The following is a 144179-nucleotide window of genomic DNA, read 5'->3' as shown; positions in this document are numbered from 1 at the left end:
CTCGAGGAGTGAACTCAACTTGAGGACTCATGTAGAATCGGCACGAGGAGTAGTTAGTCAACTCGTGGACTGGGGACTCAACTCGAGGAACGAACTCGAATCGAGGAGTGAACACAACTCCAGGTGTCACGTAGAGTCGGCACGAGGAGTAGTTAGTCGACTGGCAGACTCGGTACTCATCTCGAGGAGCGAACTCAACTCGAGGAGTCATGTAGAGTCGGCACGAGGAGTAGTTATTCGATTCATGGACTCGGGAATCAACTAGAGGAGTGATGTAGATTCGGCACGAGGAGTAGTAAGTCGACTCGTGCAATCGGGACTCAACTCGAGGAGCGAACTCTACTCGAGGAGTGAACTCAACTCGAGTGGTGAACTCAACTCGAGGAGTCATGTAGAGTCGACACGAGGAGTAGTTAGTCGACTCCTGGACTCGGGACTCAACTCGAGGAGCGAACTCAACTCGAGGAGTGAACTCAACTCGAGGAGTCATGTAGAGTCGGAACGAGGAGTAGTTAGTCGACTCATGGACTCGGTACTCAACTCGAGGAGCGAACTCAACTTGAGGAGTGAACTCAACTCGAGGAGTCATGTAGAGTCAGCACGAGGAGTAGTTGGTCAACTCGTGGACTCGGGACTCATCTCGAGGAGTCATGTAGAGTCGACTCGCGAACTCGGTACTTAACTTGAGAAACGAACTCAACTGGAGTGGTGAACTCAACTCGAGGAGTCATGTAGAGTCGGCACGAGGAGTAGTTGGTTGACTCGCGAACTCGGTACTTAACTCGAGGAGCGAGCTCAACTCGAGGAGTGAACTCAACTCGAGGAGTCATGTAGAGTCGGCACGAGGAGTAGTTAGTTGACTCATGGGATCGGGACTCAACTCGAGGAGCGAACTCAACTCGAGGAGTGAACTCAACTCGAGGAGTCATGTAGAGTCGGCACGAGGAGTAGGTAGTCGACTCATGGACTCGGTACTCAACTCGAGGAGCGAACTCAACTCGAGGAGTGAACTCAACTCGAGGAGTCATGTAGACTCGGCACGAGGAGTAGTTAGTCAACTCATGGACTCGGGACTCAACTCGAGGAGCGAACTCAACTCGAGTAGTCATGTACAGTCGACACGAGGTGTAGTTAATCCACTCGTGGACTCGGGACTCAACTCGAGGATCGAACTCAACTCTAGGAGTGAACTCAACTCGAGGAGTCATGTAGAATCGGCACGAGGAGTAGTTAGTCAACTCGTGGACTCGGGACTCAACTCGAGGAACGAACTCGAATTGAGGAGTGAACACAACTCCAGGTGTCACGTAGAGTCGGCACGAGGAGTAGTTAGTCGACTCGCGGACTCGGTACTCATCTCGAGGAGCGAACTCAACTCGAGGAGTCATGTAGAGTCGGCACGAGGAGTAGTTATTCGACTCATGGACTCGGGAATCAACTCGAGGAGTGAACTCAACTCGAGGAGTCATGTAGAGTCGGCACGAGGAGTAGGTAGTCGACTCATGGACTCGGTACTCAACTCGAGGAGCGAACTCAACCCGAGGAGTGAACTCAACTCGAGGAGTCATGTAGACTCGGCACGAGGAGTAGTTAGTCAACTCATGGACTCGGGACTCAACTCGAGGAGCGAACTCAACTCGAGTAGTCATGTACAGTCGACACGAGGTGTAGTTAATCCACTCGTGGACTCGGGACTCAACTCGAGGATCGAACTCAACTCTAGGAGTAAACTCAACTCGAGGAGTCATGTAGAATCGGCACGAGGAGTAGTTAGTCAACTCGTGGACTCGGGACTCAACTCGAGGAACGAACTCGAATTGAGGAGTGAACACAACTCCAGGTGTCACGTAGAGTCGGCACGAGGAGTAGTTAGTCGACTCGCGGACTCGGTACTCATCTCGAGGAGCGAACTCAACTCGAGGAGTCATGTAGAGTCCGCACGAGGAGTAGTTATTCGACTCATGGACTCGGGAATCAACTCGAGGAGTGAACTCAACTCGAGGAGTCATGTAGAGTCGGCACGAGGAGTAGGTAGTCGACTCATGGACTCGGTACTCAACTCGAGGAGCGAACTCAACTCGAGGAGTGAACTCAACTCGAGGAGTCATGTAGACTCGGCACGAGGAGTAGTTAGTCAACTCATGGACTCGGGACTCAACTCGAGGAGCGAACTCAACTCGAGTAGTCATGTAGAGTCGGCACGAGGTGTAGTTAATCCACTCGTGGACTCGGGACTCAACTCGAGGATCGAACTCAACTCTAGGAGTGAACTCAACTCGAGGAGTCATGTAGAATCGGCACGAGGAGTAGTTAGTCAACTCGTGGACTCAGGACTCAACTCGAGGAACGAACTCGAATTGAGGAGTGAACACAACTCCAGGTGTCACGTAGAGTCGGCACGAGGAGTAGTTAGTCGACTCGCGGACTCGGTACTCATCTCGAGGAGCGAACTCAACTCGAGGAGTCATGTAGAGTCGGCACGAGGAGTAGTTATTCGACTCATGGACTCGGGAATCAACTCGAGGAGTGAACTCAACTCGAGGAGTCATGTAGAGTCGGCACGAGGAGTAGGTAGTCGACTCATGGACTCGGTACTCAACTCGAGGAGCGAACTCAACCCGAGGAGTGAACTCAACTCGAGGAGTCATGTAGACTCGGCACGAGGAGTAGTTAGTCAACTCATGGACTCGGGACTCAACTCGAGGAGCGAACTCAACTCGAGTAGTCATGTACAGTCGACACGAGGTGTAGTTAATCCACTCGTGGACTCGGGACTCAACTCGAGGATCGTACTCAACTCTAGGAGTAAACTCAACTCGAGGAGTCATGTAGAATCGGCACGAGGAGTAGTTAGTCAACTCGTGGACTCGGGACTCAACTCGAGGAACGAACTCGAATTGAGGAGTGAACACAACTCCAGGTGTCACGTAGAGTCGGCACGAGGAGTAGTTAGTCGACTCGCGGACTCGGTACTCATCTCGAGGAGCGAACTCAACTCGAGGAGTCATGTAGAGTCCGCACGAGGAGTAGTTATTCGACTCATGGACTCGGGAATCAACTCGAGGAGTGAACTCAACTCGAGGAGTCATGTAGAGTCGGCACGAGGAGTAGGTAGTCGACTCATGGACTCGGTACTCAACTCGAGGAGCGAACTCAACTCGAGGAGTGAACTCAACTCGAGGAGTCATGTAGACTCGGCACGAGGAGTAGTTAGTCAACTCATGGACTCGGGACTCAACTCGAGGAGCGAACTCAACTCGAGTAGTCATGTACAGTCGACACGAGGTGTAGTTAATCCACTCGTGGACTCGGGACTCAACTCGAGGATTGAACTCAACTCTAGGAGTGAACTCAACTCGAGGAGTCATGTAGAATCGGCACGAGGAGTAGTTAGTCAACTCGTGGACTCGGGACTCAACTCGAGGAACGAACTCGAATTGAGGAGTGAACACAACTCCAGGTGTCACGTAGAGTCGGCACGAGGAGTAGTTAGTCGACTCGCGGACTCGGTACTCATCTCGAGGAGCGAACTCAACTCGAGGAGTCATGTAGAGTCGGCACGAGGAGTAGTTATTCGACTCATGGACTCGGGAATCAACTCGAGGAGTGAACTCAACTCGAGGAGTCATGTAGAGTCGGCACGAGGAGTAGGTAGTCGACTCATGGACTCGGTACTCAATTCTAGGAGCGAACTCAACTCGAGGAGTGAACTCAACTTGAGGACTCATGTAGAATCGGCACGAGGAGTAGTTAGTCAACTCGTGGACTGGGGACTCAACTCGAGGAACGAACTCGAATCGAGGAGTGAACACAACTCCAGGTGTCACGTAGAGTCGGCACGAGGAGTAGTTAGTCGACTCGCGGACTCGGTACTCATCTCGAGGAGCGAACTCAACTCGAGGAGTCATGTAGAGTCGGCACGAGGAGTAGTTATTCGACTCATGGACTCGGGAATCAACTCGAGGAGTGAACTCAACTCGAGGAGTCATGTAGAGTCGGCACGAGGAGTAGGTAGTCGACTCATGGACTCGGTACTCAATTCTAGGAGCGAACTCAACTCGAGGAGTGAACTCAACTTGAGGACTCATGTAGAATCGGCACGAGGAGTAGTTAGTCAACTCGTGGACTGGGGACTCAACTCGAGGAACGAACTCGAATCGAGGAGTGAACACAACTCCAGGTGTCACGTAGAGTCGGCACGAGGAGTAGTTAGTCGACTGGCAGACTCGGTACTCATCTCGAGGAGCGAACTCAACTCGAGGAGTCATGTAGAGTCGGCACGAGGAGTAGTTATTCGATTCATGGACTCGGGAATCAACTAGAGGAGTGATGTAGATTCGGCACGAGGAGTAGTAAGTCGACTCGTGGAATCGGGACTCAACTCGAGGAGCGAACTCTACTCGAGGAGTGAACTCAACTCGAGTGGTGAACTCAACTCGAGGAGTCATGTAGAGTCGACACGAGGAGTAGTTAGTCGACTCCTGGACTCGGGACTCAACTCGAGGAGCGAACTCAACTCGAGGAGTGAACTCAACTCGAGGAGTCATGTAGAGTCGGAACGAGGAGTAGTTAGTCGACTCATGGACTCGGTACTCAACTCGAGGAGCGAACTCAACTTGAGGAGTGAACTCAACTCGAGGAGTCATGTAGAGTCAGCACGAGGAGTAGTTGGTCAACTCGTGGACTCGGGACTCATCTCGAGGAGTCATGTAGAGTCGACTCGCGAACTCGGTACTTAACTTGAGAAACGAACTCAACTGGAGTGGTGAACTCAACTCGAGGAGTCATGTAGAGTCGGCACGAGGAGTAGTTGGTTGACTCGCGAACTCGGTACTTAACTCGAGGAGCGAGCTCAACTCGAGGAGTGAACTCAACTCGAGGAGTCATGTAGAGTCGGCACGAGGAGTAGTTAGTTGACTCATGGGATCGGGACTCAACTCGAGGAGCGAACTCAACTCGAGGAGTGAACTCAACTCGAGGAGTCATGTAGAGTCGGCACGAGGAGTAGGTAGTCGACTCATGGACTCGGGACTCAACTCGAGGAGCGAACTCAACTCGAGTAGTCATGTACAGTCGACACGAGGTGTAGTTAATCCACTCGTGGACTCGGGACTCAACTCGAGGATCGAACTCAACTCTAGGAGTGAACTCAACTCGAGGAGTCATGTAGAATCGGCACGAGGAGTAGTTAGTCAACTCGTGGACTCGGGACTCAACTCGAGGAACGAACTCGAATTGAGGAGTGAACACAACTCCAGGTGTCACGTAGAGTCGGCACGAGGAGTAGTTAGTCGACTCGCGGACTCGGTACTCATCTCGAGGAGCGAACTCAACTCGAGGAGTCATGTAGAGTCGGCACGAGGAGTAGTTATTCGACTCATGGACTCGGGAATCAACTCGAGGAGTGAACTCAACTCGAGGAGTCATGTAGAGTCGGCACGAGGAGTAGGTAGTCGACTCATGGACTCGGTACTCAATTCTAGGAGCGAACTCAACTCGAGGAGTGAACTCAACTTGAGGACTCATGTAGAATCGGCACGAGGAGTAGTTAGTCAACTCGTGGACTGGGGACTCAACTCGAGGAACGAACTCGAATCGAGGAGTGAACACAACTCCAGGTGTCACGTAGAGTCGGCACGAGGAGTAGTTAGTCGACTCGCGGACTCGGTACTCATCTCGAGGAGCGAACTCAACTCGAGGAGTCATGTAGAGTCGGCACGAGGAGTAGTTATTCGATTCATGGACTCGGGAATCAACTAGAGGAGTGATGTAGATTCGGCACGAGGAGTAGTAAGTCGACTCGTGGAATCGGGACTCAACTCGAGGAGCGAACTCTACTCGAGGAGTGAACTCAACTCGAGTGGTGAACTCAACTCGAGGAGTCATGTAGAGTCGACACGAGGAGTAGTTAGTCGACTCCTGGACTCGGGACTCAACTCGAGGAGCGAACTCAACTCGAGGAGTGAACTCAACTCGAGGAGTCATGTAGAGTCGGAACGAGGAGTAGTTAGTCGACTCATGGACTCGGTACTCAACTCGAGGAGCGAACTCAACTTGAGGAGTGAACTCAACTCGAGGAGTCATGTAGAGTCAGCACGAGGAGTAGTTGGTCAACTCGTGGACTCGGGACTCATCTCGAGGAGTCATGTAGAGTCGACTCGCGAACTCGGTACTTAACTTGAGAAACGAACTCAACTGGAGTGGTGAACTCAACTCGAGGAGTCATGTAGAGTCGGCACGAGGAGTAGTTGGTTGACTCGCGAACTCGGTACTTAACTCGAGGAGCGAGCTCAACTCGAGGAGTGAACTCAACTCGAGGAGTCATGTAGAGTCGGCACGAGGAGTAGTTAGTTGACTCATGGGATCGGGACTCAACTCGAGGAGCGAACTCAACTCGAGGAGTGAACTCAACTCGAGGAGTCATGTAGAGTCGGCACGAGGAGTAGGTAGTCGACTCATGGACTCGGGACTCAACTCGAGGAGCGAACTCAACTCGAGTAGTCATGTACAGTCGACACGAGGTGTAGTTAATCCACTCGTGGACTCGGGACTCAACTCGAGGATCGAACTCAACTCTAGGAGTGAACTCAACTCGAGGAGTCATGTAGAATCGGCACGAGGAGTAGTTAGTCAACTCGTGGACTCGGGACTCAACTCGAGGAACGAACTCGAATTGAGGAGTGAACACAACTCCAGGTGTCACGTAGAGTCGGCACGAGGAGTAGTTAGTCGACTCGCGGACTCGGTACTCATCTCGAGGAGCGAACTCAACTCGAGGAGTCATGTAGAGTCGGCACGAGGAGTAGTTATTCGACTCATGGACTCGGGAATCAACTCGAGGAGTGAACTCAACTCGAGGAGTCATGTAGAGTCGGCACGAGGAGTAGGTAGTCGACTCATGGACTCGGTACTCAATTCTAGGAGCGAACTCAACTCGAGGAGTGAACTCAACTTGAGGACTCATGTAGAATCGGCACGAGGAGTAGTTAGTCAACTCGTGGACTGGGGACTCAACTCGAGGAACGAACTCGAATCGAGGAGTGAACACAACTCCAGGTGTCACGTAGAGTCGGCACGAGGAGTAGTTAGTCGACTCGCGGACTCGGTACTCATCTCGAGGAGCGAACTCAACTCGAGGAGTCATGTAGAGTCGGCACGAGGAGTAGTTATTCGACTCATGGACTCGGGAATCAACTCGAGGAGTGAACTCAACTCGAGGAGTCATGTAGAGTCGGCACGAGGAGTAGGTAGTCGACTCATGGACTCGGTACTCAATTCTAGGAGCGAACTCAACTCGAGGAGTGAACTCAACTTGAGGACTCATGTAGAATCGGCACGAGGAGTAGTTAGTCAACTCGTGGACTGGGGACTCAACTCGAGGAACGAACTCGAATCGAGGAGTGAACACAACTCCAGGTGTCACGTAGAGTCGGCACGAGGAGTAGTTAGTCGACTGGCAGACTCGGTACTCATCTCGAGGAGCGAACTCAACTCGAGGAGTCATGTAGAGTCGGCACGAGGAGTAGTTATTCGATTCATGGACTCGGGAATCAACTAGAGGAGTGATGTAGATTCGGCACGAGGAGTAGTAAGTCGACTCGTGGAATCGGGACTCAACTCGAGGAGCGAACTCTACTCGAGGAGTGAACTCAACTCGAGTGGTGAACTCAACTCGAGGAGTCATGTAGAGTCGACACGAGGAGTAGTTAGTCGACTCCTGGACTCGGGACTCAACTCGAGGAGCGAACTCAACTCGAGGAGTGAACTCAACTCGAGGAGTCATGTAGAGTCGGAACGAGGAGTAGTTAGTCGACTCATGGACTCGGTACTCAACTCGAGGAGCGAACTCAACTTGAGGAGTGAACTCAACTCGAGGAGTCATGTAGAGTCAGCACGAGGAGTAGTTGGTCAACTCGTGGACTCGGGACTCATCTCGAGGAGTCATGTAGAGTCGACTCGCGAACTCGGTACTTAACTTGAGAAACGAACTCAACTGGAGTGGTGAACTCAACTCGAGGAGTCATGTAGAGTCGGCACGAGGAGTAGTTGGTTGACTCGCGAACTCGGTACTTAACTCGAGGAGCGAGCTCAACTCGAGGAGTGAACTCAACTCGAGGAGTCATGTAGAGTCGGCACGAGGAGTAGTTAGTTGACTCATGGGATCGGGACTCAACTCGAGGAGCGAACTCAACTCGAGGAGTGAACTCAACTCGAGGAGTCATGTAGAGTCGGCACGAGGAGTAGGTAGTCGACTCATGGACTCGGTACTCAACTCGAGGAGCGAACTCAACTCGAGGAGTGAACTCAACTCGAGGAGTCATGTAGACTCGGCACGAGGAGTAGTTAGTCAACTCATGGACTCGGGACTCAACTCGAGGAGCGAACTCAACTCGAGTAGTCATGTACAGTCGACACGAGGTGTAGTTAATCCACTCGTGGACTCGGGACTCAACTCGAGGATCGAACTCAACTCTAGGAGTGAACTCAACTCGAGGAGTCATGTAGAATCGGCACGAGGAGTAGTTAGTCAACTCGTGGACTCGGGACTCAACTCGAGGAACGAACTCGAATTGAGGAGTGAACACAACTCCAGGTGTCACGTAGAGTCGGCACGAGGAGTAGTTAGTCGACTCGCGGACTCGGTACTCATCTCGAGGAGCGAACTCAACTCGAGGAGTCATGTAGAGTCGGCACGAGGAGTAGTTATTCGACTCATGGACTCGGGAATCAACTCGAGGAGTGAACTCAACTCGAGGAGTCATGTAGAGTCGGCACGAGGAGTAGGTAGTCGACTCATGGACTCGGTACTCAATTCTAGGAGCGAACTCAACTCGAGGAGTGAACTCAACTTGAGGACTCATGTAGAATCGGCACGAGGAGTAGTTAGTCAACTCGTGGACTGGGGACTCAACTCGAGGAACGAACTCGAATCGAGGAGTGAACACAACTCCAGGTGTCACGTAGAGTCGGCACGAGGAGTAGTTAGTCGACTCGCGGACTCGGTACTCATCTCGAGGAGCGAACTCAACTCGAGGAGTCATGTAGAGTCGGCACGAGGAGTAGTTATTCGACTCATGGACTCGGGAATCAACTCGAGGAGTGAACTCAACTCGAGGAGTCATGTAGAGTCGGCACGAGGAGTAGGTAGTCGACTCATGGACTCGGTACTCAATTCTAGGAGCGAACTCAACTCGAGGAGTGAACTCAACTTGAGGACTCATGTAGAATCGGCACGAGGAGTAGTTAGTCAACTCGTGGACTGGGGACTCAACTCGAGGAACGAACTCGAATCGAGGAGTGAACACAACTCCAGGTGTCACGTAGAGTCGGCACGAGGAGTAGTTAGTCGACTCGCGGACTCGGTACTCATCTCGAGGAGCGAACTCAACTCGAGGAGTCATGTAGAGTCGGCACGAGGAGTAGTTATTCGATTCATGGACTCGGGAATCAACTAGAGGAGTGATGTAGATTCGGCACGAGGAGTAGTAAGTCGACTCGTGGAATCGGGACTCAACTCGAGGAGCGAACTCTACTCGAGGAGTGAACTCAACTCGAGTGGTGAACTCAACTCGAGGAGTCATGTAGAGTCGACACGAGGAGTAGTTAGTCGACTCCTGGACTCGGGACTCAACTCGAGGAGCGAACTCAACTCGAGGAGTGAACTCAACTCGAGGAGTCATGTAGAGTCGGAACGAGGAGTAGTTAGTCGACTCATGGACTCGGTACTCAACTCGAGGAGCGAACTCAACTTGAGGAGTGAACTCAACTCGAGGAGTCATGTAGAGTCAGCACGAGGAGTAGTTGGTCAACTCGTGGACTCGGGACTCATCTCGAGGAGTCATGTAGAGTCGACTCGCGAACTCGGTACTTAACTTGAGAAACGAACTCAACTGGAGTGGTGAACTCAACTCGAGGAGTCATGTAGAGTCGGCACGAGGAGTAGTTGGTTGACTCGCGAACTCGGTACTTAACTCGAGGAGCGAGCTCAACTCGAGGAGTGAACTCAACTCGAGGAGTCATGTAGAGTCGGCACGAGGAGTAGTTAGTTGACTCATGGGATCGGGACTCAACTCGAGGAGCGAACTCAACTCGAGGAGTGAACTCAACTCGAGGAGTCATGTAGAGTCGGCACGAGGAGTAGGTAGTCGACTCATGGACTCGGGACTCAACTCGAGGAGCGAACTCAACTCGAGTAGTCATGTACAGTCGACACGAGGTGTAGTTAATCCACTCGTGGACTCGGGACTCAACTCGAGGATCGAACTCAACTCTAGGAGTGAACTCAACTCGAGGAGTCATGTAGAATCGGCACGAGGAGTAGTTAGTCAACTCGTGGACTCGGGACTCAACTCGAGGAACGAACTCGAATTGAGGAGTGAACACAACTCCAGGTGTCACGTAGAGTCGGCACGAGGAGTAGTTAGTCGACTCGCGGACTCGGTACTCATCTCGAGGAGCGAACTCAACTCGAGGAGTCATGTAGAGTCGGCACGAGGAGTAGTTATTCGACTCATGGACTCGGGAATCAACTCGAGGAGTGAACTCAACTCGAGGAGTCATGTAGAGTCGGCACGAGGAGTAGGTAGTCGACTCATGGACTCGGTACTCAATTCTAGGAGCGAACTCAACTCGAGGAGTGAACTCAACTTGAGGACTCATGTAGAATCGGCACGAGGAGTAGTTAGTCAACTCGTGGACTGGGGACTCAACTCGAGGAACGAACTCGAATCGAGGAGTGAACACAACTCCAGGTGTCACGTAGAGTCGGCACGAGGAGTAGTTAGTCGACTCGCGGACTCGGTACTCATCTCGAGGAGCGAACTCAACTCGAGGAGTCATGTAGAGTCGGCACGAGGAGTAGTTATTCGACTCATGGACTCGGGAATCAACTCGAGGAGTGAACTCAACTCGAGGAGTCATGTAGAGTCGGCACGAGGAGTAGGTAGTCGACTCATGGACTCGGTACTCAATTCTAGGAGCGAACTCAACTCGAGGAGTGAACTCAACTTGAGGACTCATGTAGAATCGGCACGAGGAGTAGTTAGTCAACTCGTGGACTGGGGACTCAACTCGAGGAACGAACTCGAATCGAGGAGTGAACACAACTCCAGGTGTCACGTAGAGTCGGCACGAGGAGTAGTTAGTCGACTGGCAGACTCGGTACTCATCTCGAGGAGCGAACTCAACTCGAGGAGTCATGTAGAGTCGGCACGAGGAGTAGTTATTCGATTCATGGACTCGGGAATCAACTAGAGGAGTGATGTAGATTCGGCACGAGGAGTAGTAAGTCGACTCGTGGAATCGGGACTCAACTCGAGGAGCGAACTCTACTCGAGGAGTGAACTCAACTCGAGTGGTGAACTCAACTCGAGGAGTCATGTAGAGTCGACACGAGGAGTAGTTAGTCGACTCCTGGACTCGGGACTCAACTCGAGGAGCGAACTCAACTCGAGGAGTGAACTCAACTCGAGGAGTCATGTAGAGTCGGAACGAGGAGTAGTTAGTCGACTCATGGACTCGGTACTCAACTCGAGGAGCGAACTCAACTTGAGGAGTGAACTCAACTCGAGGAGTCATGTAGAGTCAGCACGAGGAGTAGTTGGTCAACTCGTGGACTCGGGACTCATCTCGAGGAGTCATGTAGAGTCGACTCGCGAACTCGGTACTTAACTTGAGAAACGAACTCAACTGGAGTGGTGAACTCAACTCGAGGAGTCATGTAGAGTCGGCACGAGGAGTAGTTGGTTGACTCGCGAACTCGGTACTTAACTCGAGGAGCGAGCTCAACTCGAGGAGTGAACTCAACTCGAGGAGTCATGTAGAGTCGGCACGAGGAGTAGTTAGTTGACTCATGGGATCGGGACTCAACTCGAGGAGCGAACTCAACTCGAGGAGTGAACTCAACTCGAGGAGTCATGTAGAGTCGGCACGAGGAGTAGGTAGTCGACTCATGGACTCGGTACTCAACTCGAGGAGCGAACTCAACTCGAGGAGTGAACTCAACTCGAGGAGTCATGTAGACTCGGCACGAGGAGTAGTTAGTCAACTCATGGACTCGGGACTCAACTCGAGGAGCGAACTCAACTCGAGTAGTCATGTACAGTCGACACGAGGTGTAGTTAATCCACTCGTGGACTCGGGACTCAACTCGAGGATCGAACTCAACTCTAGGAGTGAACTCAACTCGAGGAGTCATGTAGAATCGGCACGAGGAGTAGTTAGTCAACTCGTGGACTCGGGACTCAACTCGAGGAACGAACTCGAATTGAGGAGTGAACACAACTCCAGGTGTCACGTAGAGTCGGCACGAGGAGTAGTTAGTCGACTCGCGGACTCGGTACTCATCTCGAGGAGCGAACTCAACTCGAGGAGTCATGTAGAGTCGGCACGAGGAGTAGTTATTCGACTCATGGACTCGGGAATCAACTCGAGGAGTGAACTCAACTCGAGGAGTCATGTAGAGTCGGCACGAGGAGTAGGTAGTCGACTCATAGACTCGGTACTCAATTCTAGGAGCGAACTCAACTCGAGGAGTGAACTCAACTTGAGGACTCATGTAGAATCGGCACGAGGAGTAGTTAGTCAACTCGTGGACTGGGGACTCAACTCGAGGAACGAACTCGAATCGAGGAGTGAACACAACTCCAGGTGTCACGTAGAGTCGGCACGAGGAGTAGTTAGTCGACTCGCGGACTCGGTACTCATCTCGAGGAGCGAACTCAACTCGAGGAGTCATGTAGAGTCGGCACGAGGAGTAGTTATTCGACTCATGGACTCGGGAATCAACTCGAGGAGTGAACTCAACTCGAGGAGTCATGTAGAGTCGGCACGAGGAGTAGGTAGTCGACTCATGGACTCGGTACTCAATTCTAGGAGCGAACTCAACTCGAGGAGTGAACTCAACTTGAGGACTCATGTAGAATCGGCACGAGGAGTAGTTAGTCAACTCGTGGACTGGGGACTCAACTCGAGGAACGAACTCGAATCGAGGAGTGAACACAACTCCAGGTGTCACGTAGAGTCGGCACGAGGAGTAGTTAGTCGACTGGCAGACTCGGTACTCATCTCGAGGAGCGAACTCAACTCGAGGAGTCATGTAGAGTCGGCACGAGGAGTAGTTATTCGATTCATGGACTCGGGAATCAACTAGAGGAGTGATGTAGATTCGGCACGAGGAGTAGTAAGTCGACTCGTGGAATCGGGACTCAACTCGAGGAGCGAACTCTACTCGAGGAGTGAACTCAACTCGAGTGGTGAACTCAACTCGAGGAGTCATGTAGAGTCGACACGAGGAGTAGTTAGTCGACTCCTGGACTCGGGACTCAACTCGAGGAGCGAACTCAACTCGAGGAGTGAACTCAACTCGAGGAGTCATGTAGAGTCGGAACGAGGAGTAGTTAGTCGACTCATGGACTCGGTACTCAACTCGAGGAGCGAACTCAACTTGAGGAGTGAACTCAACTCGAGGAGTCATGTAGAGTCAGCACGAGGAGTAGTTGGTCAACTCGTGGACTCGGGACTCATCTCGAGGAGTCATGTAGAGTCGACTCGCGAACTCGGTACTTAACTTGAGAAACGAACTCAACTGGAGTGGTGAACTCAACTCGAGGAGTCATGTAGAGTCGGCACGAGGAGTAGTTGGTTGACTCGCGAACTCGGTACTTAACTCGAGGAGCGAGCTCAACTCGAGGAGTGAACTCAACTCGAGGAGTCATGTAGAGTCGGCACGAGGAGTAGTTAGTTGACTCATGGGATCGGGACTCAACTCGAGGAGCGAACTCAACTCGAGGAGTGAACTCAACTCGAGGAGTCATGAAGAGTCGGCACGAGGAGTAGGTAGTCGACTCATGGACTCGGTACTCAACTCGAGGAGCGAACTCAACTCGAGGAGTGAACTCAACTCGAGGAGTCATGTAGACTCGGCACGAGGAGTAGTTAGTCAACTCATGGACTCGGGACTCAACTCGAGGAGCGAACTCAACTCGAGTAGTCATGTACAGTCGACACGAGGTGTAGTTAATCCACTCGTGGACTCGGGACTCAACTCGAGGATCGAACTCAACTCTAGGAGTGAACTCAACTCGAGGAGTCATGTAGAATCGGCACGAGGAGTAGTTAGTCAACTCGTGGACTCGGGACTCAACTCGAGGAACGAACTCGAATTGAGGAGTGAACACAACTCCAGGTGTCACGTAGAGTCGGCACGAGGAGTAGTTAGTCGACTCGCGGACTCGGTACTCATCTCGAGGAGCGAACTCAACTCGAGGAGTCATGTAGAGTCGGCACGAGGAGTAGTTATTCGACTCATGGACTCGGGAATCAACTCGAGGAGTGAACTCAACTCGAGGAGTCATGTAGAGTCGGCACGAGGAGTAGGTAGTCGACTCATGGACTCGGTACTCAATTCTAGGAGCGAACTCAACTCGAGGAGTGAACTCAACTTGAGGACTCATGTAGAATCGGCACGAGGAGTAGTTAGTCAACTCGTGGACTGGGGACTCAACTCGAGGAACGAACTCGAATCGAGGAGTGAACACAACTCCAGGTGTCACGTAGAGTCGGCACGAGGAGTAGTTAGTCGACTCGCGGACTCGGTACTCATCTCGAGGAGCGAACTCAACTCGAGGAGTCATGTAGAGTCGGCACGAGGAGTAGTTATTCGACTCATGGACTCGGGAATCAACTCGAGGAGTGAACTCAACTCGAGGAGTCATGTAGAGTCGGCACGAGGAGTAGGTAGTCGACTCATGGACTCGGTACTCAATTCTAGGAGCGAACTCAACTCGAGGAGTGAACTCAACTTGAGGACTCATGTAGAATCGGCACGAGGAGTAGTTAGTCAACTCGTGGACTGGGGACTCAACTCGAGGAACGAACTCGAATCGAGGAGTGAACACAACTCCAGGTGTCACGTAGAGTCGGCACGAGGAGTAGTTAGTCGACTGGCAGACTCGGTACTCATCTCGAGGAGCGAACTCAACTCGAGGAGTCATGTAGAGTCGGCACGAGGAGTAGTTATTCGATTCATGGACTCGGGAATCAACTAGAGGAGTGATGTAGATTCGGCACGAGGAGTAGTAAGTCGACTCGTGGAATCGGGACTCAACTCGAGGAGCGAACTCTACTCGAGGAGTGAACTCAACTCGAGTGGTGAACTCAACTCGAGGAGTCATGTAGAGTCGACACGAGGAGTAGTTAGTCGACTCCTGGACTCGGGACTCAACTCGAGGAGCGAACTCAACTCGAGGAGTGAACTCAACTCGAGGAGTCATGTAGAGTCGGAACGAGGAGTAGTTAGTCGACTCATGGACTCGGTACTCAACTCGAGGAGCGAACTCAACTTGAGGAGTGAACTCAACTCGAGGAGTCATGTAGAGTCAGCACGAGGAGTAGTTGGTCAACTCGTGGACTCGGGACTCATCTCGAGGAGTCATGTAGAGTCGACTCGCGAACTCGGTACTTAACTTGAGAAACGAACTCAACTGGAGTGGTGAACTCAACTCGAGGAGTCATGTAGAGTCGGCACGAGGAGTAGTTGGTTGACTCGCGAACTCGGTACTTAACTCGAGGAGCGAGCTCAACTCGAGGAGTGAACTCAACTCGAGGAGTCATGTAGAGTCGGCACGAGGAGTAGTTAGTTGACTCATGGGATCGGGACTCAACTCGAGGAGCGAACTCAACTCGAGGAGTGAACTCAACTCGAGGAGTCATGTAGAGTCGGCACGAGGAGTAGGTAGTCGACTCATGGACTCGGTACTCAACTCGAGGAGCGAACTCAACTCGAGGAGTGAACTCAACTCGAGGAGTCATGTAGACTCGGCACGAGGAGTAGTTAGTCAACTCATGGACTCGGGACTCAACTCGAGGAGCGAACTCAACTCGAGTAGTCATGTACAGTCGACACGAGGTGTAGTTAATCCACTCGTGGACTCGGGACTCAACTCGAGGATCGAACTCAACTCTAGGAGTGAACTCAACTCGAGGAGTCATGTAGAATCGGCACGAGGAGTAGTTAGTCAACTCGTGGACTCGGGACTCAACTCGAGGAACGAACTCGAATTGAGGAGTGAACACAACTCCAGGTGTCACGTAGAGTCGGCACGAGGAGTAGTTAGTCGACTCGCGGACTCGGTACTCATCTCGAGGAGCGAACTCAACTCGAGGAGTCATGTAGAGTCGGCACGAGGAGTAGTTATTCGACTCATGGACTCGGGAATCAACTCGAGGAGTGAACTCAACTCGAGGAGTCATGTAGAGTCGGCACGAGGAGTAGGTAGTCGACTCATGGACTCGGTACTCAATTCTAGGAGCGAACTCAACTCGAGGAGTGAACTCAACTTGAGGACTCATGTAGAATCGGCACGAGGAGTAGTTAGTCAACTCGTGGACTGGGGACTCAACTCGAGGAACGAACTCGAATCGAGGAGTGAACACAACTCCAGGTGTCACGTAGAGTCGGCACGAGGAGTAGTTAGTCGACTCGCGGACTCGGTACTCATCTCGAGGAGCGAACTCAACTCGAGGAGTCATGTAGAGTCGGCACGAGGAGTAGTTATTCGACTCATGGACTCGGGAATCAACTCGAGGAGTGAACTCAACTCGAGGAGTCATGTAGAGTCGGCACGAGGAGTAGGTAGTCGACTCATGGACTCGGTACTCAATTCTAGGAGCGAACTCAACTCGAGGAGTGAACTCAACTTGAGGACTCATGTAGAATCGGCACGAGGAGTAGTTAGTCAACTCGTGGACTGGGGACTCAACTCGAGGAACGAACTCGAATCGAGGAGTGAACACAACTCCAGGTGTCACGTAGAGTCGGCACGAGGAGTAGTTAGTCGACTGGCAGACTCGGTACTCATCTCGAGGAGCGAACTCAACTCGAGGAGTCATGTAGAGTCGGCACGAGGAGTAGTTATTCGATTCATGGACTCGGGAATCAACTAGAGGAGTGATGTAGATTCGGCACGAGGAGTAGTAAGTCGACTCGTGGAATCGGGACTCAACTCGAGGAGCGAACTCTACTCGAGGAGTGAACTCAACTCGAGTGGTGAACTCAACTCGAGGAGTCATGTAGAGTCGACACGAGGAGTAGTTAGTCGACTCCTGGACTCGGGACTCAACTCGAGGAGCGAACTCAACTCGAGGAGTGAACTCAACTCGAGGAGTCATGTAGAGTCGGAACGAGGAGTAGTTAGTCGACTCATGGACTCGGTACTCAACTCGAGGAGCGAACTCAACTTGAGGAGTGAACTCAACTCGAGGAGTCATGTAGAGTCAGCACGAGGAGTAGTTGGTCAACTCGTGGACTCGGGACTCATCTCGAGGAGTCATGTAGAGTCGACTCGCGAACTCGGTACTTAACTTGAGAAACGAACTCAACTGGAGTGGTGAACTCAACTCGAGGAGTCATGTAGAGTCGGCACGAGGAGTAGTTGGTTGACTCGCGAACTCGGTACTTAACTCGAGGAGCGAGCTCAACTCGAGGAGTGAACTCAACTCGAGGAGTCATGTAGAGTCGGCACGAGGAGTAGTTAGTTGACTCATGGGATCGGGACTCAACTCGAGGAGCGAACTCAACTCGAGGAGTGAACTCAACTCGAGGAGTCATGTAGAGTCGGCACGAGGAGTAGGTAGTCGACTCATGGACTCGGTACTCAACTCGAGGAGCGAACTCAACTCGAGGAGTGAACTCAACTCGAGGAGTCATGTAGACTCGGCACGAGGAGTAGTTAGTCAACTCATGGACTCGGGACTCAACTCGAGGAGCGAACTCAACTCGAGTAGTCATGTACAGTCGACACGAGGTGTAGTTAATCCACTCGTGGACTCGGGACTCAACTCGAGGATCGAACTCAACTCTAGGAGTGAACTCAACTCGAGGAGTCATGTAGAATCGGCACGAGGAGTAGTTAGTCAACTCCTGGACTCGGGACTCAACTCGAGGAACGAACTCGAATTGAGGAGTGAACACAACTCCAGGTGTCACGTAGAGTCGGCACGAGGAGTAGTTAGTCGACTCGCGGACTCGGTACTCATCTCGAGGAGCGAACTCAACTCGAGGAGTCATGTAGAGTCGGCACGAGGAGTAGTTATTCGACTCATGGACTCGGGAATCAACTCGACGAGTGAACTCAACTCGAGGAGTCATGTAGAGTCGGCACGAGGAGTAGGTAGTCGACTCATGGACTCGGTACTCAACTCGAGGAGCGAACTCAACCCGAGGAGTGAACTCAACTCGAGGAGTCATGTAGACTCGGCACGAGGAGTAGTTAGTCAACTCATGGACTCGGGACTCAACTCGAGGAGCGAACTCAACTCGAGTAGTCATGTACAGTCGACACGAGGTGTAGTTAATCCACTCGTGGACTCGGGACTCAACTCGAGGATCGAACTCAACTCTAGGAGTAAACTCAACTCGAGGAGTCATGTAGAATCGGCACGAGGAGTAGTTAGTCAACTCGTGGACTCGGGACTCAACTCGAGGAACGAACTCGAATTGAGGAGTGAACACAACTCCAGGTGTCACGTAGAGTCGGCACGAGGAGTAGTTAGTCGACTCGCGGACTCGGTACTCATCTCGAGGAGCGAACTCAACTCGAGGAGTCATGTAGAGTCGGCACGAGGAGTAGTTATTCGACTCATGGACTCGGGAATCAACTCGAGGAGTGAACTCAACTCGAGGAGTCATGTAGAGTCGGCACGAGGAGTAGGTAGTCGACTCATGGACTCGGTACTCAACTCGAGGAGCGAACTCAACTCGAGGAGTGAACTCAACTCGAGGAGTCATGTAGACTCGGCACGAGGAGTAGTTAGTCAACTCATGGACTCGGGACTCAACTCGAGGAGCGAACTCAACTCGAGTAGTCATGTACAGTCGACACGAGGTGTAGTTAATCCACTCGTGGACTCGGGACTCAACTCGAGGATTGAACTCAACTCTAGGAGTGAACTCAACTCGAGGAGTCATGTAGAATCGGCACGAGGAGTAGTTAGTCAACTCGTGGACTCGGGACTCAACTCGAGGAACGAACTCGAATTGAGGAGTGAACACAACTCCAGGTGTCACGTAGAGTCGGCACGAGGAGTAGTTAGTCGACTCGCGGACTCGGTACTCATCTCGAGGAGCGAACTCAACTCGAGGAGTCATGTAGAGTCGGCACGAGGAGTAGTTATTCGACTCATGGACTCGGGAATCAACTCGAGGAGTGAACTCAACTCGAGGAGTCATGTAGAGTCGGCACGAGGAGTAGGTAGTCGACTCATGGACTCGGTACTCAATTCTAGGAGCGAACTCAACTCGAGGAGTGAACTCAACTTGAGGACTCATGTAGAATCGGCACGAGGAGTAGTTAGTCAACTCGTGGACTGGGGACTCAACTCGAGGAACGAACTCGAATCGAGGAGTGAACACAACTCCAGGTGTCACGTAGAGTCGGCACGAGGAGTAGTTAGTCGACTGGCAGACTCGGTACTCATCTCGAGGAGCGAACTCAACTCGAGGAGTCATGTAGAGTCGGCACGAGGAGTAGTTATTCGATTCATGGACTCGGGAATCAACTAGAGGAGTGATGTAGATTCGGCACGAGGAGTAGTAAGTCGACTCGTGGAATCGGGACTCAACTCGAGGAGCGAACTCTACTCGAGGAGTGAACTCAACTCGAGTAGTCATGTACAGTCGACACGAGGTGTAGTTAATCCACTCGTGGACTCGGGACTCAACTCGAGGATTGAACTCAACTCTAGGAGTGAACTCAACTCGAGGAGTCATGTAGAATCGGCACGAGGAGTAGTTAGTCAACTCGTGGACTCGGGACTCAACTCGAGGAACGAACTCGAATTGAGGAGTGAACACAACTCCAGGTGTCACGTAGAGTCGGCACGAGGAGTAGTTAGTCGACTCGCGGACTCGGTACTCATCTCGAGGAGCGAACTCAACTCGAGGAGTCATGTAGAGTCGGCACGAGGAGTAGTTATTCGACTCATGGACTCGGGAATCAACTCGAGGAGTGAACTCAACTCGAGGAGTCATGTAGAGTCGGCACGAGGAGTAGGTAGTCGACTCATGGACTCGGTACTCAATTCTAGGAGCGAACTCAACTCGAGGAGTGAACTCAACTTGAGGACTCATGTAGAATCGGCACGAGGAGTAGTTAGTCAACTCGTGGACTGGGGACTCAACTCGAGGAACGAACTCGAATCGAGGAGTGAACACAACTCCAGGTGTCACGTAGAGTCGGCACGAGGAGTAGTTAGTCGACTGGCAGACTCGGTACTCATCTCGAGGAGCGAACTCAACTCGAGGAGTCATGTAGAATCGGCACGAGGAGTAGTTAGTCAACTCGTGGACTGGGGACTCAACTCGAGGAACGAACTCGAATCGAGGAGTGAACACAACTCCAGGTGTCACGTAGAGTCGGCACGAGGAGTAGTTAGTCGACTGGCAGACTCGGTACTCATCTCGAGGAGCGAACTCAACTCGAGGAGTCATGTAGAGTCGGCACGAGGAGTAGTTATTCGATTCATGGACTCGGGAATCAACTAGAGGAGTGATGTAGATTCGGCACGAGGAGTAGTAAGTCGACTCGTGGAATCGGGACTCAACTCGAGGAGCGAACTCTACTCGAGGAGTGAACTCAACTCGAGTGGTGAACTCAACTCGAGGAGTCATGTAGAGTCGACACGAGGAGTAGTTAGTCGACTCCTGGACTCGGGACTCAACTCGAGGAGCGAACTCAACTCGAGGAGTGAACTCAACTCGAGGAGTCATGTAGAGTCGGAACGAGGAGTAGTTAGTCGACTCATGGACTCGGTACTCAACTCGAGGAGCGAACTCAACTTGAGGAGTGAACTCAACTCGAGGAGTCATGTAGAGTCAGCACGAGGAGTAGTTGGTCAACTCGTGGACTCGGGACTCATCTCGAGGAGTCATGTATAGTCGACTCGCGAACTCGGTACTTAACTTGAGAAACGAACTCAACTGGAGTGGTGAACTCAACTCGAGGAGTCATGTAGAGTCGGCACGAGGAGTAGTTGGTTGACTCGCGAACTCGGTACTTAACTCGAGGAGCGAGCTCAACTCGAGGAGTGAACTCAACTCGAGGAGTCATGTAGAGTCGGCACGAGGAGTAGTTAGTTGACTCATGGGATCGGGACTCAACTCGAGGAGCGAACTCAACTCGAGGAGTGAACTCAACTCGAGGAGTCATGTAGAGTCGGCACGAGGAGTAGGTAGTCGACTCATGGACTCGGTACTCAACTCGAGGAGCGAACTCAACTCGAGGAGTGAACTCAACTCGAGGAGTCATGTAGACTCGGCACGAGGAGTAGTTAGTCAACTCATGGACTCGGGACTCAACTCGAGGAGCGAACTCAACTCGAGTAGTCATGTACAGTCGACACGAGGTGTAGTTAATCCACTCGTGGACTCGGGACTCAACTCGAGGATCGAACTCAACTCTAGGAGTGAACTCAACTCGAGGAGTCATGTAGAATCGGCACGAGGAGTAGTTAGTCAACTCGTGGACTCGGGACTCAACTCGAGGAACGAACTCGAATTGAGGAGTGAACACAACTCCAGGTGTCACGTAGAGTCGGCACGAGGAGTAGTTAGTCGACTCGCGGACTCGGTACTCATCTCGAGGAGCGAACTCAACTCGAGGAGTCATGTAGAGTCGGCACGAGGAGTAGTTATTCGACTCATGGACTCGGGAATCAACTCGAGGAGTGAACTCAACTCGAGGAGTCATGTAGAGTCGGCACGAGGAGTAGGTAGTCGACTCATGGACTCGGTACTCAACTCGAGGAGCGAACTCAACCCAAGGAGTGAACTCAACTCGAGGAGTCATGTAGACTCGGCACGAGGAGTAGTTAGTCAACTCATGGACTCGGGACTCAACTCGAGGAGCGAACTCAACTCGAGTAGTCATGTACAGTCGACACGAGGTGTAGTTAATCCACTCGTGGACTCGGGACTCAACTCGAGGATCGAACTCAACTCTAGGAGTAAACTCAACTCGAGGAGTCATGTAGAATCGGCACGAGGAGTAGTTAGTCAACTCGTGGACTCGGGACTCAACTCGAGGAACGAACTCGAATTGAGGAGTGAACACAACTCCAGGTGTCACGTAGAGTCGGCACGAGGAGTAGTTAGTCGACTCGCGGACTCGGTACTCATCTCGAGGAGCGAACTCAACTCGAGGAGTCATGTAGAGTCGGCACGAGGAGTAGTTATTCGACTCATGGACTCGGGAATCAACTCGAGGAGTGAACTCAACTCGAGGAGTCATGTAGAGTCGGCACGAGGAGTAGGTAGTCGACTCATGGACTCGGTACTCAACTCGAGGAGCGAACTCAACTCGAGGAGTGAACTCAACTCGAGGAGTCATGTAGACTCGGCACGAGGAGTAGTTAGTCAACTCATGGACTCGTGACTCAACTCGAGGAGCGAACTCAACTCGAGTAGTCATGTACAGTCGACACGAGGTGTAGTTAATCCACTCGTGGACTCGGGACTCAACTCGAGGATTGAACTCAACTCTAGGAGTGAACTCAACTCGAGGAGTCATGTAGAATCGGCACGAGGAGTAGTTAGTCAACTCGTGGACTCGGGACTCAACTCGAGGAACGAACTCGAATTGAGGAGTGAACACAACTCCAGGTGTCACGTAGAGTCGGCACGAGGAGTAGTTAGTCGACTCGCGGACTCGGTACTCATCTCGAGGAGCGAACTCAACTCGAGGAGTCATGTAGAGTCGGCACGAGGAGTAGTTATTCGACTCATGGACTCGGGAATCAACTCGAGGAGTGAACTCAACTCGAGGAGTCATGTAGAGTCGGCACGAGGAGTAGGTAGTCGACTCATGGACTCGGTACTCAATTCTAGGAGCGAACTCAACTCGAGGAGTGAACTCAACTTGAGGACTCATGTAGAATCGGCACGAGGAGTAGTTAGTCAACTCGTGGACTGGGGACTCAACTCGAGGAACGAACTCGAATCGAGGAGTGAACACAACTCCAGGTGTCACGTAGAGTCGGCACGAGGAGTAGTTAGTCGACTGGCAGACTCGGTACTCATCTCGAGGAGCGAACTCAACTCGAGGAGTCATGTAGAATCGGCACGAGGAGTAGTTAGTCAACTCGTGGACTCGGGACTCAACTCGAGGAACGAACTCGAATTGAGGAGTGAACACAACTCCAGGTGTCACGTAGAGTCGGCACGAGGAGTAGTTAGTCGACTCGCGGACTCGGTACTCATCTTGAGGAGCGAACTCAACTCGAGGAGTCATGTAGAGTCGGCACGAGGAGTAGTTATTCGACTCATGGACTCGGGAATCAACTCGAGGAGTGAACTCAACTCGAGGAGTCATGTAGAGTCGGCACGAGGAGTAGGTAGTCGACTCATGGACTCGGTACTCAATTCTAGGAGCGAACTCAACTAGAGGAGTAAACTCAACTTGAGGACTCATGTAGAATCGGCACGAGGAGTAGTTAGTCAACTCGTGGACTGGGGACTCAACTCGAGGAACGAACTCGAATCGAGGAGTGAACACAACTCCAGGTGTCACGTAGAGTTGGCACGAGGAGTAGTTAGTCGACTGGCAGACTCGGTACTCATCTCGAGGAGCGAACTCAACTCGAGGAGTCATGTAGAGTCGGCACGAGGAGTAGTTATTCGATTCATGGACTCGGGAATCAACTAGAGGAGTGATGTAGATTCGGCACGAGGAGTAGTAAGTCGACTCGTGGAATCGGGACTCAACTCGAGGAGCGAACTCTACTCGAGGAGTGAACTCAACTCGAGTGGTGAACTCAACTCGAGGAGTCATGTAGAGTCGACACGAGGAGTAGTTAGTCGACTCCTGGACTCGGGACTCAACTCGAGGACCGAACTCAACTCGAGGAGTGAACTCAACTCGAGGAGTCATGTAGAGTCGGAACGAGGAGTAGTTAGTCGACTCATGGACTCGGTACTCAACTCGAGGAGCGAACTCAACTTGAGGAGTGAACTCAACTCGAGGAGTCATGTAGAGTCAGCACGAGGAGTAGTTGGTCAACTCGTGGACTCGGGACTCATCTCGAGGAGTCATGTAGAGTCGACTCGCGAACTCGGTACTTAACTTGAGAAACGAACTCAACTGGAGTGGTGAACTCAACTCGAGGAGTCATGTAGAGTCGGCACGAGGAGTAGTTGGTTGACTCGCGAACTCGGTACTTAACTCGAGGAGCGAGCTCAACTCGAGGAGTGAACTCAACTCGAGGAGCGAACTCAACTCGAGGAGTCATGTAGAGTCGACACGAGGAGTAGTTATTAGATTCATGGACTCGGGAATCAACTAGAGGAGTGATGTAGATTCGGCACGAGGAGTAGTAAGTCGACTCGTGGAATCGGGACTCAACTCGAGGAGCGAACTCTACTCGAGGAGTGAACTCAACTCGAGTGGTGAACTCAACTCGAGGAGTCATGTAGAGTCGACACGAGGAGTAGTTAGTCGACTCCTGGACTCGGGACTCAACTCGAGGAGCGAACTCAACTCGAGGAGTGAACTCAACTCGAGGAGTCATGTAGAGTCGGCACGAGGAGTAGGTAGTCGACTCATGGACTCGGTACTCAACTCGAGGAGCGAACTCAACTCGAGGAGTGAACTCAACTCGAGGAGTCATGTAGACTCGGCACGAGGAGTAGTTCGTCAACCCATGGACTCGGGACTCAACTCGAGGAGCGAATTCAACTCGAGTAGTCATGTACAGTCGACACGAGGTGTAGTTAATCCACTCGTGGACTCGGGACTCAACTCGAGGATCGAACTCAACTCTAGGAGTGAACTCAACTCGAGGAGTCATGTAGAATCGGCACGAGGAGTAGTTAGTCAACTCGTGGACTCGGGACTCAACTCGAGGAACGAACTCGAATTGAGGAGTGAACACAACTCCAGGTGTCACGTAGAGTCGGCACGAGGAGTAGTTAGTCGACTCGCGGACTCGGTACTCATCTCGAGGAGCGAACTCAACTCGAGGAGTCATGTAGAGTCGGCACGAGGAGTAGTTATTCGACTCATGGACTCGGGAATCAACTCGAGGAGTGATCTCAACTCGAGGAGTCATGTAGAATCGGCACGAAGAGTAGTTAGTCAACTCGTGGACTCGGGACTCAACTCGAGGAACGAACTCGAATTGAGGAGTGAACACAACTCCAGGTGTCACGTAGAGTCGGCACGAGGAGTAGTTAGTCGACTCGCGGACTCGGTACTCATCTCGAGGAGCGAACTCAACTCGAGGAGTCATGTAGAGTCGGCACGAGGAGTAGTTATTCGACTCATGGACTCGGGACTCAACTCGAGGATCGAACTCAACTCTAGGAGTGAACTCAACTCGAGGAGTCATGTAGAATCGGCACGAGGAGTAGTTAGTCAACTCGTGGACTCGGGACTCAACTCGAGGAACGAACTCGAATTGAGGAGTGAACACAACTCCAGGTGTCACGTAGAGTCGGAACGAGGAGTAGTTAGTCGACTCGCGGACTCGGTACTCATCTCGAGGAGCGAACTCAACTCGAGGAGTCATGTAGAGTCGGCACGAGGAGTAGTTATTCGACTCATGGACTCGGGAATCAACTCGAGGAGTGAACTCAACTCGAGGAGTCATGTAGAGTCGGCACGAGGAGTAGGTAGTCGACTCATGGACTCGGTACTCAATTCTAGGAGCGAACTCAACTCGAGGAGTGAACTCAACTTGAGGACTCATGTAGAATCGGCACGAGGAGTAGTTAGTCAACTCGTGGACTGGGGACTCAACTCGAGGAACGAACTCGAATCGAGGAGTGAACACAACTCCAGGTGTCACGTAGAGGCGGCACGAGGAGTAGTTAGTCGACTGGCAGACTCGGTACTCATCTCGAGGAGCGAACTCAACTCGAGGAGTCATGTAGAGTCGGCACGAGGAGTAGTTATTCGATTCATGGACTCGGGAATCAACTAGAGGAGTGATGTAGATTCGGCACGAGGAGTAGTAAGTCGACTCGTGGAATCGGGACTCAACTCGAGGAGCGAACTCTACTCGAGGAGTGAACTCAACTCGAGTGGTGAACTCAACTCGAGGAGTCATGTAGAGTCGACACGAGGAGTAGTTAGTCGACTCCTGGACTCGGGACTCAACTCGAGGAGCGAACTCAACTCGAGGAGTGAACTCAACTCGAGGAGTCATGTAGAGTCGGAACGAGGAGTAGTTAGTCGACTCATGGACTCGGTACTCAACTCGAGGAGCGAACTCAACTTGAGGAGTGAACTCAACTCGAGGAGTCATGTAGAGTCAGCACGAGGAGTAGTTGGTCAACTCGTGGACTCGGGACTCATCTCGAGGAGTCATGTATAGTCGACTCGCGAACTCGGTACTTAACTTGAGAAACGAACTCAACTGGAGTGGTGAACTCAACTCGAGGAGTCATGTAGAGTCGGCACGAGGAGTAGTTGGTTGACTCGCGAACTCGGTACTTAACTCGAGGAGCGAGCTCAACTCGAGGAGTGAACTCAACTCGAGGAGTCATGTAGAGTCGGCACGAGGAGTAGTTAGTTGACTCATGGGATCGGGACTCAACTCGAGGAGCGAACTCAACTCGAGGAGTGAACTCAACTCGAGGAGTCATGTAGAGTCGGCACGAGGAGTAGGTAGTCGACTCATGGACTCGGTACTCAACTCGAGGAGCGAACTCAACTCGAGGAGTGAACTCAACTCGAGGAGTCATGTAGACTCGGCACGAGGAGTAGTTAGTCAACTCATGGACTCGGGACTCAACTCGAGGAGCGAACTCAACTCGAGTAGTCATGTACAGTCGACACGAGGTGTAGTTAATCCACTCGTGGACTCGGGACTCAACTCGAGGATCGAACTCAACTCTAGGAGTGAACTCAACTCGAGGAGTCATGTAGAATCGGCACGAGGAGTAGTTAGTCAACTCGTGGACTCGGGACTCAACTCGAGGAACGAACTCGAATTGAGGAGTGAACACAACTCCAGGTGTCACGTAGAGTCGGCACGAGGAGTAGTTAGTCGACTCGCGGACTCGGTACTCATCTCGAGGAGCGAACTCAACTCGAGGAGTCATGTAGAGTCGGCACGAGGAGTAGTTATTCGACTCATGGACTCGGGAATCAACTCGAGGAGTGAACTCAACTCGAGGAGTCATGTAGAGTCGGCACGAGGAGTAGGTAGTCGACTCATGGACTCGGTACTCAACTCGAGGAGCGAACTCAACCCAAGGAGTGAACTCAACTCGAGGAGTCATGTAGACTCGGCACGAGGAGTAGTTAGTCAACTCATGGACTCGGGACTCAACTCGAGGAGCGAACTCAACTCGAGTAGTCATGTACAGTCGACACGAGGTGTAGTTAATCCACTCGTGGACTCGGGACTCAACTCGAGGATCGAACTCAACTCTAGGAGTAAACTCAACTCGAGGAGTCATGTAGAATCGGCACGAGGAGTAGTTAGTCAACTCGTGGACTCGGGACTCAACTCGAGGAACGAACTCGAATTGAGGAGTGAACACAACTCCAGGTGTCACGTAGAGTCGGCACGAGGAGTAGTTAGTCGACTCGCGGACTCGGTACTCATCTCGAGGAGCGAACTCAACTCGAGGAGTCATGTAGAGTCGGCACGAGGAGTAGTTATTCGACTCATGGACTCGGGAATCAACTCGAGGAGTGAACTCAACTCGAGGAGTCATGTAGAGTCGGCACGAGGAGTAGGTAGTCGACTCATGGACTCGGTACTCAACTCGAGGAGCGAACTCAACTCGAGGAGTGAACTCAACTCGAGGAGTCATGTAGACTCGGCACGAGGAGTAGTTAGTCAACTCATGGACTCGTGACTCAACTCGAGGAGCGAACTCAACTCGAGTAGTCATGTACAGTCGACACGAGGTGTAGTTAATCCACTCGTGGACTCGGGACTCAACTCGAGGATTGAACTCAACTCTAGGAGTGAACTCAACTCGAGGAGTCATGTAGAATCGGCACGAGGAGTAGTTAGTCAACTCGTGGACTCGGGACTCAACTCGAGGAACGAACTCGAATTGAGGAGTGAACACAACTCCAGGTGTCACGTAGAGTCGGCACGAGGAGTAGTTAGTCGACTCGCGGACTCGGTACTCATCTCGAGGAGCGAACTCAACTCGAGGAGTCATGTAGAGTCGGCACGAGGAGTAGTTATTCGACTCATGGACTCGGGAATCAACTCGAGGAGTGAACTCAACTCGAGGAGTCATGTAGAGTCGGCACGAGGAGTAGGTAGTCGACTCATGGACTCGGTACTCAATTCTAGGAGCGAACTCAACTCGAGGAGTGAACTCAACTTGAGGACTCATGTAGAATCGGCACGAGGAGTAGTTAGTCAACTCGTGGACTGGGGACTCAACTCGAGGAACGAACTCGAATCGAGGAGTGAACACAACTCCAGGTGTCACGTAGAGTCGGCACGAGGAGTAGTTAGTCGACTGGCAGACTCGGTACTCATCTCGAGGAGCGAACTCAACTCGAGGAGTCATGTAGAATCGGCACGAGGAGTAGTTAGTCAACTCGTGGACTCGGGACTCAACTCGAGGAACGAACTCGAATTGAGGAGTGAACACAACTCCAGGTGTCACGTAGAGTCGGCACGAGGAGTAGTTAGTCGACTCGCGGACTCGGTACTCATCTTGAGGAGCGAACTCAACTCGAGGAGTCATGTAGAGTCGGCACGAGGAGTAGTTATTCGACTCATGGACTCGGGAATCAACTCGAGGAGTGAACTCAACTCGAGGAGTCATGTAGAGTCGGCACGAGGAGTAGGTAGTCGACTCATGGACTCGGTACTCAATTCTAGGAGCGAACTCAACTAGAGGAGTAAACTCAACTTGAGGACTCATGTAGAATCGGCACGAGGAGTAGTTAGTCAACTCGTGGACTGGGGACTCAACTCGAGGAACGAACTCGAATCGAGGAGTGAACACAACTCCAGGTGTCACGTAGAGTTGGCACGAGGAGTAGTTAGTCGACTGGCAGACTCGGTACTCATCTCGAGGAGCGAACTCAACTCGAGGAGTCATGTAGAGTCGGCACGAGGAGTAGTTATTCGATTCATGGACTCGGGAATCAACTAGAGGAGTGATGTAGATTCGGCACGAGGAGTAGTAAGTCGACTCGTGGAATCGGGACTCAACTCGAGGAGCGAACTCTACTCGAGGAGTGAACTCAACTCGAGTGGTGAACTCAACTCGAGGAGTCATGTAGAGTCGACACGAGGAGTAGTTAGTCGACTCCTGGACTCGGGACTCAACTCGAGGACCGAACTCAACTCGAGGAGTGAACTCAACTCGAGGAGTCATGTAGAGTCGGAACGAGGAGTAGTTAGTCGACTCATGGACTCGGTACTCAACTCGAGGAGCGAACTCAACTTGAGGAGTGAACTCAACTCGAGGAGTCATGTAGAGTCAGCACGAGGAGTAGTTGGTCAACTCGTGGACTCGGGACTCATCTCGAGGAGTCATGTAGAGTCGACTCGCGAACTCGGTACTTAACTTGAGAAACGAACTCAACTGGAGTGGTGAACTCAACTCGAGGAGTCATGTAGAGTCGGCACGAGGAGTAGTTGGTTGACTCGCGAACTCGGTACTTAACTCGAGGAGCGAGCTCAACTCGAGGAGTGAACTCAACTCGAGGAGCGAACTCAACTCGAGGAGTCATGTAGAGTCGACACGAGGAGTAGTTATTAGATTCATGGACTCGGGAATCAACTAGAGGAGTGATGTAGATTCGGCACGAGGAGTAGTAAGTCGACTCGTGGAATCGGGACTCAACTCGAGGAGCGAACTCTACTCGAGGAGTGAACTCAACTCGAGTGGTGAACTCAACTCGAGGAGTCATGTAGAGTCGACACGAGGAGTAGTTAGTCGACTCCTGGACTCGGGACTCAACTCGAGGAGCGAACTCAACTCGAGGAGTGAACTCAACTCGAGGAGTCATGTAGAGTCGGCACGAGGAGTAGGTAGTCGACTCATGGACTCGGTACTCAACTCGAGGAGCGAACTCAACTCGAGGAGTGAACTCAACTCGAGGAGTCATGTAGACTCGGCACGAGGAGTAGTTCGTCAACCCATGGACTCGGGACTCAACTCGAGGAGCGAATTCAACTCGAGTAGTCATGTACAGTCGACACGAGGTGTAGTTAATCCACTCGTGGACTCGGGACTCAACTCGAGGATCGAACTCAACTCTAGGAGTGAACTCAACTCGAGGAGTCATGTAGAATCGGCACGAGGAGTAGTTAGTCAACTCGTGGACTCGGGACTCAACTCGAGGAACGAACTCGAATTGAGGAGTGAACACAACTCCAGGTGTCACGTAGAGTCGGCACGAGGAGTAGTTAGTCGACTCGCGGACTCGGTACTCATCTCGAGGAGCGAACTCAACTCGAGGAGTCATGTAGAGTCGGCACGAGGAGTAGTTATTCGACTCATGGACTCGGGAATCAACTCGAGGAGTGATCTCAACTCGAGGAGTCATGTAGAATCGGCACGAAGAGTAGTTAGTCAACTCGTGGACTCGGGACTCAACTCGAGGAACGAACTCGAATTGAGGAGTGAACACAACTCCAGGTGTCACGTAGAGTCGGCACGAGGAGTAGTTAGTCGACTCGCGGACTCGGTACTCATCTCGAGGAGCGAACTCAACTCGAGGAGTCATGTAGAGTCGGCACGAGGAGTAGTTATTCGACTCATGGACTCGGGACTCAACTCGAGGATCGAACTCAACTCTAGGAGTGAACTCAACTCGAGGAGTCATGTAGAATCGGCACGAGGAGTAGTTAGTCAACTCGTGGACTCGGGACTCAACTCGAGGAACGAACTCGAATTGAGGAGTGAACACAACTCCAGGTGTCACGTAGAGTCGGAACGAGGAGTAGTTAGTCGACTCGCGGACTCGGTACTCATCTCGAGGAGCGAACTCAACTCGAGGAGTCATGTAGAGTCGGCACGAGGAGTAGTTATTCGACTCATGGACTCGGGAATCAACTCGAGGAGTGAACTCAACTCGAGGAGTCATGTAGAGTCGGCACGAGGAGTAGGTAGTCGACTCATGGACTCGGTACTCAATTCTAGGAGCGAACTCAACTCGAGGAGTGAACTCAACTTGAGGACTCATGTAGAATCGGCACGAGGAGTAGTTAGTCAACTCGTGGACTGGGGACTCAACTCGAGGAACGAACTCGAATCGAGGAGTGAACACAACTCCAGGTGTCACGTAGAGGCGGCACGAGGAGTAGTTAGTCGACTGGCAGACTCGGTACTCATCTCGAGGAGCGAACTCAACTCGAGGAGTCATGTAGAGTCGGCACGAGGAGTAGTTATTCGATTCATGGACTCGGGAATCAACTAGAGGAGTGATGTAGATTCGGCACGAGGAGTAGTAAGTCGACTCGTGGAATCGGGACTCAACTCGAGGAGCGAACTCTACTCGAGGAGTGAACTCAACTCGAGTGGTGAACTCAACTCGAGGAGTCATGTAGAGTCGACACGAGGAGTAGTTAGTCGACTCCTGGACTCGGGACTCAACTCGAGGAGCGAACTCAACTCGAGGAGTGAACTCAACTCGAGGAGTCATGTAGAGTCGGAACGAGGAGTAGTTAGTCGACTCATGGACTCGGTACTCAACTCGAGGAGCGAACTCAACTTGAGGAGTGAACTCAACTCGAGGAGTCATGTAGAGTCAGCACGAGGAGTAGTTGGTCAACTCGTGGACTCGGGACTCATCTCGAGGAGTCATGTAGAGTCGACTCGCGAACTCGGTACTTAACTTAAGAAACGAACTCAACTGGAGTGGTGAACTCAACTCGAGGAGTCATGTAGAGTCGGCACGAGGAGTAGTTGGTTGACTCGTGAACTCGGTACTTAACTCGAGGAGCGAGCTCAACTCGAGGAGTGAACTCAACTCGAGGAGTCATGTAGAGTCGGCACGAGGAGTAGTTAGTTGACTCATGGGATCGGGACTCAACTCGAGGAGCGAACTCAACTCGAGGAGTGAACTCAACTCGAGGAGTCATGTAGAGTCGGCACGAGGAGTAGGTAGTCGACTCATGGACTCGGTACTCAACTCGAGGAGCGAACTCAACTCGAGGAGTGAACTCAACTCGAGGAGTCATGTAGACTCGGCACGAGGAGTAGTTAGTCAACTCATGGACTCGGGACTCAACTCGAGGAGCGAACTCAACTCGAGTAGTCATGTACAGTCGACACGAGGTGTAGTTAATCCACTCGTGGACTCGGGACTCAACTCGAGGATCGAACTCAACTCTAGGAGTGAACTCAACTCGAGGAGTTATGTAGAATCGGCACGAGGAGTAGTTAGTCAACTTGTGGTCTCGGGACTCAACTCGAGGAACGAACTCGAATTGAGGAGTTAACACAACTCCAGGTGTCACGTAGAGTCGGCACGAGGAGTAGTTAGTCGACTCGCGGACTCGGTACTCATCTCGAGGAGCGAACTCAACTCGAGGAGTCATGTAGAGTCGGCACGAGGAGTAGTTATTCGACTCATGGACTCGGGAATCAACTCGAGGAGTGAACTCAACTCGAGGAGTCATGTAGAGTCGGCACGAGGAGTAGGTAATCGACTCATGGACTCGGTACTCAATTCTAGGAGCGAACTCAACTCGAGGAGTGAACTCAACTCGAGGAGTCATGTAGAATCGGTACGAGGAGTAGTTAGTCAACTCGTGGACTCGGGAATCAACTCGAGGAACGAACTCGAATCGAGGAGTGAACACAACTCTAGGTGTCACGTAGAGTCGGCACGAGGAGTAGTTAGTCGACTGGCGGACTCGGTACTCATCTCGAGGAGCGAACTCAACTCGAGGAGTCATGCAGAGTCGGCACGGGGAGTAGTTATTCGATTCATGGACTCGGGAATCAACTAGAGGAGTGATGTAGATTCGGCACGAGGAGTAGTAAGTCGACTCGTGGAATCGGGACTCAACTCGAGGAGCGAACTCTACTCGAGGAGTGAACTCAACTCGAGTGGTGAACTCAACTCGAGGAGTCATGTAGAGTCGGCACGAGGAGTAGTTAGTCGACTCGCGGACTCGGTACTCATCTCGAGGAGCGAACTCAACTCGAGGAGTCATGTAGAGTCGGCACGAGGAGTAGTTATTCGACTCATGGACTCGGGAATCAACTCAAGGAGTGAACTCAACTCGAAGAGTCGTGTAGAGTCGGCACGAGGAGTAGTTAGTCGACTCATGGACTCGGTACTCAACTCGAGGAGCGAACTCAACTCGAGGAGTGAACTCAACTCGAGGAGTCATGTAGAGTCGGCACGAGGAGTTGTTAGTCAACTCATGGACTCGGGACTCAACTCGACGAGCGAACTCAACTCGATTAGTCATGTACAGTCGGCACGAGGTGTAGTTAGTCGACTCGTGGACTCGGGACTCAGCTCGAGGAGCGAACTCAACTCTAGGAGTGAACTCAACTCGAGGAGTCATGTAGAATCGGCACGAGGAGTAGTTAGTCAACTCGTGGACTCGGGACTCAACTCGAGGAACGAACTCGAATTGAGGAGTGAACACAACTCCAGGTGTCACGTAGAGTCGGAACGAGGAGTAGTTAGTCGACTCGTGGACTCGGTACTCATCTCGAGGAGCGAACTCAACTCGAGGAGTCATGTAGAGTCGGCACGAGGAGTAGTTATTCGACTCATGGACTCGGGAATCAACTCGAGGAGTGAACTCAACTCGAGGAGTCATGTAGAGTCGGCACGAGGAGTAGGTAGTCGACTCATGGACTCGGTACTCAATTCTAGGAGCGAACTCAACTCGAGGAGTGAACTCAACTTGAGGACTCATGTAGAATCGGCACGAGGAGTAGTTAGTCAACTCGTGGACTGGGGACTCAACTCGAGGAACGAACTCGAATCGAGGAGTGAACACAACTCCAGGTGTCACGTAGAGTCGGCACGAGGAGTAGTTAGTCGACTGGCAGACTCGGTACTCATCTCGAGGAGCGAACTCAACTCGAGGAGTCATGTAGAGTCGGCACGAGGAGTAGTTATTCGATTCATGGACTCGGGAATCAACTAGAGGAGTGATGTAGATTCGGCACGAGGAGTAGTAAGTCGACTCGTGGAATCGGGACTCAACTCGAGGAGCGAACTCTGCTCGAGGAGTGAACTCAACTCGAGTGGTGAACTCAACTCGAGGAGTCATGTAGAGTCGACACGAGGAGTAGTTAGTCGACTCCTGGACTCGGGACTCAACTCGAGGAGCGAACTCAACTCGATGAGTGAACTCAACTCGAGGAGTCATGTAGAGTCGGAACGAGGAGTAGTTAGTCGACTCATGGACTCGGTACTCAACTCGAGGAGCGAACTCAACTTGAGGAGTGAACTCAACTCGAGGAGTCATGTAGAGTCAGCACGAGGAGTAGTTGGTCAACTCGTGGACTCGGGACTCATCTCGAGGAGTCATGTAGAGTCGACTCGCGAACTCGGTACTTAACTTGAGAAACGAACTCAACTGGAGTGGTGAACTCAACTCGAGGAGTCATGTAGAGTCGGCACGAGGAGTAGTTGGTTGACTCGCGAACTCGGTACTTAACTCGAGGAGCGAGCTCAACTCGAGGAGTGAACTCAACTCGAGGAGTCATGTAGACTCGGCACGAGGAGTAGTTAGTCAACTCATGGACTCGGGACTCAACTCGAGGAGCGCACTCAACTCGAGTAGTCATGTACAGTCGACACGAGGTGTAGTTAATCCACTCGTGGACTCGGGACTCAACTCGAGGATCGAACTCAACTCTAGGAGTGAACTCAACTCGAGGAGTTATGTAGAATCGGCACGAGGAGTAGTTAGTCAACTCGTGGACTCGGGACTCAACTCGAGGAACGAACTCGAATTGAGGAGTGAACACAACTCCAGGTGTCACGTAGAGTCGGCACGAGGAGTAGTTAGTCGACTCGCGGACTCGGTACTCATCTCGAGGAGCGAACTCAACTCGAGGAGTCATGTAGAGTCGGCACGAGGAGTAGTTATTCGACTCATGGACTCGGGAATCAACTCGAGGAGTGAACTCAACTCGAGGAGTCATGTAGAGTCGGCACGAGGAGTAGGTAGTCGACTCATGGACTCGGTACTCAATTCTAGGAGCGAACTCAACTCGAGGAGTGAACTCAACTCGAGGAGTCATGTAGAATCGGTACGAGGAGTAATTAGTCAACTCGTGGACTCGGGAATCAACTCGAGGAACGAACTCGAATCGAGGAGTGAACACAACTCTAGGTGTCACGTAGAGTCGGCACGAGGAGTAGTTAGTCGACTGGCGGACTCGGTACTCATCTCTAGGAGCGAACTCAACTCGAGGAGTCATGCAGAGTCGGCACGAGGAGTAGTTATTCGATTCATGGACTCGGGAATCAACTAGAGGAGTGATGTAGATTCGGCACGAGGAGTAGTAAGTCGACTCGTGGAATCGGGACTCAACTCGAGGAGCGAACTCTACTCGAGGAGTGAACTCAACTCGAGTGGTGAACTCAACTCGAGGAGTCATGTAGAGTCGACACGAGGAGTAGTTAGTCGACTCCTGGACTCGGGACTCAACTCGAGGAGCGAACTCAACTCGAGGAGTGAACTCAACTCGAGGAGTCATGTAGAGTCGGCACGAGGAGTAGTTAGTCGACTCATGGACTCGGTACTCAACTCGAGGAGCGAACTCAACTTGAGGAGTGATCTCAACTCGAGGAGTCATGTAGAGTCAGCACGAGGAGTAGTTGGTCAACTCGTGGACTCGGGACTCATCTCGAGGAGCGAACTCAACTCGAGGAGTCATGTAGAGTCGACACGAGGAGTAGTTAGTCGACTCGTGGACTCGGGGCTCAACTCGAGGAGCGACCTCAACTCTAGGAGTGAACTCAACTCGAGGAGTCATGTTGACTCGGCACGAGGAGTACGTAGTCGACTCGTGGACACGGTACTCGACTCGAGGAGTGAATTCAACTTGAGGAGTGAACTCAACTCGAGGAGTCATGCAGAGTCGGCACGAGGAGTAGTTAGTCGACTCGCAAACTCGGTACTTAACTCGAGGAGCGAACTCAACTCGAGGAGTGAACTGAACTCGAGGAGTCATGTAGAGTATGCACGAGGAGTAGTTAGTCGACTCATGGACTCGAGACTCAACTCGAGGAGTCATGTAGAGTCGGCACGAGGAGTAGTTAGTCGACTCATGGACTCAGGACTCAACTCGAGGAGAGAACTCAACTCGAGGAGTGAACTCAACTCGAGGAGTGAACTCAACTCGAGGAGTCTTGAAGAGTCGGCATGAGGAGTAGTTAGTCGACTCATGGACTCGGTACTCAACTCGAGGAGCGAACTCAACTCGAGGAGTGAACTCAACTCGAGGAGTCATGTAGAGTCGGCACGAGGAGTTGTTAGTCAACTCATGGACTCGGGACTCAACTCGACGAGCAAACTCAACTCGATTAGTCATGTACAGCCGGCACGAGGTGTAGTTAGTCGACTCGTGGACTCGGGACTCAGCTCGAGGAGCGAACTCAACTCTAGGAGTGAACTCAACTCGAGGAGTCATGTAGAATCGGCACGAGGAGTAGTTAGTCAACTCGTGGACTCGGGACTCAACTCGAGGAACGAACTCGAATTGAGGAGTGAACACAACTCCAGGTGTCACGTAGAGTCGGAACGAGGAGTAGTTAGTCGACTCGCGGACTCGGTACTCATCTCGAGGAGCGAACTCAACTCGAGGAGTCATGTAGAGTCGGCACGAGGAGTAGTTATTCGACTCATGGACTCGGGAATCAACTCGAGGAGTGAACTCAACTCGAGGAGTCATGTAGAGTCGGCACGAGGAGTAGGTAGTCGACTCATGGACTCGGTACTCAATTCTAGGAGCGAACTCAACTCGAGGAGTGAACTCAACTTGAGGACTCATGTAGAATCGGCACGAGGAGTAGTTAGTCAACTCGTGGACTGGGGACTCAACTCGAGGAACGAACTCGAATCGAGGAGTGAACACAACTCCAGGTGTCACGTAGAGTCGGCACGAGGAGTAGTTAGTCGACTGGCAGACTCGGTACTCATCTCGAGGAGCGAACTCAACTCGAGGAGTCATGTAGAGTCGGCACGAGGAGTAGTTATTCGATTCATGGACTCGGGAATCAACTAGAGGAGTGATGTAGATTCGGCACGAGGAGTAGTAAGTCGACTCGTGGAATCGGGACTCAACTCGAGGAGCGAACTCTGCTCGAGGAGTGAACTCAACTCGAGTGGTGAACTCAACTCGAGGAGTCATGTAGAGTCGACACGAGGAGTAGTTAGTCGACTCCTGGACTCGGGACTCAACTCGAGGAGCGAACTCAACTCGATGAGTGAACTCAACTCGAGGAGTCATGTAGAGTCGGAACGAGGAGTAGTTAGTCGATTCATGGACTCGGTACTCAACTCGAGGAGCGAACTCAACTTGAGGAGTGAACTCAACTCGAGGAGTCATGTAGAGTCAGCACGAGGAGTAGTTGGTCAACTCGTGGACTCGGGACTCATCTCGAGGAGTCATGTAGAGTCGACTCGCGAACTCGGTACTTAACTTGAGAAACGAACTCAACTGGAGTGGTGAACTCAACTCGAGGAGTCATGTAGAGTCGGCACGAGGAGTAGTTGGTTGACTCGCGAACTCGGTACTTAACTCGAGGAGCGAGCTCAACTCGAGGAGTGAACTCAACTCGAGGAGTCATGTAGAGTCGGCACGAGGAGTAGTTAGTTGACTCATGGGATCGGGACTCAACTCGAGGAGCGAACTCAACTCGAGGAGTGAACTCAACTCGAGGAGTCATGTAGAGTCGGCACGAGGAGTAGGTAGTCGACTCATGGACTCGGTACTCAACTCGAGGAGCGAACTCAACTCGAGGAGTGAACTCAACTCGAGGAGTCATGTAGACTCGGCACGAGGAGTAGTTAGTCAACTCATGGACTCGGGACTCAACTCGAGGAGCGCACTCAACTCGAGTAGTCATGTACAGTCGACACGAGGTGTAGTTAATCCACTCGTGGACTCGGGACTCAACTCGAGGATCGAACTCAACTCTAGGAGTGAACTCAACTCGAGGAGTTATGTAGAATCGGCACGAGGAGTAGTTAGTCAACTCGTGGACTCGGGACTCAACTCGAGGAACGAACTCGAATTGAGGAGTGAACACAACTCCAGGTGTCACGTAGAGTCGGCACGAGGAGTAGTTAGTCGACTCGCGGACTCGGTACTCATCTCGAGGAGCGAACTCAACTCGAGGAGTCATGTAGAGTCGGCACGAGGAGTAGTTATTCGACTCATGGACTCGGGAATCAACTCGAGGAGTGAACTCAACTCGAGGAGTCATGTAGAGTCGGCACGAGGAGTAGGTAGTCGACTCATGGACTCGGTACTCAATTCTAGGAGCGAACTCAACTCGAGGAGTGAACTCAACTCGAGGAGTCATGTAGAATCGGTACGAGGAGTAATTAGTCAACTCGTGGACTCGGGAATCAACTCGAGGAACGAACTCGAATCGAGGAGTGAACACAACTCTAGGTGTCACGTAGAGTCGGCACGAGGAGAAGTTAGTCGACTGGCGGACTCGGTACTCATCTCTAGGAGCGAACTCAACTCGAGGAGTCATGCAGAGTCGGCACGAGGAGTAGTTATTCGATTCATGGACTCGGGAATCAACTAGAGGAGTGATGTAGATTCGGCACGAGGAGTAGTAAGTCGACTCGTGGAATCGGGACTCAACTCGAGGAGCGAACTCTACTCGAGGAGTGAACTCAACTCGAGTGGTGAACTCAACTCGAGGAGTCATGTAGAGTCGACACGAGGAGTAGTTAGTCGACTCCTGGACTCGGGACTCAACTCGAGGAGCGAACTCAACTCGAGGAGTGAACTCAACTCGAGGAGTCATGTAGAGTCGGCACGAGGAGTAGTTAGTCGACTCATGGACTCGGTACTCAACTCGAGGAGCGAACTCAACTTGAGGAGTGATCTCAACTCGAGGAGTCATGTAGAGTCAGCACGAGGAGTAGTTGGTCAACTCGTGGACTCGGGACTCATCTCGAGGAGCGAACTCAACTCGAGGAGTCATGTAGAGTCGACACGAGGAGTAGTTAGTCGACTCCTGGACTCGGGGCTCAACTCGAGGAGCGACCTCAACTCTAGGAGTGAACTCAACTCGAGGAGTCATGTTGACTCGGCACGAGGAGTACGTAGTCGACTCGTGGACACGGTACTCGACTCGAGGAGTGAATTCAACTTGAGGAGTGAACTCAACTCGAGGAGTCATGCAGAGTCGGCACGAGGAGTAGTTAGTCGACTCGCAAACTCGGTACTTAACTCGAGGAGCGAACTCAACTCGAGGAGTGAACTGAACTCGAGGAGTCATGTAGAGTATGCACGAGGAGTAGTTAGTCGACTCATGGACTCGAGACTCAACTCGAGGAGTCATGTAGAGTCGGCACGAGGAGTAGTTAGTCGACTCATGGACTCAGGACTCAACTCGAGGAGCGAACTCAACTCGAGGAGTGAACTCAACTCGAGGAGTCATGTAGAGTCGGCACGAGGAGTTGTTAGTCAACTCATGGACTCGGGACTCAACTCGACGAGCAAACTCAACTCGATTAGTCATGTACAGTCGGCACGAGGTGTAGTTAGTCGACTCGTGGACTCGGGACTCAGCTCGAGGAGCGAACTCAACTCTAGGAGTGAACTCAACTCGAGGAGTCATGTAGAATCGGCACGAGGAGTAGTTAGTCGACTAGTGGACTCGAGACTTAACTCGAGGAGCGAACTCAACTCCAAGAGTGAAGTCAACTCGAGGAGTCATATAGAGTCGGCACAAGCAGTAGGTAGTCAACTCGTGGACTCAACTCGAGGAGTCACGTAGAGTCGGCACGAGGAGTAGTTAGTCAACTCGCGGACTCGGTACTCAACTCGAGGAGCGAACTCAACTCGAGGAGTCATGTAGAGTCACCAAGAGGAGTAGTTATTCGACTCATGGACTTGGGAATAAACTCGAGGAGCGAACTCAACTCGTTGAGTGAACCCAGCTCGAGGAGCGAACTCAACTCGAGGAGTGATGTAGATTCGGCACGAGTAGTAGTTAGTCGACTCGTGGAATCGGGACTCAACTCGAGGAACGAACTCAACTCGAGTAGTGAACTCAACCCGAGGAGTCATGTAGAGTCGGCACGAAGAGTAGTTAGTCGACTCGTAGACACGGTACTCGACTCGAGGAGTGAATTCAACTCGAGGAGTGAACTCAACTCGAGGAGTCATGTAGAGTCGGCACGAGGAGTAGTTAGTCGACTCATGGACTCGGGACTCAACTCGAGGAGCGAACTCAACTCGAGTAGTCATGTACAGTGGACACGAGGTGTAGTTAATCCACTCGTGGACTCGGGACTCAACTCGAGGATCGAACTCAACTCTAGGAGTGAACTCAACTCGAGGAGTCATGTAGAATCGGCACGAGGAGTAGTTAGTCAACTCGTGGACTCGGGACTCAACTCGAGGAACGAACTCAAATTGAGGAGTGAACACAACTCCAGGTGTCACGTAGAGTCGGCACGAGGAGTAGTTATTCGACTCATGGACTCGGGAATCAACTCGAGGAGTGAACTCAACTCGAGGAGTCATGTAGAGTCGGCACGAGGAGTAGGTAGTCGACTCATGGACTCGGTACTCAATTCTAGGAGCGAACTCAACTCGAGGAGTGAACTCAACTCGAGGAGTCATGTAGAATCGGTACGAGGAGTAGTTAGTCAACTCGTGGACTCGGGAATCAACTCGAGGAACGAACTCGAATCGAGGAGTGAACACAACTCTAGGTGTCACGTAGAGTCGGCACGAGGAGTAGTTAGTCGACTGGCGGACTCGGTACTCATCTCGAGGAGCGAACTCAACTCGAGGAGTCATGCAGAGTCGGCACGAGGAGTAGTTATTCGATTCATGGACTCGGGAATCAACTAGAGGAGTGATGTAGATTCGGCACGAGGAGTAGTAAGTTGACTCGTGGAATCGGGACTCAACTCGAGGAGCGAACTCTACTCGAGGAGTGAACTCAACTCGAGTGGTGAACTCAACTCGAGGAGTCATGTAGAGTCGACACGAGGAGTAGTTAGTCGACTCCTGGACTCGGGACTCAACTCGAGGAGCGAACTCAACTCGAGGAGTGAACTCAACTCGAGGAGTCATGTAGAGTCGGCACGAGGAGTAGTTGGTTGACTCGCGAACTCGGTACTTAACTCGAGGAGCGAGCTCAACTCGAGGAGTGAACTCAACTCGAGGAGTCATGTAGAGTCGGCACGAGGAGTAGTTAGTTGACTCATGGGATCGGGACTCAACTCGAGGAGCGAACTCAACTCGAGGAGTGAACTCAACTCGAGGAGTCATGTAGAGTCGGCACGAGGAGTAGGTAGTCGACTCATGGACTCGGTACTCAACTCGAGGAGCGAACTCAACTCGAGGAGTGAACTCAACTCGAGGAGTCATGTAGACTCGGCACGAGGAGTAGTTAGTCAACTCATGGACTCGGGACTCAACTCGAGGAGCGCACTCAACTCGAGTAGTCATGTACAGTCGACACGAGGTGTAGTTAATCCACTCGTGGACTCGGGACTCAACTCGAGGATCGAACTCAACTCTAGGAGTGAACTCAACTCGAGGAGTTATGTAGAATCGGCACGAGGAGTAGTTAGTCAACTCGTGGACTCGGGACTCAACTCGAGGAACGAACTCGAATTGAGGAGTGAACACAACTCTAGGTGTCACGTAGAGTCGGCACGAGGAGTAGTTAGTCGACTCGCGGACTCGGTACTCATCTCGAGGAGCGAACTCAACTCGAGGAGTCATGTAGAGTCGGCACGAGGAGTAGTTATTCGACTCATGGACTCGGGAATCAACTCGAGGAGTGAACTCAACTCGAGGAGTCATGTAGAGTCGGCACGAGGAGTAGGTAGTCGACTCATGGACTCGGTAGTCAATTCTAGGAGCGAACTCAACTCGAGGAGTGAACTCAACTCGAGGAGTCATGTAGAATCGGTACGAGGAGTAATTAGTCAACTCGTGGACTCGGGAATCAACTCGAGGAACGAACTCGAATCGAGGAGTGAACACAACTCTAGGTGTCACGTAGAGTCGGCACGAGGAGTAGTTAGTCGACTCGCGGACTCGGTACTCATCTCGAGGAGCGAACTCAACTCGAGGAGTCATGTAGAGTCGGCACGAGGAGTAGTTATTCGACTCATGGACTCGGGAATCAACTCGAGGAGTGAACTCAACTCGAGGAGTCATGTAGAGTCGGCACGAGGAGTAGGTAGTCGACTCATGGACTCGGTACTCAATTCTAGGAGCGAACTCAACTCGAGGAGTGAACTCAACTCGAGGAGTCATGTAGAATCGGTACGAGGAGTAATTAGTCAACTCGTGGACTCGGGAATCAACTCGAGGAACGAACTCGAATCGAGGAGTGAACACAACTCTAGGTGTCACGTAGAGTCGGCACGAGGAGTAGTTAGTCGACTGGCGGACTCGGTACTCATCTCGAGGAGCGAACTCAACTCGAGGAGTCATGCAGAGTCGGCACGAGGAGTAGTTAGTCGACTCATGGACTCAGGACTCAACTCGAGGAGAGAACTCAACTCGAGGAGTGAACTCAACTCGAGGAGTGAACTCAACTCGAGGAGTCTTGAAGAGTCGGCATGAGGAGTAGTTAGTCGACTCATGGACTCGGTACTCAACTCGAGGAGCGAACTCAACTCGAGGAGTGAACTCAACTCGAGGAGTCATGTAGAGTCGGCACGAGGAGTTGTTAGTCAACTCATGGACTCGGGACTCAACTCGACGAGCAAACTCAACTCGATTAGTCATGTACAGTCGGCACGAGGTGTAGTTAGTCGACTCGTGGACTCGGGACTCAGCTCGAGGAGCGAACTCAACTCTAGGAGTGAACTCAACTCGAGGAGTCATGTAGAATCGGCACGAGGAGTAGTTAGTCGACTAGTGGACTCGAGACTTAACTCGAGGAGCGAACTCAACTCCAGGAGTGAAGTCAACTCGAGGAGTCATATAGAGTCGGCACAAGCAGTAGGTAGTCAACTCGTGGACTCAACTCGAGGAGTCACGTAGAGTCGGCACGAGGAGTAGTTAGTCAACTCGCGGACTCGGTACTCAACTCGAGGAGCGAACTCAACTCGAGGAGTCATGTAGAGTCACCAAGAGGAGTAGTTATTCGACTCATGGACTTGGGAATCAACTCGAGGAGCGAACTCAACTCGTTGAGTGAACCCAGCTCGAGGAGCGAACTCAACTCGAGGAGTGATGTAGATTCGGCACGAGTAGTAGTTAGTCGACTCGTGGAATCGGGACTCAACTCGAGGAACGAACTCAACTCGAGTAGTGAACTCAACCCGAGGAGTCATGTAGAGTCGGCACGAAGAGTAGTTAGTCGACTCGTAGACACGGTACTCGACTCGAGGAGTGAATTCAACTCGAGGAGTGAACTCAACTCGAGGAGTCATGTAGAGTCGGCACGAGGAGTAGTTAGTCGACTCATGGACTCGGGACTCAACTCGAGGAGCGAACTCAACTCGAGTAGTCATGTACAGTGGACACGAGGTGTAGTTAATCCACTCGTGGACTCGGGACTCAACTCGAGAATCGAACTCAACTCTAGGAGTGAACTCAACTCGAGGAGTCATGTAGAATCGGCACGAGGAGTAGTTAGTCAACTCATGGACTCGGGACTCAACTCGAGGAGCGCACTCAACTCGAGTAGTCATGTACAGTCGACACGAGGTGTAGTTAATCCACTCGTGGACTCGGGACTCAACTCGAGGATCGAACTCAACTCTAGGAGTGAACTCAACTCGAGGAGTTATGTAGAATCGGCACGAGGAGTAGTTAGTCAACTCGTGGACTCGGGACTCAACTCGAGGAACGAACTCGAATTGAGGAGTGAACACAACTCTAGGTGTCACGTAGAGTCGGCACGAGGAGTAGTTAGTCGACTCGCGGACTCGGTACTCATCTCGAGGAGCGAACTCAACTCGAGGAGTCATGTAGAGTCGGCACGAGGAGTAGTTATTCGACTCATGGACTCGGGAATCAACTCGAGGAGTGAACTCAACTCGAGGAGTCATGTAGAGTCGGCACGAGGAGTAGGTAGTCGACTCATGGACTCGGTAGTCAATTCTAGGAGCGAACTCAACTCGAGGAGTGAACTCAACTCGAGGAGTCATGTAGAATCGGTACGAGGAGTAATTAGTCAACTCGTGGACTCGGGAATCAACTCGAGGAACGAACTCGAATCGAGGAGTGAACACAACTCTAGGTGTCACGTAGAGTCGGCACGAGGAGTAGTTAGTCGACTGGCGGACTCGGTACTCATCTCGAGGAGCGAACTCAACTCGAGGAGTCATGCAGAGTCGGCACGAGGAGTAGTTATTCGATTCATGGACTCGGGAATCAACTAGAGTAGTGATGTAGATTCGGCACGAGGAGTAGTAAGTCGACTCGTGGAATCGGGACTCAACTCGAGGAGCGAACTCTACTCGAGGAGTGAACTCAACTCGAGTGGTGAACTCAACTCGAGGAGTCATGTAGAGTCGACACGAGGAGTAGTTAGTCGACTCCTGGACTCGGGACTCAACTCGAGGAGCGAACTCAACTCGAGGAGTGAACTCAACTCGAGGAGTCATGTAGAGTCGGCACGAGGAGTAGTTAGTCGACTCATGGACTCGGTACTCAACTCGAGGAGCGAACTCAACTTGAGGAGTGATCTCAACTCGAGGAGTCATGTAGAGTCAGCACGAGGAGTAGTTGGTCAACTCGTGGACTCGGGACTCATCTCGAGGAGCGAACTCAACTCGAGGAGTCATGTAGAGTCGACACGAGGAGTAGTTAGTCGACTCGTGGACTCGGGGCTCAACTCGAGGAGCGACCTCAACTCTAGGAGTGAACTCAACTCGAGGAGTCATGTTGACTCGGCACGAGGAGTACGTAGTCGACTCGTGGACACGGTACTCGACTCGAGGAGTGAATTCAACTTGAGGAGTGAACTCAACTCGAGGAGTCATGCAGAGTCGGCACGAGGAGTAGTTAGTCGACTCGCGAACTCGGTACTTAACTCGAGGAGCGAACTCAACTCGAGGAGTGAACTGAACTCGAGGAGTCATGTAGAGTATGCACGAGGAGTAGTTAGTCGACTCATGGACTCGAGACTCAACTCGAGGAGTCATGTAGAGTCGGCACGAGGAGTAGTTAGTCGACTCATGGACTCAGGACTCAACTCGAGGAGAGAACTCAACTCGAGGAGTGAACTCAACTCGAGGAGTGAACTCAACTCGAGGAGTCTTGAAGAGTCGGCATGAGGAGTAGTTAGTCGACTCATGGACTCGGTACTCAACTCGAGGAGCGAACTCAACTCGAGGAGTGAACTCAACTCGAGGAGTCATGTAGAGTCGGCACGAGGAGTTGTTAGTCAACTCATGGACTCGGGACTCAACTCGACGAGCAAACTCAACTCGATTAGTCATGTACAGTCGGCACGAGGTGTAGTTAGTCGACTCGTGGACTCGGGACTCAGCTCGAGGAGCGAACTCAACTCTAGGAGTGAACTCAACTCGAGGAGTCATGTAGAATCGGCACGAGGAGTAGTTAGTCGACTAGTGGACTCGAGACTTAACTCGAGGAGCGAACTCAACTCCAGGAGTGAAGTCAACTCGAGGAGTCATATAGAGTCGGCACAAGCAGTAGGTAGTCAACTCGTGGACTCAACTCGAGGAGTCACGTAGAGTCGGCACGAGGAGTAGTTAGTCAACTCGCGGACTCGGTACTCAACTCGAGGAGCGAACTCAACTCGAGGAGTCATGTAGAGTCACCAAGAGGAGTAGTTATTCGACTCATGGACTTGGGAATCAACTCGAGGAGCGAACTCAACTCGTTGAGTGAACCCAGCTCGAGGAGCGAACTCAACTCGAGGAGTGATGTAGATTCGGCACGAGTAGTAGTTAGTCGACTCGTGGAATCGGGACTCAACTCGAGGAACGAACTCAACTCGAGTAGTGAACTCAACCCGAGGAGTCATGTAGAGTCGGCACGAAGAGTAGTTAGTCGACTCGTAGACACGGTACTCGACTCGAGGAGTGAATTCAACTCGAGGAGTGAACTCAACTCGAGGAGTCATGTAGAGTCGGCACGAGGAGTAGTTAGTCGACTCATGGACTCGGGACTCAACTCGAGGAGCGAACTCAACTCGAGTAGTCATGTACAGTGGACACGAGGTGTAGTTAATCCACTCGTGGACTCGGGACTCAACTCGAGAATCGAACTCAACTCTAGGAGTGAACTCAACTCGAGGAGTCATGTAGAATCGGCACGAGGAGTAGTTAGTCAACTCGTGGACTCGGGACTCAACTCGAGGAACGAACTCGAATTGAGGAGTGAACACAACTCCAGGTGTCACGTAGAGTCGGCACGAGGAGTAGTTATTCGACTCATGGACTCGGGAATCAACTCGAGGAGTGAACTCAACTCGAGGAGTCATGTAGAGTCGGCACGAGGAGTAGGTAGTCGACTCATGGACTCGGTACTCAATTCTAGGAGCGAACTCAACTCGAGGAGTGAACTCAACTCGAGGAGTCATGTAGAATCGGTACGAGGAGTAGTTAGTCAACTCGTGGACTCGGGAATCAACTCGAGGAACGAACTCGAATCGAGGAGTGAACACAACTCTAGGTGTCACGTAGAGTCGGCACGAGGAGTAGTTAGTCGACTGGCGGACTCGGTACTCATCTCGAGGAGCGAACTCAACTCGAGGAGTCATGCAGAGTCGGCACGAGGAGTAGTTATTCGATTCATGGACTCGGGAATCAACTAGAGGAGTGATGTAGATTCGGCACGAGGAGTAGTAAGTCGACTCGTGGAATCGGGACTCAACTCGAGGAGCGAACTCTACTCGAGGAGTGAACTCAACTCGAGTGGTGAACTCAACTCGAGGAGTCATGTAGAGTCGACACGAGGAGTAGTTAGTCGACTCCTGGACTCGGGACTCAACTCGAGGAGCGAACTCAACTCGAGGAGTGAACTCAACTCGAGGAGTCATGTAGAGTCGGCACGAGGAGTAGTTGGTTGACTCGCGAACTCGGTACTTAACTCGAGGAGCGAGCTCAACTCGAGGAGTGAACTCAACTCGAGGAGTCATGTAGAGTCGGCACGAGGAGTAGTTAGTTGACTCATGGGATCGGGACTCAACTCGAGGAGCGAACTCAACTCGAGGAGTGAACTCAACTCGAGGAGTCATGTAGAGTCGGCACGAGGAGTAGGTAGTCGACTCATGGACTCGGTACTCAACTCGAGGAGCGAACTCAACTCGAGGAGTGAACTCAACTCGAGGAGTCATGTAGACTCGGCACGAGGAGTAGTTAGTCAACTCATGGACTCGGGACTCAACTCGAGGAGCGCACTCAACTCGAGTAGTCATGTACAGTCGACACGAGGTGTAGTTAATCCACTCGTGGACTCGGGACTCAACTCGAGGATCGAACTCAACTCTAGGAGTGAACTCAACTCGAGGAGTTATGTAGAATCGGCACGAGGAGTAGTTAGTCAACTCGTGGACTCGGGACTCAACTCGAGGAACGAACTCGAATTGAGGAGTGAACACAACTCTAGGTGTCACGTAGAGTCGGCACGAGGAGTAGTTAGTCGACTCGCGGACTCGGTACTCATCTCGAGGAGCGAACTCAACTCGAGGAGTCATGTAGAGTCGGCACGAGGAGTAGTTATTCGACTCATGGACTCGGGAATCAACTCGAGGAGTGAACTCAACTCGAGGAGTCATGTAGAGTCGGCACGAGGAGTAGGTAGTCGACTCATGGACTCGGTAGTCAATTCTAGGAGCGAACTCAACTCGAGGAGTGAACTCAACTCGAGGAGTCATGTAGAATCGGTACGAGGAGTAATTAGTCAACTCGTGGACTCGGGAATCAACTCGAGGAACGAACTCGAATCGAGGAGTGAACACAACTCTAGGTGTCACGTAGAGTCGGCACGAGGAGTAGTTAGTCGACTGGCGGACTCGGTACTCATCTCGAGGAGCGAACTCAACTCGAGGAGTCATGCAGAGTCGGCACGAGGAGTAGTTATTCGATTCATGGACTCGGGAATCAACTATAGGAGTGATGTAGATTCGGCACGAGGAGTAGTAAGTCGACTCGTGGAATCGGGACTCAACTCGAGGAGCGAACTCTACTCGAGGAGTGAACTCAACTCGAGTGGTGAACTCAACTCGAGGAGTCATGTAGAGTCGACACGAGGAGTAGTTAGTCGACTCCTGGACTCGGGACTCAACTCGAGGAGCGAACTCAACTCGAGGAGTGAACTCAACTCGAGGAGTCATGTAGAGTCGGCACGAGGAGTAGTTAGTCGACTCATGGACTCGGTACTCAACTCGAGGAGCGAACTCAACTTGAGGAGTGATCTCAACTCGAGGAGTCATGTAGAGTCAGCACGAGGAGTAGTTGGTCAACTCGTGGACTCGGGACTCATCTCGAGGAGCGAACTCAACTCGAGGAGTCATGTAGAGTCGACACGAGGAGTAGTTAGTCGACTCGTGGACTCGGGGCTCAACTCGAGGAGCGACCTCAACTCTAGGAGTGAACTCAACTCGAGGAGTCATGTTGACTCGGCACGAGGAGTACGTAGTCGACTCGTGGACACGGTACTCGACTCGAGGAGTGAATTCAACTCGAGGAGTGAACTCAACTCGAGGAGTCATGCAGAGTCGGCACGAGGAGTAGTTAGTCGACTCGCGAACTCGGTACTTAACTCGAGGAGCGAACTCAACTCGAGGAGTGAACTGAACTCGAGGAGTCATGTAGAGTATGCACGAGGAGTAGTTAGTCGACTCATGGACTCGAGACTCAACTCGAGGAGTCATGTAGAGTCGGCACGAGGAGTAGTTAGTCGACTCATGGACTCAGGACTCAACTCGAGGAGAGAACTCAACTCGAGGAGTGAACTCAACTCGAGGAGTCTTGAAGAGTCGGCATGAGGAGTAGTTAGTCGACTCATGGACTCGGTAGTCAACTCGAGGAGCGAACTCAACTCGAGGAGTGAACTCAACTCAAGGAGTCATGTAGAGTCGGCACGAGGAGTTGTTAGTCAACTCATGGACTCGGGACTCAACTCGACGAGCAAACTCAACTCGATTAGTCATGTACAGTCGGCACGAGGTGTAGTTAGTCGACTCGTGGACTCGGGACTCAGCTCGAGGAGCGAACTCAACTCTAGGAGTGAACTCAACTCGAGGAGTCATGTAGAATCGGCACGAGGAGTAGTTAGTCGATTAGTGGACTCGGGACTTAACTCGAGGAGCGAACTCAACTCGAGGAGTCATATAGAGTCGGCACAAGCAGTAGGTAGTCAACTCGTGGACTCAACTCGAGGAGTCACGTAGAGTCGGCACGAGGAGTAGTTAGTCAACTCGCGGACTCGGTACTCAACTCGAGGAGCGAACTCAACTCGAGGAGTCATGTAGAGTCACCAAGAGGAGTAGTTATTCGACTCATGGACTTGGGAATCAACTCGAGGAGCGAACTCAACTCGTTGAGTGAACCCATCTCGAGGAGCGAACTCAACTCGAGGAGTGATGTAGATTCGGCACGAGTAGTAGTTAGTCGACTCGTGGAATCGGGACTCAACTCGAGGAACGAACTCAACTCGAGTAGTGAACTCAACCCGAGGAGTCATGTAGAGTCGGCACGAAGAGTAGTTAGTCGACTCGTAGACACGGTACTCGACTCGAGGAGTGAATTCAACTCGAGGAGTGAACTCAACTCGAGGAGTCATGTAGAGTCGGCACGAGGAGTAGTTAGTCGACTCATGGACTCGGGACTCAACTCGAGGAGCGAACTCAACTCGAGTAGTCATGTACAGTGGACACGAGGTGTAGTTAATCCACTCGTGGACTCGGGACTCAACTCGAGGATCGAACTCAACTCTAGGAGTGAACTCAACTCGAGGAGTCATGTAGAATCGGCACGAGGAGTAGTTAGTCAACTCGTGGACTCGGGACTCAACTCGAGGAACGAACTCGAATTGAGGAGTGAACACAACTCCAGGTGTCACGTAGAGTCGGCACGAGGAGTAGTTATTCGACTCATGGACTCGGGAATCAACTCGAGGAGTGAACTCAACTCGAGGAGTCATGTAGAGTCGGCACGAGGAGTAGGTAGTCGACTCATGGACTCGGTACTCAATTCTAGGAGCGAACTCAACTCGAGGAGTGAACTCAACTCGAGGAGTCATGTAGAATCGGTACGAGGAGTAGTTAGTCAACTCGTGGACTCGGGAATCAACTCGAGGAACGAACTCGAATCGAGGAGTGAACACAACTCTAGGTGTCACGTAGAGTCGGCACGAGGAGTAGTTAGTCGACTTGCGGACTCGGTACTCATCTCGAGGAGCGAACTCAAATCGAGGAGTCATGCAGAGTCGGCACGAGGAGTAGTTATTCGATTCATGGACTCGGGAATCAACTAGAGGAGTGATGTAGATTCGGCACGAGGAGTAGTAAGTCGACTCGTGGAATCGGGACTCAACTCGAGGAGCGAACTCTACTCGAGGAGTGAACTCAACTCGAGTGGTGAACTCAACTCGAGGAGTCATGTAGAGTCGACACGAGGAGTAGTTAGTCGACTCCTGGACTCGGGACTCAACTCGAGGAGCGAACTCAACTCGAGGAGTGAACTCAACTCGAGGAGTCATGTAGAGTCGGCACGAGGAGTAGTTGGTTGACTCGCGAACTCGGTACTTAACTCGAGGAGCGAGCTCAACTCGAGGAGTGAACTCAACTCGAGGAGTCATGTAGAGTCGGCACGAGGAGTAGTTAGTTGACTCATGGGATCGGGACTCAACTCGAGGAGCGAACTCAACTCGAGGAGTGAACTCAACTCGAGGAGTCATGTAGAGTCGGCACGAGGAGTAGGTAGTCGACTCATGGACTCGGTACTCAACTCGAGGAGCGAACTCAACTCGAGGAGTGAACTCAACTCGAGGAGTCATGTAGACTCGGCACGAGGAGTAGTTAGTCAACTCATGGACTCGGGACTCAACTCGAGGAGCGCACTCAACTCGAGTAGTCATGTACAGTCGACACGAGGTGTAGTTAATCCACTCGTGGACTCGGGACTCAACTCGAGGATCGAACTCAACTCTAGGAGTGAACTCAACTCGAGGAGTTATGTAGAATCGGCACGAGGAGTAGTTAGTCAACTCGTGGACTCGGGACTCAACTCGAGGAACGAACTCGAATTGAGGAGTGAACACAACTCTAGGTGTCACGTAGAGTCGGCACGAGGAGTAGTTAGTCGACTCGCGGACTCGGTACTCATCTCGAGGAGCGAACTCAACTCGAGGAGTCATGTAGAGTCGGCACGAGGAGTAGTTATTCGACTCATGGACTCGAGAATCAACTCGAGGAGTGAACTCAACTCGAGGAGTCATGTAGAGTCGGCACGAGGAGTAGGTAGTCGACTCATGGACTCGGTAGTCAATTCTAGGAGCGAACTCAACTCGAGGAGTGATGTAGATTCGGCACGAGTAGTAGTTAGTCGACTCGTGGAATCGGGACTCAACTCGAGGAACGAACTCAACTCGAGTAGTGAACTCAACCCGAGGAGTCATGTAGAGTCGGCACGAAGAGTAGTTAGTCGACTCGTAGACACGGTACTCGACTCGAGGAGTGAATTCAACTCGAGGAGTGAACTCAACTCGAGGAGTCATGTAGAGTCGGCACGAGGAGTAGTTAGTCGACTCATGGACTCGGGACTCAACTCGAGGAGCGAACTCAACTCGAGTAGTCATGTACAGTGGACACGAGGTGTAGTTAATCCACTCGTGGACTCGGGACTCAACTCGAGAATCGAACTCAACTCTAGGAGTGAACTCAACTCGAGGAGTCATGTAGAATCGGCACGAGGAGTAGTTAGTCAACTCGTGGACTCGGGACTCAACTCGAGGAACGAACTCGAATTGAGGAGTGAACACAACTCCAGGTGTCACGTAGAGTCGGCACGAGGAGTAGTTATTCGACTCATGGACTCGGGAATCAACTCGAGGAGTGAACTCAACTCGAGGAGTCATGTAGAGTCGGCACGAGGAGTAGGTAGTCGACTCATGGACTCGGTACTCAATTCTAGGAGCGAACTCAACTCGAGGAGTGAACTCAACTCGAGGAGTCATGTAGAATCGGTACGAGGAGTAGTTAGTCAACTCGTGGACTCGGGAATCAACTCGAGGAACGAACTCGAATCGAGGAGTGAACACAACTCTAGGTGTCACGTAGAGTCGGCACGAGGAGTAGTTAGTCGACTGGCGGACTCGGTACTCATCTCGAGGAGCGAACTCAACTCGAGGAGTCATGCAGAGTCGGCACGAGGAGTAGTTATTCGATTCATGGACTCGGGAATCAACTAGAGGAGTGATGTAGATTCGGCACGAGGAGTAGTAAGTCGACTCGTGGAATCGGGACTCAACTCGAGGAGCGAACTCTACTCGAGGAGTGAACTCAACTCGAGTGGTGAACTCAACTCGAGGAGTCATGTAGAGTCGACACGAGGAGTAGTTAGTCGACTCCTGGACTCGGGACTCAACTCGAGGAGCGAACTCAACTCGAGGAGTGAACTCAACTCGAGGAGTCATGTAGAGTCGGCACGAGGAGTAGTTGGTTGACTCGCGAACTCGGTACTTAACTCGAGGAGCGAGCTCAACTCGAGGAGTGAACTCAACTCGAGGAGTCATGTAGAGTCGGCACGAGGAGTAGTTAGTTGACTCATGGGATCGGGACTCAACTCGAGGAGCGAACTCAACTCGAGGAGTGAACTCAACTCGAGGAGTCATGTAGAGTCGGCACGAGGAGTAGGTAGTCGACTCATGGACTCGGTACTCAACTCGAGGAGCGAACTCAACTCGAGGAGTGAACTCAACTCGAGGAGTCATGTAGACTCGGCACGAGGAGTAGTTAGTCAACTCATGGACTCGGGACTCAACTCGAGGAGCGCACTCAACTCGAGTAGTCATGTACAGTCGACACGAGGTGTAGTTAATCCACTCGTGGACTCGGGACTCAACTCGAGGATCGAACTCAACTCTAGGAGTGAACTCAACTCGAGGAGTTATGTAGAATCGGCACGAGGAGTAGTTAGTCAACTCGTGGACTCGGGACTCAACTCGAGGAACGAACTCGAATTGAGGAGTGAACACAACTCTAGGTGTCACGTAGAGTCGGCACGAGGAGTAGTTAGTCGACTCGCGGACTCGGTACTCATCTCGAGGAGCGAACTCAACTCGAGGAGTCATGTAGAGTCGGCACGAGGAGTAGTTATTCGACTCATGGACTCGGGAATCAACTCGAGGAGTGAACTCAACTCGAGGAGTCATGTAGAGTCGGCACGAGGAGTAGGTAGTCGACTCATGGACTCGGTAGTCAATTCTAGGAGCGAACTCAACTCGAGGAGTGAACTCAACTCGAGGAGTCATGTAGAATCGGTACGAGGAGTAATTAGTCAACTCGTGGACTCGGGAATCAACTCGAGGAACGAACTCGAATCGAGGAGTGAACACAACTCTAGGTGTCACGTAGAGTCGGCACGAGGAGTAGTTAGTCGACTGGCGGACTCGGTACTCATCTCGAGGAGCGAACTCAACTCGAGGAGTCATGCAGAGTCGGCACGAGGAGTAGTTATTCGATTCATGGACTCGGGAATCAACTAGAGGAGTGATGTAGATTCGGCACGAGGAGTACTAAGTCGACTCGTGGAATCGGGACTCAACTCGAGGAGCGAACTCTACTCGAGGAGTGAACTCAACTCGAGTGGTGAACTCAACTCGAGGAGTCATGTAGAGTCGACACGAGGAGTAGTTAGTCGACTCCTGGACTCGGGACTCAACTCGAGGAGCGAACTCAACTCGAGGAGTGAACTCAACTCGAGGAGTCATGTAGAGTCGGCACGAGGAGTAGTTAGTCGACTCATGGACTCGGTACTCAACTCGAGGAGCGAACTCAACTTGAGGAGTGATCTCAACTCGAGGAGTCATGTAGAGTCAGCACGAGGAGTAGTTGGTCAACTCGTGGACTCGGGACTCATCTCGAGGAGCGAACTCAACTCGAGGAGTCATGTAGAGTCGACACGAGGAGTAGTTAGTCGACTCGTGGACTCGGGGCTCAACTCGAGGAGCGACCTCAACTCTAGGAGTGAACTCAACTCGAGGAGTCATGTTGACTCGGCACGAGGAGTACGTAGTCGACTCGTGGACACGGTACTCGACTCGAGGAGTGAATTCAACTCGAGGAGTGAACTCAACTCGAGGAGTCATGCAGAGTCGGCACGAGGAGTAGTTAGTCGACTCGCGAACTCGGTACTTAACTCGAGGAGCGAACTCAACTCGAGGAGTGAACTGAACTCGAGGAGTCATGTAGAGTATGCACGAGGAGTAGTTAGTCGACTCATGGACTCGAGACTCAACTCGAGGAGTCATGTAGAGTCGGCACGAGGAGTAGTTAGTCGACTCATGGACTCAGGACTCAACTCGAGGAGAGAACTCAACTCGAGGAGTGAACTCAACTCGAGGAGTCTTGAAGAGTCGGCATGAGGAGTAGTTAGTCGACTCATGGACTCGGTACTCAACTCGAGGAGCGAACTCAACTCGAGGAGTGAACTCAACTCAAGGAGTCATGTAGAGTCGGCACGAGGAGTTGTTAGTCAACTCATGGACTCGGGACTCAACTCGACGAGCAAACTCAACTCGATTAGTCATGTACAGTCGGCACGAGGTGTAGTTAGTCGACTCGTGGACTCGGGACTCAGCTCGAGGAGCGAACTCAACTCTAGGAGTGAACTCAACTCGAGGAGTCATGTAGAATCGGCACGAGGAGTAGTTAGTCGACTAGTGGACTCGGGACTTAACTCGAGGAGCGAACTCAACTCGAGGAGTCATATAGAGTCGGCACAAGCAGTAGGTAGTCAACTCGTGGACTCAACTCGAGGAGTCACGTAGAGTCGGCACGAGGAGTAGTTAGTCAACTCGCGGACTCGGTACTCAACTCGAGGAGTGAACTCAACTCGAGGAGTCATGTAGAGTCACCAAGAGGAGTAGTTATTCGACTCATGGACTTGGGAATCAACTCGAGGAGCGAACTCAACTCGTTGAGTGAACCCATCTCGAGGAGCGAACTCAACTCGAGGAGTGATGTAGATTCGGCACGAGTAGTAGTTAGTCGACTCGTGGAATCGGGACTCAACTCGAGGAACGAACTCAACTCGAGTAGTGAACTCAACCCGAGGAGTCATGTAGAGTCGGCACGAAGAGTAGTTAGTCGACTCGTAGACACGGTACTCGACTCGAGGAGTGAATTCAACTCGAGGAGTGAACTCAACTCGAGGAGTCATGTAGAGTCGGCACGAGGAGTAGTTAGTCGACTCATGGACTCGGGACTCAACTCGAGGAGCGAACTCAACTCGAGTAGTCATGTACAGTGGACACGAGGTGTAGTTAATCCACTCGTGGACTCGGGACTCAACTCGAGGATCGAACTCAACTCTAGGAGTGAACTCAACTCGAGGAGTCATGTAGAATCGGCACGAGGAGTAGTTAGTCAACTCGTGGACTCGGGACTCAACTCGAGGAACGAACTCGAATTGAGGAGTGAACACAACTCCAGGTGTCACGTAGAGTCGGCACGAGGAGTAGTTATTCGACTCATGGACTCGGGAATCAACTCGAGGAGTGAACTCAACTCGAGGAGTCATGTAGAGTCGGCACGAGGAGTAGGTAGTCGACTCATGGACTCGGTACTCAATTCTAGGAGCGAACTCAACTCGAGGAGTGAACTCAACTCGAGGAGTCATGTAGAATCGGTACGAGGAGTAGTTAGTCAACTCGTGGACTCGGGAATCAACTCGAGGAACGAACTCGAATCGAGGAGTGAACACAACTCTAGGTGTCACGTAGAGTCGGCACGAGGAGTAGTTAGTCGACTTGCGGACTCGGTACTCATCTCGAGGAGCGAACTCAAATCGAGGAGTCATGCAGAGTCGGCACGAGGAGTAGTTATTCGATTCATGGACTCGGGAATCAACTAGAGGAGTGATGTAGATTCGGCACGAGGAGTAGTAAGTCGACTCGTGGAATCGGGACTCAACTCGAGGAGCGAACTCTACTCGAGGAGTGAACTCAACTCGAGTGGTGAACTCAACTCGAGGAGTCATGTAGAGTCGACACGAGGAGTAGTTAGTCGACTCCTGGACTCGGGACTCAACTCGAGGAGCGAACTCAACTCGAGGAGTGAACTCAACTCGAGGAGTCATGTAGAGTCGGCACGAGGAGTAGTTGGTTGACTCGCGAACTCGGTACTTAACTCGAGGAGCGAGCTCAACTCGAGGAGTGAACTCAACTCGAGGAGTCATGTAGAGTCGGCACGAGGAGTAGTTAGTTGACTCATGGGATCGGGACTCAACTCGAGGAGCGAACTCAACTCGAGGAGTGAACTCAACTCGAGGAGTCATGTAGAGTCGGCACGAGGAGTAGGTAGTCGACTCATGGACTCGGTACTCAACTCGAGGAGCGAACTCAACTCGAGGAGTGAACTCAACTCGAGGAGTCATGTAGACTCGGCACGAGGAGTAGTTAGTCAACTCATGGACTCGGGACTCAACTCGAGGAGCGCACTCAACTCGAGTAGTCATGTACAGTCGACACGAGGTGTAGTTAATCCACTCGTGGACTCGGGACTCAACTCGAGGATCGAACTCAACTCTAGGAGTGAACTCAACTCGAGGAGTTATGTAGAATCGGCACGAGGAGTAGTTAGTCAACTCGTGGACTCGGGACTCAACTCGAGGAACGAACTCGAATTGAGGAGTGAACACAACTCTAGGTGTCACGTAGAGTCGGCACGAGGAGTAGTTAGTCGACTCGCGGACTCGGTACTCATCTCGAGGAGCGAACTCAACTCGAGGAGTCATGTAGAGTCGGCACGAGGAGTAGTTATTCGACTCATGGACTCGAGAATCAACTCGAGGAGTGAACTCAACTCGAGGAGTCATGTAGAGTCGGCACGAGGAGTAGGTAGTCGACTCATGGACTCGGTAGTCAATTCTAGGAGCGAACTCAACTCGAGGAGTGATGTAGATTCGGCACGAGTAGTAGTTAGTCGACTCGTGGAATCGGGACTCAACTCGAGGAACGAACTCAACTCGAGTAGTGAACTCAACCCGAGGAGTCATGTAGAGTCGGCACGAAGAGTAGTTAGTCGACTCGTAGACACGGTACTCGACTCGAGGAGTGAATTCAACTCGAGGAGTGAACTCAACTCGAGGAGTCATGTAGAGTCGGCACGAGGAGTAGTTAGTCGACTCATGGACTCGGGACTCAACTCGAGGAGCGAACTCAACTCGAGTAGTCATGTACAGTGGACACGAGGTGTAGTTAATCCACTCGTGGACTCGGGACTCAACTCGAGAATCGAACTCAACTCTAGGAGTGAACTCAACTCGAGGAGTCATGTAGAATCGGCACGAGGAGTAGTTAGTCAACTCGTGGACTCGGGACTCAACTCGAGGAACGAACTCGAATTGAGGAGTGAACACAACTCCAGGTGTCACGTAGAGTCGGCACGAGGAGTAGTTATTCGACTCATGGACTCGGGAATCAACTCGAGGAGTGAACTCAACTCGAGGAGTCATGTAGAGTCGGCACGAGGAGTAGGTAGTCGACTCATGGACTCGGTACTCAATTCTAGGAGCGAACTCAACTCGAGGAGTGAACTCAACTCGAGGAGTCATGTAGAATCGGTACGAGGAGTAGTTAGTCAACTCGTGGACTCGGGAATCAACTCGAGGAACGAACTCGAATCGAGGAGTGAACACAACTCTAGGTGTCACGTAGAGTCGGCACGAGGAGTAGTTAGTCGACTGGCGGACTCGGTACTCATCTCGAGGAGCGAACTCAACTCGAGGAGTCATGCAGAGTCGGCACGAGGAGTAGTTATTCGATTCATGGACTCGGGAATCAACTAGAGGAGTGATGTAGATTCGGCACGAGGAGTAGTAAGTCGACTCGTGGAATCGGGACTCAACTCGAGGAGCGAACTCTACTCGAGGAGTGAACTCAACTCGAGTGGTGAACTCAACTCGAGGAGTCATGTAGAGTCGACACGAGGAGTAGTTAGTCGACTCCTGGACTCGGGACTCAACTCGAGGAGCGAACTCAACTCGAGGAGTGAACTCAACTCGAGGAGTCATGTAGAGTCGGCACGAGGAGTAGTTGGTTGACTCGCGAACTCGGTACTTAACTCGAGGAGCGAGCTCAACTCGAGGAGTGAACTCAACTCGAGGAGTCATGTAGAGTCGGCACGAGGAGTAGTTAGTTGACTCATGGGATCGGGACTCAACTCGAGGAGCGAACTCAACTCGAGGAGTGAACTCAACTCGAGGAGTCATGTAGAGTCGGCACGAGGAGTAGGTAGTCGACTCATGGACTCGGTACTCAACTCGAGGAGCGAACTCAACTCGAGGAGTGAACTCAACTCGAGGAGTCATGTAGACTCGGCACGAGGAGTAGTTAGTCAACTCATGGACTCGGGACTCAACTCGAGGAGCGCACTCAACTCGAGTAGTCATGTACAGTCGACACGAGGTGTAGTTAATCCACTCGTGGACTCGGGACTCAACTCGAGGATCGAACTCAACTCTAGGAGTGAACTCAACTCGAGGAGTTATGTAGAATCGGCACGAGGAGTAGTTAGTCAACTCGTGGACTCGGGACTCAACTCGAGGAACGAACTCGAATTGAGGAGTGAACACAACTCTAGGTGTCACGTAGAGTCGGCACGAGGAGTAGTTAGTCGACTCGCGGACTCGGTACTCATCTCGAGGAGCGAACTCAACTCGAGGAGTCATGTAGAGTCGGCACGAGGAGTAGTTATTCGACTCATGGACTCGGGAATCAACTCGAGGAGTGAACTCAACTCGAGGAGTCATGTAGAGTCGGCACGAGGAGTAGGTAGTCGACTCATGGACTCGGTAGTCAATTCTAGGAGCGAACTCAACTCGAGGAGTGAACTCAACTCGAGGAGTCATGTAGAATCGGTACGAGGAGTAATTAGTCAACTCGTGGACTCGGGAATCAACTCGAGGAACGAACTCGAATCGAGGAGTGAACACAACTCTAGGTGTCACGTAGAGTCGGCACGAGGAGTAGTTAGTCGACTGGCGGACTCGGTACTCATCTCGAGGAGCGAACTCAACTCGAGGAGTCATGCAGAGTCGGCACGAGGAGTAGTTATTCGATTCATGGACTCGGGAATCAACTAGAGGAGTGATGTAGATTCGGCACGAGGAGTAGTAAGTCGACTCGTGGAATCGGGACTCAACTCGAGGAGCGAACTCTACTCGAGGAGTGAACTCAACTCGAGTGGTGAACTCAACTCGAGGAGTCATGTAGAGTCGACACGAGGAGTAGTTAGTCGACTCCTGGACTCGGGACTCAACTCGAGGAGCGAACTCAACTCGAGGAGTGAACTCAACTCGAGGAGTCATGTAGAGTCGGCACGAGGAGTAGTTAGTCGACTCATGGACTCGGTACTCAACTCGAGGAGCGAACTCAACTTGAGGAGTGATCTCAACTCGAGGAGTCATGTAGAGTCAGCACGAGGAGTAGTTGGTCAACTCGTGGACTCGGGACTCATCTCGAGGAGCGAACTCAACTCGAGGAGTCATGTAGAGTCGACACGAGGAGTAGTTAGTCGACTCGTGGACTCGGGGCTCAACTCGAGGAGCGACCTCAACTCTAGGAGTGAACTCAACTCGAGGAGTCATGTTGACTCGGCACGAGGAGTACGTAGTCGACTCGTGGACACGGTACTCGACTCGAGGAGTGAATTCAACTCGAGGAGTGAACTCAACTCGAGGAGTCATGCAGAGTCGGCACGAGGAGTAGTTAGTCGACTCGCGAACTCGGTACTTAACTCGAGGAGCGAACTCAACTCGAGGAGTGAACTGAACTCGAGGAGTCATGTAGAGTATGCACGAGGAGTAGTTAGTCGACTCATGGACTCGAGACTCAACTCGAGGAGTCATGTAGAGTCGGCACGAGGAGTAGTTAGTCGACTCATGGACTCAGGACTCAACTCGAGGAGAGAACTCAACTCGAGGAGTGAACTCAACTCGAGGAGTCTTGAAGAGTCGGCATGAGGAGTAGTTAGTCGACTCATGGACTCGGTACTCAACTCGAGGAGCGAACTCAACTCGAGGAGTGAACTCAACTCGAGGAGTCATGTAGAGTCGGCACGAGGAGTTGTTAGTCAACTCATGGACTCGGGACTCAACTCGACGAGCAAACTCAACTCGATTAGTCATGTACAGTCGGCACGAGGTGTAGTTAGTCGACTCGTGGACTCGGGACTCAGCTCGAGGAGCGAACTCAACTCTAGGAGTGAACTCAACTCGAGGAGTCATGTAGAATCGGCACGAGGAGTAGTTAGTCGACTAGTGGACTCGGGACTTAACTCGAGGAGCGAACTCAACTCCAGGAGTGAAGTCAACTCGAGGAGTCATATAGAGTCGGCACAAGCAGTAGGTAGTCAACTCGTGGACTCAACTCGAGGAGTCACGTAGAGTCGGCACGAGGAGTAGTTAGTCAACTCGCGGACTCGGTACTCAACTCGAGGAGCGAACTCAACTCGAGGAGTCATGTAGAGTCACCAAGAGGAGTAGTTATTCGACTCATGGACTTGGGAATCAACTCGAGGAGCGAACTCAACTCGTTGAGTGAACCCAGCTCGAGGAGCGAACTCAACTCGAGGAGTGATGTAGATTCGGCACGAGTAGTAGTTAGTCGACTCGTGGAATCGGGACTCAACTCGAGGAACGAACTCAACTCGAGTAGTGAACTCAACCCGAGGAGTCATGTAGAGTCGGCACGAAGAGTAGTTAGTCGACTCGTAGACACGGTACTCGACTCGAGGAGTGAATTCAACTCGAGGAGTGAACTCAACTCGAGGAGTCATGTAGAGTCGGCACGAGGAGTAGTTAGTCGACTCATGGACTCGGGACTCAACTCGAGGAGCGAACTCAACTCGAGTAGTCATGTACAGTGGACACGAGGTGTAGTTAATCCACTCGTGGACTCGGGACTCAACTCGAGGATCGAACTCAACTCTAGGAGTGAACTCAACTCGAGGAGTCATGTAGAATCAGCACGAGGAGTAGTTAGTCAACTCGTGGACTCGGGACTCAACTCGAGGAACGAACTCGAATTGAGGAGTGAACACAACTCCAGGTGTCACGTAGAGTCGGCACGAGGAGTAGTTATTCGACTCATGGACTCGGGAATCAACTCGAGGAGTGAACTCAACTCGAGGAGTCATGTAGAGTCGGCACGAGGAGTAGGTAGTCGACTCATGAACTCGGTACTCAATTCTAGGAGCGAACTCAACTCGAGGAGTGAACTCAACTCGAGGAGTCATGTAGAATCGGTACGAGGAGTAGTTAGTCAACTCGTGGACTCGGGAATCAACTCGAGGAACGAACTCGATCGAGGAGTGAACACAACTCTAGGTGTCACGTAGAGTCGGCACGAGGAGTAGTTAATCGACTGGCGGACTCGGTACTCATCTCGAGGAGCGAACTCAACTCGAGGAGTCATGCAGAGTCGGCACGAGGAGTAGTTATTCGATTCATGGACTCGGGAATCAACTAGAGGAGTGATGTAGATTCGGCACGAGGAGTAGTAAGTCGACTCGTGGAATCGGGACTCAACTCGAGGAGCGAACTCTACTCGAGGAGTGAACTCAACTCGAGTGGTGAACTCAACTCGAGGAGTCATGTAGAGTCGACACGAGGAGTAGTTAGTCGACTCCTGGACTCGGGACTCAACTCGAGGAGCGAACTCAACTCGAGGAGTGAACTCAACTCGAGGAGTCATGTAGAGTCGGCACGAGGAGTAGTTGGTTGACTCGCGAACTCGGTACTTAACTCGAGGAGCGAGCTCAACTCGAGGAGTGAACTCAACTCGAGGAGTCATGTAGAGTCGGCACGAGGAGTAGTTAGTTGACTCATGGGATCGGGACTCAACTCGAGGAGCGAACTCAACTCGAGGAGTGAACTCAACTCCAGGAGTCATGTAGAGTCGGCACGAGGAGTAGGTAGTCGACTCATGGACTCGGTACTCAACTCGAGGAGCGAACTCAACTCGAGGAGTGAACTCAACTCGAGGAGTCATGTAGACTCGGCACGAGGAGTAGTTAGTCAACTCATGGACTCGGGAATCAACTCGAGGAGCGAACTCAACTCGAGTAGTCATGTACAGTCGACACGAAGTGTAGTTAATCCACTCGTGGACTCGGGACTCAACTCGAGGATCGAACTCAACTCTAGGAGTGAACTCAACTCGAGGAGTTATGTAGAATCGGCACGAGGAGTAGTTAGTCAACTCGTGGACTCGGGACTCAACTCGAGGAACGAACTCGAATTGAGGAGTGAACACAACTCCAGGTGTCACGTAGAGTCGGCACGAGGAGTAGTTAGTCGACTCGCGGACTCGGTACTCATCTCGAGGAGCGAACTCAACTCGAGGAGTCATGTAGAGTCGGCACGAGGAGTAGTTATTCGACTCATGGACTCGGGAATCAACTCGAAGAGCGAACTCAACTCGAGGAGTCATGTAGAGTCGGCACGAGGAGTAGGTAGTCGACTCATGGACTCGGTACTCAATTCTAGGAGCGAACTCAACTCGAGGAGTGAACTCAACTCGAGGAGTCATGTAGAATCGGCACGAGGAGTAGTTAGTCAACTCGTGGACTCGGGACTCAACTCGAGGAACGAACTCGAATCGAGGAGTGAACACAACTCCAGGTGTCACGTAGAGTCGGCACGAGGAGTAGTTAGTCGACTGGCAGACTCGGTACTCATCTCGAGGAGCGAACTCAACTCGAGGAGTCATGTAGAGTCGGCACGAGGAGTAGTTATTCGACTCATGGACTCGGGAATCAACTCGAGGAGTGAACTCAACTCGAGGAGTCATGTAGAGTCGGCACGAGGAGTAGGTAGTCGACTCATGGACTCGGTACTCAATTCTAGGAGCGAACTCAACTCGAGGAGTGAACTCAACTCGAGGAGTCATGTAGAATCGGCACGAGGAGTAGTTAGTCAACTCGTGGACTCGGGACTCAACTCGAGGAACGAACTCGAATCGAGGAGTGAACACAACTCCAGGTGTCACGTAGAGTCGGCACGAGGAGTAGTTAGTCGACTGGCAGACTCGGTACTCATCTCGAGGAGCGAACTCAACTCGAGGAGTCATGTAGAGTCGGCACGAGGAGTAGTTATTCGATTCATGGACTCGGGAATCAACTAGAGGAGTGATGTAGATTCGGCACGAGGAGTAGTTATTCGATTCATGGACTCGGGACTCAACTCGAGGAGCGAACTCTACTCGAGGAGTGAACTCAACTCGAGTGGTGAACTCAACTCGAGGAGTCATGTAGAGTCGACACGAGGAGTAGTTAGTCGACTCCTGGACTCGGGACTCAACTCGAGGAGCGAACTCAACTCGAGGAGTGAACTCAACTCGAGGAGTCATGTAGAGTCGGCACGAGGAGTAGTTAGTCGACTCATGGACTCGGTACTCAACTAGAGGAGCGAACTCAACTTGAGGAGTGATCTCAACTCGAGGAGTCATGTAGAGTCAGCACGAGGAGTAGTTGGTCAACTCTTGGACTCGGGACTCATCTCGAGGAGCGAACTCAACTCGAGGAGTCATGTAGAGTCGACACGAGGAGTAGTTAGTCGACTCGTGGACTCGGGGCTCAACTCGAGGAGCGACCTCAACTCTACGAGTGAACTCAACTCGAGGAGTCATGTTGACTCGGCACGAGGAGTACGTAGTCGACTCGTGGACACGGTACTCGACTCGAGGAGTGAATTCAACTCGAGGAGTGAACTCAACTCGAGGAGTCATGCAGAGTCGGCACGAGGAGTAGTTAGTCGACTCGCGAACTCGGTACTTAACTCGAGGAGCGAACTCAACTCGAGGAGTGAACTGAACTCGAGGAGTCATGTAGAGTATGCACGAGGAGTAGTTAGTCGACTCATGGACTCGAGACTCAACTCGAGGAGTCATGTAGAGTCGGCACGAGGAGTAGTTAGTCGACTCATGGACTCAGGACTCAACTCGAGGAGAGAACTCAACTCGAGGAGTGAACTCAACTCGAGGAGTCTTGAAGAGTTGGCATGAGGAGTAGTTAGTCGACTCATGGACTCGGTACTCAACTCGAGGAGCGAACTCAACTCGAGGAGTGAACTCAACTCGAGGAGTCATGTAGAGTCGGCACGAGGAGTTGTTAGTCAACTCATGGACTCGGGACTCAACTCGACGAGCAAACTCAACTCGATTAGTCATGTACAGTCGGCACGAGGTGTAGTTAGTCGACTCGTGGACTCGGGACTCAGCTCGAGGAGCGAACTCAACTCTAGGAGTGAACTCAACTCGAGGAGTCATGTAGAATCGGCACGAGGAGTAGTTAGTCGACTAGTGGACTCGGGACTTAACTCGAGGAGCGAACTCAACTCCAGGAGTGAAGTCAACTCGAGGAGTCATATAGAGTCGGTACAAGCAGTAGGTAGTCAACTCGTGGACTCAACTCGAGGAGTCACGTAGAGTCGGCACGAGGAGTAGTTAGTCAACTCGCGGACTCGGTACTCAACTCGAGGAGCGAACTCAACTCGAGGAGTCATGTAGAGTCACCAAGAGGAGTAGTTATTCGACTCATGGACTTGGGAATCAACTCGAGGAGCGAACTCAACTCGTTGAGTGAACCCAGCTCGAGGAGCGAACTCAACTCGAGGAGTGATGTAGATTCGGCACGAGTAGTAGTTAGTCGACTCGTGGAATCGGGACTCAACTCGAGGAACGAACTCAACTCGAGTAGTGAACTCAACCCGAGGAGTCATGTAGAGTCGGCACGAAGAGTAGTTAGTCGACTCGTAGACACGGTACTCGACTCGAGGAGTGAATTCAACTCGAGGAGTGAACTCAACTCGAGGAGTCATGTAGAGTCGGCACGAGGAGTAGTTAGTCGACTCATGGACTCGGGACTCAACTCGAGGAGCGAACTCAACTCGAGTAGTCATGTACAGTGGACACGAGGTGTAGTTAATCCACTCGTGGACTCGGGACTCAACTCGAGGATCGAACTCAACTCTAGGAGTGAACTCAACTCGAGGAGTCATGTAGAATCGGCACGAGGAGTAGTTAGTCAACTCGTGGACTCGGGACTCAACTCGAGGAACGAACTCGAATTGAGGAGTGAACACAACTCCAGGTGTCACGTAGAGTCGGCACGAGGAGTAGTTATTCGACTCATGGACTCGGGAATCAACTCGAGGAGTGAACTCAACTCGAGGAGTCATGTAGAGTCGGCACGAGGAGTAGGTAGTCGACTCATGGACTCGGTACTCAATTCTAGGAGCGAACTCAACTCGAGGAGTGAACTCAACTCGAGGAGTCATGTAGAATCGGTACGAGGAGTAGTTAGTCAACTCGTGGACTCGGGAATCAACTCGAGGAACGAACTCGAATCGAGGAGTGAACACAACTCTAGGTGTCACGTAGAGTCGGCACGAGGAGTAGTTAATCGACTGGCGGACTCGGTACTCATCTCGAGGAGCGAACTCAACTCGAGGAGTCATGCAGAGTCGGCACGAGGAGTAGTTATTCGATTCATGGACTCGGGAATCAACTAGAGGAGTGATGTAGATTCGGCACGAGGAGTAGTAAGTCGACTCGTGGAATCGGGACTCAACTCGAGGAGCGAACTCTACTCGAGGAGTGAACTCAACTCGAGTGGTGAACTCAACTCGAGGAGTCATGTAGAGTCGACACGAGGAGTAGTTAGTCGACTCCTGGACTCGGGACTCAACTCGAGGAGCGAACTCAACTCGAGGAGTGAACTCAACTCGAGGAGTCATGTAGAGTCGGCACGAGGAGTAGTTGGTTGACTCGCGAACTCGGTACTTAACTCGAGGAGCGAGCTCAACTCGAGGAGTGAACTCAACTCGAGGAGTCATGTAGAGTCGGCACGAGGAGTAGTTAGTTGACTCATGGGATCGGGACTCAACTCGAGGAGCGAACTCAACTCGAGGAGTGAACTCAACTCCAGGAGTCATGTAGAGTCGGCACGAGGAGTAGGTAGTCGACTCATGGACTCGGTACTCAACTCGAGGAGCGAACTCAACTCGAGGAGTGAACTCAACTCGAGGAGTCATGTAGACTCGGCACGAGGAGTAGTTAGTCAACTCATGGACTCGGGACTCAACTCGAGGAGCGAACTCAACTCGAGTAGTCATGTACAGTCGACACGAAGTGTAGTTAATCCACTCGTGGACTCGGGACTCAACTCGAGGATCGAACTCAACTCTAGGAGTGAACTCAACTCGAGGAGTTATGTAGAATCGGCACGAGGAGTAGTTAGTCAACTCGTGGACTCGGGACTCAACTCGAGGAACGAACTCGAATTGAGGAGTGAACACAACTCCAGGTGTCACGTAGAGTCGGCACGAGGAGTAGTTAGTCGACTCGCGGACTCGGTACTCATCTCGAGGAGCGAACTCAACTCGAGGAGTCATGTAGAGTCTGCACGAGGAGTAGTTATTCGACTCATGGACTCGGGAATCAACTCGAAGAGCGAACTCAACTCGAGGAGTCATGTAGAGTCGGCACGAGGAGTAGGTAGTCGACTCATGGACTCGGTACTCAATTCTAGGAGCGAACTCAACTCGAGGAGTGAACTCAACTCGAGGAGTCATGTAGAATCGGCACGAGGAGTAGTTAGTCAACTCGTGGACTCGGGACTCAACTCGAGGAACGAACTCGAATCGAGGAGTGAACACAACTCCAGGTGTCACGTAGAGTCGGCACGAGGAGTAGTTAGTCGACTGGCAGACTCGGTACTCATCTCGAGGAGCGAACTCAACTCGAGGAGTCATGTAGAGTCGGCACGAGGAGTAGTTATTCGATTCATGGACTCGGGAATCAACTAGAGGAGTGATGTAGATTCGGCACGAGGAGTAGTAAGTCGACTCATGGACTCGGGACTCAACTCGAAGAGCGAACTCAACTCGAGGAGTGAACTCAACTCGAGGAGTCATGTAGAGTCGGCACGAGGAGTAGGTAGTCGACTCACGGACTCGGTACTCAACTCGAGGAGCGAACTTAACTCGAGGAGTGAACTCAACTCGAGGAGTCATGTAGACTCGGCACGAGGAGTAGTTAGTCAACTCATGGACTCGGGACTCAACTCGAGGAGCGAACTCAACTCGAGGAGTCATGTAGAGTCGGCACGAGGAGTAGTTATTCGACTCATGGACTCGGGAATCAACTCGAGGAGTGAACTCAACTCGAGGAGTCATGTAGAGTCGGCACGAGGAGTAGGTAGTCGACTCATGGACTCGGTACTCAATTCTAGGAGCGAACTCAACTCGAGGAGTGAACTCAACTCGAGGAGTCATGTAGAATCGGCACGAGGAGTAGTTAGTCAACTCGTGGACTCGGGACTCAACTCGAGGAACGAACTCGAATCGAGGAGTGAACACAACTCCAGGTGTCACGTAGAGTCGGCACGAGGAGTAGTTAGTCGACTGGCAGACTCGGTACTCATCTCGAGGAGCGAACTCAACTCGAGGAGTCATGTAGAGTCGGCACGAGGAGTAGTTATTCGACTCATGGACTCGGGAATCAACTCGAGGAGTGAACTCAACTCGAGGAGTCATGTAGAGTCGGCACGAGGAGTAGGTAGTCGACTCATGGACTCGGTACTCAATTCTAGGAGCGAACTCAACTCGAGGAGTGAACTCAACTCGAGGAGTCATGTAGAATCGGCACGAGGAGTAGTTAGTCAACTCGTGGACTCGGGACTCAACTCGAGGAACGAACTCGAATCGAGGAGTGAACACAACTCCAGGTGTCACGTAGAGTCGGCACGAGGAGTAGTTAGTCGATTGGCAGACTCGGTACTCATCTCGAGGAGCGAACTCAACTCGAGGAGTCATGTAGAGTCGGCACGAGGAGTAGTTATTCGATTCATGGACTCGGGAATCAACTAGAGGAGTGATGTAGATTCGGCACGAGGAGTAGTAAGTCGACTCGTGGAATCGGGACTCAACTCGAGGAGCGAACTCTACTCGAGGAGTGAACTCAACTCGAGTGGTGAACTCAACTCGAGGAGTCATGTAGAGTCGACACGAGGAGTAGTTAGTCGACTCCTGGACTCGGGACTCAACTCGAGGAGCGAACTCAACTCGAGGAGTGAACTCAACTCGAGGAGTCATGTAGAGTCGGCACGAGTAGTAGTTAGTCGACTCATGGACTCGGTACTCAACTCGAGGAGCGAACTCAACTTGAGGAGTGAACTCAACTCGAGGAGTCATGTAGAGTCAGCACGAGGAGTAGTTGGTCAACTCGTGGACTCGGGACTCATCTCGAGGAGTCATGTAGAGTCGACTCGCGAACTCGGTACTTAACTTGAGAAACGAACTCAACTGGAGTGGTGAACTCAACTCGAGGAGTCATGTAGAGTCGGCACGAGGAGTAGTTGGTTGACTCGCGAACTCGGTACTTAACTCGAGGAGCGAGCTCAACTCGAGGAGTGAACTCAACTCGAGGAGTCATGTAGAGTCGGCACGAGGAGTAGGTAGTCGACTCATGGACTCGGTACTCAATTCTAGAAGCGAACTCAACTCGAGGAGTGAACTCAACTCGAGGAGTCATGTAGAATCGGCACGAGGAGTAGTTAGTCAACTCGTGGACTCGGGACTCAACTCGAGGAACGAACTCGAATCGAGGAGTGAACACAACTCCAGGTGTCACGTAGAGTCGGCACGAGGAGTAGTTAGTCGACTGGCAGACTCGGTACTCATCTCGAGGAGCGAACTCAACTCGAGGAGTCATGTAGAGTCAGCACGAGGAGTAGTTATTCGATTCATGGACTCGGGAATCAACTAGAGGAGTGATGTAGATTCGGCACGAGGAGTAGTATGTCGACTCGTGAAATCGGGACTCAACTCGAGGAGCGAACTCTACTCGAGGAGTGAACTCAACTCGAGTGGTGAACTCAACTCGAGGAGTCATGTTGAGTCGACACGAGGAGTAGTTAGTCGACTCCTGGACTCGGGACTCAACTCGAGGAGCGAACTCAACTCGAGGAGTGAACTCAACTCGAGGAGTCATGTAGAGTCGGCACGAGTAGTAGTTAGTCGACTCATAGACTCGGTACTCAACTCGAGGAGCGAACTCAATTTGAGGAGTGAACTCAACTCGAGGAGTCATGTAGAGTCAGCACGAGGAGTAGTTGGTCAACTCGTGGACTCGGGACTTAACTCGAGGAGCGAGCTCAACTCGAGGAGTGAACTCAACTCGAGGAGTCATGTAGAGTTGGCACGAGGAGTAGTTAGTTGACTCATGGACTCGGGACTCAACTCGAAGAGCGAACTCAACTCGAGGAGTGAACTCAACTCGAGGAGTCATGTAGAGTCGGCACGAGGAGTAGGTAGTCGACTCACGGACTCGGTACTCAACTCGAGGAGCGAACTCAACTCGAGGAGTGAACTCAACTCGAGGAGTCATGTAGACTCGGCACGAGGAGTAGTTAGTCAACTCATGGACTCGGGACTCAACTCGAGGAGCGAACTCAACTCGAGTAGTCATGTACAGTCGACACGAGGTGTAGTTAATCCACTCGTGGACTCGGGACTCAACTCGAGGATCGAACTCAACTCTAGGAGTGAACTCAACTCGAGGAGTCATGTAGAATCGGCACGAGGAGTAGTTAGTCAACTCGTGGACTTGGGACTCAACTCGAGGAACGAATTCGAATTGAGGAGTGAACACAACTCCAGGTGTCACGTAGAGTCGGCACGAGGAGTAGTTAGTCGACTCACGGACTCGGTACTCATCTCGAGGAGCGAACTCAACTCGAGGAGTCATGTAGAGTCGGCACGAGGAGTAGTTATTCGACTCATGGACTCGGGAATCAACTCGAGGAGTGAACTCAACTCGAGGAGTCATGTAGAGTCAGCACGAGGAGTAGGTAGTCGACTCATGGACTCGGTACTCAATTCTAGGAGCGAACTCAACTCGAGGAGTCATGTAGAATCGGCACGAGGAGTAGTTAGTCAACTCGTGGACTCGGGATTCAACTCGAGGAACGAACTCGAATCGAGGAGTGAACACAACTCCAGGTGTCACGTAGAGTCGGCACGAGGAGTAGTTAGTCGACTGACGGACTCGGGAATAAACTAGAGGAGTGATGTAGATTCGGCACGAGGAGTAGTAAGTCGACTCGTGGAATCGGGACTCAACTCGAGGAGCGAACTCTACTCGAGGAGTGAACTCAACTCGAGTGGTGAACTCAACTCGAGGAGTCATGTAGAGTCGACACGAGGAGTAGTTAGTCGACTCCTGGACTCGGGACTCAACTCGAGGAGCGAACTCAACTCGAGGAGTGAACTCAACTCGAGGAGTCATGTAGAGTCGGCACGAGGAGTAGTTAGTTGACTCATGGACTCGGTACTCAACTCGAGGAGCGAACTCAACTTGAGGAGTGAACTCAACTCGAGGAGTCATGTAGAGTCAGCACGAGGAGTAGTTGGTCAACTCGTGGACTCGGGACTCATCTCGAGGAGCGAACTCAACTCGAGGAGTCATGTAGAGTCGACACGAGGAGTAGTTAGTCGACTCGTGGACTCGGGGCTCAACTCGAGGAGCGACCTCAACTCTAGGAGTGAACTCAACTCGAGGAGTCATGTTGACTCGGCACGAGGAGTACGTAGTCGACTCGTGGACACGGTACTCGACTCGAGGAGTGAATTCAACTCGAGGAGTGAACTCAACTCGAGGAGTCATGCAGAGTCGGCACGAGGAGTAGTTAGTCGACTCGCGAACTCGGTACTTAACTCGAGGAGCGAACTCAACTCGAAGAGTGAACTGAACTCGAGGAGTCATGTAGAGTATGCACGAGGAGTAGTTAGTCGACTCATGGACTCGAGACTCAACTCGAGGAGTCATGTAGAGTCGGCACGAGTAGTAGTTAGTCGACTCATGGACTCAGGACTCAACTCGAGGAGAGAAGTCAACTCGAGGAGTGAACTCAACTCGAGGAGTCTTGAAGAGTCGGCATTAGGAGTAGTTAGTCGACTCATGGACTCGGTACTCAACTCGAGGAGCGAACTAAACTCGAGGAGTGAACTCAACTCAAGGAGTCATGTAGAGTCGGCATGAGGAGTTGTTAGTCAACTCATGGACTCGGGACTCAACTCGACGAGCAAACTCAGCTCGAGGAGCGAACTCAACTCTAGGAGTGAACTCAACTCGAGTTGTCATGTAGAATCGGCACGAGGAGTAGTTAGTCGACTAGTGGACTCGGGACTTAACTCGAGGAGCGAACTCAACTCCAGGAGTGAACTCAACTCGAGGAGTCATATAGAGTCGGCACAAGCAGTAGGTAGTCAACTCGTGGACTCAACTCGAGGAGTCACGTAGAGTCGGCACGAGGAGTAGTTAGTCAACTCGCGGACTCGGTACTCAACTCGAGGAGCGAACTCAACTCGAGGAGTCATGTAGAGTCACCACGAGGAGTAGTTATTCGACTCATGGACTTGGGAATCAACTCGAGGAGCGAACTCAACTCGTTGAGTGAACCCAGCTCGAGGAGCGACTCAACTCGAGGAGTGATGTAGATTCGTCACGAGGAGTAGTTAGTCGACTCGTGGAATCGGGACTCAACTCGAGGAGCGAACTCAACTCGAGGAGTGAACTCAACCCGAGGAGTCATGTAGAGTCGGCACGAAGAGTAGTTAGTCGACTCGTAGACACGGTACTCGACTCGAGGAGTGAATTCAACTCGAGGAGTGAACTCAACTCGAGGAGTCATGTAGAGTCGGCACGAGGAGTAGTTAGTCGACTCATGGACTCGGGACTCAACTCAAGGAGCGAACTCAACTCGAGGAGTGAACTCAACTCGAGGAGTCATGTAGAGTCGGCACGAGGAGTAGGTAGTCGACTCATGGACTCGGTACTCAACTCAAGGAGCGACCTCAACTCGAGGAGTGAACTCTACTCGAGGAGTCATGTAGAGGCGGCATGAGGAGTAGTTAGTTAACTCATGGACTCGGGACTCAACTCGAGGAGGAAACTCAACTCGAGTAGTCATGTACAGTCGGCACGAGGTGTAGTTTATCGACTCGTAGACTCGTGACTCAACTCGAGGAGCGAACTCAACTCTAGGAGTGAACTCAACTCGAGGAGTCATGTAGAATCGGCACGAGGAGTAGTTAGTCAACTCGTGGACTCGGTACTCAACTCGAGGAGCGAACTCGAATCGAGGAGTGAACTCGAATCGAGGTGTCACGTAGAGTCTGCACGAGGAGTAGTTAGTCGACTCGCGGGCTCGGTACTCATCTCGAGGAGCGAACTCAACTCGAGGAGTCATGTAGAGTCGGCACGAGGAGTAGTTATTCGACTCATGGACTCGGGAATCAACTCGAGGAGTGATGTAGATTCGGCACGAGGAGTAGTAAGTCGACTCGTGGAATCGGGACTCAACTCGAGGAGCGAGCTCTACTCGAGGAGTGATGTAGATTCGGCACGAGGAGTAGTAAGTCGACTCGTGGAATCGGGACTCAACTCGAGGAGCGAACTCTACTCGAGGAGTGAACTCAACTCGAGTGGTGAACTCAACTCGAGGAGTCATATAGAGTCGGCACGAAGAGTAGTTAGTTGACTCGTGGACACGGTACACGACTCGAGGAGTGAATTCAACTCGAGGAGTGAATTCAACTCGAGGAGTCATGTAGAGTCGACACGAGGAGTAGTTAGTCGACTCGCGAACTCGGTAGTTAACTCGAGGAGCGAACTCAACTCGAGGAGTGAACTCAACTTGAGGAGTCATGTAGAGTCGACACGAGGAGTAGTTAGTCGACTCATGGACTCGGGACTCAACTCGAGGAGCGAACTCAACTCGAGGAGTGAACTCAACTCGAGGAGTCATGTAGAGTCGGCACGAGGAGTAGTTAGTCGACTCATGGACTCGGTACTCAACTCGAGGAGCGAACTCAACTTGAGGAGTGAACTCAACTCGAGGAGTCATGTAGAGTCAGCACGAGGAGTAGTTGGTCAACTCGTGGACTCGGGACTCAACTCGAGGAGCGACCTCAACTCTAGGAGTGAACTCAACTCGAGGAGTCATGTTGACTCGGCATGAGGAGTACGTAGTCGACTCGTGGACACGGTACTCGACTCGAGGAGTGAATTCAACTCGAGGAGTGAACTCAACTCGAGGAGTCATGCAGAGTCGGCACGAGGAGTAGTTAGTCGACTCGCGAACTCGGTACTTAACTCGAGGAGCGAACTCAACTCGAGGAGTGAACTGAATTCGAGGAGTCATGTAGAGTATGCACGAGGAGTAGTTAGTCGACTCATGGACTCGAGACTCAACTCGAGGAGTCATGTAGAGTCGGCACGAGGAGTAGTTAGTCGACTCATGGACTCAGGACTCAACTCGAGGAGAGAACTCAACTCGAGGACTGAACTCAACTCGAGGAGTCTTGAAGAGTCGGCATGAGGAGTAGTTAGTCGACTCATGGACTCGGTACTCAACTCGAGGAGCGAACTCAACTCGAGGAGTGAACTCAACTCGAGGAGTCATGTAGAGTCGGCACGAGGAGTTGTTAGTCAACTCATGGACTCGGGACTCAACTCGACGAGCGAACTCAACTCGATTAGTCATGTACAATCGGCACGAGGTGTAGTTAGTCAACTCGTGGACTCGGGACTCAGCTCGAGGAGCGAACTCAACTCTAGGAGTGAACTCAACACGAGGAGTCACGTAGAATCGGCACGAGGAGTAGTTAGTCGACTAGTGGACTCGGGACTTAACTCGAGGAGCAAACTCAACTCCAGGAGTGAACTCAACTCGAGGAGTCATATAGAGTCGGCACAAGCAGTAGGTAGTCAACTCGTGGACTCGGGACTCAACTCGAGGAGTGAACTCAACTCGAGGAGTCACGTAGAGTCGGCACGAGGAGTAGTTAGTCAACTCGCGGACTCGGTACTCAACTCGAGGAGCGAACTCAACTCGAGGAGTCATGTAGAGTCACCACGAGGAGTAGTTATTCGACTCATGGACTTAGAATTAACTCGAGGAGCGAACTCAACTCGTTGAGTGAACTTAGCTCGAGGAGCGAACTCAACTCGAGGAGTGATGTAGATTCGGCACGAGGAGTAGTTAGTCGACTCGTGGAATCGGGACTCAACTCGAGGAGCGAACTCAACTCGAGGAGTGAACTCAACCCGAGGAGTCATGTAGAGTCGGCACGAAGAGTAGTTAGTCGACTCGTAGACACGGTACTCGACTCGAGGAGTGAATTCAACTCGAGGAGTGAACTCAACTCGAGGAGTCATGTAGAGTCGGCACGAGGAGTAGTTAGTCGACTCATGGACTCGGTACTCAACTCAAGGAGCGACCTCAACTCGAGGAGTGAACTCTACTCGAGGAGTGAATTCAACTCGAGGAGTCATGTAGAGTCGGCACGAGGAGTAGGTAGTCGACTCATGGACTCGGTACTCAACTCAAGGAGCGACCTCAACTCGAGGAGTGAACTCTACTCGAGGAGTCATGTAGAGGCGGCATGAGGAGTAGTTAGTCGAGGAGGAAACTCAACTCGAGTAGTCATGTACAGTCGGCACGAGGTGTAGTTAATCGACTCGTAGACTCGGGACTCAACTCGAGGAGCGAATTCAACTCTACGAGTGAACGCAACTCGAGGAGTCATGTAGAATCGGCACAAGGAGTAGTTAGTCGACTAGTGGACTCGGGACTTAACTCGAGGAGCGAACTCAACTCGAGGAGTCATGTAGAGTCGGCACAAGGAGTAGTTAGTCAACTCGTGGACTCGGGACTCAACTCGAGGAGCGAACTCGAATCGAGGTGTCACGTAGAGTCGGCACGAGGAGTAGTTAGTCGACTCGCGGGCTCGGTACTCATCTCGAGGAGTCATGTAGAGTCGGCACGAGGAGTAGTTATTCGACTCACGGACTCGGGAATCAACTCGAGGAGTGATGTAGATTCGGCACGAGGAGTAGTAAGTCGACTCGTGGAATCGGGACTCAACTCGAGGAGCGAACTCTACTCGAGGAGTGAACTCAACTCGAGTGGTGAACTCAACTCGAGGAGTCATGTAGAGTTGGCACGAAGAGTAGTTAGTTGATTCGTGGACACGGTACACGACTCGAGGAGTGAATTCAACTCGAGCAGTCATGTAGAGTCGACACGAGGAGTAGTTAGTCGACTCGGTAACTCGGTAGTTAACTCGAGGAACGAACTCAACTCGAGGAGTGAACTCAACTTGAGGAGTCATGTAGAGTCGACACGAGGAGTAGTTAATCGACTCATGGACTCGAGACTCAACTCGAGGAGCGAACTCAACTCGAGGAGTGAACTCAACTCGAGGAGTCATGTAGAGTCGGCACGAGGAGTAGTTAGTCGACTCATGGACTCGTTACTCAACTCGAGGAGCGAACTCAATTTGAGGAGTGAACTCAACTCGAGGAGTCATGTAGAGTCAGCACGAGGAGTAGTTGGTCAACTCGTGGACTCGGGACTCATCTCGAGGAGCGAACTCAACTCGAGGAGTCATGTAGAGTCGGCACGAGGAGTAGTTAGTCGACTCGTGGACTCGGGACTCAACTCGAGGAGCGACCTCAACTCTAGGAGTGAACTCAACTCGAGGAGTCATGTTGACTCGGCATGAGGAGTACGTAGTCGACTCGTGGACACGGTACTCGACTCGAGGAGTGAATTCCACTCGAGGAGTGAACTCAACTCGAGGAGTCATGCAGAGTCGGCACGAGGAGTAGTTAGTCGACTCGCGAACTCGGTACTTAACTCGAGGAGCGAACTCAACTCGAGGAGTGAACTGAACTCGAGGAGTCATGTACAGTCGGCACGAGGAGTAGTTAGTCGACTCATGGACTCGAGACTCAACTCGAGGAGTCATGTAGAGTCGGCACGAGGAGTAGTTAGTCGACTCATGGACTTAGGACTCAACTCGAGGAGAGAACTCAACTCGAGGAGTGAACTCAACTCGAGGAGTCTTGAAGAGTCGGCATGAGGAGTAGTTAGTCGACTCATGGACTCGGTACTCAACTCGAGGAGCGAACTCAACTCGAGGAGTGAACTCAACTCGAGGAGTGAACTCAACTCGAGGAGTGAACTCAACTCGAGGAGTGAACTCAACTCGAGGAGTCATGTTGACTCGGCACGAGGAGTACGTAGTCGACTCCTGGACACGGTACTCGACTCGAGGAGTGAATTCAACTCGAGGAGTGAACTCAACTCGAGGAGTCATGCAGAGTCGGCACGAGGAGTAGTTAGTCGACTCGCGAACTCGGTACTTAACTCGAGGAGCGAACTCAACTCGAGGAGTGAACTGAACTCGAGGAGTCATGTAGAGTATGCACGAGGAGTAGTTAGTCGACTCATGGACTCGAGACTCAACTCGAGGAGTCATGTAGAGTCGGCACGAGTAGTAGTTAGTCGACTCATGGACTCAGGACTCAACTCGAGGAGAGAAGTCAACTCGAGGAGTGAACTCAACTCGAGGAGTCTTGAAGAGTCGGCATTAGGAGTAGTTAGTCGACTCATGGACTCGGTACTCAACTCGAGGAGCGAACTAAACTCGAGGAGTGAACTCAACTCAAGGAGTCATGTAGAGTCGGCATGAGGAGTTGTTAGTCAACTCATGGACTCGGGACTCAACTCGACGAGCAAACTCAGCTCGAGGAGCGAACTCAACTCTAGGAGTGAACTCAACTCGAGTTGTCATGTAGAATCGGCACGAGGAGTAGTTAGTCGACTAGTGGACTCGGGACTTAACTCGAGGAGCGAACTCAACTCCAGGAGTGAACTCAACTCGAGGAGTCATATAGAGTCGGCACAAGCAGTAGGTAGTCAACTCGTGGACTCAACTCGAGGAGTCACGTAGAGTCGGCACGAGGAGTAGTTATTCGACTCATGGACTTGGGAATCAACTCGAGGAGCGAACTCAACTCGTTGAGTGAACCCAGCTCGAGGAGCGACTCAACTCGAGGAGTGATGTAGATTCGTCACGAGGAGTAGTTAGTCGACTCGTGGAATCGGGACTCAACTCGAGGAGCGAACTCAACTCGAGGAGTGAACTCAACCCGAGGAGTCATGTAGAGTCGGCACGAAGAGTAGTTAGTCGACTCGTAGACACGGTACTCGACTCGAGGAGTGAATTCAACTCGAGGAGTGAACTCAACTCGAGGAGTCATGTAGAGTCGGCACGAGGAGTAGTTAGTCGACTCATGGACTCGGGACTCAACTCAAGGAGCGAACTCAACTCGAGGAGTGAACTCAACTCGAGGAGTCATGTAGAGTCGGCACGAGGAGTAGGTAGTCGACTCATGGACTCGGTACTCAACTCAAGGAGCGACCTCAACTCGAGGAGTCATGTAGAGGCGGCATGAGGAGTAGTTAGTTAACTCATGGACTCGGGACTCAACTCGATGAGGAAACTCAACTCGAGTAGTCATGTACAGTCGGCACGAGGTGTAGTTTATCGACTCGTAGACTCGTGACTCAACTCGAGGAGCGAACTCAACTCTAGGAGTGAACTCAACTCGAGGAGTCATGTAGAATCGGCACGAGGAGTAGTTAGTCGACAAGTGGACTCGGGACTTAACTCGAGGAGCGAACTCAACTCGAGGAGTCATGTAGAGTCGGCACAAGGAGTAGTTAGTCAACTCGTGGACTCGGTACTCAACTCGAGGAGCGAACTCGAATCGAGGAGTGAACTCGAATCGAGGTGTCACGTAGAGTCTGCACGAGGAGTAGTTAGTCGACTCGCGGGCTCGGTACTCATCTCGAGGAGCGAACTCAACTCGAGGAGTCATGTAGAGTCGGCACGAGGAGTAGTTATTCGACTCATGGACTCGGGAATCAACTCGAGGAGTGATGTAGATTCGGCACGAGGAGTAGTAAGTCGACTCGTGGAATCGGGACTCAACTCGAGGAGCGAGCTCTACTCGAGGAGTGATGTAGATTCGGCACGAGGAGTAGTAAGTCGACTCGTGGAATCGGGACTCAACTCGAGGAGCGAACTCTACTCGAGGAGTGAACTCAACTCGAGTGGTGAACTCAACTCGAGGAGTCATATAGAGTCGGCACGAAGAGTAGTTAGTTGACTCGTGGACACGGTACACGACTCGAGGAGTGAATTCAACTCGAGGAGTGAATTCAACTCGAGGAGTCATGTAGAGTCGACACGAGGAGTAGTTAGTCGACTCGCGAACTCGGTAGTTAACTCGAGGAGCGAACTCAACTCGAGGAGTGAACTCAACTTGAGGAGTCATGTAGAGTCGACACGAGGAGTAGTTAGTCGACTCATGGACTCGGGACTCAACTCGAGGAGCGAACTCAACTCGAGGAGTGAACTCAACTCGAGGAGTCATGTAGAGTCGGCACGAGGAGTAGTTAGTCGACTCATGGACTCGGTACTCAACTCGAGGAGCGAACTCAACTTGAGGAGTGAACTCAACTCGAGGAGTCATGTAGAGTCAGCACGAGGAGTAGTTGGTCAACTCGTGGACTCGGGACTCAACTCGAGGAGCGACCTCAACTCTAGGAGTGAACTCAACTCGAGGAGTCATGTTGACTCGGCATGAGGAGTACGTAGTCGACTCGTGGACACGGTACTCGACTCGAGGAGTGAATTCAACTCGAGGAGTGAACTCAACTCGAGGAGTCATGCAGAGTCGGCACGAGGAGTAGTTAGTCGACTCGCGAACTCGGTACTTAACTCGAGGAGCGAACTCAACTCGAGGAGTGAACTGAATTCGAGGAGTCATGTAGAGTATGCACGAGGAGTAGTTAGTCGACTCATGGACTCGAGACTCAACTCGAGGAGTCATGTAGAGTCGGCACGAGGAGTAGTTAGTCGACTCATGGACTCAGGACTCAACTCGAGGAGAGAACTCAACTCGAGGAGTGAACTCAACTCGAGGAGTCTTGAAGAGTCGGCATGAGGAGTAGTTAGTCGACTCATGGACTCGGTACTCAACTCGAGGAGCGAACTCAACTCGAGGAGTGAACTCAACTCGAGGAGTCATGTAGAGTCGGCACGAGGAGTTGTTAGTCAACTCATGGACTCGGGACTCAACTCGACGAGCGAACTCAACTCGATTAGTCATGTACAATCGGCACGAGGTGTAGTTAGTCAACTCGTGGACTCGGGACTCAGCTCGAGGAGCGAACTCAACTCTAGGAGTGAACTCAACACGAGGAGTCACGTAGAATCGGCACGAGGAGTAGTTAGTCGACTAGTGGACTCGGGACTTAACTCGAGGAGCAAACTCAACTCCAGGAGTGAACTCAACTCGAGGAGTCATATAGAGTCGGCACAAGCAGTAGGTAGTCAACTCGTGGACTCGGGACTCAACTCGAGGAGTGAACTCAACTCGAGGAGTCACGTAGAGTCGGCACGAGGAGTAGTTAGTCAACTCGCGGACTCGGTACTCAACTCGAGGAGCGAACTCAACTCGAGGAGTCATGTAGAGTCACCACGAGGAGTAGTTATTCGACTCATGGACTTAGAATTAACTCGAGGAGCGAACTCAACTCGTTGAGTGAACTTAGCTCGAGGAGCGAACTCAACTCGAGGAGTGATGTAGATTCGGCACGAGGAGTAGTTAGTCGACTCGTGGAATCGGGACTCAACTCGAGGAGCGAACTCAACTCGAGGAGTGAACTCAACCCGAGGAGTCATGTAGAGTCGGCACGAAGAGTAGTTAGTCGACTCGTAGACACGGTACTCGACTCGAGGAGTGAATTCAACTCGAGGAGTGAACTCAACTCGAGGAGTCATGTAGAGTCGGCACGAGGAGTAGTTAGTCGACTCATGGACTCGGTACTCAACTCAAGGAGCGACCTCAACTCGAGGAGTGAACTCTACTCGAGGAGTGAATTCAACTCGAGGAGTCATGTAGAGTCGGCACGAGGAGTAGGTAGTCGACTCATGGACTCGGTACTCAACTCAAGGAGCGACCTCAACTCGAGGAGTGAACTCTACTCGAGGAGTCATGTAGAGGCGGCATGAGGAGTAGTTAGTCGAGGAGGAAACTCAACTCGAGTAGTCATGTACAGTCGGCACGAGGTGTAGTTAATCGACTCGTAGACTCGGGACTCAACTCGAGGAGCGAATTCAACTCTACGAGTGAACGCAACTCGAGGAGTCATGTAGAATCGGCACAAGGAGTAGTTAGTCGACTAGTGGACTCGGGACTTAACTCGAGGAGCGAACTCAACTCGAGGAGTCATGTAGAGTCGGCACAAGGAGTAGTTAGTCAACTCGTGGACTCGGGACTCAACTAGAGGAGCGAACTCGAATCGAGGTGTCACGTAGAGTCGGCACGAGGAGTAGTTAGTCGACTCGCGGGCTCGGTACTCATCTCGAGGAGTCATGTAGAGTCGGCACGAGGAGTAGTTATTCGACTCACGGACTCGGGAATCAACTCGAGGAGTGATGTAGATTCGGCACGAGGAGTAGTAAGTCGACTCGTGGAATCGGGACTCAACTCGAGGAGCGAACTCTACTCGAGGAGTGAACTCAACTCGAGTGGTGAACTCAACTCGAGGAGTCATGTAGAGTTGGCACGAAGAGTAGTTAGTTGATTCGTGGACACGGTACACGACTCGAGGAGTGAATTCAACTCGAGCAGTCATGTAGAGTCGACACGAGGAGTAGTTAGTCGACTCGGTAACTCGGTAGTTAACTCGAGGAGCGAACTCAACTCGAGGAGTGAACTCAACTTGAGGAGTCATGTAGAGTCGACACGAGGAGTAGTTAATCGACTCATGGACTCGAGACTCAACTCGAGGAGCGAACTCAACTCGAGGAGTGAACTCAACTCGAGGAGTCATGTAGATTCGGCACGAGGAGTAGTTAGTCGACTCATGGACTCGTTACTCAACTCGAGGAGCGAACTCAACTTGAGGAGTGAACTCAACTCGAGGAGTCATGTAGAGTCAGCACGAGGAGTAGTTGGTCAACTCGTGGACTCGGGACTCATCTCGAGGAGCGAACTCAACTCGAGGAGTCATGTAGAGTCGGCACGAGGAGTAGTTAGTCGACTCGTGGACTCGGGACTCAACTCGAGGAGCGACCTCAACTCTAGGAGTGAACTCAACTCGAGGAGTCATGTTGACTCGGCATGAGGAGTACGTAGTCGACTCGTGGACACGGTACTCGACTCGAGGAGTGAATTCCACTCGAGGAGTGAACTCAACTCGAGGAGTCATGCAGAGTCGGCACGAGGAGTAGTTAGTCGACTCGCGAACTCGGTACTTAACTCGAGGAGCGAACTCAACTCGAGGAGTGAACTGAACTCGAGGAGTCATGTACAGTCGGCACGAGGAGTAGTTAGTCGACTCATGGACTCGAGACTCAACTCGAGGAGTCATGTAGAGTCGGCACGAGGAGTAGTTAGTCGACTCATGGACTTAGGACTCAACTCGAGGAGAGAACTCAACTCGAGGAGTGAACTCAACTCGAGGAGTCTTGAAGAGTCGGCATGAGGAGTAGTTAGTCGACTCATGGACTCGGTACTCAACTCGAGGAGCGAACTCAACTCGAGGAGTGAACTCAACTCGAGGAGTCATGTAGAGTCGGCACGAGGAGTTGTTAGTCAACTCATGGACTCGGGACTCAACTCGACGAGGGAACTCAACTCGATTAGTCATGTACAGTCGGCACGAGGTGTAGTTAGTCGACTCGTGGACTCGGGACTCAGCGCGAGGAGCGAATTCAACTCTAGGAGTGAACTCAACTCGAGGAGTCATGTAGAATCGGCACGAGGAGTAGTTAGTCGACTAGTGGACTCGGGATTTAACTCGAGGAGCGAACTCAGCTCCAGGAGTGAACTCAACTCGAGGAGTCATATAGAGTCGGCACAAGCTACTGGTAGTCAACTCGTGGACTCGGGACTCAACTCGAGTTGTCACGTAGAGTCGGCACAAGGAGTAGTTAGTCAACTCGCGGACTCGGTACTCAACTCGACGAGCGAAATCAACTCGAGGAGTCATGTAGAGTCACCACGAGGAGTAGTTATTCGACTCATGGACTTAGAATTAACTCGAGGAGCGAACTCAACTCGTTGAGTGAACTTAGCTCGAGGAGCGAACTCAACTCGAGGACTGATGTAGATTCGGCACGAGGAGTAGTTAGTCGACTCGTGGAATCGGGACTCAACTCGAGGAGCGAACTCAACTCGAGGAGTGAACTCAACCCGAGGAGTCATGTAGAGTCGGCACGAAGAGTAGTTAGTCGACTCGTAGACATGGTACTCGACTCGAGGAGTGAATTCAACTCGAGGAGTGAACTCAACTCGAGGAGTCATGTAGAGTCGGCACGAGGAGTAGTTAGTCGACTCATGGACTCGGGACTCAACTCAAGGAGCGAACTCAACTCGAGGAGTGAACTCAACTCGAGGAGTCATGTAGAGTCGGCACGAGGAGTAGGTAGTCGACTCATGGACTCGGTACTCAACTCAAGGAGTGACCTCAACTCGAGGAGTGAACTCAACTCGAGGAGTCATGTAGAGGCGGCATGAGGAGTAGTTAGTCAACTCATGGACTCGGGACTCAACTCGAGGAGGAAACTCAACTCGAGTAGTCATGTACAGTCGGCACGAGGTGTAGTTAATCGACTCGTAGACTCGGGACTCAACTCGAGGAGCGAACTCAACTCTAGGAGTGAACTCAACTCGAGGAGTCATGTAGAATCGGCACGAGGAGTAGTTAGTCGACTAGTGGACTCGGAACTTAACTTGAGGAGCGAACTCAACTCGAGGAGTGAACTCAACTCATGGACTCGGGACTCAACTCGACGAGCGAACTCAACTCGATTAGTCATGTACAGTCGGCACGAGGTGTAGTTAGTCGACTCGTGGACTCGGGACTTAACTCGAGGAGCGAACTCAGCTCCAGGAGTGAACTCAACTCGAGGAGTCATATAGAGTCGGCACAAGCTACTGCTAGTCAACTCGTGGACTCGGGACTCAACTCGAGGAGTGAACTCAACTCGAGGAGTCACGTAGAGTCGACACGAGGAGTAGTTAGTCAACTTGCGGACTCGGTACTCAACTCGAGGAGCGAACTCAACTCGAGGAGTCATGTAGAGTCACCACGAGGAGTAGTTATTCGACTCATGGACTTAGAATTAACTCGAGGAGCAAACTCAACTCGTTGAGTGAACTTAGCTCGAGGAGCGAATTCAACTCGAGGAGTGATGTAGATTCGGCACGAGGAGTAGTTAGTCGACTCGTGGAATCGGGATTCAACTCGAGGAGCGAACTCAACTCGAGGAGTGAACTCAACTCGAGGAGTCATGTAGAGTCGGCACGAAAAGTAGTTACTCGACTCGTAGACACGGTACTCGACTCGAGGAGTGAATTCAACTCGAGGAGTGAACTCAACTCAAGGAGTCATGTAGAGTCGGCACGAGGAGTAGTTAGTCGACTCGCGAACTCGGTACTTAACTCGAGGAGCGAACTCAACTCGAGGAGTGAACTCAACTCGAGTGGTGAACTCAACTGGAGGAGTCATGTAGAGTCTGCACGAGGAGAAGTTAGTCGACTCGTGGACACGGTACTCGACTCGAGGAGTGAATTCAACTCTAGGAGTGAACTCAACTCGAGGAGTCATGTAGAGTTGGCACGAGGAGTAGTTAGTTGACTCGCGAACTCGGTACTTAACTCGAGGAGCGAACTCAACTCGAGGAGTCATGTAGAGTCGGCACGAGGAGTAGTTAGTCGACTCACGGACTCGGGACTCAACTCAAGGAGTGAACTCAACTCGTGGAGTGAACTCAACTCGAGGAGTCATGTAGAGTCGGCACCAGGACTCGGTACTCAACTCAAGGAGCGACCTCAGCTCGAGGAGTGAACTCTACTCGAGGAGTCATGTAGAGTCGGCATGAGGAGTAGTTAGTAAACTCATGGACTCGGGACTCAATTCGAGGAGGAAACTCAACTCGAGTAGTCATGTACAGTCGGCACGAGGTGTAGTTAATCGACTCGTAGACTCGGGACTCAACTCGAGGAGCGAACTCAACTCTAGGAGTGAACTCAACTCGAGGAGTCATGTAGAATCGGCACGAGGAGTAGTTAGTCGACTAGTGGACTCGGGACTTAACTCGAGGAGCGAACTCAACTCGAGGAGTCATGTAGAGTCGGCACAAGGAGTAGTTAGTCAACTCGTGGACTCGGGACTCAACTCGAGGAGCGAACTCGAATCGAGGTGTCACGTAGAGTCGGCACGAGGAGTAGTTAGTCGACTCGCGGGCTCGGTACTAATCTCGAGGAGCGAACTCAACTCGAGGAGTCATGTAGAGTCGGCACGAGGAGTAGTTATTCGACTCATGGACTCGGGAATCAACTCGAGGAGTGATGTAGATTCGGCACGAGGAGTAGTAAGTCGACTCGTGGAATCGGGACTCAACTCGAGGAGCGAACTCTACTCGAGGAGTGAACTCAACTCGAGTGGTGAACTCAACTCGAGGAGTCATGTAGAGTCGGCACGAAGAGTAGTTAGTTGACTCGTGGACACGGTACACGACTCGAGGAGTGAATTCAACTCGAGGAGTGAATTCAACTCGAGGAGTCATGTAGAGTCGACACGAGGAGTAGTTAGTCGACTCCCGAACTCGGTACTTAACTCGAGGAGCGAACTCAACTCGAGGAGTGAACTCAACTCGAGGAGACATGTAGAGTCGGCACGAGGAGTAGTTAGTCGACTCATGGACTCGGTACTCAACTCGAGGAGCGAACTCAACTTGAGGAGTGAACTCAACTCGAGGAGTCATGTAGAGTCAGCACGAGGAGTAGTTGGTCATCTCGTGGACTCGGGACTCATCTCGAGGAGCGAACTCAACTCGGGAGTCATGTAGAGTCGGCACGAGGAGTAGTTAGTCGACTCGTGGACTCGGGACTCAACTCGAGGAGCGACCTCAACTCTAGGAGTGAACTCAACTCGAGGAGTCATGTTGACTCGGCACGAGGAGTACGTAGTCGACTCGTGGACACGGTACTCGACTCGAGGAGTGAATTCAACTCGAGGAGTGAACTAAACTCGAGGAGTCATGCAGAGTCGGCACGAGGAGTAGTTAGTCGACTCGCGAACTCGGTACTTAACTCGAGGAGCGAACTCAACTCGAGGAGTGAACTGAACTCGAGGAGTCATGTAGAGTATGCACGAGGAGTAGTTAGTCGACTCATGGACTCGAGACTCAACTCGAGGAGTCATGTAGAGTCGGCACGAGGAGTAGTTAGTCGACTCATGGACTCAGGACTCAACTCGAGGAGAGAACTCAACTCGAGGAGTGAACTCAACTCGAGGAGTCTTGAAGAGTCGGCATGAGGAGTAGTTAGTCGACTCATGGACTCGGTACTCAACTCGAGGAGCGAACTCAACTCGAGGAGTGAACTCAACTCGAGGAGTCATGTAGAGTCGACACGAGGAGTTGTTAGTCAACTCATGGACTCGGGACTCAACTCGACGAGCGAACTCAACTCGATTAGTCATGTACAGTCGGCACGAGGTGTAGTTAGTCGACTCGTGGACTCGGGACTCAGCGCGAGGAGTCATGTAGAGTCGGCACGAGGAGTAGTTAGTCGACTCATGGACTCAGGACTCAACTCGAGGAGAGAACTCAACTCGAGGAGTGAACTCAACTCGAGGAGTCTTGAAGAGTCGGCACGAGGAGTAGTTAGTCGACTCATGGACTCGGTACTCAACTCGAGGAGCAAACTCAACTCGAGGAGTGAACTCAACTAGAGGAGTCATGCGGAGTCGGCACGAGGAGTTGTTAGTCAACTCATGGACTCGTGACTCAACTCGACGAGCGAACTCAACTCGATTAGTCATGTAAAGTCGGCACGAGGTGTAGTTAGTCGACTCGTGGACTCGGGACTCAGCTCGAGGAGCGAACTCAACTCTAGGAGAGAACTCAACTCGAGGAGTCATATAGAATCGGCACGAGGAGTAGTTAGTCGACTAGTGGACTCGGGAATTAACTCGAGCAGCGAACTCAACTACAGGAGTGAACTCAACTCGAGGAGTCATATAGAGTCGACACAAGCAGTAGGTAGTCATCTCGTGGACTCGGGACTCAACTCGAGGAGTGAACTCAACTCGAGGAGTCACGTAGAGTCGGCACGAGGAGTAGTTAGTCAACTCGCGGACTCGGTACTCAACTCGAGGAGCGAACTCAACTCGAGGAGTCATGTAGAGTCACCACGAGGAGTAGTTATTCGACTCATGGACTTGGGAATCAACTCGAGGAGCGAACTCAACTCGAGGACTGATGTAGATTCGGCACGAGGAGTAGTTAGTCGACTCGTGGAATCGGGACTCAACTCGAGGAGCGAACTCAACCCGAGGAGTGAACTCAACTCGAGGAGTCATGTAGAGTCGGCACGAAGAGTAGTTAGTCGACTCGTAGACACGGTACTCGACTCGAGGAGTGAATTCAAGTCGAGGAGTGAACTCAAGTCGAGGAGTCATGTAGACTCGGCACGAGGAGTAGTTAGTCGACTTGCGAACTCGGTACTTAACTCGAGGAGCGAACTCAACTCGAGGAGTGAACTCAACTCGAGTGGTGAACTCAACTCGAGGAGTCAAGTAGAGTCTGCACGAGGAGTAGTTAGTCGACTCGTGGACACGGTACTCGACTCGAGGAGTGAATTCAACTCTAGGAGTGAACTCAACTCGAGGAGTCATGTAGAGTTGGCACGAGGAGTAGTTAGTTGACTCGCGAACTCGGTACTTAACTCGAGGAGCGAACTCAACTCGAGGAATCATATAGAGTCGGCACGAGGAGTAGTTAGTCGACTCATGGACTCGGGACTCAACTCAAGGAGCGAACTCAACTCGAGGAGTGAACTCAACTCGAGGAGTCATGTAGAGTCGGCACCAGGAGTAGGTAGTCGACTCATGGACTCGGTACTCAACTCAAGGAGCGACCTCAGCTCGAGGAGTGAACTCTACTCGAGGAGTCATGTAGAGTCGGCATGAGGAGTAGTTAGTCAACTCATCGACTCTGGACTCAACTCGAGGAGGAAACTCAACTCGAGTAGTCATCTACAGTCGGCACGAGGTGTAGTTAATCGACTCGTAGACTCGGGAATCAACTCGAGGAGCGAACTCAACTCTAGGAGTGAACTCAACTCGAGGAGTCATGTAGAATCGGCACGAGGAGTAGTTAGTCGACTAGTGGACTCGGGACTTAACTCGAGGAGCGAACTCAACTCGAGGAGTCATGTAGAGTCGGCACCAGGAGTAGTTAGTCAACTCGTGGACTCGGGACTCAACTCGAGGAGCGAACTCGAATCGAGGTGTCACGTAGAGTCGGCACGAGGAGTAGTTAGTCGACTCGCGGGCTCGGTACTCATCTCGAGGAGCGAACTCAACTCGAGGAGTCATGTAGAGTCGGTACGAGGAGTAGTTATTCGACTCATGGACTCGGGAATCAACTCGAGGAGTGATGTAGATTCGGCACGAGGAGTAGTAAGTCGACTCGTGGAATTGGGACTCAACTCGAGGAGCGAACTCTACTCGAGGAGTGAACTCAACTCGAGTGGTGAACTTAACTCGAGGAGTCATGTAGAGTCGGCACGAAGAGTAGTTAGTTGACTCGTGGACACGGTACACGACTCGAGGAGTGAATTCAACTCGAGGAGTGAATTCAACTGGAGGAGTCATGTAGAGTCGACACGAGGAGTAGTTAGTCGACTCGCGAACTCGGTACTTAACTCGAGGAGCGAACTCAACTCGAGGAGTGAACTCAACTCGAGGAGTCATGTAGAGTCGGCACGAAGAGTAGTTAGTCGACTCATGGACTCGAGACTCAACTCTAAGAGCGAACTCAACTCGAGGAGTGAACTCAACTCGAGGAGTCATGTAGAGTCGGCACGAGGAGTAGTTAGTCGACTCATGGACTCGATACTCAACTTGAGGAGCGAACTCAACTTGAGGAGTGAACTCAACTCGAGGAGTCATGTAGAGTCAGCACGAGGAGTAGTTGGTCAACTCGTGGACTCGGGACTCATCTCGAGGAGCGAACTCAACTCGAGGAGTCATGTAGAGTCGGCACGAGGAGTAGTTAGTCGACTCGTGGACTCGGGACTCAACTCGAGGAGCGACCTCAACTCTAGGAGTGAACTCAACTCGAGGAGTCATGTTGACTCGGCACGAGGAGTACGTAGTCGACTCGTGGACACGGTACTCGACTCGAGGAGTGAACCCAAGTCGAGGAGTCATGCAGAGTCGGCACGAGGAGTTGTTAGTCAACTCATGGACTCGGGACTCAACTCGAGGAGAGAACTCAACTCGAGGAGTGAACTCAACTCGAGGAGTCTTGAAGAGTCGGCACGAGGAGTAGTTAGTCGACTCATGGACTCGGTACTCAGCTCGAGGAGCGAACTCAACTCGACGAGCGAACTCAACTCGATTAGTCATGTACAGTCGGCACGAGGTGTAGTTAGTCGACTCGTGGACTCGGGACTCAGCTCGAGGAGCGAACTCAACTCTAGGAGTGAACTCAACTCGAGGAGTCATGTAGAATCGGCACGAGGAGTAGTTAGTCGACTAGTGGACTCGGGACTTAACTCGAGGAGCGAACTCAACCCTAGGAGTGAACTCAACTCGAGGAGTCATATAGAGTCAGCACAAGCAGTAGGTAGTCAACTCGTGGACTCGGGACTCAACTCGAGGAGTCACGTAGAGTCGGCACGAGGAGTAGTTAGTCAACTCGCGGACTCAGTACTCAACTCGAGGAGCGAACTCAACTCGAGGAGCGAACTCAACTCGAGGAGTCATGTACAGTCACCACGAGGAGTAGTTATTCGACTCATGGACTTGGGAATCAACTCGAGGAGCGAACTCAACTAGTTGAGTGAACTCAGCTCGAGGAGCGAACTCAACTCGAGGAGTGATGTAGATTCGGCACGAGGAGTAGTTAGTCGACTCGTGGAATCGGGACTCAACTCGAGGAGCGAACTCAAGTCGAGGAGTGAACTCAACTCGAGGAGCGAACTCAACTCGAGGAGTCATGTAGAGTCGGCACGAAGAGTAGTTAGTCGACTCCTAGACACGGTACTCGACTCGAGGAGTGAACTCAACTCGAGGAGTCATGTAGAGTCGGCAAGAGGAGTGGTTAGTCGACTCGCGAACTCGGTACTTAACTCGAGGAGCGAACTCAACTCGAGGAGTGAACTCAACTCGAGTGGTGAACTCAACTCGAGGAGTCATGTAGAGTCTGCACGAGGAGTAGGTAGTCGACTCGTGGACACGGTACTCGACTCGAGGAGTGAATTCAACTCGAGGAGTGAACTCAACTCGAGGAGTCATGTAGAGTTGGCACGAGGAGTAGTTAGTGGACTCGCGAACTCGGTACTTAACTCAAGGAGCGAACTCAACTCGAGGAGTCATGTAGAGTCGGCACGAGGAGTAGTTAGTCGACTCATGGACTCGGGACTCAATTCAAGGAGCGAACTCAATTCTAGGAGTGAACTCAACTCGAGGAGTCATGTAGAGTCGGCACGAGGAGTAGGTAGTCGACTCATGGACTCGGTACTCAACTCAAGGAGCGACCTCAACTCGAGGAGTGAACTCTACTCGAGGAGTCATGTAGAATCGACATGAGGAGTAGTTAGTCAACTCATGGACTCGGGACTCAACTCGAGGAGGAAACTCAACTCGAGTAGTCATGTACAGTCGGCACGAGGTGTAGTTAATCGACTTGTAGACTCGGGACTCAACTCGAGGAGCGAACTCAACTCTAGGAGTGAACTCACCTCGAGGAGTCATGTAGAATCGTCACGAGGAGTAGTTAGTCGACTAGTGGACTCGGGACTTAACTCGAGGAGCGAACTCAACTCGAGGAGTCATGTAGAGTCGGCACAAGGAGTAGTTAGTCAACTCGTGGACTCGGGACTCAACTCGTGGAGCGAACTCGAATCGAGGTGTCACGTAGAGTCGGCACAAGGAGTAGTTAGTAGACTCGCGGGCTCGGTACTCATCTCGAGGAGCGAACTCAACTCGAGGAGTCATGTAGAGTCGGCACGAGGAGTAGTTATTCGACTCATGGACTCGGGAATCAACTCGAGGAGTCATGTTGACTCAGCACGAGGAGTACGTAGTCGACTCGTGGACACGGTACTAAACTCGAGGAGTGAATTCAACTCGAGGAGTAAACTCAACTCGAGGAGTCATGCAGAGTCGGCACAAGGAGTAGTTAGTCGACTCGCGAACTCGGTACTTAACTCGAGGAGCGAACTCAACTCGAGGAGTGAACTGAACTCAAGGAGTCATGTAGAGTATGCACGAGGACTAGTTAGTCGACTCATGGACTCGAGACTCAACTCGAGGAGTCATGTAGAGTCGGCACGAGGAAAAGTTAGTCGACTCATGGACTCAGGACTCAACTCGAGGAGAGAAGTCAACTCGAGGAGTGAACTCAACTCGAGGAGTCTTGAAGAGTCGGCATGAGGAGTAGTTAGTCGACTCATGGACTCGGTACTCAACTCGAGGAGCGAACTCAACTCGAGGAGTGAACTCAACTCGAGGAGTCATGTAGAGTCGGCACGAGGAGTTGTTAGTCAACTCATGGACTCGGGACTCAACTCGACGAGCAAACTCAACTCGATTAGTCATGTACAGTCGGCACGAGGTGTAGTTAGTCGACTCGTGGACTCGGGACTCAGCTCGAGGAGCGAACTCAACTCTAGGAGTGAACTCAACTCGAGTTGTCATGTAGAATCGGCACGAGGAGTAGTTAGTCGACTAGTGGACTCGGGACTTAACTCGAGGAGCGAACTCAACTCCAGGAGTGAACTCAACTCGAGGAGTCATATAGAGTCGGCACAAGCAGTAGGTAGTCAACTCGTGGACTCAACTCGAGGAGTCACGTAGAGTCGGCACGAGGAGTAGTTAGTCAACTCGCGGACTCGGTACTCAACTCGAGGAGCGAACTCAACTCGAGGAGTCATGTAGAGTCACCACGAGGAGTAGTTATTCGACTCATGGACTTGGGAATCAACTCGAGGAGCGAACTCAACTCGTTGAGTGAACCCAGCTCGAGGAGCGACTCAACTCGAGGAGTGATGTAGATTCGGCACGAGGAGTAGTTAGTCGACTCGTGGAATCGGGACTCAACTCGAGGAGCGAACTCAACTCGAGGAGTGAACTCAACCCGAGGAGTCATGTAGAGTCGGCACGAAGAGTAGTTCGTCGACTCGTAGACACGGTACTCGACTCGAGGAGTGAATTCAACTCAAGGAGTGAACTCAACTCGAGGAGTCATGTAGAGTCGGCACGAGGAGTAGTTAGTCGACTCATGGACTCGGGACTCAACTCAAGGAGCGAACTCAACTCGAGGAGTGAACTCAACTCGAGGAGTCATGTAGAGTCGGCACGAGGAGTAGGTAGTCGACTCATGGACTCGGTACTCAACTCAAGGAGCGACCTCAACTCGAGGAGTGAACTCTACTCGAGGAGTCATATAGAGGCGGCATGAGGAGTAGTTAGTCAACTCATGGACTCGGGACTCAACTCGAGGAGGAAACTCAACTCGAGTAGTCATGTACAGTCGGCACGAGGTGTAGTTTATCGACTCGTAGACTCGGGACTCAACTCGAGGAGCGAACTCAACTCTAGGAGTGAACTCAACTCGAGGAGTCATGTAGAATCGGCATGAGGAGTAGTTAGTCGACTAGTGGACTCGGGACTTAACTCGAGGAGCGAACTCAACTCGAGGAGTCAAGTAGAGTCGGCACAAGGAGTAGTTAGTCAACTCGTGGACTCGGGACTCAACTCGAGGAGCGAACTCGAATCGAGGAGTGAACTCGAATCGAGGTGTCACGTAGAGTCTGCACGAGGAGTAGTTAGTCGACTCGCGGGCTCGGTACTCATCTCGAGGAGCGAACTCAACTCGAGGAGTCATGTAGAGTCGGCACGAGGAGTAGTTATTCGACTCATGGACTCGGGAATCAACTCAAGGAGTGATGTAGATTCGGCACGAGGAGTAGTAAGTCGACTCGTGGAATCGGGACTCAACTCGAGGAGCGAGCTCAACTCGAGGAGTGATGTAGATTCAGCACGAGGAGTAGTAAGTCGACTTGTGGAATCGGGACTCAACTCGAGGAGCGAACTCTACTCGAGGAGTGAACTCAACTCGAGTGGTGAACTCAACTCGAGGAGTCATATAGAGTCGGCACGAAGAGTAGTTAGTTGACTCGTGGACACGGTGCACGACTCGAGGAGTGAATTCAACTCGAGGAGTGAATTCAACACGAGGAGTCATGTAGAGTCGACACGAGGAGTAGTTAGTCGACTCGCGAACTTGGTAGTTAACTCGAGGAGCGAACTCAACTCGAGGAGTGAACTCAACTTGAGGAGTCATGTAGAGTCGACACGAGGAGTAGTTAGTCGACTCATGGACTCGGGACTCAACTCGAGGAGCGAACTCAACTCGAGGAGTGAACTCAACTCGAGGAGTCATGTAGAGTCGGCACGAGGAGTAGTTAGTCGACTCATGGACTCGGTACTCAACTCGAGGAGCGAACTCAACTTGAGGAGTGAACTCAACTCGAGGAGTCATGTAGAGTCAGCACGAGGAGTAGTTGGTCAACTCGTGGACTCGGGACTCATCTCGAGGAGCGAACTCAACTCGAGGAGTCATGTAGAGTCGGCACGAGGAGTAGTTAGTCGACTCGTGGACTCGGGACTCAACTCGAGGAGCGACCTCAACTCTAGGAGTGAACTCAACTCGAGGAGTCATGTTGACTCGGCATGAGGAGTACGTAGTCGACTCGTGGACACGGTACTCGACTCGAGGAGTGAATACAACTCGAGGAGTGAACTCAACTCGAGGAGTCATGCAGAGTCGGCACGAGGAGTAGTTAGTCGACTCTCGAACTCGGTACTGAACTCGAGGAGCGAACTCAACTCGAGGAGTGAACTGAATTCGAGGAGTCATGTAGAGTATGCACGAGGAGTAGTTAGTCGACTCATGGACTCGAGACTCAACTCGAGGAGTCATGTAGAGTCGGCACGAGGAGTAGTTAGTCGACTCATGGACTCAGGACTCAACTCGAGGAAAGAACTCAACTCGAGGAGTGAACTCAACTCGAGCAGTATTGAAGAGTCGGCATGAGGAGTAGTTAGTCGACTCATGGACTCGGTACTCAACTCGAGGAGCGAACTCAACTCGAGGAGTGAACTCAACTTGAGGAGTCATGTAGAGTCGGCACGAGGAGTTGTTAGTCAACTCATGGACTCGGGACTCAACTCGACGAGCGAACTCAACTCGATTAGTCATGTACAATCGGCACGAGGTGTAGTTAGTCAACTCGTGGACTCGGGACTCATCTCGAGGAGCGAACTCAACTCTAGGAGTGAACTCAACACGAGGAGTCATGTAGAATCGGCACGAGGAGTAGTTAGTCGACTAGTGGACTCGGGACTTAACTCGAGGAGAAAACTCAACTCCAGGAGTGAACTCAACTCGAGGAGTCATATAGAGTCGGCACAAGCAGTAGGTAGTCAACTCGTGGACTTGGGACTCAACTCGAGGAGTGAACTCAACTCGAGGAGTCACGTAGAGTCGGCACGAGGAGTAGTTAGTCAACTCGCGGACTCGGTACTCAACTCGAGGAGCGAACTCAACTCGAGGAGTCATGTAGAGTCACCACGAGGAGTAGTTATTCGACTCATGGACTAAGAATTAACTCGAGGAGCGAACTCAACTCGTTGAGTGAACTTAGCTCGAGGAGCGAACTCAACTCGAGGAGTGATGTAGATTCGGCACGAGGAGTAGTTAGTCGACTCGTGGAATCGGGACTCAACTCGAGGAGCGAACTCAACTCGAGGAGTGAACTCAACCCGAGGAGTCATGTAGAGTCGGCACGAAGAGTAGTTAGTCGACTCGTAGACACGGTACTCGACTCGAGGAGTGAATTCAACTCGAGGAGTGAACTCAACTCGAGGAGTCATGTAGAGTCGGCACGAGGAGTAGTTAGTCGACTCATGGACTCGGGACTCAACTCAAGGAGCGAACTCAACTCGAGGAGTGAATTCAACTCGAGGAGTCATGTAGAGTCGGCACGAGGAGTAGGTAGTCGACTCATGGACTCGGTACTCAACTCAAGGAGCGACCTCAACTCGAGGAGTGAACTCTACTCGAGGAGTCATGTAGAGGCGGCATGAGGAGTAGTTAGTCAACTCATGGACTCGGTACTCAACTCAAGGAGCGACCTCAACTCGAGGAGTGAACTCAACTCGAGGAGTCATGTAGAGTCGACACGAGGAGTAGTTAGTCGACTCATGGACTCGGGACTCAACTCGAGGAGCGAACTCAACTCGAGGAGTGAACTCAACTCGAGGAGTCATGTAGAGTCAGCACGAGGAGTAGTTAGTCGACTCATGGACTCGGTACTCAACTCGAGGAGCGAACTCAACTTGAGGAGTGAACTCAACTCGAGGAGTCATGTAGAGTCAGCACGAGGAGTAGTTGGTCAACTCGTGGACTCGGGACTCATCTCGAGGAGCGAACTCAACTCGAGTAGTCATGTACAGTCGGCACGAGGTGTAGTTAATCGACTCGTAGACTCGAGACTCAACTCGAGGAGCGAATTCAACTCTAGGAGTGAACGCAACTCGAGGAGTCATGTAGAATCGGCACAAGGAGTAGTTAGTCGACTAGTGGACTCGGGACTTAACTCGAGGAGCGAACTCAACTCGAGGAGTCATGTAGAGTCGGCACAAGGAGTAGTTAGTCAACTCGTGGACTCGGGACTCAACTCGAGGAGCGAACTCGAATCGAGGAGTGAACTCGAATCGAGGTGTCACGTAGAGTCGGCACGAGGAGTAGTTAGTCGACTCGCGGGCTCGGTACTCATCTCGAGGAGCGAACTCAACTCGAGGAGTCATGTAGAGTCGGCACGAGGAGTAGTTATTCGACTCACGGACTCGGGAATCAACTCGAGGAGTGATGTAGATTCGGCACGAGGAGTAGTAAGTCGACTCGTGGAATCGGGACTCAACTCGAGGAGCGAACTCTACTCGAGGAGTGAACTCAACTCGAGTGGTGAACTCAACTCGAGGAGTCATGTAGAGTCGGCACGAAGAGTAGTTAGTTGATTCGTGGACACGGTACACGACTCGAGGAGTGAATTCAACTCGAGGAGTCATGTAGAGTCGACACGAGGAGTAGTTAGTCGACTCGGTAACTCGGTAGTTAACTCGAGGAGCGAACTCAACTCGAGGAGTGAACTCAACTTGAGGAGTCATGTAGAGTCGACACGAGGAGTAGTTAGTCGACTCATGGACTCGGGACTCAACTCGAGGAGCGAACTCAACTCGAGGAGTGAACTCAACTCGAGGAGTCATGTAGAGTCGGCACGAGGAGTAGTTAGTCGACTCATGGACTCGGTACTCAACTCGAGGAGCGAACTCAACTTGAGGAGTGAACTCAACTCGAGGAGTCATGTAGAGTCAGCACGAGGAGTAGTTGGTCAACTCGTGGACTCGGGACTCATCTCGAGGAGCGAACTCAACTCGAGGAGTCATGTAGAGTCGGCACGAGGAGTAGTTAGTCGACTCGTGGACTCGGGACTCAACTCGAGGAGCGACCTCAACTCTAGGAGTGAACTCAACTCGAGGAGTCATGTTGACTCGGCATGAGGAGTACGTAGTCGACTCGTGGACACGGTACTCGACTCGAGGATTGAATTCAACTCGAGGAGTGAACTCAACTCGAGGAGTCATGCAGAGTCGGCACGAGGAATAGTTAGTCGACTCGCGAACTCGGTACTTAACTCGAGGAGCGAACTGAACTCGAGGAGTGAACTGAACTCGAGGAGTCATGTACAGTCGGCACGAGGAGTAGTTAGTCGACTCATGGACTGGAGACTCAACTCGAGGAGTCATGTAGAGTCGGCACGAGGAGTAGTTAGTCGACTCATGGACTTAGGACTCAACTCGAGGAGAGAACTCAACTCGAGGAGTGAACTCAAGTCGAGGAGTCTTGAAGAGTCGGCATGAGGAGTAGTTAGTCGACTCATGGACTCGGTACTCAACTCGAGGAGCGAACTCAACTCGAGGAGTGAACTCAACTCGAGGAGTCATGTAGAGTCGGCACGAGGAGTTGTTAGTCAACTCATGGACTCGGGACTCAACTCGACGAGCGAACTCAACTCGATTAGTCATGTACAGTCGGCACGAGGTGTAGTTAGTCGACTCGTGGACTCGGGACTCAGTGCGAGGAGCGAACTCAACTCTAGGAGTGAACTCAACTCGAGGAGTCATGTAGAATCGGCACGAGGAGTAGTTAGTCGACTAGTGGACTCGGGATTTAACTCGAGGAGCGAACTCAGCTCCAGGAGTGAACTCAACTCGAGGAGTCATATAGAGTCGGCACAAGCTACTGGTAGTCAACTCGTGGACTCGTGACTCAACTCGAGGAGTGAACTCAACTCGAGTTGTCACGTAGAGTCGGCACGAGGAGTAGTTAGTCAACTCGCGGACTCGGTACTCAACTCGACGAGCGAAATCAACTCGAGGAGTCATGTAGAGTCACCACGAGGAGTAGTTATTCGACTCATGGACTTAGAATTAACTCGAGGAGCGAACTCAACTCGTTGAGTGAACTTAGCTCGAGGAGCGAACTCAACTCGAGGAGCGAACTCAACTCGAGGAGTCATGTAGAGTCACCACGAGGAGTAGTTATTCGACTCATGGACTTGGGAATCAACTCGAGGAGCGAACTCAACTCAAGGACTGATGTAGATTCGGCACGAGGAGTAGTTAGTCGACTCGTGGAATCGGGACTCAACTCGAGGAGCGAACTCAACTCGAGGAGTGAACTCAACTCGAGGAGTCATGTAGAGTCGGCACGAAGAGTAGTTAGTCGACTCGTAGACACGGTACTCGACTCGAGGAGTGAATTCAACTCGAGGAGTGAACTCAACTCGAGGAGTCATGTAGACTCGGCACGAGGAGTAGTTAGTCGACTTGCGAACTCGGTACTTAACTCGAGGAGCGAACTCAACTCGAGGAGTGAACTCAACTCGAGTGGTGAACTCAACTCGAGGAGTCATGTAGAGTCTGCACGAGGAGTAGTTAGTCGACTCGTGGACACGGTACTCGACTCGAGGAGTGAATTCAACTCTAGGAGTGAACTCAACTCGAGGAGTCATGTAGAGTTGGCACGAGGAGTAGTTAGTTGACTCGCGAACTCGGTACTTAACTCGAGGAGCGAACTCAACTCGAGGAGTCATATAGAGTCGGCACGAGGAGTAGTTAGTCGACTCATGGACTCGGTACTCAACTCGAGGAGCGAACTCAACTTGAGGAGTGAACTCAACTCGAGGAGGCATGTAGAGTCAGCACGAGGAGTAGTTGGTCAACTCGTGGACTCGGGACTCATCTCGAGGAGCGAACTCAACTCGAGGAGTCATGTAGAGTCGGCACGAGGAGTAGTTAGTCGACTCGTGGACTCGGGACTCAACTCGAGGAGCGACCTCAACTCTAGGAGTGAACTCAACTCGAGGAGTCATGTTGACTCGGCATGAGGAGTACGTAGTCGACTCGTGGACACGGTACTCGACTCGAGGAGTGAATTCAACTCGAGGAGTGAACTCAACTCGAGGAGTCATGCAGAGTCGGCACGAGGAGTAGTTAGTCGACTCGCGAACTCGGTACTGAACTCGAGGAGCGAACTCAACTCGAGGAGTGAACTGAATTCGAGGAGTCATGTAGAGTATGCACGAGGAGTAGTTAGTCGACTCATGGACTCGAGACTCAACTCGAGGAGTCATGTAGAGTCGGCACGAGGAGTAATTAGTCGACTCATGGACTCAGGACTCAACTCGAGGAGAGAACTCAACTCGAGGAGTGAACTCAACTCGAGGAGTCTTGAAGAGTCGGCATGAGGAGTAGTTAGTCGACTCATGGACTCGGTACTCAACTCGAGGAGCGAACTCAACTCGAGGAGTGAACTCAACTTGAGGAGTCATGTAGAGTCGGCACGAGGAGTTGTTAGTCAACTCATGGACTCGGGACTCAACTCGACGAGCGAACTCAACTCGATTAGTCATGTACAATCGGCACGAGGTGTAGTTAGTCAACTCGTGGACTCGGGACTCAGCTCGAGGAGCGAACTCAACTCTAGGAGTGAACTCAACACGAGGAGTCATGTAGAATCGGCACGAGGAGTAGTTAGTCGACTAGTGGACTCGGGACTTAACTCGAGGAGCAAACTCAACTCCAGGAGTGAACTCAACTCGAGGAGTCATATAGAGTCGGCACAAGCAGTAGGTAGTCAACTCGTGGACTTGGGACTCAACTCGAGGAGTCACGTAGAGTCGGCACGAGGAGTAGTTAGTCAACTCGCGGACTCGGTACTCAACTCGAGGAGCGAACTCAACTCGAGGAGTCATGTAGAGTCACCACGAGGAGTAGTTATTCGACTCATGGACTTAGAATTAACTCGAGGAGCGAACTCAACTCGTTGAGTGAACTTAGCTCGAGGAGCGAACTCAACTCGAGGAGTGATGTAGATTCGGCACGAGGAGTAGTTAGTCGACTCGTGGAATCGGGACTCAACTCGAGGAGCGAACTCAACTCGAGGAGTGAACTCAACCCGAGGAGTCATGTAGAGTCGGCACGAAGAGTAGTTAGTCGACTCGTAGACACGGTACTCGACTCGAGGAGTGAATTCAACTCGAGGAGTGAACTCAACTCGAGGAGTCATGTAGAGTCGGCACGAGGAGTAGTTAGTCGACTCATGGACTCGGGACTCAACTCAAGGAGCGAACTCAACTCGAGGAGTGAATTCAACTCGAGGAGTCATGTAGAGTCGGCACGAGGAGTAGGTAGTCGACTCATGGACTCGGTACTCAACTCAAGGAGCGACCTCAACTCGAGGAGTGAACTCTACTCGAGGAGTCATGTAGAGGCGGCATGAGGAGTAGTTAGTCAACTCATGGACTCGGTACTCAACTCAAGGAGCGACCTCAACTCGAGGAGTGAACTCAACTCGAGGAGTCATGTAGAGTCGACACGAGGAGTAGTTAGTCGACTCATGGACTCGGGACTCAACTCGAGGAACGAACTCAACTCGAGGAGTGAACTCAACTCGAGGAGTCATGTAGAGTCGGCACGAGGAGTAGTTAGTCGACTCGCGAACTCGGTACTTAACTCGAGGAGCGAACTCAACTCGAGGAGTGAACTCAACTCGAGTGGTGAACTCAACTGGAGGAGTCATGTAGAGTCTGCACGAGGAGAAGTTAGTCGACTCGTAGACACGGTACTCGACTCGAGGAGTGAATTCAACTCGAGGAGTGAACTCAACTCGAGGAGTCATGTAGAGTCGGCACGAGGAGTAGTTAGTCGACTCGTGGAATCGGGACTCAACTCGAGGAGCGAACTCAACTCGAGGAGTGAACTCAACCCGAGGAGTCATGTAGAGTCGGCACGAAGAGTAGTTAGTCGACTCGTAGACATGGTACTCGACTCGAGGAGTGAATTCAACTCGAGGAGTGAACTCAACTCGAGGAGTCATGTAGAGTCGGCACGAGGAGTAGTTAGTCGACTCATGGACTCGGGACTCAACTCAAGGAGCGAACTCAACTCGAGGAGTGAACTCAACTCGAGGAGTCATGTAGAGTCGGCACGAGGAGTAGGTAGTCGACTCATGGACTCGGTACTCAACTCAAGGAGCGACCTCAACTCGAGGAGTGAACTCAACTCGAGGAGTCATGTAGAGGCGGCATGAGGAGTAGTTAGTCAACTCATGGACTCGGGACTCAACTCGAGGAGGAAACTCAACTCGAGTACTCATGTACAGTCGGCACGAGGTGTAGTTAATCGACTCGTAGACTCGGGACTCAACTCGAGGAGCGAACTCAACTCTAGGAGTGAACTCAACTCGAGGAGTCATGTAGAATCGGCACGAGGAGTAGTTAGTCGACTAGTGGACTCGGAACTTAACTCGAGGAGCGAACTCAACTCGAGGAGTGAACTCAACTCATGGACTCGGGACTCAACTCGACGAGCGAACTCAACTCGATTAGTCATGTACAGTCGGCACGAGGTGTAGTTAGTCGACTCGTGGACTCGGGACTTAACTCGAGGAGCGAACTCAGCTCCAGGAGTGAACTCAACTCGAGGAGTCATATAGAGTCGGCACAAGCTACTGGTAGTCAACTCGTGGACTCGGGACTCAACTCGAGGAGTGAACTCAACTCGAGGAGTCACGTAGAGTCGACACGAGGAGTAGTTAGTCAACTTGCGGACTCGGTACTCAACTCGAGGAGCGAACTCAACTCGAGGAGTCATGTAGAGTCACCACGAGGAGTAGTTATTCGACTCATGGACTTAGAATTAACTCGAGGAGCGAACTCAACTCGTTGAGTGAACTTAGCTCGAGGAGCGAACTCAACTCGAGGAGTGATGTAGATTCGGCACGAGGAGTAGTTAGTCGACTCGTGGAATCGGGACTCAACTCGAGGAGCGAACTCAACTCGAGGAGTGAACTCAACTCGAGGAGTCATGTAGAGTCGGCACGAAAAGTAGTTACTCGACTCGTAGACACGGTACTCGACTCGAGGAGTGAATTCAACTCGAGGAGTGAACTCAACTCGAGGAGTCATGTAGAGTCGGCACGAGGAGTAGTTAGTCGACTCGCGAACTCGGTACTTAACTCGAGGAGCGAACTCAACTCGAGGAGTGAACTCAACTCGAGTGGTGAACTCAACTGGAGGAGTCATGTAGAGTCTGCACGAGGAGAAGTTAGTCGACTCGTGGACACGGTACTCGACTCGAGGAGTGAATTCAACTCTAGGAGTGAACTCAACTCGAGGAGTCATGTAGAGTCGGCACGAGGAGTAGTTAGTCTACTCATGGACTCGGGACTCAACTCAAGGAGCGAACTCAACTCGAGGAGTGAACTCAACTCGAGGAGTCATGTAGAGTCGGCACCAGGAGTAGGTAGTCGACTCATGGACTCGGTACTCAACTCAAGGAGCGACCTCAGCTCGAGGAGTGAACTCTACTCGAGGAGTCATGTAGAGTCGGCATGAGGAGTAGTTAGTAAACTCATGGACTCGGGACTCAACTCGAGGAGCGAACTCAACTCGAGGAGCGAACTCAACTCTAGGAGTGAACTCAACTCTAGGAGTGAACTCAACTCTAGGAGTGAACTCAACTCGAGGAGCGAACTCGAGGAGCGAACTCAACTCTAGGAGTGAACTCAACTCTAGGAGTGAACTCAACTCTAGGAGTGAACTCAACTCTAGGAGTCATGTAGAATCGGCACGAGGAGTAGTTAGTCGACTAGTTGACTCGGAACTTAACTCGAGGAGCGAACTCAACTCGAGGAGTGAACTCAACTCATGGACTCGGGACTCAACTCGACGAGCGAACTCAACTCGAGTAGTCATGTACAGTCGGCACGAGGTGTAGTTAATCGACTCGTAGACTCGGGACTCAACTCGAGGAGCGAACTCAACTCTAGGAATGAACTCAACTCGAGGAGTCATGTAGAATCGGCACGAGGAGTAGTTAGTCGACTAGCGGACTCGGGACTTAACTCGAGGAGCGAACTCAACTCGAGGAGTCATGTAGAGTCGGCACAAGGAGTAGTTAGTCAACTCGTGGACTCGGGACTCAACTCGAGGAGCGAACTCGAATCGAGGTGTCACGTAGAGTCGGCACGAGGAGTAGTTAGTCGACTCGCGGGCTCGGTACTCATCTCGAGGAGCGAACTCAACTCGAGGAGTCATGTAGAGTCGGCACGAGGAGTAGTTATTCGACTCATGGACTCGGGAATCAACTCGAGGAGTGATGTAGATTCGGCACGAGGAGTAGTAAGTCGACTCGTGGAATCGGGACTCAACTCGAGGACCGAACTCTACTCGAGGAGTGAACTCAACTCGAGTGGTGAACTCAACTCGAGGAGTCATGTAGAGTCGGCACGAAGAGTAGTTAGTTGACTCGTGGACACGGTACACGACTCGAGGAGTGAATTCAACTCGAGGAGTGAATTTAACTCGAGGAGTCATGTAGAGTCGACACGAGGAGTAGTTAGTCGACTCCCGAACTCGGTACTTAACTCGAGGAGCGAACTCAACTCGAGGAGTGAACTCAACTCGAGGAGTCATGTAGAGTCGGCACGAGGAGTAGTTAGTCGACTCATGGACTTGGTACTCAACTCGAGGAGCGAACTCAACTTGAGGAGTGAGCTCAACTCGAGGAGTCATGTAGAGTCAGCACGAGGAGTAGTTGGTCATCTCGTGGACTCGGGACTCATCTCGAGGAGCGAACTCAACTCGGGAGTCATGTAGAGTCGGCACGAGGAGTAGTTAGTCAACTCGTGGACTCGGGACTCAACTCGAGGAGTCATGTTGACTCGGCACGAGGAGTACGTAGTCGACTCGTGGACACGGTACTCGACTCGAGGAGTGAATTTAACTCGAGGAGTGAACTAAACTCGAGGAGTCATGCAGAGTCGGCACGAGGAGTAGTTAGTCGACTCGCGAACTCGGTACTTAACTCGAGGAGCGAACTCAACTCGAGGAGTGAACTGAACTCGAGGAGTCATGTAGAGTATGCACGAGGAGTAGTTAGTCGACTCATGGACTCGAGACTCAACTCGAGGAGTCATGTAGAGTCGGCACGAGGAGTAGTTAGTCGACTCATGGACTTAGGACTCAACTCGAGGAGAGAACTCAACTCGAGGAGTGAACTCAAGTCGAGGAGTCTTGAAGAGTCGGCATGAGGAGTAGTTAGTCGACTCATGGACTCGGTACTCAACTCGAGGAGCGAACTCAACTCGAGGAGTGAACTCAACTCGAGGAGTCATGTAGAGTCGGCACGAGGAGTTGTTAGTCAACTCATGGACTCGGGACTCAACTCGACGAGCGAACTCAACTCGATTAGTCATGTACAGTCGGCACGAGGTGTAGTTAGTCGACTCGTGGACTCGGGACTCAGCGCGAGGAGTCATGTAGAGTCGGCACGAGGAGTAGTTAGTCGACTCATGGACTCAGGACTCAACTCGAGGAGAGAACTCAACTCGAGGAGTGAACTCAACTCGAGGAGTCTTGAAGAGTCGGCACGAGGAGTAGTTAGTCGACACATGGACTCGGTACTCAACTCGAGGAGCAAACTCAACTCGAGGAGTGAACTCAACTCGAGGAGTCATGCGGAGTCGGCACGAGGAGTTGTTAGTCAACTCATGGACTCGTGACTCAACTCGACGAGCGAACTCAACTCGATTAGTCATGTAAAGTCGGCACGAGGTGTATTTAGTCGACTCGTGGACTCGGGACTCAGCTCGAGGAGCGAACTCAACTCTAGGAGTGAACTCAACTCGAGGAGTCATATAGAATCGGCACGAGGAGTAGTTAGTCGACTAGTGGACTCGGTACTCAACTCGAGGAGTGAACTCAACTCGAGGAGTCACATAGAGTCGGCACGAGGAGTAGTTAGTCAACTCGCGGACTCGGTACTCAACTCGAGGAGCGAACTCAACTCGAGGAGTCATGTAGAGTCACCACGAGGAGTAGTTATTCGACTCATGGACTTGGGAATCAACTCGAGGAGCGAACTCAACTCGAGGACTGATGTAGATTCGGCACGAGGAGTAGTTAGTCGACTCGTGGAATCGGGACTCAACTCGAGGAGCGAACTCAACTCGAGGAGTGAACTCAACTCGAGGAGTCATGTAGAGTCGGCACGAAGAGTAGTTAGTCGACTCGTAGACACGGTACTCGACTCGAGGAGTGAATTCAACTCGAGGAGTGAACTCAACTCGAGGAGTCATGTAGACTCGGCACGAGGAGTAGTTAGTCGACTTGCGAACTCGGTACTTAACTCGAGGAGCGAACTCAACTCGAGGAGTGAACTCAACTCGAGTGGTGAACTCAACTCGAGGAGTCATGTAGAGTCTGCACGAGGAGTAGTTAGTCGACTCGTGGACACGGTACTCGACTCGAGGAGTGAATTCAACTCTAGGAGTGAACTCAACTCGAGGAGTCATGTAGAGTTGGCACGAGGAGTAGTTAGTTGACTCGCGAACTCGGTACTTAACTCGAGGAGCGAACTCAACTAGAGGAGTCATATAGAGTCGGCACGAGGAGTAGTTAGTCGACTCATGGACTCGGGACTCAACTCAAGGAGCGAACTCAACTCGAGGAGTGAACTCAACTCGAGGAGTCATGTAGAGTCGGCACCAGGAGTAGGTAGTCGACTCATGGACTCGGTACTCAACTCAAGGAGCGACATCAGCTCGAGGAGTGAATTCTACTCGAGGAGTCATGTAGAGTCGGCATGAGGAGTAGTTAGTCAACTCATGGACTCTGGACTCAACTCGAGGAGGAAACTCAACTCGAGTAGTCATCTACAGTCGGCACGAGGTGTAGTTAATCGACTCGTAGACTCGGGACTCAACTCGAGGAGCAAACTCAACTCTAGGAGTGAACTCAACTCGAGGAGTCATGTAGAATCGGCACGAGGAGTAGTTAGTCGACTAGTGGACTCGGGCCTTAACTCGAGGAGCGAACTCAACTCGAGGAGTCATGTAGAGTCGGCACCAGGAGTAGTTAGTCAACTCGTGGACTCGGGACTCAACTCGAGGAGCGAACTGGAATCGAGGTGTCACGTAGAGTCGGCACGAGGAGTAGTTAGTCGACTCGCGGGCTCGGTACTCATCTCGAGGAGCGAACTCAACTCGAGGAGTCATGTAGAGGTACGAGGAGTAGTTTTTCGACTCATGGACTCGGGAATCAACTCGAGGAGTGATGTAGATTCGGCACGAGGAGTAGTAAGTCGACTCGTGGAATTGGGACTCAACTCGAGGAGCGAACTCTACTCGAGGAGTGAACTCAACTCGAGTGGTGAACTCAACTCGAGGAGTCATGTAGAGTCGGCACGAAGAGTAGTTAGTTGACTCGTGGACACGGTACACGACTCGAGGAGTGAATTCAACTCGAGGAGTGAATTCAACTGGAGGAGTCATGTAGAGTCGACACGAGGAGTAGTTAGTCGACTCGCGAACTCGGTACTTAACTCGAGGAGCGAACTCAACTCGAGGAGTGAACTCAACTCGAGGAGTCATGTAGAGTCGGCACGAGGAGTAGTTAGTCGACTCATGGACTCGGGACTCAACTCCAAGAGCGAACTCAACTCGAGGAGTGAACTCGGCCCAAATATCATGTAGAGTCGGCACGAGGAGTAGTTAGTCGACTCATGGACTCGGTACTCAACTTGAGGAGCGAACTCAACTTGAGGAGTGAACTCAACTCGAGGAGGCATGTAGAGTCAGCACGAGGAGTAGTTGGTCAACTCGTGGACTCGGGACTCATCTCGAGGAGCGAACTCAACTCGAGGAGTCATGTAGAGTCGGCACGAGGAGTAGTTAGTCGACTCGTGGACTCGGGACTCAACTCGAGGAGCGACCTCAACTCTAGGAGTGAACTCAACTCGAGGAGTCATGTTGACTCGGCACGAGGAGTACGTAGTCGACTCGTGGACACGGTACTCGACTCGAGGAGTGAATTCAACTCGAGGAGTCATGCAGAGTCGGCACGAGGAGTAGTTAGTCGACTCGCGAACTCGGTACTTAACTCGAGGTGCGAACTCAACTCGAGGAGTGAACTGAACTCGAGGAGTCATGTAGAGTATGCACGAGGAGTAGTTAGTCGACTCATGGACTCGAGACTCAACTCGAGGAGTCATGTATAGTCGGCACGAGGAGTAGTTAGTCGACTCATGGACTCAGGACTCAACTCGAGGAGAGAACTCAACTCGAGGAGTGAACTCAACTCGAGGAGTCTTGAAGAGTCGGCACGAGGAGTAGTTAGTCGACTCATGGACTCGGTACTCAGCGCGAGGAGCGAACTCAACTCAAGGAGTGAACTCAACTCGAGGAGTCATGTAGAGTCGGCACGAGGAGTTGTTAGTCAACTCATGGACTCGGGACTCAACTCGAGGAGAGAACTCAACTCGAGGAGTGAACTCAACTCGAGGAGTCTTGAAGAGTCGGCACGAGGAGTAGTTAGTCGACTCATGGACTCGGTACTCAGCTCGAGGAGCGAACTCAACTCGACGAGCGAACTCAACTCGATTAGTCATGTACAGTCGGCACGAGGTGTAGTTAGTCGACTCGTGGACTCGGGACTCCGCTCGAGCAGCGAACTCAACTCTAGGAGTGAACTCAACTCGAGGAGTCATGTAGAATCGGCACGAGGAGTAGTTAGTCGACTAGTGGACTCGGGACTTAACTCGAGGAGCGAACTCAACTCTAGGAGTGAACTCAACTCAAGGAGTCATAGAGTCAGCACAAGCAGTAGGTAGTCAACTCGTGGACTCGGGACTCAACTCGAGGAGTGAACTAAACTCGAGGAGTCACGTAGAGTCGGCACGAGGAGTAGTTAGTCAACTCGCGGACTCGGTACTCAACTCGAGGAGCGAACTCAACTCGAGGAGTCATGTACAGTCACCACGAGGAGTAGTTATTCGACTCATGGACTTGGGAATCAACTCGAGGAGCGAACTCAACTAGTTGAGTGAACTCAGCTCGAGGAGCGAACTCAACTCGAGGAGTGATGTAGATTCGGCACGAGGAGTAGTTAGTCGACTCGTGGAATCGGGACTCAACTCGAGGAGCGAGCTCAATTCGAGGAGTGAACTCAAGTCGAGGAGCGAACTCAACTCGAGGAGTCATGTAGAGTCGGCACGAAGAGTAGTTAGTCGACTCCTAGACACGGTACTCGACTCGAGGAGTGAATTCAACTCGAGGAGTGAACTCAACTCGAGGAGTCATGTAGAGTCGGCAAGAGGAGTAGTTAGTCGACTCGCGAACTCGGTACTTAACTCGAGGAGCGAACTCAACTCGAGGAGTGAACTCAACTCGAGTGGTGAACTCAACTCGAGGAGTCATGTAGAGTCTGCACGAGGAGTAGGTAGTCGACTCGTGGACACGGTACTCGACTCGAGGAGTGAATTCAACTCGAGGAGTGAACTCAACTCGAGGAGTCATGTAGAGTTTGCACGAGGAGTAGTTAGTCGACTCATGGACTCGGGACTCAACGCAAGGAGCGAACTCAATTCTAGGAGTGAACTCAACTCGAGGAGTCATGTAGAGTCGGCACGAGGAGTAGGTAGTCGACTCATGGACTCGGTACTCAACTCAAGGAGCGACCTCAACTCGAGAAGTGAACTCTACTCGAGGAGTCATGTAGAATCGACATGAGGAGTAGTTAGTCAACTCATGGACTCGGGACTCAACTCGAGGAGGAAACTCAACTCGAGTAGTCATGTACAGTCGGCACGAGGTGTAGTTAATCGACTCGTAGACTCGGGACTCAACTCGAGGAGCGAACTCAACTCTAGGAGTGAACTCACCTCGAGGAGTCATGTAGAATCGGCACGAGGAGTAGTTAGTCGACTAGTGGACTCGGGACTTAACTCGAGGAGCGAACTCAACTCGAGGAGTCATGTAGAGTCGGCACAAGGAGTAGTTAGTCAACTCGTGGACTCGGGACTCAACTCGTGGAGCGAACTCGAATCGAGGAGTGAACTCGAATCGAGGTGTCACGTAGAGTCGGCACAAGGAGTAGTTAGTCGACTCGCGGGCTCGGTACTCATCTCGAGGAGCGAACTCAACTCGAGGAGTCATGTAGAGTCGGCACGAGGAGTAGTTATTCGACTCATGGACTCGGGAATCAACTCGAGAAGTCATGTTGACTCAGCACGAGGAGTACGTAGTCGACTCGTGGACACGGTACTAGACTCGAGGAGTGAATTCAACTCGAGGAGTGAACTCAACTCGAGGAGTCATGCAGAGTCGGCACAAGGAGTAGTTAGTCGACTCGCGAACTCGGTACTTAACTCGAGGAGCGAACTCAACTCGAGGAGTGAACTGAACTCAAGGAGTCATGTAGAGTATGCACGAGGAGTAGTTAGTCGACTCATGGACTCGAGACTCAACTCGAGGAGTCATGTAGAGTCGGCACGAGGAATAGTTAGTCGACTCATGGACTCAGGACTCAACTCGAGGAGAGAACTCAACGCGAGGAGTGAACTCAACTCGAGGAGTCTTGAAGAGTCTGCACGAGGAGTAGTTAGTTGACTCATGGACTCGGTACTCAATTCGAGGAGCGAACTCAACTCGAGGAGTGAACTCAACTCGAGGAGTCATGTAGAGTCGGCACGAGGAGTTGTTAGTCAACTCATGAACTCGGGACTCAACTCGACGAGCGAACTCAACTCGATTAGTCATGTACAGTCGGCACGAGGTGTAGTTAGTCGACTCGTGGACTCGGGACTCAGCTCGAGGAGCGAACTCAACTCTAGGAGTGAACTCAACTCGAGGAGTCATGTAGAATCGGCACGAGGAGTTGTTAGTCGACTAGTGGACTCGGGACTTAACTCGAGGAGCAAACTCAACTCCAGGAGTGAACTCAACTCGAGGAGTCATATAGAGTCGGCACAAGCAGTAGGTAGTCAACTCGTGGACTCGGGACTCAACTCGAGGAGTCACGTAGAGTCGGCACGAGTAGTAGTTATTCGACTCATGGACTTGGGAATCAACTCGAGGAGCGAACTCAACTCGAGGAGTGATGTAGATTCGGCACGAGGAGTAGTTAGTCGACTCGTGCAATCGGGACTCAACTCGAGGAGCGAACTCAACTCGAGGAGTGAACTCAACTCGAGGAGTCATGTAGAGTCGGCACGAAGAGTAGTTAGTCGACTCGTAGACACGGTACTCGACTCGAGGAGTGAACTCAACTCGAGGAGTCATGTAGAGTCGGCACGAGGAGTAGTTAGTCGACTCGCGAACTCAATACTTAACTCGAGGAGCGAACTCAACTCGAGGAGTGAACTCAACTCGAGTGGTGAACTCAACTCGAGGAGTCATGTAGAGTCTGCACGAGGAGTAGTTAGTCGACTCGTGGACATGGTACTCGACTCGAGGAGTGAATTCAACTCGAGGAGTGAACTCAACTCGAGGAGTCATGTAGAGTTGGCACGAGGAGTAGTTAGTTGACTCGCGAAGTCGGTACTTAACTCGAGGAGCGAACTCAACTCGAGGAGTCATGTAGAGTCGGCACGAGGAGTAGTTAGTCGACTCATGGACTCGGAACTCAACTCAAGGAGCGAACTCAACTCGAGGAGTCATGTAGAGTCGGCACGAGGAGTAGGTAGTCGACTCATGGACTCGGTACTCAACTCAAGGAGCGACCTCAACTCGAGGAGTGAACTCTACTCGAGGAGTCATGTAGAGTCGGCATGAGGAGTAGTTAGTCAACTCATGGACTCAGGACTCAACTCGAGGAGGAAACTCAACTCGAGTAATCATGTACAGTCGGCACGAGGTGTAGTTAATCGACTCGTAGACTCGGGATTCAACTCGAGGAGCGAACTCAACTCTAGGAGTGAACTCAACTCGAGGAGTCATGTAGAATTGATACGAACCTCAGCCGACTAAGCTCCGAGACCCGATACCCCAATAGCACAGCGACGGATCGTCTACGTTTTAGGAACGAAGGTGGATCGAATGACGCCACGGACGGATGCGAATGGCCGTCTGATGAGTCGGGCTCGAACTCCTACACGCACCGCTTTGTAAGAGACTCGAATAGTTCTAAACGAACCAAAGAGAGAATGAAATCCTCACAGGAAGTGTTTAACTCGAAATTCAAATTGTGTGTTTTTCCATTCAGCCTAAAGGCTTAATTTATATAGTTTACATAGGTCAAATTCGTAGCTCCATGGGCCCCATAACCTAATCAGCCCATTTAGCCTTATTTAAGCAATAATAAACATAAAAACAAAGGAACAGCCCAATACAAACCATACGGGTTTTTAAATAACATGTCTTGGCCCAAATATCATAAACTGAAAATAGAAAAATAGTAATAGTCCGACTAATTCAATTCAGCCCAAATAACGTTCTTCATTGGTGTTTCTTGGCTTCCTTGAATTCTCTCCTTTGCGAGCTCGTCCCCTTCCTCATCTTGGAGCTTGATGATCAGATTGTTAAGCTCCTCCTTGAATCTCCTCGCTCGAGCTCTCGTCACGGGTACTTCCGGCACTTGGTATTTTGCTTGCGGCTCCTTTTGGGGCATCTCCTCATCAAGAATCGGCACGAGGAGTAGTTAGTCGACTAGTGGACTCGGGACTTAACTCGAGGAGCAAACTCAACTCGAGGAGTCATGTAGAGTCGGCACAAGGAGTAGTTAGTCAACTCGTGGACTCGGGACTCAACTCGAGGAGCGAACTCGAATCGAGGAGTGAACTCGAATCGAGGTGTCACGTAGAGTCGGCACGAGGAGTAGTTAGTCGACTCGCGGGCTCGGTACTCATCTCGAGGAGCGAACTCAACTCGAGGAGTCTTGTAGAGTCGGCACGAGGAGTAGTTATTCGACTCATGGACTCGGGAATCAACTCGAGGAGCGAACTCAACTGGAGGAGTGAACTCAGCTCGAGGAGCGAACTCAACTCAAGGAGTGATGTAGATTCGGCACGAGGAGTACAAAGTCGACTTGTGGAATCGGGACTCAACTCAAGGAGCGAACTCAACTCGAGGAGTGAACTCAACTCGAGTGGTGAACTCAACTCGAGGAGTCATGTAGAGTCGGCACGAAGAATAGTAAGTTGACTCGTGGACACGGTACTCGACTCGAGGAGTGAATTCAACTCGAGGAGTGAACTCAACTCGTGGAGTCATGTAGAGTCGACACGAGGAGTAGTTAGTCGACTCGCGAACTCGGTACTTAACTCGAGGAGCGAACTCAACTCGAGGAGTGAACTCAACTCGAGGAGTCATGTAGAGTCGGCAGGAGGAGTAGTTAGTCGACTCATGGACTCGGGACTCAACTCGCGGAGCGAACTCAACTCGAGGAGTGAACTCAACTCGAGGAGTGAACTCAACTCGAGGAGTCATGTAGAGTCGGCACGAGGAGTAGTTAGTCGACTCATGGACTCGGTACTCAACTCGAGGAGCGAACTCAACTTGAGGAGTGAACTCAACTCGAGGAGTCATGTAGAGTCAGCACGAGGAATAGTTAGTCAATTCGTGGACTCGGGACTCATCTCGAGGAGCGAACTCAACTCGAGGAGTCATGTAGAGTCGGCACCAGGAGTAGTTAGTCGACTCATGGACTCGGGACTCAACTCGAGGAGCAAACTCAACTCTAGGAGTGAACTCAACTCGAGGAGTCATGTAGAGTCGGCACGAGGAGTAGGTAGTCGACTCGTGGACACGGTACTCGACTCGAGGAGTGAATTCAACTCGAGGAGTGAACTCAACTCGAGGAGTCATGCAGAGTCAGCACGAGGAGTAGTTAGTCGACTCGCGAACTCAGTACTTAACTCGAGGAGCGAACTCAACTCGAGGAGTGAACTCAACTCGAGGAGTCTTGTAGAGTTGGCACGAGGAGTAGTTAGTCGACTCATGGACTCGGGACTCAACTCGAGGAGTCATGTAGAGTCGGCACGAGGAGTAGTTAGTCGACTCATGGACTCAGGACTCAACTCGAGGAGCGAACTCAACTCGAGGAGTGAACTGAACTCGAGGAGTCTTGAAGAGTCGGCACGAGGAGTAGGTAGTCGACTCATGGACTCGGTACTCAACTCGAGGAGCGAACTCAACTCGAGGAGTGAACTCAACTCGAGGAGTCATGTAGAGTCGGCACGAGGAGTAGTTAGTCAACTCATGGATTCTGGACTCAACTCGACGAGCGAACTCAACTCGATTAGTCATGTACAGTCGGCACGAGGTGTAGTTAGTCGACTCGTGGACTCGAGACTCAGCTCGAGGAGCGAACTAAACACTAGGAGTGAACTCAACTCGAGGAGTCATGTAGAATCGGCACGATGAGTAGTTAGTCGACTAGTGGACTCGGGACTTAACTCGAGGAGCGAACTCAACTCGAGGAGTGAACTCAACTCGAGGAGTCATATAGAGTCGGCACAAGGAGTAGGTAGTCAACTCGTGGACTCGGCACTCAACTCGAGGAGTGAACTCAACTCGAGGACTCACGTAGAGTCGGCACGAGGAGTAGTTAGTCAACTCGCGGACTCTGTACTCAACTCGAGGACTGAACTCAACTCGAGGAGTCATGTAGAGTCAGCACGAGGAGTAGTTATTCGACTCATGGACTCGGGAATCAACTCGAGGAGTGAACTCAACTCGAGGAGTGAACTCAACTCGAGGAGTGAACTCAGCTCGAGGAGTGAACTCAACTCGAGGAGTGATGTAGATTCGGCACGAGGAGTAGTTAGTCGACTCGTGGAATCGGGACTTAACTCGCGGAGCGAACTCAACTCGAGGAGTGAACTCAACTTGAGTGGTGAACTCAACTCGAGGAGTCATGTAGAATCGGCAAGAAGAGCAGTTAGTCGACTCGTGGACACGGTACTCGACTCGAGGAGTGAATTCAATGCGAGGAGTGAACTCAACTCGAGGAGTCATGTAGAGTAGGCACGAGGAGTAGCTAGTTGACTCGCGAACTCGGTACTTAACTCGAGGAACGAACTCAACTCGAGTGGTGAACTCAACTCGAGGAGTCATGTAGAGTCGGCACGAGGAGTAGTTAGTCGACTCGTTGACACGGTACTCGACTCGAGGAGTGAATTCAACTCGAGGAGTGAACTCAACTCGAGGAGTCATGTAGAGTCAGCAGGAGGAGTAGTTAGTTGACTCGCGAACTTGGTACTTAACTCGAGGAGCGAACTCAACTCGAGGAGTGAACTTAACTCGAGGAGTCATGTAGAGTCGGCACGAGTAGTTAGTCGACTCATGGACTCAACTCAAGGAGCGAACTCAACTCGTGGAGTGAACTCAACTCGAGGAGTCATGTAGAGTCGGCACGAGGAGTAGGTAGTCGACTCATGGACTCCGTACTCAACTCAAGGAGCGAACTCGACTCGAGGAGTGAACTCTACTCGAGGAGTCATGTAGAGTCGGCACGAGGAGTAGTTAGTCAACTCATGGACTCGGGACTCAACTGGAGGAGGAAACTCTACTCGAGGAGTCATGTAGAGTCGGCACGAGGTGTAGTTAATCGACTCGTGGACTCGGGACTCAACTCGAGGAGCGAACTCAACTTGAGGAGTGAACTAAACTCGAGGAGTCATATAGAATCGGCACGAGGAGTAGTTAGTCAACTGGTGGACTCGGGACTTAACTCGAGGAGCGAACTCCACTCGAGGAGTCATGTAGAGTCGGCACGAGGAGTAGTTAGTCGACTCGTGGACTCGGGACTCAACTCGAGGAGCAAACTCTACTCTAGGAGTGAACTCAACTCGAGGAGTCATATAGAGTCGGCACGAGGAGTAGGTAGTCGACTCGTGGACACGGTACTCGACTCGAGGAGTGAATTCAACTCGAGGAGTGAACTCAACTCGAGGAGTCATGCAGAGTCGGCACGTGGAGTAGTTAGTCGACTCGCGAACTCAGTACTTAATTCGAGGAGCGAACTCAACTCGAGGAGTGAACTCAACTCGAGGAGTCTTGTAGAGTTGGCACGAGGAGTAGTTAGTCGACTCATGGACTCGGGACTCAACTCGAGGAGTCATGTAGAGTCGGCATGAGGAGTAGTTAGTCGATTCATGGACTCGGGACTCAACTCGAGGAGTCATGTAGAGTCGGCACGAGGAGTAGTTAGTCTACTCATGGACTCAGGACTCAACTCGAGGAGCGAACTCAACTCGAGGAGTGAACTCAACTCGAGGAGTCTTGAAGAGTCGGCACGAGGAGTAGTTATTCAACTCATGGATTCTGGACTCAACTCGACGAGCGAACTCAACTCGATTAGTCATGGACAGTCGGCACGAGGTGTAGTTAGTCGACTCGTGGACTCGAGACTCAGCTCGAGGAGCGAACTAAACACTAGGAGTGAACTCAACTCGAGGAGTCATGTAGAATCGGCACGAGGAGTAGTTAGTCGACTAGTGGACTCGGGACTTAACTCGAGGAGCGAACTCAACTCGAGGAGTGAACTCAACTCGAGGAGTCATATAGAGTCGGCACAAGGAGTAGGTAGTCAACTCGTGGACTCACGTACAGTCAGCACGAGGAGTAGTTAGTCAACTCGCGGACTCGGTACTCAACTCGAGGACTGAACTCAACTCGAGGAGTCATGTAGAGTCAGCACGAGGAGTAGTTATTCGACTCATGGACTCGGGAATCAACTCGAGGAGTGAACTCAACTCGAGGAGTGAACTCAGCTCGAGGAGTGAACTCAACTCGAGGAGTGATGTAGATTCGGCACGAGGAGTAGTTAGTCGACTCGTGGAATCGGGACTTAACTCGCGGAGCGAACTCAACTCGAGGAGTGAACTCAACTTGAGTGGTGAACTCAACTCGAGGAGTCATGTAGAATCGGCACGAAGAGTAGTTAATCGACTCGTGGACACGGTACTCGACTCGAGGAGTGAATTCAACGCGAGGAGTGAACTCAACTCGAGGAGTCATGTAGAGTAGGCACGAGGAGTAGCTAGTCGACTCGCGAACTAGGTATTTAACTCGAGGAACGAACTCAACTCGAGGAGTCATGTAGAGTCGGCACGAGGAGTTGTTAGTCGACTCGTGGACACGGTACTCGACTCGAGGAGTGAATTCAACTCGAGGAGTGAATTCAACTCGAGGAGTCATGTAGAGTCAGCAGGAGAAGTAGTTAGTTGACTCGCGAACTCGGCACTTAACTCGAGGAGCGAACTCAACTCGAGGAGTGAACTCAACTCGAGGAGTCATGTAGAGTCGGCACGAGGAGTAGTTAGTCGACTCATGGACTCAACTCAAGGAGCGAACTCAACTCAAGGAGCGAACTCAACTCAAGGAGCGAACTCAACTCGAGGAGTGAACTCTACTCGAGGAGTCATGTAGAGTCGGCACGAGGAGTAGTTAGTCAACTCATGGACTCGGGACTCAACTGGAGGAGGAAACTCAACTCGAGGAGTCATGTACAGTCGGCACGAGGTGTAGTTAATCGACTCGTGGAATCGGGACTCAACTCGAGGAGAGAACTCAACTCTAGGAGTGAACTAAACTCGAGGAGTCATATAGAATCGGCACGAGGAGTAGTTAGTCAACTAGTGGACTCGGGACTTAACTCGAGGAGCGAACTCCACTCGAGGAGTCATGTAGAGTCGGCACGAGGACTAGTTAGTCGACTCATGGACTCGGGACTCAACTCAAGGAGCGAACTCAACTCGAGGAGTGAACTCAACTCGAGGAGTCATGTAGAGTCAGCACGAGGAGTAGGTAGTTGACTCATGGACTCGGTACTCAACTCATGGAGCGAACTCAACTCGAGGACTGAACTCTACTCGAGGAGTCATGTAGAGTCGGCATGAGGAGTAGTTAGTTAACTCATGGACTCGGGACTCAACTCGAGGAGGAAACTCAACTCGAGTAGTCATGTACAGTCGGCACGAGGTGTAGTTAATCGACTCGTAGACTCGGGACTTAACTCGAGGAGCGAACTCAACTCTAGGAGTGAACTCAACTCGAGGAGTCATGTAGAATCGGCACGAGGAGTAGTTAGTCGACTAGTGGACTCGGGACTTAACTCGAGGAGCGAACTCAACTCGAGGAGTCATGTAGACTCGGCACAAGGAGTAGTTAGTCAACTCGTGGACTCGGGACTCAACTCGAGGAGCGAACTCGAATCGAGGACTGAACTCGAATCGAGGTGTCACGTAGAGTCGGCACGTGGAGTAGTTAGTCGACTCGCGGGCTCGGTACTCATCTCGAGGAGCGAACTCAACTCGAGGAGTCATGTAGAGTCGGCACGAGGAGTAGTTACTCGACTCATGGACTCGGGAATCAACTCGAGGAGCGAACTCAACTCGAGAAGTCATGTAGATTCGGCACGAGGAGTACAAAGTCGACTTGTGGAATCGGGACTCAACTCAAGGAGCGAACTCAACTCGAGGAGTGAACTCAACTCGAGTGGTGAACTCAACTCGAGGAGTCATGTAGAGTGGGCACGAAGAGTCGGCAGGAGGAGTAGTTAGTCGACTCATGGACTCGAGACTCAACTCGCGGAGCGAACTCAACTCGAGGAGTGAACTCAACTCGAGGAGTCATGTAGAGTCGGCACGAGGAGTAGTTAGTCGACTCGCGAATTCAGTACTTAACTCGAGGAGCGAACTCAACTCGAGGAGTGAATTCCACTCGAGGAGTCTTGTAGAGTTGGCACGAGGAGTAGTTAGTCGACTCATGGACTCAGGACTCAACTCGAGGAGTCATGTAGAGTCGGCACGAGGAGTAGTTAGTCAACTCATGGACTCGGGACTCAACTCGAGGAGTCATGTAGAGTCGCCACGAGGAGTAGTTAGTCGACTCATGGACTCAGGACTCAACTCGAGGAGCGAACTCAACTCGAGGAGTGAACTCAACTCGAGGAGTTTTGAAGAGTCGACACGAGGTGTAGTTAGTCGACTCATGGACTCGGTACTCAACTCGAGGAGCGAACTCAACTCGAGGAGTGAACTCAACTCGAGGAGTCATGTAGAGTCGGCACGAGGAGTAGTTAGTCAACTCATGGATTCTGGACTCAACTCGACGAGCGAACTCAACTCGATTAGTCATGTACATTCGGCACGAGGTGTAGTTAGTCGACTCGTGGACTCGAGACTCAGCTCGAGGAGCGAACTAAACTCTAGGAGTGAACTAAACTCGAGGAGTCATGTAGAATCGGCACGAGGAGTAGTTAGTCGACTAGTGGACTCGGGACTTAACTTGAGGAGCGAACTCAACTCGAGGAGTGAACTCAACTCGAGGAGTCATATAGAGTCGGCACAAGGAGTAGGTAGTCAACTCGTGGACTCGGGACTCACCTCGAGGAGTGAACTCAACTCTAGGACTCACGTAGAGTCGGCACGAGGAGTAGTTAGTCAACTCGCGGACTCGGTACTCAACTCGAGGAGTCATGTAGAGTCAGCACGAGGAGTAGTTATTCGACTCATATACTCGGGAATCAACTCGAGGAGCGAACTCAACTCGAGGAGTGAACTCAGCTCGAGGAGTGAACTCAACTCGAGGAGTGATGTAGATTCGGCACGAGGAGTAGTTAGTCGACTCGTGGAATCGGGACTTAACTCGCGGAGCGAACTCAACTCGAGGAGTGAACTCAACTTGAGTGGTGAACTCAACTCGAGGAGTCATGTAGAATCGGCACGAAGAGTAGTTAGTCGACTCGTGGACACGGTACTCGACTCGAGGATTGAATTCAACGCGACGAGTGAACTCAACTCGAGGAGTCATGTAGAGTAGGCACGAGGAGTAGCTAGTCGACTCGCGAACTCTGTACGTAACTCGAGGAACGAACTCAACTCGAGTGGTGAACTCAACTCGAGGAGTCATGTAGAGTCGGCACGAGGAGTAGGTAGTCGACTCATGGACTCCGTACTCAACTTGAGGAGCGAACTCAACTCGAGGAGTGAACTCAACTCGAGGAGTCATGTAGAGTCAGCACGAGGAGTAGGTAGTCGACTCATGGACTCGGTACTCAACTCAAGGAGCGAACTCAACTCGAGGAGTGAACTCTACTCGAGGAGTCATGTAGAGTCGGCATGAGGAATAGTTAGTCAACTCATGGACTCAACTCGAGGAGGAAACTCAACTCGAGTAGTCATGTACAGTCGGCACGAGGTGTAGTTAATCGACTCGTAGACTCGGGACTCAACTCGAGGAGCGAACTCAACTCTAGGAGTGAACTCAACTCGAGGAGTCATGTAGAATCGGCACGAGGAGTAGTTAGTCGACTAGTGGACTCGGGACTTAACTCGAGGAGCGAACTCAACTCGAGGAGTCATGTAGAGTCGGCACAAGGAGTAGTTAGTCAACTCGTGGACTCGGGACTCAACCCGAGGAGCGAACTCGAATCAAGGAGTGAACTCGAATCGAGGTGTCACGTGGAGTCGGCACGAGGAGTAGTTAGTCGACTCGCGGGCTCGGTACTCATCTCGAGGAGCGAACTCAACTCGAGGAGTCATGTAGAGTCGGCACGAGGAGTAGTTACTCAACTCATGGACTCGGGAATCAACTCGAGGAGCCAACTCAACTGGAGGAGTGAACTCAGCTCGAGGAGCGAACTCAACTAAAGGAGTGATGTAGATTCGGCACGAGGAGTACAAAGTCGACTTGTGGAATCGGGACTCAACTCAAGGAGCGAACTCAACTCGAGGAGTGAACTCAACTCGAGTGGTGAACTCAACTCGAGGAGTCATGTAGAGTCGGCACAAAGAGTAGTTAGTCGACTCGCGAACTCGGTACTTAACTCGAGGAGCGAACTCAACTCGAGGAGTGAACTCAATTCGAGGAGTCATGTAGAGTCGGCAGGAGGAGTAGTTAGTCGACTCATGGACTCAAGACTCAACTCGCGGAGCGAACTCAACTCGAGGAGTGAACTCAACTCGAGGAGTCATGTAGAGTCGGCACGAGGAGTAGTTAGTCGACTCATGGACTCGGTACTCAACTCGAGGAGCGAACTCAACTTGAGGAGTGAAATCAACTCGAGGAGTCATGTAGAGTCAGCACGAGGAGTAGTTAGTCAACTCGTGGACTCGGGACTCATCTCGAGGAGCGACCTCAACTAGAGGACTCATGTAGAGTCGGCACCAGGAGTAGTTAGTCGACTCGTGGACTCGAGACTCAACTCGAGGAGCAAACTCAACTCTAGGAGTGAACTCAACTCGAGGAGTCATGTAGAGTCGGCACGAGGAGTAGGTAGTCGACTCGTGGACACGGTACTCGACTCGAGGAGTGAATTCAACTCGAGGAGTGAACTCAACTCGAGGAGTCATGCAGAGTCGGCACGAGGAGTAGTTAGTCGACTCGCGAATTCAGTACTTAACTCGAGGAGCGAACTCAACTCGAGGAGTCTTGTAGAGTTGGCACGAGGAGTAGTTAGTCGACTCATGGACTCGGGACTCAACTCGAGGAGTCATGTAGAGTCGACACGAGGAGTAGTTAGTCGATTCATGGACTCGGGACTCAACTCGAGGAGTCATGTAGAGTCGGCACAAGGAGTAGTTAGTCGACTCATGGACTCAGGACTCAACTCGAGGAGCGAACTCAACTCGAGGAGTGAACTCAACTCGAGGAGTCTTGAAGAGTCGGCACGAGGAGTAGTTAGTCGACTCATGGACTCGGTACTCAACTCGAGGAGCGAACTCAACTCGAGAAGTGAACTCAACTCGAGGAGTCATGTAGAGTCGGCACGAGGAGTAGTTAGTCAACTCATGGATTCTAGACTCAACTCGATTAGTCATGTACAGTCGGCACGAGGTGTAGTTAGTCGACTCGTGGACTCGAGACTCAGCTCGAGGAGCGAACTAAACTCTAGGAGTGAACTCAACTCGAGGAGTCATGTAGAATCGGCACGAGGAGTAGTTAGTCGACTAGTGGACTCGGGACTTAACTTGAGGAGCGAACTCAACTCGAGGAGTGAACTCAACTCGAGGAGTCATATAGAGTCGGCACAAGGAGTAGGTAGTCAACTCGTGGACTCGGGACTCAACTCGAGGAGTGAACTCAACTCTAGGACTCACGTAGAGTCGGCACGAGGAGTAGTTAGTCAACTCGCGGACTCGGTACTCAACTCGAGGAGTCATGTAGAGTCAGCACGAGGAGTAGTTATTCGACTCATGGACTCGGGAATCAACTCGAGGAGCGAACTCAACTCGAGGAGTGAACTCAGCTCGAGGAGTGAACTCAACTCGAGGAGTGATGTAGATTCGGCACGAGGAGTAGTTAGTCGACTTGTGGAATCGGGACTTAACTCGCGGAGCGAACTCAACTCGAGGAGTGAACTCAACTTGAGTGGTGAACTCAACTCGAGGAGTCATGTAGAATCGGCACGAAGAGTAGTTAGTCGACTCGTGGACACGGTACTCGACTCGAGGATTGAATTCAACGCGACGAGTGAACTCAACTCGAGGAGTCATGTAGAGTAGGCACGAGGAGTAGCTAGTCGACTCGCGAACTCTGTACGTAACTCGAGGAACGAACTCAACTCGAGTGGTGAACTCAACTCGAGGAGTCATGTAGAGTCGGCACGAGGAGTAGGTAGTCGACTCATGGACTCCGTACTCAACTTGAGGAGCGAACTCAACTCGAGGAGTGAACTCAACTCGAGGAGTCATGTAGAGTCAGCACGAGGAGTAGGTAGTCGACTCATGGACTCGGTACTCAACTCAAGGAGCGAACTCAACTCGAGGAGTGAACTCTACTCGAGGAGTCATGTAGAGTCGGCATGAGGAATAGTTAGTCAACTCATGGACTCAACTCGAGGAGGAAACTCAACTCGAGTAGTCATGTACAGTCGGCACGAGGTGTAGTTAATCGACTCGTAGACTCGGGACTCAACTCGAGGAGCGAACTCAACTCTAGGAGTGAACTCAACTCGAGGAGTCATGTAGAATCGGCACGAGGAGTAGTTAGTCGACTAGTGGACTCGGGACTTAACTCGAGGAGCGAACTCAACTCGAGGAGTCATGTAGAGTCGGCACAAGGAGTAGTTAGTCAACTCGTGGACTCGGGACTCAACCCGAGGAGCGAACTCGAATCAAGGAGTGAACTCGAATTGATTACCCCTCGTCCAGGTAATCCATTCTTGGCCAGGTTTCCCGTGGACGCTGGCTAGACCAGATACGCCCAGCGGATGCAAGCCTTGAACCCATTTGTAACTCGTTGTCTATCGGCTCACGAGCTGGACGGCGAGCGCGATGCCACATTTGTGTGGCCAGGTTTCCCGCGGACTCTGGCTAGACCAGATACGCCCAGCGGACGCAAGCCTTGAACCCATTTGTAACTCGTTGCCTATCGGCTCACGAGCTGGGCGGCGAGCGCGATGCCACATTTGTGTCGCCAGGTTTCCCGCGGACGCTGGCTAGACCAGATACGCCCAGCGGACGCAAGCCTTGAACCCATTTGTAACTCGTTGCCTATCGGCTTACGAGCTGGGCGGCGAGCGCGATGCCACATTTGTGTGGCCAGGTTTCCCGTGGACGCTGGCTAGACCAGATACGCCCAGCGGACGCAAGCGTTGAACCCATTTGTAACTCGTTGCCTATCGGCTCACGAGCTGGGCGGCGAGCGCGATGCCACATTTGTGTGGCCAGGTTTCCCGTGGACGCTGGCTAGACCAGATACGCCCAGCGGACGCAAGCCTTGAACCCATTTGTAACTCGTTGCCTATCGGCTCACGAGCTGGGCGGCGAGCGCGACGCCACATTTGTGTGGCCAGGTTTCCCGCGGACGCTGGCTAGACCAAATACGCCCAGCGGACGCAAGCCTTGAACCCATTTGTAACTCGTTGCCTATCAGCTCACGAGCAGGGCGGCGAGCGCAATGCCACATTTGTGTGGCCAGGTTTCCCGTGGACGCTGGCTAGACCAGATACGCCCAGCGGACGCAAGCCTTGAACCCATTTGTAACTCGTTGCCTATCGGCTCACGAGCTGGGCGGCGAGCGCGACGGCACATTTGTGTGGCCAGGTTTCCCGCGGACGCTGGCTAGACCAGATACGCCCAGCGGACGCAAGCCTTGAACCCATTTGTAACTCGTTGCCTATCGGCTCACGAGCTGGGAGGCGAGCGCGATGCCACATTTGTGTGGCCAGGTTTCCCGTGGACGCTGGCTAGACCAGATACGCCCAGCGGACGCAAGCCTTGAACCCATTTGTAACTCGTTCCCTGTCGGCTTACGAGCTGGGCAGCGAGCGCAATGCCACATTTGTGTGGCCAGGTTTCCCGTGGACGCTGGCTAGACCAGATACGCCCAGCGGACGCAAGCCTTGAACCTATTTGTAACTCGTTGCCTATCGGCTCACGAGCTGGGCGGCGAGCGCAATGCCACATTTGTGTGGCCAGGTTTCACGTGGACGCTGGCTAGACCAGATACGCCCAGCGGACGCAAGCCTTGAACCCATTTGTAACTCGTTGCCTATCGGCTCACGAGCTGAACGGCGAGCGCGACGCCACATTTGTGTGGCCAGGTTTCCCGCGGACGCTGGCTAGACCAGATACGCCCAGCGGACGCAAGCCTTGAACCCATTTGTAACTCGTTGCCTATCGGCTCACGAGCAGGGCGGCGAGCGCGATGCCACATTTGTGTGGCCAGGTTTCCCGTGGACGCTGGCTAGACCAGATACGCCCAGCGGACGCAAGCCTTGAACCCATTTGTAACTCGTTGCCTATCGGCTCACGAGCTGGGCGGCGAGCGCGATGCCACATTTGTGTGGCCAGGTTTCCCGTGGACGCTGGCTAGACCAGATACGCCCAGCGGACGCAAACCTTGAGCCCATTTGTAACTTGTTGCCTATCGTCTCACGAGCTGGGCGGCGAGCGCGACGCCACATTTGTGTGGCCAGGTTTCCCGCGGACGCTGGCTAGACCAAATACGCCCAGCGGACACAAGCCTTGAACCCATTTGTAACTCGTTGCCTATCAGCTCACGAGCAGGGCGGCGAGCGCAATGCCACATTTGTGTGGCCAGGTTTCCCGTGGACGCTGGCTGGACCAGATACGCCCAGCGGACGCAAGCGTTGAACCCATTTGTAACTCGTTGCCTATCGGCTCACGAGCTGGGCGGCGAGCGCGACGGCACATTTGTGTGGCCAGGTTTCCCGCGGACGCTGGCTAGACCAGATACGCCCAGCGGACGCAAGCCTTGAACCCATTTGTAACTCGTTGCCTATCGGCTCACGAGCTGGGCGGCGAGCGCGATGCCACATTTGTGTGGCCAGGTTTCCCGTGGACGCTGGCTAGACCAGATACGCCCAGCGGACGCAAGCCTTGAACCCATTTGTAACTCGTTGCCTGTCGGCTTACGAGCTGGGCGGCGAGCGCGACGGCACATTTGTGTGGCCAGGTTTCCCGTGGACGCTGGCTAGACCAGATACGCCCAGCGGACGCAAGCCTTGAACCCATTTGTAACTCGTTGCCTATCGGCTCACGAGCTGGGAGGCGAGCGCGATGCCACATTTGTGTGGCCAGGTTTCCCGTGGACGCTGGCTAGACCACATACGCCCAGCGGACGCAAGTCTTGAACCCATTTGTAACTCGTTGCCTATCGGCAACCGAGCTGGGCGGCGAGTGTGACGCCACATTTGTGTGGCCAGGTTTCCCGCGGACGCTGGCTAGACCAGATACACCCAGCGGACGCAAGCCTTGAACCCATTTGTAACTCGTTGCCTATCGTCTCACGAGCTGGGCGGCGAGCGCGATGCCACATTTGTGTGGCAAGGTTTCCCATGGACGCTGGCTAGACCAGATACGCCCAGCGGACGCAAGCCTTGAACCCATTTGTAACTCGTTGCCTGTCGGCTTACGAGCTGGGCGGCGAGCGCGATGCCACATTTGTGTGGCCAGGTTTCCCGTGGACGCTGGCTAGACCAGATACGCCCAGCGTACGCAAGCCTTGCACCCATTTGTAACTCGTTGCCTATCGTCTCACGAGATGGGCGGCGAGCGCGATGCCACATTTGTGTGGCCAGGTTTCCCGTGGACGCTGGCTAGACCAGATACGCCCAGCGGACGCAAGCCTTGAACCCATTTGTAACTCGTTGCCTATCGGCTCACGAGCTGGACGACGAGCGCGATGCCACATTTGTGTGGCCAGGTTTCCCGCGGACTCTGGCTAGACCAGATACGCCCAGCGGACGCAAGCCTTGAACCCATTTGTAACTCGTTGCCTATCGGCTCACGAGCTGGGCGGCGAGCGCGATGCCACATTTGTGTCACCAGGTTTCCCGTGGACGCTGGCTAGACCAGATACGCCCAGCGGACGCAAGCCTTGAACCCATTTGTAACTCGTTGCCTATCGGCTTACGAGCTGGGCGGCGAGCGCGATGCCACATTTGTGTGGCCAGGTTTCCCGTGGACGCTTGCTAGACCAGATACGCCCAGCGGACGCAAGCGTTGAACCCATTTGTAACTCGTTGCCTATCGGCTCACGAGCTGGGCGGCGAGCGCGATGCCACATTTGTGTGGCCAGGTTTCCCGTGGACGCTGGCTAGACCAGATACGCCCAGCGGACGCAAGCCTTGAACCCATTTGTAACTCGTTGCCTATCGGCTCACGAGCTGGGCGGCGAGCGCGACGCCACATTTGTGTGGCCAGGTTTCCCGCGGACGCTGGCTAGACCAAATACGCCCAGCGGACGCAAGCCTTGAACCCATTTGTAACTCGTTGCCTATCAGCTCACGAGCAGGGCGGCGAGCGCAATGCCACATTTGTGTGGCCAGGTTTCCCGTGGACGCTGGCTAGACCAGATACGCCCAGCGGACGCAAGCCTTGAACCCATTTGTAACTCGTTGCCTATCGGCTCACGAGCTGGGCGGCGAGCGCGACGGCACATTTGTGTGGCCAGGTTTCCCGCGGACGCTGGCTAGACCAGATACGCCCAGCGGACGCAAGCCTTGAACCCATTTGTAACTCGTTGCCTATCGGCTCACGAGCTGGGAGGCGAGCGCGATGCCACATTTGTGTGGCCAGGTTTCCCGTTGACGCTGGCTAGACCAGATACGCCCAGCGGACGCAAGCCTTGAACCCATTTGTAACTCGTTCCCTGTCGGCTTACGAGCTGGGCAGCGAGCGCAATGCCACATTTGTGTGGCCAGGTTTCCCGTGGACGCTGGCTAGACCAGATACGCCCAGCGGACGCAAGCCTTGAACCCATTTGTAACTCGTTGCCTATCGGCTCACGAGCTGGGCGGCGAGCGCAATGCCACATTTGTGTGGCCAGGTTTCACGTGGACGCTGGCTAGACCAGATACGCCCAGCGGACGCAAGCCTTGAACCCATTTGTAACTCGTTGCCTATCGGCTCACGAGCTGAACGGCGAGCGCGACGCCACATTTGTGTGGCCAGGTTTCCCGCGGACGCTGGCTAGACCAGATACGCCCAGCGGACGCAAGCCTTGAACCCATTTGTAACTCGTTGCCTATCGGCTCACGAGCAGGGCGGCGAGCGCGATGCCACATTTGTGTGGCCAGGTTTCCCGTGGACGCTGGCTACACCAGATACGCCCAGCGGACGCAAGCCTTGAACCCATTTGTAACTCGTTGCCTATCGGCTCACGAGCTGGGCGGCGAGCGCGATGCCACATTTGTGTGGCCAGGTTTCCCGTGGACGCTGGCTAGACCAGATACGCCCAGCGGACGCAAGCCTTGAGCCCATTTGTAACTTGTTGCCTATCGTCTCACGAGCTGGGCGGCGAGCGCGACGCCACATTTGTGTGGCCAGGTTTCCCGCGGACGCTGGCTAGACCAAATACGCCCAGCGGACGCAAGCCTTGAACCCATTTGTAACTCGTTGCCTATCAGCTCACGAGCAGGGCGGCGAGCGCAATGCCACATTTGTGTGGCCAGGTTTCCCGTGGACGCTGGCTGGACCAGATACGCCCAGCGGACGCAAGCGTTGAACCCATTTGTAACTCGTTGCCTATCGGCTCACGAGCTGGGCGGCGAGCGCGACGGCACATTTGTGTGGCCAGGTTTCCCGCGGACGCTGGCTAGACCAGATACGCCCAGCGGACGCAAGCCTTGAACCCATTTGTAACTCGTTGCCTATCGGCTCACGAGCTGGGAGGCGAGCGCGATGCCACATTTGTGTGGCCAGGTTTCCCGTGGACGCTGGCTAGACCACATACGCCCAGCGGACGCAAGTCTTGAACCCATTTGTAACTCGTTGCCTATCGGCAACCGAGCTGGGCGGCGAGTGCGACGCCACATTTGTGTGGCCAGGTTTCCCGCGGACGCTGGCTAGACCAGATACACCCAGCGGACGCAAGCCTTGAACCCATTTGTAACTCGTTGCCTATCGTCTCACGAGCTGGGCGGCGAGCGCGATGCCACATTTGTGTGGCAAGGTTTCCCATGGACGCTGGCTAGACCAGATACGCCCAGCGGACGCAAGCCTTGAACCCATTTGTAACTCGTTGCCTGTCGGCTTACGAGCTGGGCGGCGAGCGCGACGCCACATTTGTGTGGCCAGGTTTCCCGTGGACGCTGGCTAGACCAGATACGCCCAGCGTACGCAAGCCTTGAACCCATTTGTAACTCGTTGCCTATCGTCTCACGAGCTGGGCGGCGAGCGCGATGCCACATTTGTGTGGCAAGGTTTCCCATGGACGCTGGCTAGACCAGATACGCCCAGCGGACGCAAGCCTTGAACCCATTTGTAACTCGTTGCCTGTCGGCTTACGAGCTGGGCGGCGAGCGCGATGCCACATTTGTGTGGCCAGGTTTCCCGTGGACGCTGGCTAGACCAGATACGCCCAGCGTACGCAAGCCTTGAATCCATTTGTAACTCGTTGCCTATCGTCTCACGAGCTGGGCGGCGAGCGCGATGCCACATTTGTGTGGCCAGGTTTCCCGTGGACGCTGGCTAGACCAGATACGCCCAGCGGACGCAAGCCTTGAACCCATTTGTAACTCGTTGCCTATCGGCTCACGAGCTGGACGGCGAGCGCGATGCCACATTTGTGTGGCCAGGTTTCCCGCGGACTCTGGCTAGACCAGATACGCCCAGCGGACGCAAGCCTTGAACCCATTTGTAACTCGTTGCCTATCGGCTCACGAGCTGGGCGGCGAGCGCGATGCCAAATTTGTGTGGCCAGGTTTCCCGTGGACACTGGCTAGACCAGATACGCCCAGCGGACGCAAGCCTTGAACCCATTTGTAACTCGTTGCCTATCGGCTCACGAGCTGGGCGGCGAGCGCGATGCCACATTTGTGTGGCCAGGTTTCCCGTGGACGCTGGCTAGACCAGATACGCCCAGCGGACGCAAGCCTTGAACCCATTTGTAACTCGTTGCCTATCGGCTCACGAGTTGGGCGGCGAGCGCGACGCCACATTTGTGTGGCCAGGTTTCCCGCGGACGCTGGGTAGACCAAATACGCCCAGCGGACGCAAGCCTTGAACCCATTTGTAACTCGTTGCCTATCAGCTCACGAGCAGGGCGGCGAGCGCAATGCCACATTTGTGTGGCCAGGTTTCCCGAGGACGCTGGCTAGACCAGATACGCCCAGCGGACGCAAGCCTTTAACCCATTTGTAACTCGTTGGCTATCGGCTCACGAGCTGGGCGGCGAGCGCGACGGTACATTTGTGTGGCCAGGTTTCCCGCGGACGCTGGCTAGAACAGATACTCCCAGCGGACGCAAGCCTTGAACCCATTTGTAACTCGTTGCCTATCGTCTCACGAGCTGGGCGGCGAGCGCGATGCCACATTTGTGTGGCCAGGTTTCCCGTGGACGCTGGCTAGACCAGATACGCCCAGCGGACGCATGCCTTGAACCCATTTGTAACTCGTTGCCTATCGGCTCACGAGCTGGACGGCGAGCGCGATGCCACATTTGTGTGGCCAGGTTTCCCGCGGACTCTGGCTAGACCAGATACGCCCAGCGGACGGAAGCCTTGAACCCATTTGTAACTCGTTGCCTATCGGCTCACGAGCTGGGCGGCGAGCGCGATGCCAAATTTGTGTGGCCAGGTTTCCCGTGGACGCTGGCTAGACCAGATACGCCCAGCGGACGCAAGCCTTGAACACATTTGTAACTCGTTGCCTATTGGCTCACGAGCTGAGCGGCGAGCGCGATGCCACATTTGTGTGGCCAGGTTTCCTGTGGACGCTGGCTAGACCAGATACGCCCAGCGGACGCAAGCCTTGAACCCATTTGTAACTCGTTGCCTATCGGCTCACGAGCTGGGAGGCGAGCGCGATGCCACATTTGTGTGGCCAGGTTTCCCGTTGACGCTGGCTAGACCAGATACGCCCAGCGGACGCAAGCCTTGAACCCATTTGTAACTCGTTCCCTGTCGGCTTACGAGCTGGGCAGCGAGCGCAATGCCACATTTGTGTGGCCAGGTTTCCTGTGGACGCTGGCTAGACCAGATACGCCCAGCGGACGCAAGCCTTGAACCCATTTGTAACTCGTTGCCTATCGGCTCACGAGCTGGGCGGCGAGCGCAATGCCACATTTGTGTGGCCAGGTTTCACGTGGACGCTGGCTAGACCAGATACGCCCAGCGGACGCAAGCCTTGAACCCATTTGTAACTCGTTGCCTATCGGCTCACGAGCTGAACGGCGAGCGCGACGCCACATTTGTGTGGCCAGGTTTCCCGCGGACGCTGGCTAGACCAGATACGCCCAGCGGACGCAAGCCTTGAACCCATTTGTAACTCGTTGCCTATCAGCTCACGAGCAGGGCGGCGAGCGCGATGCCACATTTGTGTGGCCAGGTTTCCCGTGGACGCTGGCTACACCAGATACGCCCAGCGGACGCAAGCCTTGAACCCATTTGTAACTCGTTGCCTATCGGCTCACGAGCTGGGCGGCGAGCGCGATGCCACATTTGTGTGGCCAGGTTTCCCGTGGACGCTGGCTAGACCAGATACGCCCAGCGGACGCAAGCCTTGAGCCCATTTGTAACTTGTTGCCTATCGTCTCACGAGCTGGGCGGCGAGCGCGACGCCACATTTGTGTGGCCAGGTTTCCCGCGGACGCTGGCTAGACCAAATACGCCCAGCGGACGCAAGCCTTGAACCCATTTGTAACTCGTTGCCTATCAGCTCACGAGCAGGGCGGCGAGCGCAATGCCACATTTGTGTGGCCAGGTTTCCCGTGGACGCTGGCTGGACCAGATACGCCCAGCGGACGCAAGCGTTGAACCCATTTGTAACTCGTTGCCTATCGGCTCACGAGCTGGGCGGCGAGCGCGACGGCACATTTGTGTGGCCAGGTTTCCCGCGGACGCTGGCTAGACCAGATACGCCCAGCGGACGCAAGCCTTGAACCCATTTGTAACTCGTTGCCTATCGGCTCACGAGCTGGGAGGCGAGCGCGATGCCACATTTGTGTGGCCAGGTTTCCCGTGGACGCTGGCTAGACCACATACGCCCAGCGGACGCAAGTCTTGAACCCATTTGTAACTCGTTGCCTATCGGCAACCGAGCTGGGCGGCGAGTGCGACGCCACATTTGTGTGGCCAGGTTTCCCGCGGACGCTGGCTAGACCAGATACACCCAGCGGACGCAAGCCTTGAACCCATTTGTAACTCGTTGCCTATCGTCTCACGAGCTGGGCGGCGAGCGCGATGCCACATTTGTGTGGCAAGGTTTCCCATGGACGCTGGCTAGACCAGATACGCCCAGCGGACGCAAGCCTTGAACCCATTTGTAACTCGTTGCCTGTCGGCTTACGAGCTGGGCGGCGAGCGCGACGCCACATTTGTGTGGCCAGGTTTCCCGTGGACGCTGGCTAGACCAGATACGCCCAGCGTACGCAAGCCTTGAACCCATTTGTAACTCGTTGCCTATCGTCTCACGAGCTGGGCGGCGAGCGCGATGCCACATTTGTGTGGCAAGGTTTCCCATGGACGCTGGCTAGACCAGATACGCCCAGCGGACGCAAGCCTTGAACCCATTTGTAACTCGTTGCCTGTCGGCTTACGAGCTGGGCGGCGAGCGCGATGCCACATTTGTGTGGCCAGGTTTCCCGTGGACGCTGGCTAGACCAGATACGCCCAGCGTAAGCAAGCCTTGAACCCATTTGTAACTCGTTGCCTATCGTCTCACGAGCTGGGCGGCGAGCGCGATGCCACATTTGTGTGGCCAGGTTTCCCGTGGACGCTGGCTAGACCAGATACGCCCAGCGGACGCAAGCCTTGAACCCATTTGTAACTCGTTGCCTATCGGCTCACGAGCTGGACGGCGAGCGCGATGCCACATTTGTGTGGCCAGGTTTCCCGCGGACTCTGGCTAGACCAGATACGCCCAGCGGACGCAAGCCTTGAACCCATTTGTAACTCGTTGCCTATCGGCTCACGAGCTGGGCGGCGAGCGCGATGCCAAATTTGTGTGGCCAGGTTTCCCGTGGACGCTGGCTAGACCAGATACGCACAGCGGACGCAAGCCTTGAACCCATTTGTAACTCGTTGCCTATCGGCTCACGAGCTGGGCGGCGAGCGCGATGCCACATTTGTGTGGCCAGGTTTCCCGTGGACGCTGGCTAGACCAGATACGCCCAGCGGACGCAAGCCTTGAACCCATTTGTAACTCGTTCCCTGTCGGCTCACGAGCTGGGCGGCGAGCGCGACGGCACATTTGTGTGGCCAGGTTTCCCGCGGACGCTGGGTAGACCAAATACGCCCAGCGGACGCAAGCCTTGAACCCATTTGTAACTCGTTGCCTATCGGCTCACGAGCAGGGAGGCGAGCGCAATGCCACATTTGTGTGGCCAGGTTTCCCGAGGACGCTGGCTAGACCAGATACGCCCAGCGGACGCAAGCCTTGAGCCCATTTGTAACTCGTTGGCTATCGTCTCACGAGCTGGGCGGCGAGCGCGACGGCACATTTGTGTGGCCAGGTTTCCCGCGGACGCTGGCTAGACCAAATACGCCCAGCGGACGCAAGCCTTGAACCCATTTGTAACTCGTTGCCTATCAGCTCACGAGCAGGGCGGCGAGCGCGATGCCACATTTGTGTGGCCAGGTTTCCCGTGGACGCTGGCTGGACCAGATACGCCCAGCGGACGCAAGCGTTGAACCCATTTGTAACTCGTTGCCTATCGGCTCACGAGCTGGGCGGCGAGCGCGACGGCACATTTGTGTGGCCAGGTTTCCCGCGGACGCTGGCTAGACCAGATACGCCCAGCGGACGCAAGCCTTGAACCCATTTGTAACTCGTTGCCTATCGGCTCACGAGCTGGGCGGCGAGCGCGATGCCAAATTTGTGTGGCCAGGTTTCCCGTGGACGCTGGCTAGACCAGATACGCCCAGCGGACGCAAGCCTTGAACACATTTGTAACTCGTTGCCTATTGGCTCACGAGCTGAGCGGCGAGCGCGATGCCACATTTGTGTGGCCAGGTTTCCCGTGGACGCTGGCTAGACCAGATACGCCCAGCGGACGCAAGCCTTGAACCCATTTGTAACTCGTTGCCTATCGGCTCACGAGCTGGGCGGCGAGCGCGACGCCACATTTGTGTGGCCAGGTTTCCCGCGGACGCTGGCTAGACCAAATACGCCCAGCGGACGCAAGCCTTGAACCCATTTGTAACTCGTTGCCTATCGGCTCATGAGCAGGGCGGCGAGCGCAATGCCACATTTGTGTGGCCAGGTTTCCCGTGGACGCTGGCTAGACCAGATACGCACAGCGGACGCAAGCCTTGAACCCATTTGTAACTCGTTGCCTATCGGCTCACGAGCTGGGAGGCGAGCGCGATGCCACATTTGTGTGGCCAGGTTTCCCGTGGACGCTGGCTAGACCAGATACGCCCAGCGGACGCAAGCCTTGAACCCATTTGTAACTCGTTCCCTGTCGGCTCACGAGCTGGGCGGCGAGCGCGACGGCACATTTGTGTGGCCAGGTTTCCCGCGGACGCTGGCTAGACCAGATACGCCCAGCGGACGCAAGCCTTGAACCCATTTGTAACTCGTTGCCTATCGGCTCACGAGCTGGGAGGCGAGCGCGATGCCACATTTGTGTGGCCAGGTTTCCCGTGGACGCTGGCTAGACCAGATACGCCCAGCGGACGCAAGCCTTGAGCCCATTTGTAACTTGTTGCCTATCGTCTCACGAGCTGGGCGGCGAGCGCGACGCCACATTTGTGTGGCCAGGTTTCCCGCGGACGCTGGCTAGACCAAATACGCCCAGCAGACGCAAGCCTTGAATCCATTTGTAACTCGTTGCCTATCAGCTCACGAGCAGGGCGGCGAGCGCAATGCCACATTTGTGTGGCCAGGTTTCCCATGGACGCTGGCTGGACCAGATACGCCCAGCGGACGCAAGCGTTGAACCCATTTGTAACTCGTTGCCTATCGGCTCACGAGCTGGGCGGCGAGCGCGACGGCACATTTGTGTGGCCAGGTTTCCCGCGGACGCTGGCTAGACCAGATACGCCCAGCGGACGCAAGCCTTGAACCCATTTGTAACTCGTTGCCTATCGGCTCACGAGCTGGGCGGCGAGCGCGATGCCACATTTGTGTGGTCAGGTTTCCCGTGGACGCTGGCTAGACCAGATACGCCCAGCGGACGCAAGCCTTGAACCCATTTGTAACTCGTTGCCTGTCGGCTTACGAGCTGGGCGGCGAGCGCGACGGCACATTTGTGTGGCCAGTTTCCCGTGGACGCTGGCTAGACCAGATACGCCCAGCGGACGCAAGCCTTGAACCCATTTGTAACTCGTTGCCTATCGGCTCACGAGCTGGGAGGCGAGCGCGATGCCACATTTGTGTGGCCAGGTTTCCCGTGGACGCTGGCTAGACCAGATACGCCCAGCGGACGCAAGCCTTGAGCCCATTTGTAACTTGTTGCCTATCGTCTCACGAGCTGGGCGGCGAGCGCGACGCCACATTTGTGTGGCCAGGTTTCCCGCGGACGCTGGCTAGACCAAATACGCCCAGCGGACGCAAGCCTTGAACCCATTTGTAACTCGTTGCCTATCAGCTCACGAGCAGGGCGGCGAGCGCAATGCCACATTTGTGTGGCCAGGTTTCCCGTGGACGCTGGCTGGACCAGATACGCCCAGCGGACGCAAGCGTTGAACCCATTTGTAACTCGTTGCCTATCGGCTCACGAGCTGGGCGGCGAGCGCGACGGCACATTTGTGTGGCCAGGTTTCCCGCGGACGCTGGCTAGACCAGATACGCCCAGCGGACGCAAGCCTTGAACCCATTTGTAACTCGTTGCCTATCGGCTCACGAGCTGGGCGGCGAGCGCGATGCCACATTTGTGTGGCCAGGTTTCCCGTGGACGCTGGCTAGACCAGATACGCCCAGCGGACGCAAGCCTTGAACCCATTTGTAACTCGTTGCCTATCGGCTCACGAGCTGGGCGGCGAGCGCGACGCCACATTTGTGTGGCCAGGTTTCCCGCGGACGCTGGCTAGACCAGATACGCACAGCGGACGCAAGCCTTGAACCCATTTGTAACTCGTTGCCTATCGGCTCACGAGCAGGGCGGTGAGCGTGATGCCACATTTGTGTGGCCAGGTTTCCCGTGGACGCTGGCTAGACCAGATACGCCCAGCGGACGCAAGCCTTGAACCCATTTGTAACTCGTTGCCTATCGGCTTACGAGCTGGGCGGCGAGCGCGATGCCACATTTGTGTGGCCAGGTTTCCCGTGGACGCTGGCTAGACCAGATACGCCCAGCGGACGCAAGCCTTGAACCCATTTGTAACTCGTTGCCTATCGGCTTACGAGCTGGGCGGCGAGCGCGATGCCACATTTGTGTGGCCAGGTTTCCCGTGGACGCTGGCTAGACCAGATACGCCCAGCGGACGCAAGCCTTGAACTCATTTGTAACTCGTTGCCTATCGGCTCACGAGCTGGGCGGCGAGCGCGATGCCACATTTGTGTGGCCAGGTTTCCCGTGGACGCTGGCTAGACCAGATACGCCCAGCGGACGCAAGCCTTGAACCCATTTGTAACTCGTTGCCTATCGGCTCACGAGCTGGGCGGCGAGCGCGACGCCACATTTGTGTGGCCAGGTTTCCCGCGGACGCTGGCTAGACCAAATACGCCCAGCGGACGCAAGCCTTGAACCCATTTGTAACTCGTTGCCTGTCGGCTCACGAGCAGGGCGGCGAGCGCGATGCCACATTTGTGTGGCCAGGTTTCCCGTGGACGCTGGCTAGACCAGATACGCCCAGCGGACGCAAGCCTTAAACCCATTTGTAACTCGTTACCTATCGGCTCACGAGCTGGGCGGCGAGCGCGACGGCACATTTGTGTGGCCAGGTTTCCCGCGGACGCTGGCTAGACCAGATACGCCCAGCGGACGCAAGCCTTGAACCCATTTGTAACTCGTTGCCTATCGGCTCACGAGCAGGGCGGTGAGCGTGATGCCACATTTGTGTGGCCAGGTTTCCCGTGGACGCTGGCTAGACCAGATACGCCCAGCGGACGCAAGCCTTGAACCCATTTGTAACTCGTTGCCTATCGGCTTACGAGCTGGGCGGCGAGCGCGATGCCACATTTGTGTGGCCAGGTTTCCCGTGGACGCTGGCTAGACCAGATACGCCCAGCGGACGCAAGCCTTGAACCCATTTGTAACTCGTTGCCTATCGGCTTACGAGCTGGGCGGCGAGCGCGATGCCACATTTGTGTGGCCAGGTTTCCCGTGGACGCTGGCTAGACCAGATACGCCCAGCGGACGCAAGCCTTGAACCCATTTGTAACTCGTTGCCTATCGGCTCACGAGCTGGGCGGCGAGCGCGATGCCACATTTGTGTGGCCAGGTTTCCCGTGGACGCTGGCTAGACCAGATACGCCCAGCGGACGCAAGCCTTGAACCCATTTGTAACTCGTTGGCTATCGGCTCACGAGCTGGGCGGCGAGCGCGACAGTACATTTGTTTGGCCAGGTTTCCCGCGGACGCTGGCTAGAACAGATACTCCCAGCGGACGCAAGCCTTGAACCCATATGTAACTCGTTGCCTATCGGCTCACGAGCTGGGCGGCGAGCGCGACGGCACATTTGTGTGGCCAGGTTTCCCGTGGACGCTGGCTGGACCAGATACGCCCAGCGGACGCAAGCGTTGAACCCATTTGTAACTCGTTGCCTATCGGCTCACGAGCTGGGCGGCGAGCGCGACGGCACATTTGTGTGGCCAGGTTTCCCGCGGACGCTGGCTAGACCAGATACGCCCAGCGGACGCAAGCCTTGAACCCATTTGTAACTCGTTGCCTATCGGCTCACGAGCTGGGCGGCGAGCGCAATGCCACATTTGTGTGGCCAGGTTTCCCGCGGACGCTGGCTAGACCAAATACGCCCAGCGGACGCAAGCCTTGAACCCATTTGTAACTCGTTGCCTATCAGCTCACGAGCAGGGCGGCGAGCGCAATGCCACATTTGTGTGGCCAGGTTTCCCGTGGACGCTGGCTGGACCAGATACGCCCAGCGGACGCAAGCGTTGAACCCAGTTGTAACTCGTTGCCTATCGGCTCACGAGCTGGGCGGCGAGCGCGACGGCACATTTGTGTGGCCAGGTTTCCCGCGGACGCTGGCTAGACCAGATACGCCCAGCGGACGCAAGCCTTGAACCCATTTGTAACTCGTTGCCTATCGGCTCACGAGCTGGGCGGCGAGCGCGATGCCACATTTGTGTGGCCAGGTTTCCCGTGGACGCTGGCTAGACCAGATACGCCCAGCGGACGCAAGCCTTGAACCCATTTGTAACTCGTTGCCTGTCGGCTTACGAGCTGGGCGGCGAGCGCGACGGCACATTTGTGTGGCCAGTTTCCCGTGGACGCTGGCTAGACCAGATACGCCCAGCGGACGCAAGCCTTGAACCCATTTGTAACTCGTTGCCTATCGGCTCACGAGCTGGGAGGCGAGCGCGATGCCACATTTGTGTGGCCAGGTTTCCCGTGGACGCTGGCTAGACCACATACGCCCAGCGGACGCAAGTCTTGAACCCATTTGTAACTCGTTGCCTATCGGCAACCGAGCTGGGCGGCCAGTGCGACGCCACATTTGTGTGGCCAGGTTTCCCGCGGACGCTGGCTAGACCAGATACACCCAGCGGACGCAAGCCTTGAACCCATTTGTAACTCGTTGCCTATCGTCTCACGAGCTGGGCGGCGAGCGCGATGCCACATTTGTGTGGCAAGGTTTCCCATGGACGCTGGCTAGACCAGATACGCCCAGCGGACGCAAGCCTTGAACCCATTTGTAACTCGTTGCCTGTCGGCTTACGAGCTGGGCGGCGAGCGCGATGCCACATTTGTGTGGCCAGGTTTCCCGTGGACGCTGGCTAGACCAGATACGCCCAGCGTACGCAAGCCTTGAATCCATTTGTAACTCGTTGCCTATCGTCTCACGAGCTGGGTGGCGAGCGCGATGCCACATTTGTGTGGCCAGGTTTCCCGTGGATGCTGGCTAGACCAGATACGCCCAGCGGACGCAAGCCTTGAACCCATTTGTAACTCGTTGCCTATCGGCTCACGAGCTGGACGGCGAGCGCGATGCCACATTTGTGTGGCCAGGTTTCCCGTGGACGCTGGCTAGACCAGATACGCCCAGCGGACGCATGCCTTGAACCCATTTGTAACTCGTTGCCTATCGGCTCACGAGCTGGACGGCGAGCGCGATGCCACATTTGTGTGGCCAGGTTTCCCGCGGACTCTGGCTAGACCAGATACGCCCAGCGGACGGAAGCCTTGAACCCATTTGTAACTCGTTGCCTATCGGCTCACGAGCTGGGCGGCGAGCGCGATGCCAAATTTGTGTGGCCAGGTTTCCCGTGGACGCTGGCTAGACCAGATACGCCCAGCGGACGCAAGCCTTGAACACATTTGTAACTCGTTGCCTATCGGCTCACGAGCTGGGCGGCGAGCGCGATGCCACATTTGTGTGGCCAGGTTTCCCGTGGACGCTGGCTAGACCAGATACGCCCAGCGGACGCAAGCCTTGAACCCATTTGTAACTCGTTGCCTATCGGCTCACGAGCTGGGCGGCGAGCGCGACGCCACATTTGTGTGGCCAGGTTTCCCGCGGACGCTGGCTAGACCAAATACGCCCAGCGGACGCAAGCCTTGAACCCATTTGTAACTCGTTGCCTATCGGCTCATGAGCAGGGCGGCGAGCGCAATGCCACATTTGTGTGGCCAGGTTTCCCGTGGACGCTGGCTAGACCAGATACGCCCAGCGGACGCAAGCCTTAAACCCATTTGTAACTCGTTGCCTATCGGCTCACGAGCTGGGAGGCGAGCGCGATGCCACATTTGTGTGGCCAGGTTTCCCGTGGACGCTGGCTAGACCAGATACGCCCAGCGGACGCAAGCCTTGAACCCATTTGTAACTCGTTCCCTGTCGGCTCACGAGCAGGGCGGCGAGCGCGATGCCACATTCGTGTGGCCAGGTTTCCCGTGGACGCTGGCTAGACCAAATACGCCCAGCGGACGCAAGCCTTGAACCCATTTGTAACTCGTTGCCTATCGGCTCACGAGCTGGGCGGCGAGCGCGATGCCACATTTGTGTGGCCAGGTTTCCCGTGGACGCTGGCTAGACCAGATACGCCCAGCGGACGCAAGCCTTGAACCCATTTGTAACTCGTTGCCTATCGGCTCACGAGCTGGGCGGCGAGCGCGACGCCACATTTGTGTGGCCAGGTTTCCCGCGGACGCTGGCTAGACCAGATACGCACAGCGGACGCAAGCCTTGAACCCATTTGTAACTCGTTGCCTATCGGCTCACGAGCAGGGCGGTGAGCGTGATGCCACATTTGTGTGGCCAGGTTTCCCGTGGACGCTGGCTAGACCAGATACGCCCAGCGGACGCAAGCCTTGAACCCATTTGTAACTCGTTGCCTATCGGCTTACGAGCTGGGCGGCGAGCGCGATGCCACATTTGTGTGGCCAGGTTTCCCGTGGACGCTGGCTAGACCAGATACGCCCAGCGGACGCAAGCCTTGAACCCATTTGTAACTCGTTGCCTATCGGCTTACGAGCTGGGCGGCGAGCGCGATGCCACATTTGTGTGGCCAGGTTTCCCGTGGACGCTGGCTAGACCAGATACGCCCAGCGGACGCAAGCCTTGAACTCATTTGTAACTCGTTGCCTATCGGCTCACGAGCTGGGCGGCGAGCGCGATGCCACATTTGTGTGGCCAGGTTTCCCGTGGACGCTGGCTAGACCAGATACGCCCAGCGGACGCAAGCCTTGAACCCATTTGTAACTCGTTGCCTATCGGCTCACGAGCTGGGCGGCGAGCGCGACGCCACATTTGTGTGGCCAGGTTTCCCGCGGACGCTGGCTAGACCAAATACGCCCAGCGGACGCAAGCCTTGAACCCATTTGTAACTCGTTGCCTGTCGGCTCACGAGCAGGGCGGCGAGCGCGATGCCACATTTGTGTGGCCAGGTTTCCCGTGGACGCTGGCTAGACAAGATACGCCCAGCGGACGCAAGCCTTGAACCCATTTGTAACTCGTTGCCTATCGGCTCACGAGCTGGGCGGCGAGCGCGATGCCACATTTGTGTGGCAAGGTTTCCCATGGACGCTGGCTAGACCAGATACGCCCAGCGGACGCAAGCCTTGAACCCATTTGTAACTCGTTGCCTGTCGGCTTACGAGCTGGGCGGCGAGCGCGACGCCACATTTGTGTGGCCAGGTTTCCCGTGGACGCTGGCTAGACCAGATACGCCCAGCGTACGCAAGCCTTGAACCCATTTGTAACTCGTTGCCTATCGTCTCACGAGCTGGGCGGCGAGCGCGATGCCACATTTGTGTGGCAAGGTTTCCCATGGACGCTGGCTAGACCAGATACGCCCAGCGGACGCAAGCCTTGAACCCATTTGTAACTCGTTGCCTGTCGGCTTACGAGCTGGGCGGCGAGCGCGATGCCACATTTGTGTGGCCAGGTTTCCCGTGGACGCTGGCTAGACCAGATACGCCCAGCGTACGCAAGCCTTGAACCCATTTGTAACTCGTTGCCTATCGTCTCACGAGCTGGGCGGCGAGCGCGATGCCACATTTGTGTGGCCAGGTTTCCCGTGGACGCTGGCTAGACCAGATACGCCCAGCGGACGCAAGCCTTGAACCCATTTGTAACTCGTTGCCTATCGGCTCACGAGCTGGACGGCGAGCGCGATGCCACATTTGTGTGGCCAGGTTTCCCGCGGACTCTGGCTAGACCAGATACGCCCAGCGGACGCAAGCCTTGAACCCATTTGTAACTCGTTGCCTATCGGCTCACGAGCTGGGCGGCGAGCGCGATGCCAAATTTGTGTGGCCAGGTTTCCCGTGGACACTGGCTAGACCAGATACGCCCAGCGGACGCAAGCCTTGAACCCATTTGTAACTCGTTGCCTATCGGCTCACGAGCTGGGCGGCGAGCGCGATGCCACATTTGTGTGGCCAGGTTTCCCGTGGACGCTGGCTAGACCAGATACGCCCAGCGGACGCAAGCCTTGAACCCATTTGTAACTCGTTGCCTATCGGCTCACGAGTTGGGCGGCGAGCGCGACGCCACATTTGTGTGGCCAGGTTTCCCGCGGACGCTGGGTAGACCAAATACGCCCAGCGGACGGAAGCCTTGAACCCATTTGTAACTCGTTGCCTATCAGCTCACGAGCAGGGCGGCGAGCGCAATGCCACATTTGTGTGGCCAGGTTTCCCGTGGACGCTGGCTAGACCAGATACGCCCAGCGGACGCAAGCCTTGAACCCATTTGTAACTCGTTGGCTATCGGCTCACGAGCTGGGCGGCAAGCGCGACGGTACATTTGTGTGGCCAGGTTTCCCGCGGACGCTGGCTAGAACAGATACTCCCAGCGGACGCAAGCCTTGAACCCATTTGTAACTCGTTGCCTATCGTCTCACGAGCTGGGCGGCGAGCGCGATGCCACATTTGTGTGGCCAGGTTTCCCGTGGACGCTGGCTAGACCAGATACGCCCAGCGGACGCATGCCTTGAACACATTTGTAACTCGTTGCCTATTGGCTCACGAGCTGGACGGCGAGCGCGATGCCACATTTGTGTGGCCAGGTTTCCCGCGGACTCTGGCTAGACCAGATACGCCCAGCGGACGGAAGCCTTGAACCCATTTGTAACTCGTTGCCTATCGGCTCACGAGCTGGGCGGCGAGCGCGATGCCAAATTTGTGTGGCCAGGTTTCCCGTGGACGCTGGCTAGACCAGATACGCCCAGCGGACGCAAGCCTTGAACACATTTGTAACTCGTTGCCTATCGGCTCACGAGCTGGGCGGCGAGCGCGATGCCACATTTGTGTGGCCAGGTTTCCCGTGGACGCTGGCTAGACCAGATACGCCCAGCGGACGCAAGCCTTGAACCCATTTGTAACTCGTTGCCTATCGGCTCACGAGCTGGGCGGCGAGCGCGACGCCACATTTGTGTGGCCAGGTTTCCCGCGGACGCTGGCTAGACCAAATACGCCCAGCGGACGCAAGCCTTGAACCCATTTGTAACTCGTTGCCTATCGGCTCATGAGCAGGGCGGCGAGCGCAATGCCACATTTGTGTGGCCAGGTTTCCCGTGGACGCTGGCTAGACCAGATACGCCCAGCGGACGCAAGCCTTAAACCCATTTGTAACTCGTTGCCTATCGGCTCACGAGCTGGGAGGCGAGCGCGATGCCACATTTGTGTGGCCAGGTTTCCCGTGGACGCTGGCTAGACCAGATACGCCCAGCGGACGCAAGCCTTGAACCCATTTGTAACTCGTTCCCTGTCGGCTCACGAGCAGGGCGGCGAGCGCGATGCCACATTAGTGTGGCCAGGTTTCCCGTGGACGCTGGCTAGACCAAATACGCCCAGCGGACGCAAGCCTTGAACCCATTTGTAACTCGTTGCCTATCGGCTCACGAGCTGGGCGGCGAGCGCGATGCCACATTTGTGTGGCCAGGTTTCCCGTGGACGCTGGCTAGACCAGATACGCCCAGCGGACGCAAGCCTTGAACCCATTTGTAACTCGTTGCCTATCGGCTCACGAGCTGGGCGGCGAGCGCGACGCCACATTTGTGTGGCCAGGTTTCCCGCGGACGCTGGCTAGACCAGATACGCACAGCGGACGCAAGCCTTGAACCCATTTGTAACTCGTTGCCTATCGGCTCACGAGCAGGGCGGTGAGCGTGATGCCACATTTGTGTGGCCAGGTTTCCCGTGGACGCTGGCTAGACCAGATACGCCCAGCGGACGCAAGCCTTGAACCCATTTGTAACTCGTTGCCTATCGGCTTACGAGCTGGGCGGCGAGCGCGATGCCACATTTGTGTGGCCAGGTTTCCCGTGGACGCTGGCTAGACCAGATACGCCCAGCGGACGCAAGCCTTGAACCCATTTGTAACTCGTTGCCTATCGGCTTACGAGCTGGGCGGCGAGCGCGATGCCACATTTGTGTGGCCAGGTTTCCCGTGGACGCTGGCTAGACCAGATACGCCCAGCGGACGCAAGCCTTGAACTCATTTGTAACTCGTTGCCTATCGGCTCACGAGCTGGGCGGCGAGCGCGATGCCACATTTGTGTGGCCAGGTTTCCCGTGGACGCTGGCTAGACCAGATACGCCCAGCGGACGCAAGCCTTGAACCCATTTGTAACTCGTTGCCTATCGGCTCACGAGCTGGGCGGCGAGCGCGACGCCACATTTGTGTGGCCAGGTTTCCCGCGGACGCTGGCTAGACCAAATACGCCCAGCGGACGCAAGCCTTGAACCCATTTGTAACTCGTTGCCTGTCGGCTCACGAGCAGGGCGGCGAGCGCGATGCCACATTTGTGTGGCCAGGTTTCCCGTGGACGCTGGCTAGACCAGATACGCCCAGCGGACGCAAGCCTTAAACCCATTTGTAACTCGTTACCTATCGGCTCACGAGCTGGGCGGCGAGCGCGACGGCACATTTGTGTGGCCAGGTTTCCCGCGGACGCTGGCTAGACCAGATACGCCCAGCGGACGCAAGCCTTGAACCCATTTGTAACTCGTTGCCTATCGGCTCACGAGCAGGGCGGTGAGCGTGATGCCACATTTGTGTGGCCAGGTTTCCCGTGGACGCTGGCTAGACCAGATACGCCCAGCGGACGCAAGCCTTGAACCCATTTGTAACTCGTTGCCTATCGGCTTACGAGCTGGGCGGCGAGCGCGATGCCACATTTGTGTGGCCAGGTTTCCCGTGGACGCTGGCTAGACCAGATACGCCCAGCGGACGCAAGCCTTGAACCCATTTGTAACTCGTTGCCTATCGGCTTACGAGCTGGGCGGCGAGCGCGATGCCACATTTGTGTGGCCAGGTTTCCCGTGGACGCTGGCTAGACCAGATACGCCCAGCGGACGCAAGCCTTGAACCCATTTGTAACTCGTTGCCTATCGGCTCACGAGCTGGGCGGCGAGCGCGATGCCACATTTGTGTGGCCAGGTTTCCCGTGGACGCTGGCTAGACAAGATACGCCCAGCGGACGCAAGCCTTGAACCCATTTGTAACTCGTTGCCTATCGGCTCACGAGCTGGGCGGCGAGCGCGACGCCACATTTGTGTGGCCAGGTTTCCCGCGGACGCTGGCTAGACCAAATACGCCCAGCGGACGCAAGCCTTGAACCCATTTGTAACTCGTTGCCTGTCGGCTCACGAGCAGGGCGGCGAGCGCGATGCCACATTTGTGTGGCCAGGTTTCCCGTGGACGCTGGCTAGACCAGATACGCCCAGCGGACGCAAGCCTTAAACCCATTTGTAACTCGTTTCCTATCGGCTCACGAGCTGGGCGGCGAGCGCGACGGCACATTTGTGTGGCCAGGTTTCCCGCGGACGCTGGCTAGACCAGATACCCCCAGCAGACGCAAGCCTTAAACCCATTTGTAACTCGTTGCCTGTCGGCTTACGAGCTGGGCGGCGAGCGCGATGCCACATTTGTGTGGCCAGGTTTCCCGTGGACGCTGGCTAGACCAGATACGCCCAGCGTACGCAAGCCTTGAACCCATTTGTAACTCGTTGCCTATCGTCTCACGAGCTGGGCGGCGAGCGCGATGCCACATTTGTGTGGCCAGGTTTCCCGTGGACGCTGGCTAGACCAGATACGCCCAGCGGACGCAAGCCTTGAACCCATTTGTAACTCGTTGCCTATCGGCTCACGAGCTGGACGGCGAGCGCGATGCCACATTTGTGTGGCCAGGTTTCCCGCGGACTCTGGCTAGACCAGATACGCCCAACGGACGCAAGCCTTGAACCCATTTGTAACTCGTTGCCTATCGGCTCACGAGCTGGGCGGCGAGCGCGATGCCAAATTTGTGTGGCCAGGTTTCCCGTGGACACTGGCTAGACCAGATACGCCCAGCGGACGCAAGCCTTGAACCCATTTGTAACTCGTTGCCTATCGGCTCACGAGCTGGGCGGCGAGCGCGATGCCACATTTGTGTGGCCAGGTTTCCCGTGGACGCTGGCTAGACCAGATACGCCCAGCGGACGCAAGCCTTGAACCCATTTGTAACTCGTTGCCTATCGGCTCACGAGTTGGGCGGCGAGCGCGACGCCACATTTGTGTGGCCAGGTTTCCCGCGGACGCTGGGTAGACAAAATACGCCCAGCGGACGCAAGCCTTGAACCCATTTGTAACTCGTTGCCTATCAGCTCACGAGCAGGGCGGCGAGCGCAATGCCACATTTGTGTGGCCAGGTTTCCCGTGGACGCTGGCTAGACCAGATACGCCCAGCGGACGCAAGCCTTGAACCCATTTGTAACTCGTTGGCTATCGGCTCACGAGCTGGGCGGCGAGCGCGACGGTACATTTGTGTGGCCAGGTTTCCCGCGGACGCTGGCTAGAACAGATACTCCCAGCGGACGCAAGCCTTGAACCCATTTGTAACTCGTTGCCTATCGTCTCACGAGCTGGGCGGCGAGCGCGATGCCACATTTGTGTGGCCAGGTTTCCCGTGGACGCTGGCTAGACCAGATACGCCCAGCGGACGCATGCCTTGAACCCATTTGTAACTCGTTGCCTATCGGCTCACGAGCTGGACGGCGAGCGCGATGCCACATTTGTGTGGCCAGGTTTCCCGCGGACTCTGGCTAGACCAGATACGCCCAGCGGACGGAAGCCTTGAACCCATTTGTAACTCGTTGCCTATCGGCTCACGAGCTGGGCGGCGAGCGCGATGCCAAATTTGTGTGGCCAGGTTTCCCGTGGACGCTGGCTAGACCAGATACGCCCAGCGGACGCAAGCCTTGAACACATTTGTAACTCGTTGCCTATTGGCTCACGAGCTGAGCGGCGAGCGCGATGCCACATTTGTGTGGCCAGGTTTCCCGTGGACGCTGGCTAGACCAGATACGCCCAGCGGACGCAAGCCTTGAACCCATTTGTAACTCGTTGCCTATCGGCTCACGAGCTGGGCGGCGAGCGCGACGCCACATTTGTGTGGCCAGGTTTCCCGCGGACGCTGGCTAGACCAAATACGCCCAGCGGACGCAAGCCTTG

Source organism: Urtica dioica, chromosome 5, assembly GCF_054948205.1.
Source record: "Urtica dioica subsp. dioica isolate 48M chromosome 5, U.dioica_male_clone48M_v1_H2, whole genome shotgun sequence".
Classification (NCBI taxonomy): Eukaryota; Viridiplantae; Streptophyta; class Magnoliopsida; order Rosales; family Urticaceae; genus Urtica; species Urtica dioica.
Note: the sequence above shows the minus strand (reverse complement) of the source record.